At 44.5% G+C, this 144,179-nt stretch overlaps 4 protein-coding genes across 7 annotated transcripts; 1 reads left to right on the forward strand and 3 right to left on the reverse strand.

Moving 5' to 3' along the window:
* The first annotated feature begins 1,250 nt into the window (after window positions 1-1,250).
* LOC115199008 (platelet glycoprotein 4-like) lies at window positions 1,251-10,042 on the forward strand. Its single transcript, XM_029761491.1, has 12 exons — window positions 1,251-1,454; window positions 1,806-1,966; window positions 2,313-2,460; window positions 4,457-4,603; window positions 4,810-4,901; window positions 5,702-5,751; window positions 7,546-7,615; window positions 8,231-8,415; window positions 8,757-8,875; window positions 9,149-9,222; window positions 9,320-9,374; window positions 9,516-10,042. Exons 1-12 carry the CDS (start codon window positions 1,332-1,334, stop codon window positions 9,684-9,686), a joined length of 1,395 nt encoding a protein of 464 aa, XP_029617351.1. The 5' UTR covers window positions 1,251-1,331; the 3' UTR covers window positions 9,687-10,042.
* Window positions 10,043-11,424: 1,382 nt separating this feature from the next.
* On the reverse strand, window positions 11,425-63,295 carry LOC115199007 (semaphorin-3C). Of its 3 annotated transcripts, none has more exons than XM_029761489.1 (18): window positions 63,181-63,295; window positions 48,392-48,566; window positions 30,239-30,399; window positions 28,643-28,705; window positions 26,419-26,538; window positions 25,075-25,165; window positions 23,807-23,926; window positions 23,429-23,571; window positions 23,219-23,333; window positions 22,578-22,647; window positions 20,795-20,939; window positions 20,300-20,522; window positions 18,802-18,890; window positions 18,121-18,162; window positions 17,733-17,890; window positions 16,112-16,179; window positions 15,107-15,237; window positions 11,425-13,982 (listed from the first exon to the last, which is right to left on the reverse strand). In XM_029761489.1, exons 2-18 carry the CDS (start codon window positions 48,525-48,527, stop codon window positions 13,551-13,553), a joined length of 2,307 nt encoding a protein of 768 aa, XP_029617349.1. In that variant the 5' UTR covers window positions 48,528-48,566; window positions 63,181-63,295; the 3' UTR covers window positions 11,425-13,550. The 3 variants fall into 3 exon arrangements, with proteins under 3 accessions (XP_029617349.1, XP_029617348.1, XP_029617350.1); XM_029761488.1 differs by lacking the exon at window positions 63,181-63,295 and adding an exon at window positions 55,455-55,668; XM_029761490.1 differs by lacking the exon at window positions 63,181-63,295 and adding an exon at window positions 55,319-55,443.
* Window positions 63,296-75,518: 12,223 nt separating this feature from the next.
* LOC115199009 (protein FAM180A) lies at window positions 75,519-89,003 on the reverse strand. Of its 2 annotated transcripts, none has more exons than XM_029761492.1 (3): window positions 88,346-89,003; window positions 83,686-83,783; window positions 75,519-76,420 (listed from the first exon to the last, which is right to left on the reverse strand). In XM_029761492.1, the coding sequence occupies exons 1-3, from the start codon at window positions 88,464-88,466 to the stop codon at window positions 76,073-76,075; spliced, it is 567 nt and encodes a 188-aa protein (XP_029617352.1). In that variant the 5' UTR covers window positions 88,467-89,003; the 3' UTR covers window positions 75,519-76,072. The 2 variants fall into 2 exon arrangements, with proteins under 2 accessions (XP_029617352.1, XP_029617353.1); XM_029761493.1 differs by having other exon boundaries at window positions 88,388-88,984.
* Window positions 89,004-124,126: 35,123 nt separating this feature from the next.
* LOC115199011 (myotrophin-like) lies at window positions 124,127-141,789 on the reverse strand. The gene is made up of 4 exons (XM_029761494.1): window positions 141,441-141,789; window positions 136,742-136,855; window positions 134,008-134,091; window positions 124,127-125,441 (listed from the first exon to the last, which is right to left on the reverse strand). The coding sequence occupies exons 1-4, from the start codon at window positions 141,507-141,509 to the stop codon at window positions 125,355-125,357; spliced, it is 354 nt and encodes a 117-aa protein (XP_029617354.1). The 5' UTR covers window positions 141,510-141,789; the 3' UTR covers window positions 124,127-125,354.
* Between the last annotated feature and the right edge of the window lie 2,390 nt (window positions 141,790-144,179).

Genomic DNA, 144,179 nt, shown 5'->3' on the forward strand with positions numbered 1-144,179 from the left:
TGTCAGTGTTCTGCCATGGCCAGCGAAGAGTCCGGATCTCAATCCCATTGAGCACGTCTGGGACCTGTTGGATCGGAGGGTGAGGGCGAGGGCCATTCTCCCCAGAAATGTCTGGGAACTTGTAGGTGCCTTGGTGGAAGAGTGGGGTAACATCTCACAGCAAGAACTGGCAAATCTGGTGCAGTCCATGAGGAGGAGATGCACTGCAGTACTTAATGCAGCTGGTGGCCACACCAGATACTGACTGTTACTTTTGATTTTGACCCCTCCCTGTTTGTTCAGGGACACATTATTCAATTTCTGTTAGTCACATGTCTGTGGAACTTGTTCAGTTTATGTCTCAGTTATTGAATCTTGTTATGTTCATACAAATTTTTACACATGTTAAGTTTGCTGAAAATAATTGCAGTTGACAGTGAGAGGACGTTTCCTTTTTTGCTGAGTTTATATGTCCTCTCACCAGCTTCCTCTGGGTCAGGGTGTTTAGTAAAGTAGAGATATGGATGTGGGACTGAGGGTCACCTGGAGGGAAGAGGAGGAACCTATTAACTCTAAGATAACAACACCTGAATAAAGCATGTCAGTACGGTACTGCAATAATAAATACACCCGTTCAACAAAAGATGTAGGTCTGTATTTGTAACACCAGGGGGCATATTTGTGACACAATCTCCCACCTACTGAATGACCTGACATTTGACCAGACAGAGGGAGAAGATAACTCCAATATCACTCAAATTTATGGCTGTCATAACCGTGGTTTGCCATAATCATATAATCAAGATTACACATCTACTTCTTCGATATCAGCATGGGATTAATAAAGCTCTGCAAATTCCATTGAAAACCTACAGTTGTGGATATATTATCTGAAAAGTACCCAATTTGTCTCCTCCGACACACCTCCAACAGTGACCATCTCATCTCTTCCTCTAAGCAGGGAGAGAGCATAAAGCAACCCCCATCCCATCAGGAAATAATATTAGAATAGAATATCCAGTTAACACAGCATGATATACAGAGACCTGCTCTGTATTTAAAGGTACAGAAATCACAGTGCCTCTCAGAGCATCTCCTTCCTTCTTGACTCCTCCTCAGTTAAGCAGAGCTCTAATCAGCTGTCATATAGTGTAGTGATATCTTTTAGCCAGGAGTCACCATCACTCAACCTTCAACCCCCAGCTGTCACATTATTATATACCTCTTATCAGTAGGTGGCCTGGTTTAGGACCAGCTACGTCTGTCTGTACTTGTCCTTCAGTCTCAGTCGCTCCACTGGCACAGCTGCTGCTGGGACCTACATACACCCACAGACAGAAACACACAGCACCATGGGTTGCTGTAACAAGCTGTGTGGGCTAAAGGCTGGAATTGGGGCTGGAATTGCAGTGGCCATATTAGGTATAATCCTTATCCCTGTGGGGAACAATATCATCCGTGAGACTGTTACAAAGGTGAGTGTCAGCTTGCTAGAGGTGTAAACATTGTGGAGGTGGTCAATCAAGTGCATGAGAGGTGGGCAAGAGAAACATAGAAATAAGAGCGGTAAGAGGTCCATTTAGGAAAAAGGGGTTTTCTGCTAGCAAGAAAGGGACATGAGAGTAGATTCTAAACAGTAAGTGAAAGAAATATCTTAATTTGTTCAATCTCTTGCATTACTAGGTCCCCGGTCATATTTTCCAAATGCATCTAAAAAGTTGACAGCCACTTTGGACACAACTTAAATAAATGAGTCAAAAGATTGCTGCTTTACCTAAAACCAGGGCACTGTATAGAAAGAGTTGATGTCTGTCTGGTGAATGCAGGAATCGGTCATCGAGCCTGGGACCACAGCCTGGGAGAACTGGGTGTCTGCAGACGCACCTGTGTACAGACAGTTCTGGCTCTTTGACGTGCAGAACCCTCTGGACGTGGTGGAGAATGGGTCAAAGCCAAAATTGGTGGAGAAAGGGCCCTATACATACAAGTAGGTCCCTACTCACTCAAATGTCTCTAAAAGATGAACAAAATGATGTATATACGATGTGCATCATTCTGTTGGGTGATTTCAACGCTGTATAGAGGAAAAAAACCTACGGTGTTGTTCATCTCCACTTTGTATTCTAAATATAATTGGATGACTTGAATTATAAATTGCTCTTTAATATCTACAATTCATATAGATGAAAAGAAAAGACCTATATTTTACTAAATCTAATCTAGAATCTTATCTAATATGGTATAATGTACGAGAGATTAAAAGTCACTGGGTGAGAAAGCAGGAGATGAAAGGGTGGGTGCCACTCGTCCGTGTGTCTCTCTCTACCCATCAGGACGCGGTACCTGCCCAAAGAGAACATCACGGCCAACCCAGAAAACCACACCATCTCCTTCCTGCTCCCTGCGGGGGCCATATTTGAGCCCTCCATGTCTGTGGGATCTGAGGAGGACAGTGTCACCTCCCTCAACCTGGCTGTGGCTGTAAGTGGGTGACACCTCATTACCTTGTGATGGCTCTCTACCTGGATACTGTGTATTCCACCTCTGTCGGGGTTACTTCGTCTGGAGTAGAGAAAAGGGACAATAAGGAGAGCTGGGGTTGAAGGGAACTAAGTGTCTGGATTGTACGAGCACAACATAAATTATGGGGCCCTAGCTTTTACTGTTTTTACAAACCACAACTTATTTAGTTGTGAGTCTGGCTGTGGTGGTCTCAGTGTTATAGTGAATGTTTGGTTGAAGTGCACATGTACAGTGCCTTCGGAAAGTGTTCAGATCCCTTGACTTTTTCCACATTTTGTTACATTACAGCCTTATTCTAATATGGATTAAATAGTTTTTCCCCTCATCAATCTACACACAATACCCCATATTGACAAAGCAAAAACAGCCTTTAAGAAATTTAAATATCACATAAGTATTCAGACCCTTTACTCAGTACTTTGTTGACGCTACAAGCTTGGCACACCTGTATTTGGGGAGTTTCTCCCATTCTTCTCTGCAGATCCTCTCAAGCTCTGTCAGGTTGGATGGGGAGCATCGCTGTACAGCTATTTTCAGGTCTCTCCAGAGATGTTCGATCAAGTTCAAGTCCGAGCTCTGGCTGGGCCACTCAAGGACATTCAGAGACTTGTCCCTAAGTCACTCCTGTGTTGTCTTGTCAAGTTTCCTCCAGACGTGACGCTTGGCATTCAGGCCAAACAGTTCAATCTTGGTTCCATCAGACCAGAGAATCTTGTTTCTCATGGTCTGAGACACTTTAGCTGCCTTTTGGCAAACTCCAAGTGGGCTGTCATGCATTTTACTGGAGGAGTGGCTTCCGTCTGGCCACTCTACCATAAAGGCTTGAGTGTTGCGGAGATGCTTGTTTTTCTAGAAAGTTCTCCCATCTCCACAGAGGCGCTCTAGAGCTCTGTCAGAGTGACCATCAAAAATCCTTCGACCTCATGGCTTGGTTTTTGCTCTGACATGCACTGTCAACTGTGGGACCTTATATAGACAGGTGTGTGCCTTTCTCAATCATGAATGTACCACAGGTGGACTCCAATCAAGTTGTAGAAACATCTTGGCCTCCCAAGTGGCGCAGTGGTCTAAGGCTGTGCCACTAGAGATCCTGGTTCGAGTCCAGGCTCTGTCACAGCCGACAGGGAGACCCATGGGGCAACGCACAATTGGCCCAGCGTCGTCCGGGTTAGGGGAGGGTTTGGCCGGCAGGGATGTTCTTGTCCGATCGCGCACTAGCAACTCCTGTGGCGGGCTGGGCGCAATGCAGGCTGACACGGTCGCCAGGTGTACAGCGTTTCCTCCGACACATTGGCGGCTGGCTTCCGGGTTAAGCGGACATTGTGTCAAGAAGCAGTGCGGCTTGGCTGGGTTGTGTTTCGGAGGACGCACGGCCTTCCTGACCTCTCCCGAGTCCGTATGGGAGTTGCAGCGATGGGAGTTGCAGCGATGGGACAAGACTAACTACCAATTGGATACCACGAAATTGGGGAGAAAAAGGGGGCATTTAGAAAAAGGATGATCAATGGAAACAGGATGAACCTGAGCTTCATGTCGAGTCTCATAGCAAAGGGTCTGAATACTTATGTAAATAAGGTATTTCTGTTTTTTCTATGTTATATATTTGCAAATTAAAACCTGTTTTTGCATTGTCATTATGGGGTATTGTGTGTAGATTGCTGAGGATTCTTTTTATTTAATCCATTTTAGAACAAGGCTGTAACCTAACAAAATGTCAAGTGGTCTGACTACTTCCCGAAGGCACTATATGTTCAAGGATCTATAAGGTTAGAGGCAATAATACAACCATTTGTAGGACACAGCCCTCTCTCGCATGTCACCACATCAGTCATAAAACGTTTCTGTTGTAATCCTCTATCTGTATGATCTGTAATATGCAGGTGAGCTGAATTATGTAATGTACTCGTTTTGAATAATGGAAATGCAACTTCCTTTTTCTTCTCCTTCCTTTCAGGGTGGGTACAAGTTGTTTCCCCCATGGGTACTGGAAGCTGCAATAAAGTTAAACAATGTCTCACTCTTCCAGCGACGGACAGTGAGGGAAATACTCTGGGGTTACAAAGACCCCATTCTGAAAGGGACACTGGGTCTCTTTTTTCCTGTAAGCTCACATGCATATCATTTTCATACACCTTCCCTATACAGAATAATACAAATTCTTTATTTAGTTTTATATGTACATTATTCCAAAAAATACCAATCTACATTATTTATGTGACATTCACTCAAAATGTAAGAGTAACTTAATGAAATGTAATGTTGTGTAGCTACCTAACTGTACTATGGTGTGATGTGCTCTTTCCTTAGTACAACGGCACCTATGATGGGCCATACAGTGTCTTCACAGGCAAGGATGACATCTCTAAAGTGTCTATCATTGACAGCTGGCAGGGGGAAAAGTGAGTCTATCTTGAGCCTCAACACACTAAAGTTGATGGAGAGTTGTTGTGAGGGTTGAATCCAAATAGTGCAATGAGTACACACTAACCTTCCCCTCATATCATAACAGGGACCCATGATGTAATTCTCTTACCGTTATTCCGTTACCGGATGTAAATCCACTTCACCTACTGTAATATCAATAAACAAAATAAAAAATAAACTGTAATTCTGTTAGAAAAATGTGCATCTGCACAGTTCTAGTAAATGTGTTTGACATTTTCTGTGTAAATTGTTCAAAGTAGTCCTTGTGCATAGAGTTGCATGGTTTGTTATTAAACTTTTAAATCAATGCTATTTGTTTGGCATACATTTTAAAGTGAAACATCTGAGTCTGTTACCGTTATCGTAGGGTCCATATTGTCAATTCAGTCTAATGGCGTCATGGATTTACAGCATCATCTGTAGAATTCTCCTGGCAAACCATGTAAAACCACAGGTCTTTGGTGAGTGTAGGCAGGCGCGGACTGGCCATCTGGTATTTTGGGCAAAAGCCTGATGGGCTGGTCCATTTGTAGCCCAGTAGGCCTGTCTAACTAGTTTTTTTTGTGCCCCAAATAATTATCTGGCTAATAATGGGGGCCTCTAAGAAAATAAATAGGCCGGTGTGGGGGCCTCAAGGAAAAGAATATGCTGGTATGTTTGAAATGCCAGGGCCAATTTATTGTCCCAGTCCGCCCCTGATCGTAGGTAGTTTTTGTCTGGGTCGTATTACCCAATAACTGATGGCTTTACTGATGAGCCCATTTCGCTCTAATAGGAAGGTGTCTTTCTGGAACAACACATACTGCGACATGATCAACGGCACAGGTACAGTCACCCAAATACCCAGGCAGCAGACAACTTGCATTGCATCACTGTCTTGTTGAATTACATTTTACGCTATCATCACACAACCAAAACATTTCAAATGCGTAAGAAATCAATTAAGAACACTGGAGAATCGTTACTAAGTCATCTTATACTCCCATGGTTAATATACTGCTCAAAAAAATAAAGGGAACACTTAAACAACACATCCTAGATCTGAATGAAAGAAATAATCTTATTAAATACATTTTTCTTTACATAGTTGAATGTGCTGACAACAAAATCACACAAAAATAATCAATGGAAATCCAATTTATCAACCCATGGAGGTCTGGATTTGGAGTCACACTCAAAATTAAAGTGGAAAACCACACTACAGGCTGATCCAACTTTGATGTAATGTCCTTAAAACAAGTCAAAATGAGGCTCAGCAGTGTGTGTGGCCTCCACGTGCCTGTATGACCTCCCTACAACGCCTGGGCATGCTCCTGATGAGGTGGCGGATGGTCTCCTGAGGGATCTCCTCCCAGACCTGGTCTAAAGCATCCGCCAACTCCTGGACAGTCTGTGGTGCAACGTGGCGTTGGTGGATGGAGCGAGACATGATGTCCCAGATGTGCTCAATTGGATTCAGGTCTGGGGAACGGGCGGGCCAGTCCATAGCATCAATGCCTTCCTCTTGCAGGAACTGCTGACACACTCCAGTCACATGAGGTCTAGCATTGTCTTGCATTAGGAGGAACCCAGGGCCAACCGCACCAGCATATGGTCTCACAAGGGGTCTGAGGATCTCATCTTGGTACCTAATGGCAGTCAGGCTACCTCTGGCGAGCACATGGAGGGCTGTACGGCCCCCCAAAGAAATGCCACCCCACACCATGACTGACCCACCGCCAAACCGCTCATGCTGGAGGATGTTGCAGGCAGCAGAACGTTCTCCACGGCGTCTCCAGACTCTGTCACGTCTGTCACGTGCTCAGTGTTAACCTGCTTTCATCTGTGAAGAGCACAGGGCGCCAGTGGCGAATTTTCCAATCTTGGTGTTTTCTGGCAAATGCCAAATGTCCTGCACGGTGTTGGGCTGTAAGCACAACCCCCACCTGTGGACGTCGCGCCCTCATACCATCCTCATGGAGTCTGTTTCTGACCGTTTGAGCAGACACATGCACATTTGTGGCCTGCTGGAGGTCATTTTGCAGGGCTCTGGCAGTGCTTCTCCTGCGCCTCCTTGCACAAAGGCGGAGGTAGCGGTCCTGCTGCTGGGTTGTTGCCCTCCTACGGCCTCCTCCACGTCTTCTGATGTACTGGCCTGTCTCCTGGTAGCGCCTCCATGCTCTGGACACTACGCTGACAGACACAGCAAACCTTCTTGCCACAGCTCGCATTGATGTGCCATCCTGGATGAGCTGCACTACCTGAGTCACTTGTGTGGGTTGTAGACTCCGTCTCATGCTACCACTAGAGTGAAAGCACCGCCAGCATTCAAAAGTGACCAAAACATCAGCCAGGAAGCAATGGAACTGAGAAGTGGTCTGTGGTCCCCACCTGCAGAACCACTCCTTTATTGGGGGTGTCTTGCTAATTGCCTATAATTTCGCCCTGTTGTCTATTCCATTTTGTTAATCAGTGTTGCTTCCTAAGTGGACAGTTTGATTTCACAGAAGTGTGATTGACTTGGAGTTACATTGTTTTGTTTAAGTGTTCCCTTTATTTTTTTGAGCAGTGTATATTAAATTCTATGTTCTTTACCATTGTTCTGACTAACTTTACCATTGTTCTGACTATTTTCATCAGATGGCTCGTCATTCTCTCCCTTCCTGGACAAGAAGAAGCCTCTGTACTTCTTCTCCCCTGACATCAGCAGGTGGAGTGATCATTTACCTATTGGGGTGGATAGTAATGTTCAGATCTCATGTAGACTGGTGTTACGGTATACGAAGACAAGTGGAGATAACTCATCAATGTTCAGATCTCATGTAGACTGGTGTTACGGTATACGAAGACAAGTGGAGATAACTCATCAATGTTCAGATCTCATGTAGACTGGTGTTACGGTATACGAAGACAAGTGGAGATAACTGATTATGTTTTGCAGTGGCCCTAGTCTGTAAAGCAACTTCTATCAGCTTTAATCCTGTTCACTGCTGTCATACAGCTAATGGAAATGTACTACTTGTTTATCACCCCCCTTGAAGTCTGGAATGGACTCTTCACTATGTCCTTTGGCCTAATATTCACAGACACTGTAGTCAGATCTGCAGCCATATGCAATAAGCATCTGAGAGTATTGCTGATCTAGGAACCACCCTCCATGCAATCTTATTCATTCATCTAAAAGACTAAACTGATCCCAAATCAGCACTCTTTATTCCCATCATCACTTTTGAAGATGCCTTTCTAATCCTGACCACAAGAGGTCAGGCCCCGTCAAAAACAAAGAGCCTTGTCTCCTAAAAGCACTGTTCTTCAATGTCTTCAGGTCTGTGTCGGCTGAGTATGAGAGGAGTCTGAACTTGAAGGGGATCGAGGTGTACCGGTTCAAACTGCCCCCGCTCACCCTAGCCTCACCTGCAGTCAACCCAGACAACCAGTGCTTCTGCACGGACTCTGTGGTCTCTAAGAACTGCACATTGGCCGGAGTCCTGGACATCACCTCCTCTCGTGGTGAGGGACACGGGCCACAGTCACCAACTGGTTCCTGCACTGCTGGACATCAGCGGATGCAAATCATAATATGATCTAATGATCTATTAGCACTGTATGAATGGCACAGAAGTCTAATAATGCATATTTTAGTCATGTTAGCAGACGCTCTTATCCAGAGAGACTTACAGGGGCAATAAAGGGTTAATGTCAACTAGCATTTACTGCAGTTCCGTTCCACTATAAGCAGGTCCCAGAGTTTTTCCTGGTCAGGGAAAACTGTGGGTTCTACACGTACTGTATGCATGTCCTGTGTACAGTACCAGGTGATCAACGTGTCCATCTTTGATATTCTCAACCAGGACAACCAGTCTACATCTCCCTGCCTCACTTCCTGCATGGTAGTCCATACCTGGTTGAAGATGTGGAGGGCCTTGGTCCTAGTGAGGAGCATCACGTCACGTTCCTGGATGTGGAACCGGTGAGAGCCCTGCCTCCATTCACCTTTCCCCTCTGATCTCTAGGATATGTCAAATGACCTTCCCAACTATGCAGTCTTCTGTGCATATGCTAACGCTCCCAAAAAAGTCTCAGCACGCATGGTATTCTTGTGCTGTTCTCTCAATAAGCGACATCCCTTTGCTCTCGCATCTATTTAGATTTTGACAGATCCTGATTGTCTGTTGCTGGCGTGTACAGTACAGTAGGCCTAACTGCTGTGGGAATAAATGTGTTTGGTGTTTGTTTCTGTCAGACCACAGGGTTCAGTCTGAGGTTCGCTAAGAGACTGCAGGTGAACATGATGTACGGCCCCTCCAAGATCATCACGTAGGTTTAAAGTCTTGGTTTATTATTTCCCGTACTTTACTATTGCATATACAGACACTCATCCAAGGATATCTCTCTCTCATTACATATTCTCCAGGGTGTTAAAGAAAGTGAAGGATTACACCATACTCCCTATAGTTTGGCTAAACGAGGTACGTCATTTGAGCTGTACTTACTGCTGCCAGGTCTTACTTAGAAAACGTTTAAACTTGCGTTTGTTATTGCATATTTCCAATGTATATAACCTCTCGTTTCTGTACATGCTATACCTCAACGACTGTCTGTTTCTACAGACGGCATCCCTGGATGACAAGACAGCGGACAGGTTTAAGAAAGAGCTGTTATCTCGTGTTGACATGCTGGAGACGGTGCAATTCACGCTGATAGGCTTAGGGTCAGCAGCCTTTGTACTCTGCACAGTGGCACATTGTTTGGTAAGCAGAAACAACAACAAGCTTGTGTGAGAGGGACAATGCTGCTGTACAACAGAGGAACAGCGGGGGAACAAGGATGTCAGTGAGCTGTAACTTGTCAGTTTTAATATCATGCACGTTCTTCATTTGTGTTATTTACAATGTCAAAATTCTTGCTCTGGTACATAGCGAGGATCTATTGTAGACATTGTGTGAGTTAATTTGTACAAAAAAAAGTACATTCTATTATAAACTGTTCTTTTATGTTATTGTCATTTGATTTGCACACACCTCCCTGCTAGATTTTGGTCAGGGATCTTGAAAGCTAGAATATACGGCAGTTGAAATTGCTATAACATTCATGTAGCGAACATTCATGACTCCAAATAAAAATAAATCAATGCCGATTCAAAATGTATTCAACTTAATCTCGGCTCACACTGAAGTTAAGCAATGAATATCAATGGAGGCAGGAAGTGAAGTCATTTTTTTGATACCCTTCTTCTCAAGGGGTCTTAAATAGGATTATGACACTGCATGAGTCTAGCAAAACTGGACCACATCCCCATGAGAAGTAACCAGCTTAGGTTCTCTCATTATTGGAACAAACCGCTCTATTGTATATTTGAAGCAAAAATGATTCAGTTTCCCTTTCACCTCATGTGGCCCGTAAATCAAAATGAGAGTGAAAACACCCCCCATACAGATGATTATTCTGTGGTTTCTGCATGGCACTTGGGTTTGTTTGGTGAGAAAGCACTGTTTTTGGTTTAAGGGGGTTTAAAATGACCATTTCCCGGTTCCTGGGGCTCTTTGATACCTCTGTCTACTCTAGATTGTACAGTAACAGTGGAAAGTGTTTCATTGAGATTGAAGGCGACATCTTTACTTGCCTTAGTGCTCCTCAGCCTTCTCTGCACCAGCGCACTCTAAAGCAGCCATTTTCTTTCTACGCCATATTTTCTAAGATGTGTGGCTGTTTGAAAATGAATATTAAATACTGAATATGAATCTACAAATGGAAACTAACCAGTATGCAATGCTAGTTCTAACAGCAGCTACTGATATCTTCATTTAAATATTCTGAAGTAGGCCAGGCCTAAGTATAAATTCAAGTATTTAAACTTGTGGGTACCTAATTAATCACATTGTAAATCTATTCAGCTTCACTTTGAGTCATTACACGGTTTCCCAGAATTCTTTCCCGTTTCCCATATCCACCCCATTTGCATGGGCAGCTTCTTCCTACCCATAATATATCAGAAGTGACCCCTGACCTTTTTCTCGATATTAATGCCGCATTCACGTGCTAGTCGGAACTAGGAAACTTACATTTTCGACGTGCTAACTGGTTGTAGTTAGACACGTGCCGCGTTCAACCAGTTAGCAAGATGGACATTTCAGATTTCCGACTAGCACATGAACATGGCAAATATCTAGCCAATAGAACAGTAATGTGATTGTTTTCATTCGTCATACAATTTCATCAGTGGAGGCTGCTGAGGGGAAGATTGCTCATAATAATGGCTGGAATGGAGTAAATGGAATGGCATTCCACTCCAGCCATTACCACAAGCCTGTCCTCCCCAATTACGGTGCCACCAACCTCAAATGAATTTCATACGTTCAATAAATCTATGTAAATCCTAAGCGTGACTGTAAATGGTGAAAGTGTATCACATCTGAAAAGATAAGTGAAATATGGGGACTTACTGCTCCTTGGAATGATCCTACTGTTCCTCTGTCAGATTCATCTAGGACTACTTACCTAAATGTGTGGAATTCACAGTAGTTTCTAAATGCATTTATTCAGGCTGTCATTACATTAATAAATAGAAATACACCAGTTTTATGATAACACGGAAATGACATTAAACGTCACTATGACGACACTTTGTTAAAAGTTTGAATCGATCAAAACTTAAGAGTCATCAGTCTAGAGATTTATGTTAAGGAAAAGCCAGACCTTCAAAAAATGTCAAAATGAAAATATATCTCTACGATTTGCAGATACGGTCGAGAATATTTGATGAAATGTGTTAAATTATATACACTAGGGTCACATTCAAAAGCGCAGATCCACAAAAACTGGACACAATGACATAAGTTATGATGAAAATATAGAATGAAAAACACTCTGTACACATACCAACCATGAATATATCTACACAGACTATACTTCTGAGACAAACAGGAAAGAGCTATTCACACTATATAAAACAGAGAGAGCCAATCTGACCAGCTCACAAACTGTGAATTAAATGCATTATTCAAAATGATTAGAATGATATTCAAGTTAAATGGCCATCATGATTATTTTTGATCGTGCACGTCTGCCTTGCCGTACGTGAAATTAAAACTCGGGTAAGGAGATGAAATATATCTCCTCAAATCATGGATCAAGAAAATGCAAACCCCAAAATCAGGAGTGTATGTACCTGAATACAAAAGCTAGGATGTGCGTGACTGCTATACTCCATCGGTATTAAACCAACCCAGCGATGTATTGCAAATAGCCACAGTTTAGATGGCTTTTATATACATTAAAATGCTTATGTGCTGATAACACAGTATCATACACTATCGAAGAGATACTTGTACAGTATGGCACAATGTCCCGTACCATTTAAGAACATAAATGTTCCAAGTAACGTGAATAAATACAGGAAAAACAGAATGTAAGGATGCTGTGACCTAACGTTTTACATGACCTTCGTCCTATTAAACGTGATGTTTAGAAAATGACTGAGTAAGGATTGTGAACATGTAGGGTGGTCTTGCCCGTGTTCCTGTAATAAATTGAGCAGAATCCCCCCCAACAAAGGTTCTTTGCTCACACAGCACTACATGTTTAAGTGTAACGGTACTGTCCATATGGGTGGCAGCTGAGCTGGAGGTGTACTTTGGCCTAGACACTATGTTTTAATTTCCAAGGATGGAATATTTTTATTGGGACCACTTAGTATGGACAATATGCCCTTTGTATAGGCAGTGCTGCTATTTTATCTGGTGTTAGGAGGGATAGAGTTCCTCCATAGAGACAGAGCTACAACGTGAACATAGAAACGGGTCATACAATGAGATATTTTCTGATTTTGACGATAGCTCTATCGTTTTGTCAAATGTAAAACTGTAATAGGTGGTAGTTGTAAACAGTGTTCATATGGATGAATATGATATATGAGTCAATGTACAGTTGCAGAGCAGAGTGTAAACAGCTAGCGTGCTCCCTATAAAACAACCCTCTTGGATATACACATTAATACGCCAATGTTTTCCCTACTCAATCACAAATCTTTACCATCTGTAACTCCAGGTTTGCTATCCTTGGACCAGACATCCATCCATCCATACTCAACCATTACATGCTGCCTGATGCATTTCCCCATGCTGTAAATGTCTACACTGCATTATACTACAATACTGCTATCAGACCATTGCCTACTGTATAGCGTGACTACAGTATATATGTGTGGCAAGTATTATCATAGAACTATGGGAGCAGCATTGAATGCAGTAAGTCATCCTGTGTATGTAGCCTACGACACCTGAACCCGATGGCTAAATCCACACATCTCCATGTGTCCTGATCCAGGGTCAGGGCTTACACCTCTGTCTAATTGGCGAGTGTGATAGGATGTGAGGTGTGCATGTATATCACAGTCATCTGGTCAGTGTACCTCATGCATATAAGACTACAGACAGCCCCAGGTAGGGTGAGTCCCACTCGCTCCTTGTAAACCTACAGTAGCTGGAGCTGGGGAAGTGTTCAGTTCAGGTCCATTGCCTCTGGGCAGGGTGGGAGCTCGGGGGTTGTGTGTGTGTGGCCAGGTGTGTGTGTGTGTGTGTGTGTGTGTGTGTGTGTTCATGTATACCCCCCTCTACACAGCCCTGTTAACCCCTTGTCTCCCCCAGTCAGACATCAGGTAGTTCCAGGTGGTTCCTGCGGTTACGGCTCTTCCGGAGGTCTAGCAGGGGCTTGAGCTTGGCCATGTCTCCCCGTAGAGGAGGCCCTCCTTTCATCCCCTTCTGCTGCCTGGCCCCCTGCAGGCTCTGGAGCTGCTTTCTCTCCTTACAGTACTGCTGTATGGCCAGGCTCTCTGCAGGGCTGAAGGCTGAGAGCAGGGCCTTGGGGTGCAGGGTGCTGGCCCAGGCCCAGGGAGACTGCTGCTTGTCCATCAGCACTGACACCATGGCCTCACTCAGGACACGCAGGCGGAGCTTGGCCACAGTGCGCTTGAAGGTGTTCTCTGTGGCCAGGCAATAGTACAGGCCCTGGTCGGACAGCTGGACGGAGCGGATGAGCAGGCCGTGGTCAGTGGCGACCACACGGTCACCCAGCTTCACCTGGATGGGGGAAAGAGAGGTGTCAGCAGTATGGTCTTAATTGTCCTATAGCATAACACATTATCCCACAGCATGATCTATAGTCAAGTAAATCGAGCAAAGACAAATCAACTTTAAGTGGCACTTCAGTCTCCTTTTCACCTCATTTAACACTGGATTTACTTAACGTAAGGCACATCTCAATAGGTGGTCCAGATATGTCATGACATAGCACAGGGGGGGGGGGGGGGGGCTTTCCTCCTTTGTTCTCTATTGTTCCTCAAGCAAATGCCCTACTCCTTGAAGTTTGCAGTTGTGTCTAAAAAAAACACAATTTTGTTGAAAACATAAATGTTTTACCCTCTAGTGTGTCCTTTACTGTATGTATACTGGGGATATCGCTTTTCAACAGTAAAAAGGTCAAAAATGGCTGGATGACGTCTTTAAACGGTTCACCTGGAGTACTCATTTTCATAGAATCTCTGATATAAATTTTATGCATGAGCTACAAACAGCGAAATCTGTAAAAGATGTGGATCTTTATCAAAGAGCAGGTTCTCTCTTTGCACAGCCCCGTATCATTTCTCATGGCCTGATGGGCAGCAGGAAGTTTTAGAGGGTGTCAGTAATGTGAAATGTTTCCCCCGTTGAGAATAGACTCATTAGTTAGGTCCCGTATCACATCTGATCTACAGTGTATCACTACTCATTATCTTGTTACACAGACAATAAATACATTGCAACGTCATCCCCGAGGCGTGACGCGTTAGTGATCTGATATTATTTCAAACACGGCATCACAATCAAAGGATTGTGTCGAATTCCTTGATCTAGTTCCAACTAGATCAAGGCATTCGACACGATCATTCGATTGTAATGACGTGCTTGATATTGTAATCGACCACCAACAGCTTTTGTACTCAGTCTGTCCCGTGTGTTACTGACTGAGGAAAAACGATACCTACTCAATCCTCCTTCACGTCATGAGATTACATTTTTGCCTAAAACGTCATTGATTTGCAAGAAACTGGAGTCGGAATTGAGCTAATTGAGCCTCCTCTGACGTTGAACACAGAATGAATCATTCCATTTCTATGGTTCAACCCATCTTCTCAATTGACTGACTCAGGAAGTTGTTTTCTGACCTCTTTCCTCCTGTCATTGTCTCTGTGGATGAGCCAGCGGACGGAGGCCTGAGGGGACTTAGGAAGACACTCTAGGAAGGTGGTGTTGTTCTTCACCCCATACTGGGTCATCTCCACCGCGTTCCTGTACGCTGAAACAAGGGTGTTTCACACACACACGTCAACTCATTGACAGACATTAACCACACAACGGGGTGATGTAGGTCTGAAGAGTCAGGGTCAAAAGTAGACCGGAGGGTTAGTGACACCTGCAGTACAACCAAACCCTCCCAGTCACTCGTGGGCAAATCCTAACTTACACTTAAGTCTAATTTTCAATTAGTCTCCCATTGACTTCAATGTACTAACGAAATTTGACTCAAGTTAAGATTATCCCCATGTACGCTTGTTTGTCAGATTGCATTCCCACTGAGATGCACTTCATATCTGTATAGTAGAACAAACTAGGTTGACCTGGTCTTTAACTGACAGCATTGCCATCTGATGTTTATGTCCCAGACAACTAGCTCCATGCTGGATGGATGACAGGGTATAGACTAATTAGCACCAATGACCATATGGTTTAGTCCCATGACATATGTTCAATTACACAGACTTATACTGGAATGTAGCACTATGGGGACCGTAGCGCCTCCCCTTGTTAGACCGCTTGCTGACAGCTGATTGAGTGAATCATCTCTGTATAGTCTGTTTGCTTACTCACTCACACACACACACACACACACACACACACACACACACTCTCAAGGGGACAATACAGTAAAACACTATGCACCTGCTGCTGAACCACGAGAGGGCCTGAACTCAAATGACCCATAAACCAACATAATCTATGTTAGACTCTTTTAGAGTAAAATGAGTACAGCTGGGATAGACCAGGCACATAACAAATGAGTCGAGGAAATCAGATAAATGGATAAGCACACCAATGCCCGCTGTTGGCAAATTCAACAGAGCTGTGGGTTTCTCAGGCATTTGGTGCACGTTGGTTGGATGTTGTCATACCTTTCAGGTTGAATCCTCTGCACTGAGTCAGTGGGTTGCCATGGATGATGTCCTGTCTTCTGCTCCTTCTGCATAGAAACCATAACCATCCATAAATATTTCCAATGCCACAATACAGTACCATGTACTGTGAAGTGGCCTAACTGTTGAATCCTGTCAAATATATTGTATATCTAGTTTCATTGCCTACATAAACTAGTTGGAGAATAAATGCCTTTCACAAAGCCCAGTAGCTTAGAAACATGGTTATACCAACCCATTATGAAAATCTCTAAAATCCCATAATATCAACAGTGAGGAAGGACCACTGAGCCAGACACAGCGGTGTGATGAACATTTGGCAGTGTTATTCCACTATATGGTTCAGTCGCATCCCATCCAACAGCTACAGGGAGAGAGCTTAAACAGCAGGCACATTTCCAGCAGGATTTCTGTGGTGTAAAGGGGCAGAGCCTCTGTTCCCTAACCAAGCTACACTTGAACTGCGGTTGACTGTAATGGCAGCTGAGCAGCCGGTGAGGAGGGAAACCAGAGGGGGTACTGTTCAAAGTAGAACGGTATCACTCACAGTGCTACGGCTGTGTTATGGCTATGGTTGGATCAATTCAAGAACACATGGTGTATACACTGAGTATACCAAACACAGACAAGGAACAGTGTCAGAACAGAGGGAACAGAACGACATGACAATAATAATGCTGAAGCGGGGAACAACCTTTGGAACAGACAGATATAGGGGAGGCAATGAAAGCAGGTGATTGAGTCCAGGTGAGCCCAATGAACCGCTGATGCACGTGACAAGGGAAACAGGTGTGCGTAATGGTGGCAGGAGTGCGTAGTGTTGGGCAGCCTGGCACCCTCGAGCTCCAGGGAGGGAGAGCGGGAGTAGGTGTGACAATTATTTATACACACAGGAAACTGCTGAGCGTGGAAACCCAAGCAGCGTTGCAGTTCTTGACACAAACCGGTGCACCTGGCACCATACCCCGTTCAAAGGCACTTAAATCTGTTGCCTTGCCCATTCACCCTCTGAATGGCACACATACACGTCTCAAGGCTTAAAAATCCTTCTTGAACCTGTCTCCTCCCCTTCATCTACACTGATTGAAGTGGATTTAACAAGTGACATCAATAAGGGATCCTAGCCTTTACCCGGATTCACCAGGTTTGTGGGTCATGGAAAGAGCAGGCGTTCTTAACGTTTTCTATAGTGTATAATATCATTACGACCTGCAGATACATTGTATAACCAGCCTAATACATTTCCTTATACCAGTGGAATAACCAGGCTAAGTAATTACAGTAACAGGCTAGGACGTGCATGCAGTATGTATATTTCTGGTAAAACCAAACAAACATCTAAGAGCTGTGTAATGGCTTGTCTTTATTCCCAACTAATTCCCCATGAATAACACCTAAGCTATGTGAAGTGTTGCCCTATACTGTAACCCTTAACAACCTGGGTCCTCAGCACCAATGTTTTACGGGTAAAAGCAGATTGCACCATAGAGTGGAATAACACTGTAAAATGTTAATTGTGCCGCTCGGTTTGCTTTAGAGTGGTCTTTTCTCACAGTTGGTATTGTACTGTTGACCCAAACCAGGGTCTGTAGTACCATACCTCTTGCCAGTGGGGTAGAAGCGGGAGCAGCTCAGGCCGTCCCAGGCACAGTAGGGGTCTCTGGCCAGGCAGCAGTCGGCGCAGGCTGAGCCGTAGGCATGGCAACGGTGCAGAGACACTTGGGACACGCCGTGCTCTGAACTTACGTACAGCTGTTGCTGCAAGGCAAAACAGTTCAAATGTCAACCACACTGTTTGTTTTAATAAGTGGAAGAGTGACTTAACTAAGTTAAGCTCACGGACAATTATGGCTTATTATCTGGCTTTCCGGCTGAGTCACAATTTTAATGCAGAAAATAAACTATTGCACTAGACGATAGCAATGAGTTAATCAGAAGCATTTTGAAACAATATAGAGATACATTAAGCACTGCTTGCATATACTAACTTTTTTGGAAGATATTCTCAAGTTTGTCACTGGAGCTTGGTTCTAGGAAGAGAGAAACATGCCACAATGTCAATAATATTATGTAACAAATGTTGTGATCCTATGTCATAAAAGTAATGGACCATAATAACTTTATCTTATCATGTCATATTACATAAGACTGTAGGTGTGTTTGAGCTAGTCCTTGTTGCACACCGTAAATCTTAGGAAATACATTTGGTCCTTTACATTCTGTGTAGGGATCTTTTTACCAACACTCAGGTTATCTAACATCCTATTGAATACCACATCCCCTTCCACCGCGCGGCACTAGTAGGAACACTGTGAGAGATCTCTATGACGCGCCAAACTATACTAGTGGGAGACCGGTGTCGTCCAGGTGCAGAGAGAGATTAAAGCTTGGTTGGGCCTTGATCACACGGATGACTAGCTTTGTTTATCAGGCTGAGATAAAACAGAGCGTATGAGGGTTGATATGGGTGACCGGCACCACCCTCTAATGTCAGTTTGCTTCCCATCAGTCTTGTGTGGTGGTCTAGTGCCCAGGTCATCACTCTCCTGAATGCCCCTCCCTTAGGAGTACAGTCTGCGACCCTTTGTGAAAAAGCCAAGAGCTCCTATTCTGTCTGCATTTGACGTCCGTCTGTCTGTCTGTCTGCGTTTGAGAGAGAGAATTCAAACCTTAAAAACTTCCAGCTCTTCTAGTATCAGATCCTGGTCCAGGGAGCGGTTTGTGGGGAGAGCGATGACCTTTTGCACTGTCCCTTTGTCTGAGAGGACACACACAGAGAAATTTATTAGGATCCCCATTAGCCAACACATAATGAAAAAGACATTACAGACAAAAGACTTCACAATTGATATACTACATGTTATTGTTTTAAAGTGAGTGTGTGTGCGCATCTATGAGTTTCATATACACGTCAGAGAATGGAGACAGTCATTAGACAACCACTTCACAGGCACAAACCCCTACACACACACACACACACACACACACACACACCAACCTCACCACAGACCCAACATTGACACATGTGGCTAGCAAAATTAGAACGGCTAGCAAAATTAGAATGAAAAAGTAAATAAATACAGTGCTGGCTCTTCTCCTCACACATATTTGGGTTTGAATTTAACATGACTGCTGTGACTGGTATCCACAGTCAAGTCCGTTGTGGGTTTGTGAGCTTTAGAACCCACAGAGAGGAGAACGGACAAAGGCCACGGAAAGGGGCAGAATATGTTTGTCCAGGAGTTAGCTAGCGAGCAGAGGAAGGAGAGAGGAGAGTTACAGCAAGATCTCCTGGAAATCCTTGAAAAAAAAAAAAAAAAAAAAAAAAACTCTCCACATCCCTGAAACAAATCCCCCACCTCTCCACCCTGCAGTCTGACATTACTGGCATGTCTTCAGGAATCTTGGAGGACTGGAAGGCTGATAAACATAAACAGCTGTGAGTGAGAGAAAGGAGAGAGGCTCCCTGGGCTGCATGACGTACAGCCAGCTCCACACTCCCCTATGTGTTGCTCAGACCTGTCCTCTTCCTCCTCTTCCTCCACCCAGTGGGCTGCATTGCCCTCCTCAACGTCTATTTGTCTCTCTTGCAGCTCGTTATAGTATAGTCTATTGTTCTATTCACCGAAGAGCGAGACAGACTACTTATCTTGAGTTCATATCCCCTCTGTAATCATTTGCTTATGAAACGCCAACGTTATGGCATGAGAGAGCAGAGATGGATTACTACAGGTTATCTATAATGAGGGCATTGTGGTGGTGCCACCCCCTGGTGACAGAGAGAACAGGTCATTTATGCTGTCATGCTGGGGCCTGGAGATCTATTAGCATCCGTAGCCAACATGGATGCTCCATCATGGACGATGTCACACTCTTTATGAAGCATCCCAATCATATAACCCACCGCATTAGTCAGAGCTCTTAAATTAAAGTGTAACTCTGATGGTTATGGAACACAAGTGGCGAGTCGAGGAATATGAGAATGTTAGTCTGAGGGCATCCTGAACAGGCATCTTGAACAGGCATCCTGATGGATTACAGGCTTGTAGGTGATGTACAGGCTTGACCCTGTGCTGCTCCCAGCCTGTGGTGTGTGTATGTTGTGTGGTGGGAATGGGTGCTAGTTGTCTCTAATAGATAAATAAGGACGTATCGTTCAGTACAAACCTGTGCCCAGGAAGAGGACCTGGTAGTGCCCGTCTGCAGCGGTCACCTGGTCCACAGCGATGGAGGTGTACTTGTAGTCAGCTTGCGTTCTGACCACCAGGGGCCTCCTGCCCACGGGGTGGATAGGATTGAACATGACCGGGTGGTTCCTGACAAACGTCACCACGTCGTCAGGGAACTCCTTGGTGCTCTGAATGTGAGGGGTGAAGGCTCCGCCTGGACACTGGGGGGAGGGAGAAAGAGGAGAGATGCTAGAGGTGAATAAATCCCTATCACTCAGCTCTGTGACAAAGGTACAGAAAGGAAAAGCCTAACCCCTGACCCTGAACTCTGCTGTCCTCATCCTCATTAATTCATGTTTCTCTGACCTGGTTTCCTCAACCACATTGATAGACACAGTAGATACTGTGTAGGAGAACAACAAGGAACTGTACATTTGCATTGGAGCTCTTGTCTTATTTTGAGTTCAATACAGATATTAGATCCTAAACTCACTGTTCCAGGCCGGGGGTAAGGGATCCGTCCCTGGTACGCCACCCACTGAAAGTTCGGCCCATCCCTGTGAGCGAACGGCCCGTTGAAGACTGTCAAGATGTCTGCCATGTTGTAGACACACACGGCCGAGCCCTTAAACACTGAGCTGTGGGAAACGACACACACACACACACACACACACATTCCGGCAGTCAGTGTGATGTGGATAACTGACATCCCAGAAGCCCCCAGATCCACCCAGTTAAAACATCAGTCCTTTAAATCCTGCTGTTCATAGGATATCCAAGCCATCAAATCTGGGTGAAGTTTACTGCCACCCCACTTCGCCCTACCCAACTTGCCCCTCTTCCCCCATTCTTGCTTCATTCCCAGAAGGATATGATGTGGTTTGGACCAGACCCTAAAAACCACATGACCATCAGTAATACAGAGAGAGCCTGTGTTCAGTGAGCAAAACAAAGGAGAAAGCCTGAAGGAGCAAAAGGAAGAAATACATTGTGCTGATTGGAATGTATGTATGTATGTATGTATGTATGTATGTATGTATGTATGTATGTATGTATGCATGCATGCATGCATGCATGTATGTATGTATGTATGTATGTATGTATGTATATATATATATACACACAAGAAAGAAAGAGAGAGAGACGGACAGAGCGACAGAGCGAGCTTGGAGATATGGAGACTACAGACTGTTTGTGTTGGCTATAGAGAAAGGATGAGCCTCAAATGGCTGGGTTAAAAGATACAAGTGTTTCCTTAGGATTTATGGAAGGGTCACGGTACAAGGTTGAGTAACCCTGATCTAGCCTTGATGACTGAAGAAACCAGGGTTGTATTCATTAGTGCACACCATAGCAAAATGTTTTGCAATGTAAAAAAGTGTTTCTTATTGATAGTTCCCTTCCTGTTTCTGCACGTTTGCTTCCGTTTAGTTCCTAGTGAATACAAACCAGTGAGTACACATAACAGGCCATCCATACACATCTATAGCCATCCTGCAAAAGCCCTTGAGGATAAATAAAGTTATTGAACACCTATATAGTGTCTGAGTTACCATATACAGTAACAGTAGACCTCAGGAAACACCAGGGGTACTACATGGTGATACTCATACATAATGAACTTGCTGTCAACATTGTGAAAGGAAGCAGAGCTCACTAACTGCATTGCTAGTACATAAGGAAAAGTGATCAATGAAATGCGAATGGTATTGTAAAGTTAAGTCAATGAGCCAAATACTGTAGTGCCAGAGGAGGCTGGTGGGAGGAGCTATAGGAGGACGGGCTCATTGATACTGTTCCATTCCAGCCATGACAAACACATCAAACATATGGTAACCACATGTATGACTCCGTTCCATTTATCCCATTACAATGAGCCCATCCTCCTATAGCTCCTCCAACCAGCCTCCTCTGGTACTACATGCAGGTCACTAGAGTGTTCTCCCAAGTGGCGCAGTGGTCTAAGACACTGCATCTCAGTGCAAGAGGCGTCACTTGCAGTACCTGGTTTGAATCCAGGCTGAATCACATCCGGCCGTGATTGGGAGTCCCATTGGGCGGCCGGGGTAGGCCGTTGTTGCAAATAAGAATTTGTTCTAAACTGACTTGCCTAGTTAAATAAAACATGTTTTTAAATGAAATGCTACATTAAGGTGATACTGGGGGTCTCTATCTAGGAGCTCCTGTCATGTCTGCTTCATTCCTAATGACATCCGGTGCTGCCATGCCAGTCAGCATAGCCACTAATGCTCGAGCAATATTACCATTGGCCTCACCTTGTGGACGTGAAGACGCCAAACACCAGGAGGCTCTTGGGGTGATCGGTTTCCAGCAAAAACACACTCTCTGGAAGGGAAAACACAACGTTGTGTTTAAGGAGTTAACGTTCATCATGCACCTTATCGTTTAATATTCCTGGAATGGAAGAGTCTGAAGTGGAGGTGAATTGAATGAATGTCCGTGTTGACAAACCTCCATAGACTCACAGAAGACTCAAATAATACTAAGGGATGAGTTGGGTCACTCTGCTTGGATAGTCCGGATTGTCATATTATCAACAAGCGATCTGTTGATAAGCAACTGCTTGTTAGGGTTAGGTTTAGACTAAACATTAGGGTAAGGGTTAAGGTTGGGGTTAGAGCTAGAAAATGTTACTAATAGTCTGTAGTGCATCTACAGGTGGACTAGACAACTAAAGCGCAACCATTAATTCTTTCAATACTGAGGAGCAGGTCAAGACACAGGTGTAAAGACCCTGTTTATAATCCAAAACACCTGAGAATCTGAGATACATTGGTATTTGTAGAGACTGGCCAGGGAGATGTTTAGTTCTAGGTAAACAGGAGAAGTGGTTTGGGTTGGAACAGAATGTTCCAGGCCTTGGTAAACAGTAGGTAGGTGATGGCGTATTCCTCACCGAGCTCGTCAAAGTGTGTCTCGGTGCCGTCCTCCTCCAGAACTGAACACACCATCCGGGCCTTCAGGAACGTGGTCCACTTGTTCACCAGGCTACGCTGGCCACCTATGTCATTCTGTACACATCGAAAGAGATGCATGTCTCATGTATGCACACATATGTAATGCACACACGCACGTACACACACACACTTCCTGAACACACACTTACAGGACACACTCTAGCGACCATGGTGTGGATGTTCTTGGTATTCCCACTGTTGTCCGTCAGTCTCTCCCGGAAGAAGAAATACAGTTTAGCATCGTTGGGATCCGATCCATCTGGGATTAACTGGGCGTCTATGAAGATGGGTTCTATGGAAAAATAAATAAGCAGGGTAAAATGTTATACTATAACATGCTGTCCATTGTCTCCAGTATCAAAGTAGTTGAAGTACATTTGACGTAGTAAATGTGGATCTCCAACTCCAGATGTTTTAGTGCAGGGCTGGAACAAACCCCTGCCCAACCTCTAGCTCTTCAGGGTCACAGTTGAAGACTTCTGGTGTACATTACATGTGCTTCATATGTTTCTGCTGTACGTGCTCACCGCTCAGCCACTTGGAGTTGTGCTGGTCTGTCCTCACTGCGTTCCTCCTGGTGAGGCTCCTGAAGATGGCAGCGTCCGTCCCCATGAAGTCTATGTACATGCCTGAGAACAGCTCCTGGTCTGGAACACAGAGACACATACAGGGCTGTGTTCAACATGGAAGAAAACAAAGTAAAACAGGGAGGTACTACCTGAACTTGTCCACTAAGAAAAGCTTGTTTTCATTTTCCATTGCAAAAAGTTTTGCTACGGTGTGCCCTAATGAACACAACCCTGGATCATAGCTGAACCATCTTACTCCCATCTGATCAAACAGAACACTCTCCACCCCCCACGAGCCCTAAAGACTTACTGACTATTAATGGCCAAGGGAACAAAAATGTGCCCGTCTCAATTTCCATTGACAGCAACGGAAATTCTGGGTTCATATTCAATGGTGATGGACTTTTTTCATTTAACTAGGCAACTTGTTATTTACAATGACAGTCTTTGTTTACAGAGACAATACATCACTGTGGACAGGGAATGGTGACAGTAAACAGTAATGGAGCCAACAGAGGATTTACAGCCATAGTGTTTGATCTCCCTGTACTCGGCTAATGACCCTGACTGTTAGCCCGCACGCTCTCTTTCCTCTCTCCACACCCTCTGTGCATTTCATCATTCCATTACTGTGTCACTTCATCATTCCATCAGCCCCAGCCCAGCAGCATGTACTCTGGCGGTGTGGCTCAGGTCCAAGTGTGAGTGTTTGTATGTGGTTGGCTGCTCTGAGGGGAGCAGTGGTGTCAACATCCCCCAGACAGCACAGGCTCATATGAGGGGTTCAGTATGGAGATGGAGCCTTGTATCTAGCCCAGACACAGGCCTGATTGTCCCCTAGTCTGACTCAAAGGTCCCCTCCCTGCCACCACTACCCCTCCTCTCTGCCATCCCTCTCCTTGTGACCGGACGTCCCGGACTTGAGGGGCTGATGATGGGTAAGGTTGCTGATGCCACAGGGCTTGGGTGTCAGAAAGTCGAGCTGTGCGTGCGACTCGGTGCCTCTGGCTATTTCGTCAGCAACTTGACACCCGGCAACCAATCAGAGACCAAAGGACGACACAGACTGACAAGGGTGTGCGGCCCGATCTACGGCAGGGTCACCGATAAGGGGGATGGGGAGTCGGGTTAACCATAGAGTGGGGAAGTATAGCGATTTGGGTTTTTGTATGATGCGTCCTGCAGAGACATACATAGTGCCAATAGAGGGACAGAGGAAAACTTACTAAGCATGACGGAGACAGTATTGACTCTAGGATTGAAGGAGCACCTTCCCTTCCCAGATTCCGCTCTGGAGTCAATGTGGAACACTTGCTCCTGCAGGAAAAGAAAATGTAAATAACAGATTTTATATGGGAATTTGGTGGAATTCTACCCTCTGCTCTTTTAAGCAATAAATATGAGATTATGAGCATTCCAAATGTTCAAGGTAATCCAGAGTAAGGTTTTTCCCTCTGATTTAAGTTACAAAGCCAGCACTGGGCTTTACCTTTACTGGTCTGCACGGGACATTAAAAGAACATTCCTCCAATGTCCTCCAAAGGGCTGAGATGATGTGGTTCCATCTCAGACCTGGCCCTCTGCCACCCCTCACAGTGAAATGGATCATCCGCATTTACAATCTCGGCGGTCAGCGGAAAATCCCCCCGTCCCATCCCCCCGGTTTGGTCCTACCCACACTTCGACAGTTCTGACGGGGGTAATGAAGGGGAAGGGGGTGCCGTCAGCCCAGGGACATTCTCCAGAAAAGTGCGGCTGCTCTCCAGGTGGTGCGTGAAGATTTCCCGTGGCTCTGGCGGCGATCCATAGCCATTCATCACAGGGTCTGTACGGCGACATACTCACACAAAGGTGACCTGTCTGTGACACTGAAATCCTCCTCACTAGGCTCCCATACAACAATGTGACACACGCTTAGGGGCCAAAGAGCCCAGGGAGTTATGCGTCAAAGTCCGACAATAGCAGCTTGATACTGTTAGCAAACCCAGTCTGAGAAACGATACTGACACATCCAAGCATTGGCGGATGGGAAAAACAGAGCAATGCTGCTTTTTAAACAAACCCTAAATGACAGAAGATACCATACTGAAGAAAGAGCCTGGTTTCGAACTCTGTGCCGATTAGCATTTGGCAGGCGCTGCAGACTGCTGTAAGTGCGAGTGAGTTCAGTGAGCGCTTTTCTCCTGGAGGGGTTTCCCAGTCTCGTTTTCAGGGCCAGGTGGCCAAAGACCGGGGCAGATGGCTCCTCCTCTTCTACTCCATCCCTCTTCTCTGTCTCAGAGAGACTGACACACAAGGCTAAACTCAACTGTCATGGCTGCTTTTCTGAGGATGTCTTGGATTAAGACAGACTTCCTCTTGCCCCAGATGAAACATAAAAAATCCCATCGTTTGGTTTCAGAAGCAGAGGCGCCCAGCTGTAAACCTACCAAACTCTAGTTTCAGCAATAACCACATCACATATCCACAGGAATTTCCATTTGTATGAGAATGTGGTGGTAGAGATTGTACTGTAGGTGAACTATAGCATAGCTCTCATGGTCTGATTATAAGTCAAGGAGCATACTAACCTCTGGTCTCCTGCCCCTGTTGATGAAGGCACAGACAGGACTGTAGGCACCACTCCCACAGATGAACAGATGGGTTCTGTTGAACGGCTGGACCACCCGGATGAAGTTCCCACATCCATGCTGCAGAGAGATGGGGAGGAAATTGGTTAGTACATGTATGAAATCACCAAAGTATCCATACATCAGTCAATCAATCTATCATGCAATATTGCATGTTCAACAGCAACATCCTTCCAGACAGCAATTGTTGAGAAGGTCATAAAGCTAACAGTGGCCAAGTTGTGATTGGTCAGGGCCTATGCTTCATAAAGAGCAATTACACAGTTCCAAATGGTTAGCTACCAATGTTATTCCAACTTTCCTCACTTGCTACTTATATACTGTCATTAAGTACAATCATAATAGCTATTTCCAGTTTTCTCCCTGGCACTGGTGGAGTGGAAAAAAGGGTGTCAACGGTGAAGTGCTATTTCATCAAAGCCCTGTCTACAGGGCTGAGTATATACAGCCCTGTGATCTGATTACAGACCCAATCGAGATCTTTCCCTCTTCAGCACGAGGTGAGATTGGCCGGAGCACTGGGCTTTGTGCGTAATAAAAACTCAGACCGCGGAGCGAGCCAGTGGAGGAGAGGAGCACCCAGGGAGCCATTAGGAACTTGGCCATCCCCACGGAAACGGAGCAGCTGCGCCCACTCACACTCCGCACACCAACTCCGCCGAGAAAAACAATGATACATCCAACATTACACACCCTTCATTCCCTCTCGCTTTTTCACTTTCTCTTTCATTCCCCCTCTCCTCCTAGCAGATAAACACCCCTCAGATGACACCCTCCATCAACTCTACACCCCCCACTGTCTGCTCATATCCAATAGCAGATTCACATATAAACTAATATCATGTCCCAGAGCTTGCTGGGGTTAACTATCCAGCCACAGCCCCCCTTCAGAGACAAGCCAGAGCAACTGTAGCCGGGGATTTAAAACCAGGCTGATGGCCTTTCAGGGAGGATCACACAGCGAGGGAACTTTTAAACATGGATTTAATCAATCTCAACCTTTTATACATACAATAAAGGAATATTTCTCCCCAAATGCCATCCTCCAGTGCTTAACAATGTGTGGGCGTAGTCTGGAGGCCCAGTGACCCCAGATTCTATCGTAAAGGAAGAGTTGAATATATACACACACATCAGGAGGGTAACCATAACAACCTGACAAGGGCTGCGATTCAGGAAGACAAATAAAATGTCCGGGAGAAACTGCATTATAAAAACAGAGTTTAAACAGAGAGAGAGAGAGAAAGAAAGAGCGAGTGAGGGGTAGAGAGAGACAGTAAGAGTAAAGCGAGAGAGAGGGGAGAGGCCGAGACTGCAAGATAGAGAAACCAGGCAGGGCTGCGAAAGAGAGGGATGGCAGAGTAGAGGCGGAGGAGGGACTTAAGCCGACCACTGGGCTTCTCCACACAGAGACGCTCAGCCAAATATTTGTGCGAGGCTGTCCACAGAGCTGGAGCCGTGACTCTAGGCAGCACTAATCACCATCCACTGACTGGAAACAGCTTCTTCTCTACGCTACAGTACAAGACTATGGTCCTACACTATAGTGCTGTACAAGATCACAGCTCTCTGCTATGGTGGCCATTGTTACTAACTACGACTACTAGCTTCATAACAGTACACCACATGAATGCCTTTGAAGTCACAGTCCAAATAAAAAAAATAGGCCAACACAGTCCAATAAAAACAATGGAAAAAAACCAGAATGTTTGTCCTAACATGCAAAACAGCCTAATTAGTTACAGAAAACTGAATCACCAGCTGCTGTTTTGAGGTTGTCAATGTTGTATATGCTAATACAGAGACGCAGTGCAGTAAGGGTTCAGGACAGGTTATGAGATCTGTTGTCAGTCACAGTAGTTAGCGTACTGCTTTGATGCTTGTTTATTTTCTCTGGGTGGATTTGAGCACTCCTCTGCCTCATTCATCTATCGAATAACATAAGGAATACCAGGAGGAGTCAATGACTCTCCTCAATTCCACATCTGCAGCCCCACGCGTTTGGAACCCAGGATGCTAACACATGCTAACACATGCTAATGGAGAAGGACCAGAGACATCAGTATAGTGTGTTCGTTCATTTAGTTAGCGGTTAGCATCACACATGACTTTCAGTGGATTTAGTTAGCGGTTAGTGCTACATATTGAGTGTAAGTGTTCTTACCGTGGGGTCCTTGCCAGCCATTTGGCATTCCTCAATCTTGCTAACAGATGCAGGCCAAAACACCTGGTGAGAAACACAGAAAACAGCTTCATTAGGGACCATTGCACATCCTGGTCTTCTTGGAAGTTGGGAATTTTTTTAAACCCAGAAACCAGGGACAGCTTGTGGAGCGGAAAGAAGGAAGAGATGAGAACATAAATAAACAAACTCTGAAGCAAACTGACAAACTTCAATCACTGTAGTCACTTGCTAATAGGGATGCCCTACACTGTAGTAACTTCCTAGTAGGGATGCCCTACACTGTAGTCACTTCCTAGTAGGGATGCCCTACACTGTAGTCACTTGCTAATAGGGATGCCCTACACTGTAGTCACTTGCTAATAGGGATGCCCTACACTGTAGTGACTTGCTAATAGGGATGCCCTACACTGTAGTGACTTCCTAGTAGGGATGCCCTACACTGTAGTGACTTCCTAGTAGGGATGCCCTACACTGTAGTGACTTCCTAGTAGGGATGCCCTACACTGTAGTGACTTCCTAGTAGGGATGCCCTACACTGTAGTGACTTCCTAGTAGGGATGCCCTACACTGTAGTGACTTCCTAGTAGGGATGCCCTACACTGTAGTGACTTCCTAGTAGGGATGCCCTACACTGTAGTGACTTCCTAGTAGGGATGCCCTACACTGTAGTGACTTCCTAGTAGGGATGCTCTACACTGTAGTGACTTCCTAGTAGGGATGCCCTACACTGTAATGACTTCCTAGTAGGGATGCTCTATACTGTAGTGACTTCCTAGTAGGGATGCTCTACACTGTAGTGACTTCCTAGTAGGGATGCTCTACACTGTAGTGACTTCCTAGTAGGGATGCTCTACACTGTAGTGACTTCCTAGTAGGGATGCTCTATACTGTAGTGAACTTCCCAATAATGATGATAACTTGTCTCCAGTAAATGCTATATTTCCAATCCCGTGAGGAGCTTGAAGGGTCTAATGCTGGGAACGTATCAGGCAATTACTTTGCAAATGGATGTGCTACAGCTCTCTCTGGGGTAAACTGAATGCATTACCATCTGTTCTGCTCTTCATGCCTGTCAGTTATAGACAGGATAGCTCCCTCACTGCACAGATACAATTAGCTGAGAACTTCTGTTACAGAATCACAGAACTGCATCAAGCACCACTAATATATATGTCATATTTTGCTCCATGAAATGGGTGTGATCTAGCATATAAAATGTACTATATTTTAACTTAATTACCACCATTACGGCTTTTGTATAATTAGCATAATGTATTCAGCCATGATCTGCCACATGCAAGGAAAGCTAAATGAGATCAAGGTCATTTTGTCTCCTTTAGTGAGAGCTTGATAAATAGGATGGAAAGTAATAGAACTCATGTTGGTATCGGACAGAGAGTTATGAGTCATCACACCATGATACTATAATACTGTAAGGCAGAGGAAGTCAGTATCCTGCTATATCCATTCTCTACTTGCAATACTATCACAACAAGCAATGATCAACTAAACATTTCCCTGATGCTGTAAGGAAAATCCTCTAAACAGTTTAACGGACTGCTAAGAGGACCTCACCTTGAGTGTCCCATGGGTGATGTTGTTGATGTCCATTGACAGGACATGGTCCTTACAGCCTACATACATCCTGTCCTGGTCCTCATCCATCAACAGGACCCTGTAGTCCATGGCCTTGTCTGACAGACTGTAGTACTCCACCGTCTGGGACGCCTGCAGGTCTGTGGGATGCAAACAGACAATGTTATGGTGGGAAATAATGAGGAATCTTTTGCGTTTACAGCAGGACTATACCAAGTCAGCTAACACTGACTAAAACAACAAGTGCATAAAAGGTGATTGCGTCCGTTTTGCAACGCATGCAGTAGATTCCAAACAGCACAACTTTCCAGACACTTTATGAACACTGGACAGTCATGGTGAGCAAAATAAATCAGTGGAAAAACCATTTACTTGGTTGTCTCTCTGACCGACCAGCTACTGTAAAAGCCCGTATTGTCCTAAAGCTAGAAGGAAGAAGTACATGTCCTCTGTCTCTAAGTGTCCAGAGCTCTCCATCCAAACAATCAAAGGCCTTCACTGTCTATGCCAAACTCATGCATATTCATCACTATTGACAGGGGGCAGGAGTGGAGGAGTTGAGAGCAAGTTGATCCTTCTCTCTCTAATCAACAAACAGGCTGGCTATGCTCTCCTTGAGGCCTCCAGGCTAAAATCACTTTTCATTACTCTATTCAATAGTATTGCACATTGCTTTTGGAGGTCGAGGCCCTTTTATCCTGAATGAAAGCTGTTTTCCAGTGCCTCACCTCCCCCTCTCTTTCTGATCATGGATGTGTGTTTAGTGCTGTTGCCGTATGGAATAAAGCTAGAGTTGTTTACATGAATAAGCACCATTTCCCACGCCTCTTCACTCTATTGATCTATAAGCATCCTCATATCCTTTATTTGTTTATCCATTTGGTAGTTACAGTCGTCTCATCGCTACAACTCCCGTAACGACTCGGGAGAGGCGAAGGTCGAGAGCTATGCATCCTCCGAAACACGACCCAACCAAGACGCACTGCTTCTTGACACAAAGCCCGCTTAACCCAGAAGCCAGTCACACCAATGTGTCAGAGCAAACACCATACACCTGGCGACCATGTCAGCGTGCATGCGCCCGGCCCACCACAGGAGTCGCAAGAGCGCGATGGGACAAGGGCATCCCTGCCGGCCAAACCCTCCCCTAACTCGGACGACGCTCGGCCAATTGTGCTCCGCCCCATGGGTCTCCCAGGCGCGGCCGGCTGCGACAGAGCCTGGACGCGAACTAGGATCTCTAGCGGTACAACTAGCAACTGCGATGCAGTGCCTTAGATCACTGCGCCACTCTGGAGGCCCAAGCATCCTCATATCCTACGCCCCAATCATATGTTAGAGAAATCAACTTAGGCGATATTGTTAAAAAAAAAAGCACAAAGCAGTCGGTTGGTGTATCATGTATATGTTTAGGCATGAGCATTATCTCACAGCGCCTAATGAACAACACACAATGCTTTGTTTCCACCAGACTCAAATGTAATACCTTAGGCCCTTGTCAAACTCCAACAAGTACAATGTGCATTTAACAAAGAGAACCTCTGGAAAAAGGAGAAGATCACATGTCCAAAGCTTTAGAGCTGAGGAGATAGTGTCGCATTGGGCTCAGGGAGATATTAGGTTAGCTCAAGCATTCGGCTCATCAGGCTACAGATGTTCAACGGCCTGCTCTGCCAGAGATCAGGGAAGCCAGGCGTGCCACCAGGGGTGAAGGAGTAACTATAAGAACTAATTAAAACCATGCTTCACTCTAAACCACTCTTACCTACATCCCTCCAGAATAAGCAGGCAGGGGAGAGATTTAAAGACCTTCTTGGAAAGGGTTTTATTTTATCTTTTTGTTATGCTTGAGTGAAAGGAGTGTTCAGTTTACAAGCCTGCGGGCTCCTGCTTCTGTTTTTCCTGGAGCAAAAGGTGCTGACTCTCACTTAATGATTCCTGTTTACAGAAAGGTTTATTGTAGCTCTGCTCAATGTGGCTCTGGAAACCCCCCTAAAGTCAATGCTCTTGGTACAGTCTGATTCTATCCATATTGTCCCTCTGGAACATTCCACAAGGGGAACAAAGTGTTCAGAGGGGTGTGGCGGCCCGGGTGAAATAATGATAATAAGTTAACTCTATTGTTTTCTCAGTGGAGGAATTGGAGACTTTCATGTGTCCTACCGTGGGTGGAAGCCCTAACTAAGTCCAGTGTTTTAGGGGGAAACAGCGCGGCAGGCATGCGTCACATGACCCAGCCACCCAGCTGATCCTCTGTGAGGCGAGCATAGCCTCTGGTGCATACCATGGGATCCAGTGTCTGCTCATCATGACCCCAGCGGGAAACACAGGAGTCATGCCTAGGTAAGCATTACAGCCTTCTATCAAAATGTCACCATAGCCATTGGTGTACCGCACCTGCACTGTCTGAAGAAAACATGAAGACTCAAGTCCTTCTCCACCATTTTCTGCCTGAGATACATGGGATTTGCACAATTTAACATGTGTCTAATTTATAATGAGATCGGCTTACAAAGAGAGATGGAGGCAGGCAAGTCTGTGGATGTTTATTCTACAACCCATTAACCTTTGACCTGATGGGATCGGAGGTCATCCTTGTGGGACGAGTTAAGCTTTTGACGCCATAACATTAATACGTGGCTGTGGAAATGTAATCAAAGCAAACCTTAAACAATATAATGACTGTCATAGATCAGTAATAATGAGTCCCAGAAGTATCACTTAAACCAGGCATCATGGACAGGATACAAAAACATTTCTGCCCTCGTTACAGAACACGCCCGCAGTAGGAGAATGCAGAGCAGTGGTGAGGACTCAGTAGAGTATTGTGGGTAGTCTATTATTTATGTGGGCAGGTGGGCCGCACCTTCCCCTGTGCATCTCCTGGTAGGACTCCCGAGTTCACTTTGACTGTGAGCGTTCACCCATGGGGGCTCCGCTGTGCAGGAATAGTGTTCTGACCAGGAGCGGTCATCCACGTTGTGGACTGCGGGTTGCAGAGCAGCCGACCGCTGCAGGTGATCACACAGTAATACCTCTCGTCCCTTTTGAAGAGTGGTTCATTTGTGAGAGCTGGGTCAAGCGGAAGCGGCACAAAAACCTTTCGTAGGGGCCAAGAGACCACAACGGTCATTCAATATTTAAGAGTGGTGGTGGGTTGCGGGCTTCGCATGGTCGTACACTGCCGCAGAGCAACTGCAGATGATGTTATCTAGTCTGAGTGAAGTAGTCTACATATTTTGCATGCAAAACTAAAACCCAGATATAAATCCATACTAGCGGTCACCCAAGACAGCAGGTCAGACATCCTCGATGGTGATAATGTAACTAACGAGCATATGAATACACATTCATCTTGACATCACAGCAGGATCTCAGATGATCTATATTTCAGCTTATTAACACACTTTCGATTCACATTTGCATTGATCCCCAGTCCAGTGAACCTTGCACGGAGGGCGAATCTGTTTAAGACAGCAGACTTAATCCAGTCTAAAAATGTATCCACCAGGAACATCTGATGACATGACCAGACTACAAGCTTTGATCTTCATTCCCTATAAACGAGTCCTCTAAACTAAGGGAGGATAGCAGAGAAAGGCAACAACCATCCTGCATGCCACATAGTACTGTCCAAAAGGAACAAAACAGTTGTGATGTCAGTCTGTAGAATCTAAGTGAAGGATTTGGGCAGCAGCAGGGACTTGTCCTTCCGCCCATGATGGTTTTACTGTAATTAAAATTGTGGAAGAGATTGCAGTGTTCATTTCATAATTGTATAAATGTAAATGGGATAGGCCTTGTCTTGTTTCATGGTGCTGTGATTACATTGAGGGGGGAGTGAAAGGGAGGGAGACGGGAATGGTGCCACCACAGAGAATAAGAAGTTTCCCTCCGGCGAAGTGAAAACCCATAACACGGAATGACAGACTAACTCTCCCGTTTACGTCATTTAGCAGACGCTCTTATCCAGAGCGACTTACAAATTGTTAGGCTGATCAAAGTAGTGGGCCTCCACCATGATCTCCACCAGTAAACAAGCCAGTGGTGTTTTAGGTTTGGCTCGCCATACAAGGAACAGTTTATCACATTGCAGAATTGTAAAAAGAGAGATTCAGCGCCTCTGGAAAGTACGCCGTCTGGCTTTTACAAGAGTGATGACTATGTGGGTCCCCCCCAAGATCGGGTTCAAGGACACGGAGTCAGCAGTCTGTGCTGGTCGGCCCACTGAGCCACCCTGACAGGCTCATTCTACTCTCCCTATGTGGGGGGGCACCAGCTGGGGACTGACACACTCGGGCTGTACAGAGCCATTACACCTGTAATCCAGCTGTGTCCAGGCAGGGTCAGGTGCACAGAGGCAGGAGAGGTATCAAAGGATCAGGATTACGACAACTTCCTAATATGGATGCCATACACAGTACAGGATGGTTCAAGTCAATGCTCATCTGGAGCTGAAGTTTAAGAGAACCAAGTCTACTCAACCAAGATTTAATCAGCTCTACTCATAGGAGTACTGAAAAGCTATACTAGGTTAAATGGTTAACTAGGCCTGTGGAGTGTGAATTCTTTCTGGATGTTGGCTACCTCAGTGTGAGAGCCAAAGGCCCAGAGGTCTTCAGACCCCATTAACACCACAGAGCTGGGCAGGCGGCCAATCAAAAACCTCCCTTTATGTCTTAGATTCAATGCAGTCCTTTTCAAAATGGGCCGCACCCTCAAAGGCCATCATGAATTCATTAATCACATGCAAATGAGGCATCGTCTATTTTCAGCGAATAGGACCGGTGTTCCACTGTTTTCAGGGGCAGGAGTAGGCGCATCCCAATCACTCGCCTTGATAAATATTGAAGCATGGGCTTAGTACACTCCCGCCCCCTGATTCATGTACCCACTGAAGATGGAGTGGGTTTCTTTATAAACGTCTGACTTTAGACCTCTTGCCAAGTGTCGGTGCTCTTTGTGAGGACAATGCCACATCTCCTTGGGTTCAGTTCTGCATGACTACACTCCTTTAATACAATGTTGGTACATTCACACATACTGCGCCACTCACAACCTTTATCCTGGCAACTCAAAGCGTCGGTCTGGCTCTGGAGACGCTGACCCGCACGGGGACATTTCTTCCATCTCCATGGGGATATAGGCCTAGCCTACAGTACACAGTGTTTTGGGTGGTATATAGGCAGGTAAAGCAGAGGGGGCGGGTTGGGTATCGTGCCAGAGCACGGTCTCATGGTCATATGTAGGATGACTATTCTCCTATCAGCCTTTGGTATGACCTCCCCATCATTGATTTCTCACTCCAGCTTCACTACGTAGGACACAAGTGTAGAACACGAGGACAGAGTAATCTTTCTCCTTGGCAGTGAGAGTGTGGTTCTCTAAGACTCTGCAGGGTGAGGTTACCCAGCACCAGCGTCAGAGCAGTCTTGGGTAATATCCCCTCCAGGAGTCTGAAACCGGAGACGCAAACCAACCTGTCCATCACGCTAGCTAGCGTTAGCCTTAATTAGCACCTGGCCTCTTCTTCACCTGCCACAGCATCCCACCAACCCCCCTTAGGGCCTCATGACCTTTCACTTAACCAGTCCTCCAGTTACTCCTTCACCCCACCCGCAGGTACTAAATCAATGTATTTTTACTGTCAGTTCAGCCACAGACTACAGGCCCCATGAGACCAGAGGGAGTATCAATATTGGACTATAAAATGTGCCTTCTTGTATTATACTTATGCTAAAATGTTTATTCTATTCTACTGAGTCATTTACTTTACGTTCGTATTCTTATCTTGTATTATTTATTATTGTTGTTGCATTGTTAAGGAAACTGTAAGTAAGCATTTGGTTGGACGGTGTATACTGTGTGTATCCCATACATAGGACTAATAAAACTTGAAACTGTCAGGTGTAGGGGAGGTTTAATAGACAGTACTGGGCAGTGGTGTAAAGTACTTAAATAAAAATACTTTCAAGTCATTTTGGTATTTGTACTTGACGACTTTTACTTCACTACATTCCTAAAGAAAATAATGTACTTTTTTACTCCATACATTTTCCCTGACACTCGAAAGTACTCGTTACATTTTGAATGCTTATCAAGAGAACATCCCTAGTCATCCCTACTACCTCTGATCAGGCGGATTCACTAAACAAATGTTTTGTTTTTAAATTATGTCTGAGTGGTGGAGTGTGCTCCTGGCTATCCGTAAATAAAGGGTGCCGTGTGGATTACTTAATATAAGGAATTTGAAATGATTTATACTTTTGATACTTAAGTACATTTGATCAATTACATTTACTTTTGATACTTAAGTATATTTAAAACTAAATACTTTGACTTTACTCAAGTAGTATTTAACTGGGTGACTTTCAAGTGAGTCATTTTCTAATAACATATCTTTACTTTTACTCAAGTATGACAGTAGGGTAATTTTTCCACCACTGGTGAGGGTACAGAGAGTAGTAACTGGTAACAGACCTGCAGTTTCTTTTAACCTTCACTCAAAACCTATATGTTATGACCAAGACGTCAGAAAAGGGTCTTGACCTCCAAAAGGCTAAAATAACTCACATTTAGTCATTGATCCCAACATTAAATGTCACGGCTGTCAAAAGGTTGAGGACCAAGGTGCAGCGTGTGGGTAGTTCCACATTTTATTTACTCTCTTAAACTATGCAATACATCCAATAACTGAATAGACAAAACAAACCGCGACACAGAGGAGAAACAAACACTACTCAAAAAGAATTACCCACAAAACCCAGGAGGAAAAAAAAAAAACCTACTTAAGCATGAACTCCAATTAGAGACAACAAGGACCAGCTGCCTCTAATTGGAGATCATCCCAAACAAACCAACATAAAAATACCAAAACTAGAACCTAACATAGCCTTCGAAAACATAGAATAAACCCCCGTCACGCCCTGACCTACTCTACCATAGAAAATAACAACTTACCATGGTCAGGACGTGACAATAAAATACAAACATTTTCACTGGTATAATAAAAAATTATTCCAAAAGAGTCACTTTTTCCATTGTTAGTGAATATAGTGCATTTGGAATGTATTCAGACCACTTGATTTTTTTTCACATCTTGTTACATTACAGCCTTATTCTAAAATGGATGAAATTGTTTCCCCCTCCCCAATCTACACACAATACCCCATAATGTCAAAGCAAAAACTTTTTTTAGAAATGTTTGAAAAAGTACAAAAATAAATTGCCACATTTACAGAAGTATTCAGACCCTTTACTCAGTACTTTGTTGAAGCACCTTTGATAGGGATTACAGCCTGGAGTCTTCTTGGTATGACGCTACAAGCTTGGCACACTGGTTTTTGGGGAGTTTCTCCCATTCTTCTCTGCAGATCCTCTCAAGCTCTGTCAGGTTGGATGGGGAGCGTCACTGCACAGCTATTGTCAAGTCTCTCCAGAGATGTTCGATCGGGTTCAAGTCCGGGCTTTGGCTGAACCACTCAAGGACATTCAGAGACTTGTCCCAAAGCCACTCCTGCGTTGTCTTGGCTGTGTGCTTAGGGTTGTTATCCTGTTGGAAGGTGAACCGTCGCCCCAGTCTGAGGTCGTGAGCGATCTGGAGCAGGTTTTCAATCAAGGATCTCTGTACTTTGCTCCGTTCATCTTTCCCCTCGATCCTGACTAGTCTCCCAGTCCCTGCAGCTGAAAAACATCCCCAAAAACATGCCTTTTTGGCAAACTCCAAGCGGACTGTCATGTGCCTTTTACTGAGGAGGGGCTTCCGTCTGGTCACACTAACATAAAGACCTGATTGGTGGAGTGCTGCAGAGATGTTGTCCTTCTGGAAGGTTCTGTTCTCCCATTTCCACAGACAAACTCTGGAGCTCTGTCAAAGTGACCATCGGGTTCTTGGTCACCTCCCTGACCAAGGCCCTTCTCCCCCGATTGCTCAGTTTAGCTGGGCGGTCAGCTCTAGGAAGAGTCTTGGTGTTTCCAAACTTCTTCCATTTAAGAATGATGGAGGCCACTGTGTTCTTGGGGACCTTCAATGCTGCAGACATTTTTTGGTACCCTTCCCCAGATCTGAGTTTTACGGACAATTCCTTCGACCTCATGGCTTGGTGTTTGCTCTGACATGCACTGTCAACTGTGGGACCTTATATAGACAGCTGTGTGTCTTTCCAAACCATGTCCAATCAATTGAATTTATCACAGGTGGACACCAATCAAGTTGTAGATACATCAAGGATGATCAATGGAAACAGGATGCACCCGAGCTCAATTTCAAGTCTCATAGCAAAGGGTCTGAATACTTATGTAAATAAGGTATCCGTTTTTTAGTTAAGGCATTTGCAAAAATTTCTAGAAACCAGTTTTCGCTTTGTCATTATGGGGTATTGTGTATAGATCCATGAGATGTTTCTATAGTTTTTTTATCCATGTTACAAAGAGGCTGTAACTTAACAAAATGTAGAAGGGAAGGGGTCGGAATACTTTCCAAAAGAACTATGTAATAGTCTAGCTGTGTTAATTTAGCCTTTTCCATTTTATTATGTAAAGAACCATTGCCTTTTCTATGGAAACTCACTTAAGCTCAAAGCCAGTATGAGAATAGTTCTGTGTGCAAGATAAAATATTTAATGATACATCTGTAAATTCCCAAAGACCAACCGTCACCATTTCCATTTGACCTTGTGCATCTTCCAGAAAGATACCGTCTCTTCCATATTGATGGCCATTGATTACCTTTCAACATGGTGCACGGGATGAACACTAAAACATTCATCTGGGGCGGCAAGGTCAAAGACAGAAATGTCAAAACACAGAGACAGGAAGAGAAAGGAGGAGAAGAGAGAGAAAAGGTATGACTGACAGAAGGCTTGTCAAACCCTATCCGCAAACACAGCAGCCGTAGGCTTTGCTGCAGCCTGTACCCGCTAACCTTCATTGGAGAATGTCCAGGTTCTAACTCAATCAATTAGCTCGGCTAGCAACAGGACACATGCCTGGAGACACAAACAACAACCACACACAAAACGACCCCAGTCAGCCTGGTTATTTGTATGTCTAAACATCTCTCTGTCGACAGTAATGACAGGTCACTGGTTTGTATAGCCTTGAACTCCCTGGAGCATACCATCATGGCACTAGCGGTTCTGTGGGGGGGGTGGCAACGATGATGATTATGAACATGGTCCTTTGTCTGCTAATGCCTGCAATGCAGTGAAGAAAACGATATGACAACAATAACGTCTAATGTAACTGGCCCCTCTAACAGTACAACTGGCCCCAGCTTGGCCCCCCCAGTTGAAATGGTCTAGAACCGCCACTGCATCACAGATTTGTGATTTCACTTCAAAGGTAAATTACAAGTTCAGATGCACTCTGGGAAAAATAATGTAAAGCAGATATGGGATGCTCTGTGAAATCATAAGCATTTTACTTTAATTCCATGCCCCTGAGCGCTAATGCAGACACACTGGTCCACTTTTGCCCTGCGTCAGCCCTGCCTATAACCTTTGACTTCCTATTGACCCTGCTGACGACCATGCAGGCTGCGGTCTGTTTAACCTATCCAGGCCCCGTAATTGCAGAGGGGTCAGAGATAGAAGACAAAAGGTCAAACCCATAGAGAACACCATCATCAGATCTGGGGCAAGTTAGGCGATTTATGATCAGGTTGAGGTTTAGATAAAACCTTGAATATCAAACCCCTGGCTCAGACCTTCCCATTAAATTTAAAATTTGAGACATTATCTTACAGGAGGTGAATGCTACATTGGCAAGGCTCTGCTGTTTATCTTCCAAATGAGTCCCTCACGTAGGAATTCGGAAAATGTTTACCTTGGCTACGTTTCAATTCCACTGAATTCACCTCTTGATTTTCCTCAGTAAAACGCTGAGGAGTCTTAGAGTTAAATCTGAAAGGGGTCAAACATTTTTCAGGATACCTGAAGTATTCCAAATATTCACTTAACAGCTCACAGCCTCAATTTGTTTTATTAAGAGGGACGAAAAAAACTGTCAGTTTCCATGGTGATTCAGGGAAAAGTAGAAAGTAATCAAATGTGAAGAATTTGCATGCGCACACACCCACACACCATCCCACAATTAAATAAACATACTTCACAGTTGGACGACCTCCTGATAGTCATCCTTTATGAATAATGAGGGCTTGGTGGAGATTCTAATGACGCATGATAAAAGAAGGAACTCATCTCTGGAAGCTGGGGAACCAGAACATCCGTTCTATGGTGAAAGGCTGTGAGACAGGCGGCTGTGTGTGTGACGTCTGGTTCCGCTCAGGGTTTGGGAACAGGAGTAGCTCCCAGAGAGAGGGAACACTCCCTACAAGAACACCATCTTAATCCATCTCCCACATGTCTCAAACTACAGCTACACGACCAAGGCTCTCTACCAAGGTCTAGACAGGAGGATTCAAATAGACACCTGCTAAAAACACAGATATTTTTTTTACATCCAAATACTTATATATTTTCTTAAGCCTCATTTACACAGTGACACCCTGACCGCCAGCAGTGTTTTACCAGGACAGATGACATTAATGACACCTTAAACAAAGACCAGCACCCACCCTGAGCCACACGTACCCTGTCAGCGGTGACAGTGACCATGACTCTCAACACCCACTGTGTTAGTGTAGAATCCTCTGCAATCACCCAGAGAGAAACAAAACCCAAATCATCCTACCAGACCGTACACAGACAGCCTTAGATGTGTGATAAGTACCATATAGCCATAGCCCTGGACAGGTAACTCATTAACACGGCTTCATAACAATTAGATCAGGGCTAAAACATTGTCGTATTGGCTTGTAAACTCACTGGTAGGTACAGAACGCAGCCTAACAAAAGGTTGTCAAATGTTTCACATGGGTCAAACGACAAAGTATCAATATGGCATGAGCCAGGGCCTTTCTGATGATCTAACGCTTTCTTCTATGCTCAGCAATTTGTCCAAATAAACTGAGATGAAATCCAGATACTGTATGTTTGAAAGTATATTTTGCAGGGTAAAAAGCAAAGAGAGAAAAGTGAATTCTGTTTCTGAGTAATAGCATATCACCTATGTCACTGAATCGGGTTGAGAAAGGACAATGCTATATGACAACTGGACCAGACCCAGATTCATTTTCCACCTTAGTTGAAATTGAAACATTTCTCCATATAATCTATGGCAGGGATTTAAATAAACACAGATTATCGACATCGCAGTGCACTTGACTTGTACAGTCGTGGCCAAAAGTTGAGAATGACACAAATATTAATTTTCACAAAGTCTGCATGATGGCAATTTGCATATACTCCAGAATGTTATGAAGAGTGATCAGATGAATTGCAATTAATTGCAAAGTCCCTCTTTGCCATGCAAAGGAACTGAATCCCCCAAAAACATTTCCACTGCATTTCAGCCCTGCAACAAAAGGACCATCTGACATGTCAGTGATTCTCTTATTAACACAGGTGTGAGTGTTGACGAGGACAAGGCTGGAGATCACTCTGTCATGCTGATTGAGTTTGAATAACAGACTGGAAGCTTCAAAAGGAGGGTGGTGCTTGGAATCATTGTTCTTCCTCTGTCAACCATGGTTACCTCCAAGGAAACACGTGTCGTCATCATTGCTTTGCACAAAAAGGGCTTCACAGGCAAGGATATTGCTGCCAGTAAGATTACACCTAAAATCAACCATTTATTGGATCATCAAGAACTTCAAGGAGAGCGGTTCAATCGTTGTGAAGAAGGCTTCAGGGCGCCCAAGAAAGTCCAGCAAGCGCCAGGACCGTCTCCTAAAGTTGATTCAGCTGCGGGATCAGAGCACCACCAGTACAGAGATAGCTCAGGAATGGCAGCAGGCAGGTGTGAGTACATCTGCACGCACAGTGAGGCGAAGACTTTGAGGATGGCCTGGTGTCAAGAAGGGCAGCAAAGAAGCCAGTTCTCTCCAGGAAAAACATCAGGGACAGACTGATATTCTGCAAAAGGTACAGGAATTGGACTGCTGAGGACTGGGGTAAAGTCATTTTCTCTGATGAATCCCCTTTCCAATTGTTTGGGGCATCCGGAAAAAAAGCTTGTCGAGGGAAGGTGAGCGCTACCATCAGTCCTGTGTCATGCCAACAGTAAAGCATCCTGAGACCATTCATGTGTGGGGTTGCTTCTCAGCCAAGGGAGTGGGCTCACTCACAATTCTGCCAAAGAACACAGCCATGAATAAAGAATGGTAGAAACACATCCTCCGAGAGAAACTTCTCCCAACCTTCCAGGAACAGTTTGGTGACGGACAATGCCTTTTCCAGCATGATGGAGCAACTTGCCATAAGTGATAACTAAGTGGCTCGGGGAACAAAACATCGATATTTTGGGTCCATGGCCAGGAAACTCCCCAGACCTTAATCCCATTGAGAACTTATGGTCAATCCTCAAGAGGCGGGTGGACAAACAAAAACCCACAAATTCTGACAAACTTCAAGCATTGATTATGCAAGAATGGGCTGCCATCAGTCAGGATGTGGCCCAGAAGTTAATTGACAGCCTAGGATTAGACCTAGTCCAGTCTAATCTACACCTCACCTGCTCAGAGAAAGATATAGGACGCCTCACTGTTAGTGGTTTATTATTCAGTCCTTAGTCCTGGGCTTTGTACCATTCTCACATTTGAATGATTCATGGGAAAATATGGCCCTCATCTTATCCGTGGTTGACAAAACACAGACTTCGGAGTGGTCCGCTATTCATTATTTTAACTTTCACTGAGACAGATGGAGTTTGTGTTTTGGAATATGTCAAATGAAAGGTGACGCTAGACTAAATATTGGGGAAAATAAAAGTGATTGAAAACAAAATCTCTTATCATGCTAATAAATTCATAATGATTTTTGCTACAAATTGAAGCCCCTCATTTTCCAGCTCACTGAAATATATGGCTGTATTTGACTGTTTATTATATAGGGCTGCGTTCTGGGGCCTGCGTTTCTCAGTGTTTATTATTGTGTTTTGGTTGCCGTCCCGTTTGCTTCTCCAAGACAAGATTAAGCAGTGTGAGGGAGCAGGAATGTCAGTGATGCAACTTCTCCTGGAGACGCGAGCTGACTCACTCAGCCACGTGAACCTGCCTTACCCTCGGCTAGAGTTTCAGGAGAGAGGCAAGAAAAGATGGGTAGCGAGAGGGGTAGCGAGAGAGAGAGGGGTAGCGAGAGAGAGACTGTGTACTGACAAGTCTCCTCCCAGAGTTTATTTTCTCTTTTTTGATTTAGTCAGTTTAGGCTGTAATAATAAAGAGTCTTTACTCTAGGGAACTACAGTATCTCGCCTCCAGTGCAGAACCTTTGACACACACCCTTACACTTGCTGCTGACTGGACCCCCCACCTGTTACCCTCTCTGGGCCCTGCACCTCTCCCCAACCTGGTACTGGAGAGAGCTCATGCACCCCAAATACTTCCCTCAGTGAGGACATCCACACTGGAGTTTATTGGAGAGAAGAGCCCTCTCCCTGGGTCAGAAGTGTCTCAAACTCCCTACATCTGGATCTCTCCCAGGCAGAAGCTCCACTGAAGGCAGGGTGAAATATGGAGCCTGTCCGCCCCAACAAAAAAGGATTTCCAGCTCCACCAACATAGATCAGTTCAGCTCAACTCCCGTGCTTGACATCCCTGACAGAATAGCTTTACAAATCACAGCATGGAAGCTAACCAACACCTGAAATCTTGGCTTACAATCAAATCTCCATTCCTTTATTTACCTTGAAATGTCCATCCAGTCACTGCCAAATCCCCTTCGCTTCTGTTTTCACACTAATTCAATCCAATGAGTCCCATGGGAATGAAGCACAGCGAAGCACCTACATAGATCATCCTAAGTGACACACACACACACCTGACTTTTCAAATAAATAAATCGAGCTACTACCAGTCCACCACAAAACCAGAGCTACCCAACCAAGAACCACTTTAGGAACTATTTGACTGATAATCGTTCCCTTTGACGTTTCACTCAGATGCAGTAGAACCAAACTAAAGCAGGAAATGGGGACAAATCATATCCACACATGGAAAAGGGATTAACCAATCACATGATCAGCAGCAGGGATAGATTCATTCCCTGCATGTTGACTGTGAATCCTGGAGGTCAGCCATTTTAACAGGGCAGGAGTGAATAGGTCTACCGTGGTTGTATGTAAAAGCCACAGAGGTATTTGAGTGGTTTGGTCTGTTTGCAGTGAGCGAGCAGGCTTTTTCCAAGCCACCCGCAACGCTCCACACATCCCCTAGACAAGTATATACAGCCTGGGTCCTGTCTGTGAGCAGCTCTGCTGAGTGGGGCGTTTCACTGCCTGTCTGTCTGACAGCTGGGCTACAGCACTCGAGACAATCACAGAGAGAAGAAGACAGGGAAGGAAAGGAGGAGACAGTAGGAGAAAAGGGGCGGAAAGAGGATGAGAGCCAGTGAGAGGAAGAGAAAGGTGCTGGGAGTCAAGGAAAAAGATGACCACAGTATATATATATATATATATATATATATATATATATATATATATATATATATATATATATATATATATATATATATATATATATATATATATATATATATATATATATATATATATATATATATATATATCACAGCCTTTCCAAAGACAATGAGTCACAGTCACAACACCTCTTCACACTCAGACGCCGCACAGACACATGTGCAACAAAGACATAGCACAGCCACAGTGTTTCCTGCATTGGACAAAATAAAATCAGCCTGGAGGTACTGAAAGATAATCAAACATACCCAGCAGTTGCTGTACAACATCAACACCAGTGTACAGTTACACCACTTATGAGGGGTAGATGGTTCCTGAAAGCATGAGAAACAACCCCTCCAGCCTCCTCCCCAGTTCAGAGGGTTAATAATTCATCCAATCATCTGTGTCAAGGATATTAAATAAAACAGAATCAAACCAAGAGGCTGTAACACTCACAGGGAAAGGAAACAGTGCCTCCACCCACTGGGCGTGTTTAAAGTTTAACCAGGACCAGGCTGAGCCAGGGCAGTCAGTCATGACACAGTACAATCTCACAGAGGTACGGCTCTGGCTCGCTGCAATGACATGGAATAGAACTGAAAAATGGAACCACAATCTCAGGGTCTCACAGGCCCAAACCAAGAACATGACAACTTTTTTATTTGATTTATTTCACCTTTATTTAACCAGGTAGGCTAGTTGAGAACAAGTTCTCATTTGCAACTGCGACCTGGCCAAGATAAAGCGTAGCAATTCGACACATACAGAGTTACACATGGAATGAACAAAACATACAGTCAATAATACAGTAGAACAAAAGAAAACAAAAAGTCTATATACAGTGAGTGCAAATGAGGTAAGTTAAGGCAATAAATAGGCCATGGTGGCGAAGTAATTACAATACAGCAATTAAAACACTGGAATGGTAGATGTGCAGAAGATGAATGTGCAAGTAGAGATACTGGGGTGCAAAGGAGCAAGATAAATAAATAAATAAATAAATAACAGTATGGGAATGAGGTAGGTAGATAGCCCATCTGTAAACAGCCCATCTATGTACAGGTGCAGTGATCTGTGAGCTGCTCTGACAGCTGGTGCTTAAAGCTAGTGAGGGAGATATGAGTCTCGAGTTTCAGAGATTTTTGCAGTTCGTTCCAGTCATTGGCAGCAGAGAACTGGAAGGAAAGATGACCAAAGGAGAAATTGGTTTTGTTTGGGGGTGACCAGTGAGATATACCTGCTGTAGCGCATGCTACGAGTGGGTGCTGCTATGATGACCAGTGAGCTGAGATAAGGCGGGGCTTTACCTAGCAGAGACTTGTAGATAACCTGTAGCCAGTGGGTTTGGCGACGAGTATGACGCGAGGGCCAACCAACGAGAGTGTACAGGTCGCAATGGTGGGTAGTGTATGGGGCTTTGGTGACAAAACGGATGGCACTGTGATAGACTGCATCCAGTTTGTTAAGTAGAGTGTTGGAGGCTATTTTGTAAATGACATCACCGAAGTCGAGGATGATGGTCAGTTTTACGAGGGCGTGTTTGGCAGCATGAGTGAAGGATGCTTTGTTGCGATATATGAAGCTGATTCTAGATTTCATTTTGGATTGAGATGCTTAAATGTGAGTCTGGAAGGAGAGTTTAGAGTCTAACCAGACACCCAGGTATTAATAGTTGTCCACGTATTCTAAGTCAGAGCCGTCCAGAGTAGTGATGCTGGATGGGCGAGCAGTGATCGATTGAATAGCATGCATTTAGTTTTACCTGCGTTTAAGAGCAGTTGGAGGCCACAGAAGGAGAGTTGTATGGCATTGAAGCTCGTCTGGAGGTTAGTTAACACAGTGTCCAAAGAGGGGCCAGAAGTATACAGAATGGTGACGTCTGCGTAGAGGTGGATCAGAAAATCACCAGCAGCAAGAGCAACATCATTGACATATACAGAGAAGAGAGTCAGCCTGAGAATTGAACCCTGTGGCACCCCCATAGAGACTGTGAGAGGTCTGGACAACAGGCCCTTCGATTTGACACACTGAACTTTATCAGAGAAGTATTTGGTAAACCAGGCGAGCCAATCATTTGAGAAACCAAGGCTGTTGAGTCTGCCAATAAGAATGTGGTGATTGACAGAGTCGAAAGCCTTGGCCAGGTTGATGAATACGGCTGCACAGTAATGTCTTTTATCGATGGAAGTTATGACGTTTAGGACCTTGAGCGTGGCTGAGGTGCACCCATGACCAGCTCTGAAACCAGATTGCATAGCGGAGAAGGTACGTGGGATTCGAAATGGTCAGTAATCTGTTTGTTAACTTGGCTTTCGAAGACCTTAGAAAGACAGGGTAGGATAGATATTGGTCTGTAGCAGTTTGGGTCTAGTGTCACCCCCTTTGAAGAGGGGGATGACCGCGGCAGCTTTCCAATCTTTGGGAATCTCAGACGATACGAAAGAGAGGTTGAAGAGGCTAGTAATAGGGGTTGCAACAATTTCGGCAGATCATTTTAGAAAGAGAGGGTCCAGATTGTCTAGCCCGGCTGATTTGTATGGGTCCAGATTTTGCAGCTCTTTCAGAACATCAGCTATCTGGATTTGGGTGAAGGAGATATGGTGGGGGCTTTGGCGGGTTGCTGTGGAGGGTGCCGGGCAGTTGACCGGGGTAGGGGTAGCCAGGTGGAAAGCATGGCCAGCCGTAGAGAAATGCTTATTGAAATTCTCAATTATAGTGGATTTATCGGTGGTAACAGTGTTTCCTAGCCTCAGAGCAGTGGGCAGCTGGGAGGAGGTGCTCTTATTCTCCATGGACTTTAGTGTCCCAGAACTTTTTTGAGTTAGTACTACAGGATGCAAATTTCTGTTTGAATAAGCTAGCCTTAGCTTTTCTAACTACCTGTGTATATTTGTTCCTAACTTCCCTGAAAAGTTGCATATCACTGGGGCTATTCGATGTTAATGCCGAACGCCACAGGATGTTTTTGTGCTGGTCAAGGGCAGACAGGTCTGGAGAGAACCAAGGACTATATCTATTCCTGGTTCTACATTTTTTTAATGGGTCATGCCTATTTAAGATGGTGAGGAAGGCACTTTTAAAGAATATCCAGGCATCATCTACTGACGGGATGAGGTCAATGTCATTCCAGGATACCCCGGCAATACCCGGACAATGTTAAGTCCCACAGGGACTAAGCAGCATCGGTACTATAAAGGTTAGAGCCGCCCTCCCACTATCTGGCAGAGAACACTGATTAAATGTCAAACACAAACATCTAAGGGAATGTCTGAGATGACCTCATCTCAGACATTCCCTTAGATGTTTGTGTTTGACATTCATTGCAGAGAAGGTAATTATGTAGTATTTTCTTGTTAGTTCAAAATGACAAAGATGATTGTACATCCTCTGGATGGGCATCAATCTGTTATTGACCATATGTTACCCATTAACACCATAAACTAATAGCTTCATTGTGTTCTGTAAACTCATCACAGCTGTGGTGAAACACAGCAGACCAGGATGAGACTAAGCCTGAGGTAATGCTTTACTGGTGTTCTGGAGAAGGTTAGATGGAGGACATGTCTGTCCGATGCTTAGGGATTCACTGTTGGAGTAAACAGGACATTTCTTTACCTTCGAAGGAGAGGAAGACTCTTGGCAGTGGCTGGAGGAAGCTGGAGACACAAGTGAGGAGGAGAGAGAGAGCCAGGAGGGTGGGTCCAACTCCTATCCAGGGCGGGGTCTTCACAACCCCCTCCAGCGACTTCATGGCAGCAGGGCCTGAGGAACCACACCCAGTCCAAACGACCTGAGGGAGGAGGAGAGAGGTACATCACTGGTCAGACTACAGTACCACAGATATGGCAAGGATGTTCAAATCCAGTCCACGAGGGCTACAGCACTGATGATTTTCTTCTCTTCCCGGTAGTTAATAGATCCCAGTAATTGATTGATTCACTCATCTGGTTTCCCAGGTCTGAAACAATTCCTGATTAGAAAGGTAGGATTAAAACTAGCAGTGCTGCAGCCCTCCATTAATTATTCCTGTCCTATGGCGTCTACTTCCTGTTAAATGAGAGATAGAGTGTCACATGACAGTTAAATCCATCAGTTACCACGTCCTTTATTTACATGGCTCACTTATGGATGAGATTCATCTACACAAAAGAGCTGAGGGAGAATCTCCTCTCTGCCTTCACTCTGCTTCCATTATTGGACAAGAGGATCTCCATTATTGATAAAGACAGCCATTACCAGAGGACTTTCTCCTGTAGAGAGATTATCTTACTGCTAACCAAAGACTGAGCTTCTCACTGCCTCTGAAAAACTGAGCAGGCTCTTCTGCCCATGGCCACGCCACTCAATGTATTGTGCGCAAAGGATCCATTTTGGTTTAATAGAAAAAAAAATGTAAAAAAAAAATGGGGGAAACAAAATGCACCCACACAAAGGCAGATCTATATTCTCATGGCTTATAGATGAGGGTGGGATATCTATGAAACTTTCAGTTTGTTATGCAGCTGATGGAAAGTTTGAGGTACTGGGATCAGATGAACCATATATCACCCAGCTGAAATGTAACCTGCATGATGGGATTGGGTCGTCATGTGAAGAGTTAGAACGCATATGGAAAAGTGCAGAAGGGCTAAGATCTTTGGCAGCATGGCTTCCTAAACCGGCCCTGGCCCTAGCCCCAGCCCTCCCTATCCCAGCCCACCCTAGCTGGGGTGAGTTCCCGGAGAGAGAAGCCCTTGCGCCGGACTGGAGATGTCAGCCTCACAGCTGCTTAAACCATCACTGGAGACCAGAGCCTCTACTGCTGCTGAGTGCCAAGAGTCATTACTGTGAGATAAGACACAGGCCTGCCATGACACGCCACCTCAGCAGGATTAGACACATACAACTGGAACTTCTCTCCTGCTTTAAATCTACCACTGTATAACCTGTCCGGTGATATCATGGAGATCCCTACAAATATGACTGGCACCTAACTAGTACAACTGACCTGCCTAACCTCCTAAGGCATGTCTGGCAGGGCTCCATGTACACAATCAAGCTCCACATTGATAAACATAACAGCCTTATAAGGAGCAATGCTACACATTCTGGTGCACAAAGCCATGTGTATAGCCATAAACATTCATTTGTCTGGCGAGACTAGTCAGTTCAGAAATACTGCTGCTTGTCGAAGCCTTGCCAGGAATCCTGGAGATGACAATTAAATCGGTCTCCATAAAGGAGGTGGACTTGAATAAATACAGCAATACATTACCGAAGGGGTATAACGATAATTGGGTTTATTGTGTGTTGCTTGGCCTTTTGCCTAATGAATTTCCTATCTCTTTTCAAAAACTACTAATCGATGAATGTATGATGACATTTTAAGACCAATTTGTTTTTCTTAGATGCCGAACAGGAGATCTGATTGTCTGGCCCTGCCGACATGTCTTTACTGAATGAGAGCAATTCCCCTGTCTGTCTTCTGTAATGGACTATTAACATTTTACACAATTGAGCATGTTTACAGTGCATTGGGAAAGTATTCAGACCCCTTGACTTTTTCCACTTTTGTTAGGTTAGACTTATTCTAAAATTAATTCAATTAATATTTTTCCTCAATCTACACACAATATCAAAACGGCAAACCGAATACAGGTTTAGATTTTTTTATAAAAAATAAAATACAGAAATACCTTATTTACATAAGTATTCAGACCCTTTGCTATGAGACTTGAAATTGAACTCAGGTGCATCCCGTTTCCATTGATCATCCTTGAGATGTTTTTACAAAATGATTGGAGCCCACCTGTGGTAAATTCAATTGATTGGAGATGATTTGGAAAGGCACACACCTGTAAGGTCCCACCGTTGACAGTGAATATCAGAGCAAAAACCAAGCCATGAGGTCGAAGGAATTGTCCGTAGAGCTCCGAGACAGGATTGTGTCAAGGCACAGATCTGGGAAGGGTACCAAAAAATGTCTGCAGCATTGAAGGTCCCCAAAAACACTCCATCATTCTTAAATGGAAGAAGTTTGGAACCACTAAGACTCTTCCTAGAGCTGGCACCCTGGCCAAGCTGAGCAATTGGGGAAGAAGGGCCTTGGAAAGGGAGGTGACCAAGAACCTGATGGTCACTCTGACAGAGCTCCAGAGCTCCTCTGTGGAGATGAGAGAACCTTCCAGAAGGACAACCATCTCTGCAGCACTCCACCAATCAGGCCTTAATAGTAGTGGTCAGACGGAAGCCACTCCTCAGTAAAGAACACATGACAGCCCGCTTGGAATTTGCCAAAAGGTACTTAAAGACCCTCAGACCATGAGAAACAAGATTCTCTGGTCTGATGAACATGAGCGAGTCACACGCTCAAGCATTGCTACCACTTCTACTCTAACTTCCGCAATGCATACAAGGCCCTCCCCTGCCCTCCATTTGGCAAATCTGACCATGACGCCATCTTGTTGCTCCCTTCCTATAGGCAGAAAATAAAACAGGAAGTGCCCGTTCTTAGGTCTATCCAATCAGTTTCCACACTTCAAGATTGCTTTGATCACGTGGACTGGGATATGTTCCGGATAGCCTAAGAGAATAACATTGACGTGTACGCTGACTCGGTGAGCGAGTTTAAGGAAGTGTATGGGAGATGTTGTACCCACTGTGACTATTAAAACCTTCCCTAAACAGAATCCTTGGATTGATGGCAGCATTCACTCTAAACTGAAAGCACGTTCCACCGCATTTAATCATGGCACGGCGACTGGGAATATGGCCGAATACAAACAGTGTAGTTATTCCCTCCGTAAGGCAATCAAACAAGCAAAGTATCAGTATAGAGACAAAGTGGAGTCGCAATTCAACGGCTCAAACACGAGACCTATGTGGCAGGGTCTACAGGCAATCACGGATTACAAACAGAAACCAGCCCCTTGCTTCCAGACAAACTAAACATCTTCTTTGCCCGCTTTGAGGATAATACAGTGCCTGCCACCGACGCGGCCCGCTACCAAAGACTGTGGGCTCTCCTTCTCCGTGGCTGACGTGAGTAAAACATTTAAACGTGTTAACCCTCGCAAGGCTTCCAGCCCAGACGGCATCCCTAGCCACGTCCTCAGAACATACGCAGACCAGCTGGCTGGTATGTTTACGGACATATTCAATCAATCCCTAACCCAGTCTGCTTTCCCTACATGTTTTTAGATGGCCACCATTGTTCCTGTTTCTAAGAAAGCAAAGGTAGCTGAACTAAATGCCTACCGCCCCGTAGCATTCAATTCTGTCTTCATGAAGTGCTTTGAGAGACTAGTCAAGGATCATATCATCTCCACCCTACCTGACACCCTAGACCCACTGCAATTTGCTTACCGCTCCAATAGGTCCGCAGACGATGCAATCGCCGTCACACTGCCCTATCCCATCTGGACAAGAGGAATACCTATGTAAGAATGCTGTTCATTGACTAAAGCTCAGCATTCAACACCATAGTACCCTCCAAACTCATCATTAAACTTGAGACCTTGGGTCTCAACCCCACCCTGTGTAATTGGGTCCTGGACTTTGACGGGCCACCCCCAGGTGGTGAAGGTAGGAAACAACATCTCCACTCCGCTGATCCTCAACACTGGGGCCCCACAAGGGTGCGTTCTCAGCCCCCTCCTGTACTCCCTGTTCACCCATGACTGCATGGCCATGCACGCCTCCAACTCAATCATCAAGTTTGCAGACGACACAACAGTGGGCTTGATTACCAACAATGACGAGACAGCCTACAGAGAGGAGGTGAGGGCTCTCGGAGTGTGGTGTCAGGAAAATAACCTCTCACTCAATGTCAGCGAAACAAAAGAGATGATTGTGGACTTCAGCAAAGGGAGCACCCCCCATCCACGGGACAGCATTGGAGAAGGTGGAAAGTTAAGTTCCTCAGTGTACATATCACCGACAAACTGAAATGGTCCACCCACACAGACAGTGTGGTGAAGAAGGCGCAACAGCACCTCTTCTACCTCAGGAGGCTGAAGAAAATGTGGCATGTCATCAAAAACCCTCACTAACTTTTATAGGTGCACAATTGAGAGCATCCTGTCGGGCTGTACCACCGCCTGGTATGGCAACTGCACCGCCCACAACCGCAGGGCTCTCCAGAGGGTGGTACAGTCTGCACAATGCATCATCGGGGTGAAACTACCTGTACTCCCGAACACCTACAACACCCGATTTCACAGGAAGGCAAAAAGATCATCAAGGACAATAACCATCCGAGCCACTTCCTGTTCACCCCGCTTCCATCCAGAAGGCGAGGTCAGTACAGGTGCATCAAAGCTGGGACGGAGATATTGAAAAACAGCTTCTATCTAAAGGCCATCAGATTGTTAAACAGCCATCACTAGCACAGAGAGGCGGCTGCCTACTTACAGACTTGATATCATTGGCCACTTTAATAAATAGAACACTAGTCACTTTAATAATGCCACTAAGAATGTTTACATCTCGCATATGTATATACTGAATCCTACACTATCTTTTGCGTCTTAGCCTCTGTCACTACTCATCCATATATTTCTATATTCTTATCCAATTCCTTTACTAGATTGTGTGTATTAGGTTTTGTTGTGGAATTGATGATATTACCTGTTAGATACTGCTGCGCAGTCGGCTCTAGAAGCATAAGCATTTCGCTACACTCGCAATGACATCTGCTAACCATGTGTATGTGACCAATAACATTTTATTTGAAATCAAGATTGTACTCTTTGGCCTGAAGGCCAAGCATCCCATATGGAGGAAGCCTGACACCATCCTTACGGTGAAGCATGGTGGTGGCAGCATCATGCAGTGGGGATGTTTTTCAGTAGCAGGAACTGGGAGACTAGTCAGGATTGAGGGAAAGATGAATGGAACAGAGATCCCTGATGAAAACCTGCTCCAGAGCACTCAGGACCTCAGACAGGGGCAAAGGTTCACCTTCCAACAGGACAACGACCCTAAGCACACAGCCAAGACAACGCAGGCATGGCTTTGGGACAAGTCTTTGAATGTCCTTTAGCCAGAGCCCGGACTTGAACCCGATCAAACATCTCTGGAGAGTCCTGCAAATAGCTGTCCAGCAACGCTTCCCATCCAACCTAACAGAGCCTGAAAGGATCTACAGAGAAGAATGGGAGAAACTCCCCAAATACAGGTGTACCAAGCTTGTAGCGTCATACATAAGAAGACTCAAGGCTGTAATTGCTGCCAAAGGTGCTTCAAAAAAAGTACTGGGTAAAGGGTCTGAATACTTATGCAAATGTATAAAAAAAATGAAATATTACATTGGCAAGCAGCAGTATTTCTGGACAGAGTACAGTCTCGCCAGACAAATTAATGTATATGTTTATGGCTCTCCATATGGCTTTGTACACTAGATCGTCGTCATTATGCGGTATTGTGTGTAGATTGATGAGGGGAATTTTCTTTATCCATTTTATAATAAGGCTGTAACGTAACAAAATGTGGAAAAAGTCAAGGGGTCTGAATATTTTCCGAATGCACCGTACATGGAACGTAATGAGGAAAAAGCAGTCCCATCTGGATTACGACTTGATAAATGGATTGTTTGTCTAGATTCGCTCTTCTTCCTGGTTCTATTTGTACAAAGATTCCTACTTTAGAGATAACCACACTGTAATTACAACACATAAATTACATGAGAGAGAGTCTCTCTCTCTAGTCATGACAGAGATGCTATTTAGACCTAGAGCATATAAATAAAAGATGGTAAACAGATAATAATAATATTCTGAGAGTAAAGAGTTGAACTCTGTGTGAATTGTCTGTATCGGAGTCTTCCCTCCGCCTACAGGATCTAACACAAGGGCTCCGAGTGTTCACACCACACCCTGTCACTCACAAGTTAACGGCTCGGGTACATGGACATGTTGCCAAGCACACGTTTGACCAGGAAGAGCTAAGAAAAACAAATGTTTTTGTAATAAAAATGGAGGTTTCAGGGCTCAACAGTAACCTGTTGAATAGAATTGAATAATACTTTTTAACTATATCTTTGGTTTATAGTCAATCATCTCAGACTCACAACCTTCTATTTTTACTCATATAGTTAACGTCAGACAACGTGACAATCTCAGTCCCAGAGCAAAGGCACACTTGTGATCACCCCGATACATTTGTAATAGTACGTCCTATAACAATTATACTTATTTAAACTCAATGTTAATATAACATTTACCCCACCATAAATACAGTATGGTGTGCAAACATCAGTGATGAAGAACAATAAAAATAAATAAAAAAACATTCAATGGTCAGCATTACTTAGACACCTCACAGCATGTCATTTCAGACATATCTTCACAATACTCAACACAGAACCCCTAATCCATCATTATAGAAAAGAGAAAATAAGCCACCAAACTGTAAACAGGTATCTAAATTAACAAGACACAAATGCAGATATATTTGGATCAAGTCTTTAGGAGCTTTTGCGAATACTTGTGTTCCTTTCTAAATGTGTTCCTTTCAGCCGTTCTTATTCCCTTTCAGTCTCAGTCTACCAGTGGGACCCTGCACCTGTTAGCCCGAGTCCATGCAGCTCTCTTCCACTACCGCCTCTCTTTCACGGCCCCGGTGAGTGATCTCTCTGTCACAAAGATTGACTGTCCACACACCCCTGTCCCAGCCTAGGACAGCCCAGCCTAGGACCCACCTTATAAGGCTCCTCTCCTGCTCTGTCTCGATCCCGAAGCCCTGGTTCCCTGATTGTTCCTGTGTTGACCCAGTCCTTATCCTCGTCAAGCACTTAAGTACCACTGAGACGGTTCCCTGGTGACTAACCCAGAAAGAAGGCAGAGGAGAGAGCTCTGCTGCTATTACATCCAACCGCCTGCAGGACAGACTTGATGAGTGAAAGAGATGAGAGAAGGAAGGGTAGAGAGAGGAGGAGAGAGAGAAAGGGCTGGTTTCCTATTACATACTCTACTGAAGTCACCCCCTCCTCGCTTCTCTCTCTCTCCCCCTCCGTCAGCTAACGAGACAGCGAACTGATCATCCAATCCCTCCCAGTACTAACATTCATCTGGTGGAGGACTCCTACCTCACACAGGCAGACAGAGGACTCCTACCTCACACAGGCAGACAGAGGACTCCTACCTCACACAGGCAGACAGAGGACTCCTACCTCACACAGGCAGACACAGGCAACCAGGGAGAAAGCAGGAGAATGAGAGAGACTGAGCCAGTAACAATCATTTATGTCCAACAGAGCCCTGAACAGTTTACCTAAGGACACTCACTGCCCACTCCCAACACATTGCCCTTCAGCAGTAGATTAAAATCAACACAGACCCTTCCTCCTTCACTCCACACCAACCCAATATTAAATATTATTCCTGTTGAACGTTTCCAAATAATAAAATCACATCTAACATGGGCTGGAGACAGTTTCAAAAACAGCAAATTAAATATTTCATAGTAGGGTCGTAAAATGTTATAGCCCAGATATTGAGTTAGTCAGGGGACATGTTTTCTTAATGCTGAGATATTAAAATAGGTTGTTAGACATTATTTGAATTCTGATGATAATTTGAGATCCTATGGAAGTTACTATGGCATTCATACAAATATTCCTAACCAATTCATTTCCTCCACTTGTGTGATTTTTTTATAGCCTGGCTCTCCATTGTAATATTATATATATATATTACACTTTATTATTTCATTGCCTTTACTAAGGTATTGCCAGAAGCCTAAATTCTAACTTACAGGGCAGGTTAGTGCCTCCCTGAGAGATCTACTATAGTACTGTAGAGTTGCCTCTGGGAGCGTATGACTCATGGTCTGAGTGGTATGTCCTCTCTAAGACCAGAAGCATGCAACCATACCATACAGAGACCATATCACTTTCAGAGTCTCCCAAAAACACACTTCATGTTTGAAAGGGTCATTGGAGTTCTGGGTCATGTTGAAACGTTTTACAACATAATATGAAAATTAACATTTCTCATTAGACAAGTCCAGGTAGTCTCTCGTTGTTTCAGTGCATTTTATTCCATTTGGTGCCTAATGAACACAACCCTGGTTGTGCCGAGTCAGCTTTGGGGGTTACAATTAAGGGGGTTCTGAAAAGAGGGAGAATTTATTCGGATTTTCCACCAGTGAGTTGAGTAGGAACCTCAGGATGAGATATGTAATGGTATCTCCTCGTTTGTACCTCTAATGCCCAGTGAATAGTGCCAAAACAAAACCACATTGTTCAAAGGCCTGACACATACTGAAATTAATGAGATGTGTTACCACATGCCATTGTGCGTTATATTTCCAGAGGGTGCTCCAGAGAGCTGGGAGGTATTATACATTCTACCCAGGTTGTGTTTCCATGAACGGGCACATGTGTTGCTCTTGGAATGACTTGAATTCCTGTCAGTTTATGTGTAAAGGCAAGCAAGCAGAACTTACACTTCTACATTTTAACAGCTTTGCAAACCGCCCCATTGAAAATACACATTTGTCAATGTGTTATGGTTCAATACATTTTCAATATACAATAAACTCGAAAAATGCATTCCAAATGTGTTTTCTGAAACTAAATTGGTTAAAAATACATTGCAACACAATATTAAGACACATTTAATTTAGTGGGTGTGTGTGAGTGTATTTACTACTATGTGTGTGTGTGCTCCTACATGTCCATTTAAGGGAGGAAGAGAGGGCGGTAAAGCTGGTAGCGGAGACAGGGAGATAATTACCCCTCTCTCTGACAGATGGGCTGATTTATGCCTCTCCAATTAAACTGTCAGGATACGGAGCAGCAGAGCGGAGGAGACCATTTCATAGGGCCGTAAAGCCTCTTCTCTTCACCCAGAGAGAATAGAGGCAGAAAGGTCTCCTCTTTAACCAGCCCCTCTACAGAGGAGAGAAGGAAGGAGCAGTAAATTACTAATGGCTGTGATGAAGCTGAGACCACGTCAGCCCCAGACAGAAGGGATGGGCTACAACCATCTTCATGACGTTCCATACAGAAATGAGAGACATTATTATAGAGGACGAGAGGAGGGAAATGAACCTGAACCATTCTGAATAACAGCCCTCTGTGACACTGTAAACGATGTAGGTAGCTGCAACTCTCTCACACTGAGAATAGAATGCATTCTCTGTGGTGTCATGTAAAACATGTCTGCTCTGTGAAGAAATTCTAAAGGCCAGAGATGATAAAACATTGTTATGCTTCATTTGGAGTTTTCCAAAAACGTCTTGTTGGGAGGATAAATAAATGTTTCAGTTTAGAGAATTCATCATGCAATCTGGACTGTCCACCTGTACTTATGACTGTGTCTTTGTTTCACAAGCGGCCACGCACACACACGCATGTGCTTTTTGTTTGCCTCACCGAAGTTAAATACATTGAGCGATGGCTAGGGTTACGGGTGGTTCCACTCTAAGCAAAAATATTCCGTCACACACACATCTGCTTTCATGGTATGTGACTCTATACCGGAGAGTTCATAGTGTAATACAACAAAAACTCAGAGACTATATGGACAATCTATCAGGCTGAGCATGGAATATTCCTCCCTTCAAGTTTAGTCTTATTCTTAACACAAATCAATATTTCTCCACACTCATTTTTCTTTGGACATTTGCCTTCAGTTTCGCATCATTTAACAGATGCGAAAGTGACTAAGAGCTGTATTCAGTGGCCTGTGTGGGAATTGAACCCACAACCCTGGTGTTGCCAGCATCATGCTCTAACCCACTGAGCCAATGAAACCTCCAATTGGTTCCTACTGTGTGAGTACTGCCTGGTGAAACAGTACAGTTGCAAAGTCATTATCATAGCTACAGGCTCTAACGAATTAGCTACAATTAACAACTAATTGGAGATAAAAGATGTGAGGCAGAGAGCCAACCTTGTCCTGCTCCCCCACTGTGTATCCAACACATGGGTATTGAACCCCCACCAGCTGGAGGACAAGCACTCCATAGTGCTCTGGTCAAAAGTAGTGCACTATACACTGAGTGTTCAAAACATTAGGAACACCCGGTGTACGCTATGATCCCTTATTGATGTCGCTTGTTAAATGCACTTCAATCAGTGTAGATGAAGGGGAGGAGACAGGTTAAAGAAGGGTTTTTAAGTCTGGAGATGTTGAAACATGGATGGTGTATGTCTGCCATTCAGAGAGTGAATGGGCAAGACAAAAGACATCCAAGCCAACTTGACACAACTTTGGGCGGCATTGAAGTCAACATGGGCCAGCATCCCTGTGGAACGCTTGGCACCATGTAGAGTCCATTCCCCGACAACTTGAGGCTATTCTGAGGGCAAAAAGCTGTTCTTAATATTTTGTACACTCAGTGTATAGGGAACAGCATGCCATTTCGGACAGCCTATGCATCTATGACAAATACAACCCAAACTGCATTCGACATCCAAATCAGCGGACTGAAGCTTATTGCAAACCCTCTCCTCATTTACCATGGGAATGACGGGCATGATAACGAGACAGCAGCGTGAGTGGTGGACGCCTGAACGAGCTAATGATGGATTGATTTGCGTGTTAAGAGAGGTAAAGTAAGGACATATTGTTTTCTCTGTTGGTGCAGCTGCTCTGGTTTTGCATATCTCTCCCTCCATCTGTCCACACAGCACATAGTTGAGGCCGTCGCTGCCACTTAGCCATGAAAGACTGCACGTGTTCTGCTGTTGTTATTGCATAGTGGGATCAGTAATAACCTACCAGGCAGCGAGAGGGGGGAATCTGATCTGAAAAGCACTGTGTGTTAGATTAATAGACTGGCCGTAGCCACCCTGGACGTAGAGAGAGAGAGGAGGAATTCAGCCGGAGTCACGGTCGGTGTTGAAACAGCTCGAGGTAGATCTCCTCAGACACTCGTCTTTTAAAGCGCTCCCCTCGGACCGTGTTTAAGAATTCCATTACTGTAGTACAGTTGCAGTTCTGGTAGAATCAGTGCAGCCGAGACTACTTCTTCAGTCTAATGTGGAATGACTTGGCATTTGAGAGGGAAACAGAGGGAGACTTTCTATAAACGAGGGCATTTCCATATCTAAAGGACATCCTGTGATCTCACAGTGGAGGCTGGACGGAAAGTCCAGAAATAACAGCCTATAGAGAAAGGAGAAGAGGAACTCAATTAACTAAGTGACTCATAATACCCAGACAGACTCATAAGAGCGAGTCTGTGTCAAAATGAACGATTACTTCTCAACTAGCTTCTGGCTGACGTCTGTTTGACCCCAGACTACATGAATGTCAAACTAAATTCAACCCAGAACACTGTTCATAATATCTCCACACCTGATCCTATTATGAATCGCATACCTTCGAGGTCGCCCAATGAAGACTAAGGCAGCCAGGGCGCGAGGAAAGACAGACATCAGGTATCTAATAATAGCGCTGCGTCTCACCATTAGTTCTGCCAACACAGTCTCATGCATACCAGCTCCCAGAAAGTCCCACAGGAAGGGCCAGAGTTAATTATGGGATCAATCAACGGTTAAACTCTCTCCTCCTTCCTTCCCTAAAGTGCACTGTACAAGTCAACTTTAATCAACTGCTCCATCTGTTGTCTGTGACCTAGACTGGCTCTGTATGAGGCCTTCCTGTTGTTTATGACATGTATACACCACACCTGGGTTCAAACACTACTTGAAATAATTTGTAAATACTTCCGCTAGGCTTGAATTTGCTTTAGGAACAATAGAGTAGTCGCAACAGTGCAAACCCTGACCATCTGTCACTCCAAGGCAGGCTAGAGCAAGCACTAAAAGAATTTGAAAGATTTCAAATAGTATCTGAACCCAGGTCTGGTATAAAGCACAGTGAACTGTATGGAGAACCCCACCCCTCACCACTGAACAATATTGTCTGTCACAGTGCTAGACACCTCAGCAAGCGGTACAGTATAATAATGTCATATGTGCCACCGCAGGTTCTCTAGCTCAGGCATTAACTTCAATAGGAAAAGCATATTGGAGTCGAGTTATAAGATTTATACCACTTCCTGTAGTTTTGTCTAGCCGTTGTCTGTGATAAAGTGTACAGTTACAGTTACAGTTGCTAGCAGAGATAATTCAGATCTTCCTATCCAGGGATCTATGGCATATAATTTCGATTTATGGATTTTGGAGGGTGACAATGGGTCTAGTACAGATACATGTTACCTTATGATGTGAACAGTTATCAGGAAAAGGTCAAATTTAAAGGACCAATGGCCCATGCAGACTATAATAATTGCCTCCTCCGATGATTCATAATAGCGAATGGACTAGTCTATATCGTTCTGTCCATGTTTCAGCTGCTCAAAGTGCTCCATTCACATTGACATCTGTGTAGCATTACTCAGCGGATGTTACCAGCTACTAAATAAGTTATTCAAATGATGAGAGCGGAAAGACTGACCGATAGGCAGATACCACAGTAAGTTTCACCTCATGACCAGAGCTATAGTATAGTGCTTCTCATTCTCTTCCATTATCATAGCTTCCTCTATGCTTGTCAAGTACATGGGTCATTACCCTCCCATAAAGCACCATTCAATTTCATTACAATGACTTCTGGATTTGATTACATTTCATCCCTCATTTTACATCACTGATATTGTGTTCATTTATTTCTCCTCATCTCCCATAAGCCAACAAGCACTACTGATGAAGAGTTCTAGTACTGATGGAGAGTTCTACTGCCTTTGTGGCAGAAAATTGAAACAATATCAAAGCAAGTGGCCAAAGGAGGGAAAATACCACAGTATGAACAGATCAGAACAGCACAGCCAGCTGGGCTCCTACTCCTGAAATAGGAGCATCTGAAAACGTTCTCCTTCAATCCTGAGTGTATCAGTTCCCAGGATCTAACATGGAGCACAAAACGCGACTCCTGTCTGGAAGTCATGTGACCCTGCTGACAGTTGAACACACAGGATGTAGTTTGACCTTCCTTTAGACAGGTGGAGGACTTATTAACTCTTCCTCCTCAGAGAGGTTATAGATGGATACTAGTTTAAAAACACACAACCGAAGCCTCGGAAAGAATGCACCCGTATTCGTGCCGACCGGTAAGTTGGAAGCTGAAAATCTGGTATTAAAAGCAGCATTCCATCTTGTAAAGGGGATTGTTGCTTTAACCACAGACTAAATTCTCCTATCAGCAATATGCTAATGATTTGGTTGGTGGGTCAAAAGCTTTTGATAATACCTCTGATTACTTTGACACTGAACACCCCTAAAGACGGACGCTGATGAGTTACTAGAGAACCAATCAGAGCCTAGAGAACCTTTAGAAAACAACATTCCACACAGACCGATCCATCATAATGTACTTGGCTGTAGCTGACAGTTTAACATGAGTGTGAAGGTAGAAGGTTCCTTTAGGGCGTTTTTAGTTCTGCATCTAGACTCCTGTAATTTGACTGTCGTCTTGGATCATGTGGATCATCACCGGGATCTTCAGCTGTTCATTGGGATCTTCTGCCGGAATTTTAATCAGTTTGGGTCAATGTAGAGCAATTCTCAACGGGACATTCCTTCTTCAATCGGCTCACGGCGGTGGCGAATTGGTCAGTAGTCGTTCTGTTCAAAGCAGGGGATGCTAATCAGTATTCTAGGGCCATTCTTCCCTGGGCAGATCATGTCAACTGGGAATGGTCATGGTTCTCCATCACAATCCAAGTGTCAATCAGAGGAATGACCTTTTTTGACAGCTGAGGAAATAGAGAGAATGACATCTGCCTCCACTTTTCATCCCTACTCATTCAACACAGAATAGCTGTCAGTGGTCTGTCTGGCAGCCCAAAGTCTAAGCCCAGTTTGTGTATGTAGAAGTCCAAGCCTTTCGATACATAAATGGTAACAATAAGATATAATGTACACAAAGTCTCAGAGCAAGGGAAAGTCAGTGCCATCCATCTTGGAACATGTAAACGCCTCACATTCCCCAAAAACAATAGCTTTCAACACAGATGGAGACCTGAATGGCCCACAGATGAACAACCTCAATGTTATTTGAAATGTCTATGTAGATAGCAAATGAATCAAAATATAAATAAATGTTGAGTTTAGCCTGACTTTCAACTCAACCAAAGCTGTTTGAGTTTCATAGAAAGTTCAAAGTTCAAGAAAAACTGCTGCGTTAGATAAGGATAGGCAACATAAATCAGCAAGGGTCAGGCTATCCCAGAGCTTACAACTCCAACTGCCATCCATTTCCAACCACCAACAGACTGCTATGGATGCACAGAAGCCAGTCACCAGGAATAATGCTTTTAACCTCTAACATCCAGCCAAACATGATAAAATGTAACCCACTCCCTAATCAAAACAAATGAAATTGCATTGTGACCATGCTTTCCCTTCACCAAGGACAGAGTATCTTATCTAGAAATCACATGATCAATGAAGATATACATTTTAATTTTACCTGGTGACTTCATTCTCCATGAGTAACTGCAAGCAGGGGGCCCTGTGTATTGTGGTCCCTCCCTCCACATGCTGTAGAAATTAGGTAGAAACAAAGACAAATTTGTCTGATTAGAGTGGACTGGCAGGCTAGCACAGAGAAGGGAGGGGATATTGGCCACTGTGTCTCGCAGCACTTATGAATTGGCCTTGTGCAAACATCCTGCTGTTTTATATGCTTCCTGGGGTCAGGGGTCAACAGGCGTGCATGACCAATCACAGCCCTAAATCAGGAACTGAATGCATTCTGTCATCAACACAGTGGAATTCAATTAGGTTTAATTCATTTTAAAGGCCTGCTATCAGCCTCATTGTTACTTTTGTTGATGAATGTTTTTTTTAACAAGTGAAGGCTATGCTAGGATTGCACGCCTCCCCATGTCAAAAGGAACCGCAGCGAGTGCATTAATGGAAAGAGGAGAAAAGTGACACTTGATATCCGCTTACCAGTTGCATTCCAGAAGCTCTTTTGGTCTATGCCGGCAGACCATTATTTATATTGGGTCCACAATTCAATCAGGAGGTCCCCTCAGACCAGACCAATCAGCAGCAAAGGGAGCCTCAGACATGTTAATCAATAACTGCATTATTGGTGGGTGGATAGGTTTCTCTGCAGAAGTACTACTTCTGATTAGTCTGCATTTTGAACAGGAAGTGAGTTCTCTTGTCTATCCATTGTTTAGTCTTTTCAGATTAGGTTTAACATATTCCAGTCTTAACTTTTAGAATTAGAAAGGCATTGCCTTTGCCTTGTCTCATATTTCAGATAAGTGAAAGAAAAACGACCCTATAGCTATTTTATTCTGGGCATTTTAAAAATAGCTTAGTAACAAAAAACCCTCCACTGAAAGCCACTGATCAAGCAGATACAGCTAAATGAAGAGATAAGTGACCATTTAAACCTACCCATTCCTTTCATTCCAGGCTTTTAAAAATGTAATCTGTTAAGTATGTCAATAACAAGTAGTAGGTGTACATAGGTATTTACTGCATATAACAATGTCTGTTAATAAATAAGAAAATACCATCAATCAAGTACACATTCATTTAATGATACAGTATGTGGATATACTGTAAATCGCTAGACAACTTGCAACTTTTCACAATTTCCAAAAGCGTTCTTACCAGTACATCTTGACGATCTTAGACTTTCCGTATAGCCCGTTGATTGCAATATCTTCCCGACCATATCCTGGAATCACTTACAGATTGATTGTTTGGTTCTTTATGTTGGAAGCTCAGATATGAGCTCATTCTCTGAGGGAGGGTTGCTGCAGTGTTAACGCCAGCTCTGCATCATAAGAAACATGCTCATTACACCAAACCATCAGGCAGTCACCAGGCTGGATTGCAAACACATGTGGACAACATGAGGCAAGGCTGGGAGCAAGGTGACGATAAGACGTACGTATTGGGTAAATAGAAAGCAAACAAGAACACCCTCACACTCACAGACTGTTCTCCCACCAAAAGCTACGGGTGTGAGGTCGAAACGTTGGCACAAAATAAACAAGTGATTCTATGAAAGTGCAGTGTGCTGGGAGCTTTTTTGCTTTGAATCAATCCATCCTTACCCCCTAGTCTTCCCATTCACTTTCACTCAATTGAAGAGGCATATTTTGAGTAAGCTGCTTGAAGCTGCTCGTTCTTTTACTACCACGTCCAACAACTGAATTTCACCCAGGTCTCTGACCTAACAGTACCAATCAGTTATATTCCTCTAACAGTGTGACCGCCCTATTGAGTCCCTCATGTTTTAAATGGGATGACTTCAGGCCAGATCAATATGGCCCAATCCACAGGGGATTGCCCGGTGGGATGCCTACCCCTGTGTTCTGATCCCAGAGGTGTGTGTGTGTGTACATGACTGTATTAATAGCAGCTATTTAATTGGCCCAGCCTCAGAGCGCTGAGGGAGCTGTAGCCAAGCCACTCTCCCCCTGTAGATGAATAGTACTTTGCTAATTACGTGAATGGTTGACCTGGGGACCCGGGCAGGACAGGCTTAGGTAATTCTACTTAGGCTCTGATTGATTCTGTCAACATTAACCTGTGGTTCATATTCCTCCAGCACGCTACGGTCCCTCTTCCTCGTTACAGCCCCAGAGAGGACCAAGGTTCATCTGCCATGTGTCCGGCGCTGGGCCAACGGTCACTTCTTCCATTTCTGCATCTGCAAATGTATGAGAGGTTCCCTGCATGGCGTGTGTTGAGTCATGGACACTAGAACCTGTTATTACGGTTTTAATGAGTCAACGTTTAGTAAGGAGTAACAGTGAGTTTTGACTCTCAGTATTTCTAGATAAATGGCTCCATATCAGGCAGTATCAACAGTGTTAATGGACTCATGGACTTATTTATGTAGCCGTCACTGGGTCAGGACTCCACGCTTCAAGCCATATACTGGTCCAGATTAATTAACACATTTACTGTTCTGCATAATCAGCATATGGAAGTGTCCTTGAGAGTCACCGCAAAGCTGTAAAGCAATTACTTGAACGTGATAAATAGAAAGCCTCTTATCTAATCATGATGTGTTTAGGGTTCCATGCTGATTCCATGTCTGAACTCCATGTCTGGACTATGAGACTGAACCCGCTGCAGGAGAACCACAGCCAACGTTCAGGACAAAGAGCAGATGTTTGCTAGATAACCTCTCTCTGGGCAATCTTGGCACCCTAACCAGACAAGGATTTCCTGGGTAAACTACAAGTCGGCTGTATTGGGAGGGAATCACGAAGGCCGGGCTGAAGTTGAACTTTGGGCATATGGACATGCACCATGTCTCCCACATATATATCAGTGGGATCAGGAACAGTAAAAGCAAAGGCCTAGAGCTATATGCCTACCTTAGTTGATTACGCATCAATCATAGGCCTATTTAACAGATAGGAGCAAACATGATCATAACTGCAAAGTCAGTGATGCCAAGATATACAGTGTCTTCGGAAAGTATTCAGACCCCTTGACTTTTTCCACATTTTGTTAAGTTACAACCTTATTCTAAAAATGATTAAATTGTTGTTGTTTTTCTCATCAATCTACACACAACACCCCATAATGACAAAGCAAAAACAGGTTTTTAGAACATTTTGTGAGGTTATAATAAAGAATAAAAAATAAAAAAATCACAGCTATTTTCAGGTCTCTCCAGAGATGTTGGATCGGGTTCAAAGTCCAGACTCTGGCTGGGCCACTCAATGACATTCAGAGCCTTGTCCCGAAGCCACTCCTGTGTTGTCTTGGCTGTGTGCTTAGGGTTGTTGTTCTGTTGAAAGGTGAACCGGAGAGCTCTGGAGCAGGTTTTCATCAAGGATCTCTCTGTACTTTGCTCCGTTCATCTTTCCCTCGATCCTGACTAGTCTTCCAGTCCCTGCCGCTGAAAAACATCCCCACAGCAGGATGCTGACATCACCATGTTTCACCGTAGGGATGGTGCCAGGTTTCTTCCAGATGTGACGCTTGGCATTCAGGCCAAAGAGTTCAATATTAGTTTCATCAGACCAGAGAATCTTATTTCTCATGGTCTGAGAGTCTTTAGGGGACTTTTGGCAAACTCCAAGTGGGCTGTCATGAGCGTTTTACTGAGGAGTGGCTTCCGTCTGGCCACTCTATCGTAAAGGCCTGATTGGTGGAGTTCTGCAAAGATGGTTGTCCTTCTGGAAGGTTCTCCCATCTCCACAGAGTAACTCTAAAGCTCTGCCAGTGACCATCAGGTTCTTGGTCACCTCCCTGACCAAGGCCCTTTTCCCCCGATTGCTCAGTTTGGCCGGGTGGCCAGCTCTAGGAAGAGTCTTGGTGTTTCCAAACTACTTCAATTTAAGAATGATAGAGGGCACTGTGTTCTTGACGGCCTTCAATGCTGCTGAAATCTGTGCCTCGACACAATCCTGTCTCGGAGCTTTAGTGACAATTCCTTCGACCTCATGGCTTGGTTTTTGCTGTGACATGCACTGTCACCTGTGGGACCTTTTATTGACAGTTGTGTGCCTTTCCAAATCATGTCCAATCAATTTAATTTACCCCAGGTGGACTCCAATCAAGTTGTAGAAACATCTCAATGATGATCAATGGAAGCAGTATGCACCTGAGCTTCATTTCGAGTCTCATAGCAACGGGTCTGAATACTTGTGTAAATAAGGTATTTCTGTTTTTTATTATGGGGTGTTGTGTGTAGATTGCTGAAGATTTTTATTTATTTAATCCATTTTAGAATAAAGCTGTAACGTAACAAAATTTGGAAAAAGTCAAGGGGTCTGAATACTTTCCTAAGTCACTATCTCTCTCTCTCTCTCTCTCTCTGATTCAGAGGGGTTGGGTTAAGTGCAGAAAACACATTTCAGTTGTCGGCATTCAGTTGTACAACTGACTAGGTATCCCCCTTTCTTTTTACCTGTATCTTCTCTCTCTCTCTCTCCACATGAATCCTTATGTGGACACATTGATCACCACATCATATCCCTCCTACTGTGTGTTACTCTCCTATTCTCCAGGACACGAATGCTTCAACTTCTCAACCCAGAGCATCTGCAGAGTCCTTATGTGACTCAGTCAACACATCTGTTCCCCTGAAAAACACCATTAACAAGAAAGGAGGGGAAAGAAGGATTCACCAAGCCAACAGCTTTTTACTTTCTACTATGTGATCCAAGTAAACATACTTTCCCTATTGTGGAATAAAGCCTGGGTGTGTGTTAGGTCAAACAATGTTTGTCAGATGGATACTGCTTAAAACTCCCATAAGGCACCACTCCCATTAGGCACCACCACCCAGCGGTGACGACTAATGGATGATCTAGGGAGGCTATGTTACATGGGTCTCTTACTGATGAGTTCATCAATTGGAGACTGTCATACCCCTAAGGTCCATCATACTGTAGGTGGACATTCCCCTGAAATACAAATCAGATGGCGTGTTGAAATGGAAGGATAAGCAGTTTGACTAAACGGCTCACAGGGTCAGGTTGGCTCCCCGAGGGCCACACGCGTCTTCACAGCTAGTTTCACACTGAACACACACACACACACATAATGGTCCTGCTGCCTCTGGTGACTGGCAGCTCAGGGGTGGGTTGGAGCACGTCTGAGGGGAACACACACACAGACGAATGCGCGAATGTGCGAGCGAACGCACGCACGCACGCACACAGGTACTTCCCGGTTTACTCTGTGAGAAATAAACGCTTGAATTCCCCGTACGTCAAGGCCTAACACTGGGTTCCCTGAATGTGTTGATACAACAGTACGATGCACATTAAAACCATACGAAGATGGCTACAGAGAAAACAGAGCCTGCTGACCACAGATACTATAGTCACTTAAAGGGGCAATCTACAGTTGCTACATCCATTTTTGGATTTATACATTAATGATTAATTAATGTATTGATTACTCCAATGTTCGTAAACAAAGTAATGTAAACAAACACGATATAGCCTCAAAACAAAGTTAAAACTGTCATTTTGATATTATGGATGGTCAGCCTTGCATCCATAGCTCTGTCTATGAATTTGAGAGTGGTTACATTTCTCCAGCCCAATCCCACAGCTAAATGTATTACTGAAACAGGGGCGGGGATTATGCTTTGTTATTGTTTCAACTGTTGATTACCCCTTTAATGATTAATTCTTAAATAAACAGAGAAAATGCTAGGATGGAAATCTGCCAAGGACCTAAACAGCGCAGTGTTTATTGTCAAGGTGTTTTCCACCAGTCAGCACACCTCATGGAGCCAGTTGTTTACTCATTACTCACAGTTATCTCCTTACGTTTTCCAAGAAAATCACACAAGAGCTTCTCCTTGGACGACAACCAATAGAAAAATCAGTTGTGTGAGCGCCTCCATAAAGATGCCAAGCAACAAGGGGAGAGAAACCTTAGCCTGTGATGTACTGGAGGAATGGCAGATACATTTGCACAATGTCCAAAGTGAGAGTCTTTTTAAAACAGATTGCTGTAACCACATAGCTAATACACTGAGTCTATTGTGGGGACTGGGCAGTAAGGGGCAGTGTGGGCGCGTGATAAGGCTGTTGCTCCTTGGGCATTAACTGTTGGGTGTGTTCAGTAGAGAGAAACATTTTTGGTGTAGAGAGAAACGTGGAGGTAATCTACCAAACTTGTCTAGAAGGCCAGCATCCCGGAGTCGCCTCTTCACTGTTGACATTGAGACTGGTGTTTTGCGGGTACTATTTCATTAAGAGGCCAGTTGAGGACTTCTGAGGTGTCTGTTTCTCAAACTAGACACTCTAATGTACTTCTCCTCTTGCTCAGTTGTGCACCGGGGCCTCCCACTCCTCTTTCTATTCTGGTTAGAGACAGTTTGCGCTGTTCTGTGAAGGGAGTAGTACACAGCGTTGTACGAGATCTTCAGTTTCTTGGGAATTTCTCGCATGGAATAGCCTTCATTTCTCAGAGCAAGAATAGACTGACGAGTTTCAGAAGAAAGTGCTTTGTTTCTGGCCATTTTGAGCCTGTAATCGAGCCCACAAATGCCGATGCTCCAGATACTCAACTAGTCTAAAGAAGGCCAGCTTTTTTGCTTCTTTAATCAGAACAATAGTTTTCAGCTATGCAAACATAATTGCAAAAGGGCTTTCTAATGATCATTTAGACTTTTAAAATTATGAACTTGGCTTAGCTAACACAACGTGCCATTGGAACACAGGGGTGATGGTTGCTGATAATGGGCCTCTGTACGCCTATGTAGATATTCCATTCAAAATCAGCCATAAATAGTCATTTATATCATTAACAATGTCTACACTGTATTTCTGATCAATTTGATGTTATTTTAATGGACAAAAAAATGTGCTTTTCTTTCATAAACAAGGACATTTCTAAGTGACCTCAAACTTTTGAATGGTAGTGTAAATGGGGAACAAAAAGTATTAAATCAGACAGACAGACAGACAGACAGACAGACAGACAGACAGACAGACAGACAGACAGACAGACAGACAGACAGACAGACAGACAGACAGACAGAGACAGACAGACAGACAGACAGACAGACAGACAGACAGACAGACAGACAGACAGACAGACAGACAGACACACACACAGGATGAGCATTTCCCCTTGGGAAGCCAGCACCTGTGGTAGGATTACACCGGGCCAAATTGAGTTAAAGACCCTTGCAGTGGGTTGTGTTGAAACAGAGCTTACCAGAAGTCCCATGAGAACCCAGCACCCCTACTCAACAATACCAGAACTCTCATGAGAACTAAGCACCTCTACATAACAATACTAGATAAGAGCTGTAGGGGGGAGTAAGAGAGAACCACCTCATGCCTAAGCCTCATCACTCCCTCCCTGACAACAATCTCCCATTGCTTATCGACTGTGTCAGGGGTGCTATGCACAACAAATTCATTTTGTGGGAACATGGAGCAGAATGCCAGAATTCCAAGAGCTGTGATAACTGTGGCCGCTTCGGTTACTGAGCATTATGGGGTTTTGGAGGAGAAGCACGTCACCAAGAAACCACATCAAAGTGGGCAAGTGCTTGGCAAGAAGTAGATTGACAGTCTGCTGTGAGACTCACTTTTAAGGGCAAAAACAGCGACAGAAGCATATATTAACCCAATCAAATGAACGCATGGCATACATAAATGTGCTAAACAGCTTTTATTTATTTGATCTGTTTTGAGACGTAGTTTTATCTATTCTTGGTGACATGATTCCAAGTAGTGGTAGTGTGTTAATTTAATTTCAGGCTGATCTCATGAGTTTATGCAGGCTGTTAAAGTATTGTTTGTTATGGGCTAGGCACTACCCTCCTCATACTGTGTAATTGGCTGTTGGATACACTGAGGTATCCCATTCCCTGACTAACACATAGGAAACTAACACACACACAAGCACGCAAGCGCACACAATGTTGGCATCATCACCCCTCTCCCTGTCAAAGCCAGGCTCCCTAGCCATTATACGTGCTATATCAGTCTGTCAAAACTCTATGGATGGACAGTGAAATATTTCAACCCTCCCTTCCACCTCCCTACTAAAAGTGGGTGGGTCACATTTCTAAAATCCTACCTCACTATCAGCCCCTGGGGAGTAGGGATTCCAGATCTAGTGTTCTGTGGGCTGCCCACTTAACATGGCATGGACCCTAACCAGTGAGCTACAGGATTTGTAGATTGCCATGGTCACTAGGTGGCATCACTATCTGGGTAATAGCCTCACACTGTGCATGGCTCCATAGCTCATAAATCAGAACATCTGAACCTAACATCTGGAGTCTCTGACTGTGTCTCTAAACCCCTCCCCTCCATCCTCTTCTCTACCGCCGCCATATGTGACAATGAGTAATACAAATGTTTTATTTTAAAATCGCTTTAATGTATTATTCCCCTTTTTTTCGGGCTCACAACATGAACATATTCTTTCAATGGAGTTTCAAAAGGAGGAATTTGGTCCATATGTGCCGTGCTGAGGGGCTGCCAGTGGAATGTTTTCCATGGCGGGGCCGGAGCGTGGGTCTGATGCATGGGATACAGGCGCTGGATTACTTCCTCCTCATAATAATAGGGGGAAGGGATGGGGACGCCAAGTCACACCACAAGGCTGCTGGAGGAATGAAGGTTGAGGATATACTCCACTGAGTCTGTAAAGGTTTAACGGCACGGCGGGTTGCCAGATTGGGCATTTATCCTTCATCACTAAAGAAGGCATTGGTTTAATAGCACGGCAGGTTGCCAAATTGGGCATTTATCCTTCATCACTAGAGAAGGCATTGGTTTAGTAACCTACAGATCTGCCCAGATCTGTTTGTGCATGACGATGTTTGGGATGACAATGACCATAAGAGCAACACAGCGCAAACAGATCTGGGACCAGGCTATTGGTTTAATATATGAGCAACACACAGAGATGTTTACGCCATCGGTCCCCTTTACCAGAATGGAGTGATCTGAAGTGAGAATATATGGGTGACATCTAAAAAGGTATGCAGTTGATAAGAGTTAAAGGCAGCGGTGTTCATTCTCTCCAACTCAGCTGATATCAATAACACTTCATATCACCTCACAGGAGTTTGGAATCCAAAACAGACTGGCTAGAAGACCACAACTCAACCGTGACCGAGCAGCCAAGGTCTGACCCAAGGTCTTTAAACAGAAAGGGTTTCCCATAAGGACTTTGATGAAAGGTGGATGTCGACCATCTCCTCTTCTTCCTCCTTGTAATTGTCAGGACATTGACTACTACGACACCTAGTCATTTAAGACCAGTCATTTAAGAGGCTGTGCAATGCTGCCACCTGGTGAGTAAAAACAAATCCAACCAATATTGTCTCTCTTTAATTTCAAGAATAGGGCCATGACAGATAATGAAGCTAGAGAAGCTACAACTATAATGGAGATAGTCCAGGAGGATCTCACAGCTCTGAGGGGACAGAGGGGTCCAGTCTTTGGTACAGGTTCTTCTGAAGGAACTCCAGTATCCTCCTCCATTTGGACTGCCCTCCCCACAACATGACCACTGCAACAACACATCACAGTTTTACAGTAGGGAAAAATACTAATGAAAAACAATCCCTTTCAAAGACTTATAATGTAATGTGTAATGTCTAGTGATACTATCGACTGGGTCCTTGATCTAGCCTTACAGTAAGTAAGAGCAGATGAGAGATGCTCTGTAAAATCCCTCACCTTTGCCCCTGTGTAAAGCCTAAGGAAGGGGCTGGAGTGGAAGTGAGGAGAGTAGAAAGGTTTGATCAGGTGACCAGCCCCAAGGTAGGAAACAGTTGTCAGCAGGTGACCGTTCCCTGCTCCTCTCCAACATACTGTACTGCGCATCTGTGCATAGAGGTCAGAGGTCAGGTGATATCTGGGATAGGCCTTTTAGTGTGCCAACTTATACTGTAATCAATGTAGGTCTATGTATGCATTATCAGGTAGTGGCAGGTAGCCTAGTGGTTAAGAGTGTTGGACCATTAACAGAAAGGTTGCTGGTTTGAATCCCTGAGGTGACTAGGTAAAAAATATGTCTTGAGCAAGGAGCTTAACACTAATTGCTCCTGTATGTTGCTCTGGACAAGAGTGTCTACTAAATAACTAAAATGTACAGCACTTACATCCTGGACAGATTCTGCAGTGGCACAGTTCTGGTCAGCTTCTCCAATGACCATCAGTAATGGACACTTTAACCTCCTGACCTATGGGGTCAAAAAAGAGGTCCAAACACATGTCAGTTCCTCACTGTACATACAGTATAGTGTGCATACAATGCAGTCTGAAAGATACCATCACCTCTACTTTAGGGTCACTCTCAGTGATGGGCTGGATCATGTCTCTCCAGATCAAATGGTTGTTCTCATCAAAGTGCATCTTGTGCATATTTCTAGAGATTTGAGCAAAATACAACTATAATTTCAGTGCATTCCAAATTTGGTCATTTACCATTTCTTTAGAATAGGTTAAAACACACTCACGTGTTATACTTGTCAGCTATTGACACAAGGGACAATCTAAAAGGGAAAACATGACTCCAGAGCAAACACACTTCAGGCCTGTGGCATCTTTTTCCACAATGAAATGAACAAATACCTCAAAGTATTTGCATCCTATGGCAACTGTTGTGGAGAAGTCCGTGAGGTACTGCAGCACTAAGGAGACGTAGCTTTGGGAGGCTAACAGGGAGGAGCGATGCTCAAACAGCCCCCCTCCTCCCCCAGATAGCTCCAGCACAGCAGGGAATGGTCAAGGACCTTATAGAGGAAAACATATACAGTAATATAGTATAGTATAGTATACATATCTGTAACACTTGCATCCATTATCTAACAGTTTGTCACACTTCAAGGTCAACATTCTGGTCTAATGATATACCGTAATGCATTTTAGGATATTTAATCGCATACAAAATATCTTATTTAATCACCTGCTGGTATAAAAAGGGTTCCCTGGATTCCGTCCTTGTTGATGTCTATCTTTTGGACTACGGGGCCATACACCAGCACTCTACGACTGTACAGGCTACAGCAGCCTGCTCACTGAAGTCCTGGCTGATGTGGCCACTGTACACAGAGATCTGAACAAGCAGTGGAGAACGGACATCCTTCTTCTTCAACCTGACAGAGAGAAAAGAAACAGTCAACTATGTAGGGAGAGCTAACTGAAAATAATTCTGAATTCATACAGGAGCAGAGGCATATCTTATGTCATTTGGTGTGTGTGTGTGTACCGGAGTCATGATCCACAGTAAGCCCATGGACTCTAAGCCCACATAAGAACCGCCGAAATGGATGTCCTCAGCAACTTCACACACGATACAGTACAATAACACAACTCAGTTGCTTTACTATAGCAATTTGTACAGTTGATAAACAAGTCAAAATACTGTACTTTTTAAAAATATTTTTGCATGAAGTATGACAAACATAAATAGTAACATCTGGCAAAACAACAAGTAGGAACCCAAGCCGAATAACATAGTTGTTCTTGCCTTTGACCATCCCCGTTTCAGAGCGGTGAAAGGAACAAAGGGTAATCTTATTTTTTGGGAAAACATTCTTCACCACAATCTGTAGTTTCTCATCAATGAGGGCTCTAGTGGGCTCTACCAGGAGCATGGGGCTTGGACTCACCCCTGCCTTGATGTGTGACCACCAGGAGAGCTAGACCAGTTCTATCACCATCCCGGAAACAATAGCAACTGGACACAGAGAAGGAGAGGAGTTTTCCATGCAAAATGGCCGCCGCCCTCAACCTGTCATCTGTTGGCTGTGGAAGAGTGAGAAACCTTGAGAGACATTGTAGGCAACAGTATGTCAATGGAAAGTCTGTTCTAGCAGCGGAGGACTATGTCGCAAACAGGACACAGATTAGGCACTTGCTTTTTTTGTAGCCATTGAAGAGCTGGAGTGTGTAGATATGGGGGATGTGTAGAAAGCCTGAGGTCCTGAAGTATCACATCTGGTCTGACATCCTCCCTGCAGGCTAGAGCAGATAAAATCCTCTACTTCCAAAATAAAAACAGGTTGGGACTGAGGCAAATCCCTCCCCACGTCTTTTGCAAATGTGAGTGAACATTCTCTAGCCATATCCCTCATTTGCACATATTCATAACAAGGCCATGTCCCTCATTTGCACACATTCATAACAAGGCCATATCAAAAGAGGACCATAGTGCTCTCCAAAAAGTCTTGTTGGTGCGTAAAACCTGTGAATCCAGATAAGCAAAAAATATATAATGGGTCTGCAGTCAAAAAGATTTTGCATAAATATATGTTTTTACTGCATCGGGATAGGTTGGTTCATAACATGGCCATAACTATGGTACAGTTATAAAATATATATATTGAGAATTATTTTATTATAATATCAATTACAGAGAAATAAGCTGAGCAAATTGATACCCCTGTCTTCATCCAAAGCAATGTTACAGGTCAATACAATATTTCTGCACCTCATAGGACAACTTTTTCATGAAGCTCCTTTTTGCCATAGGACTGTGCTGGGGAAAGATTATGTGATTGTGATAAACAGCTGAGAAGATTATGACAGAAGATTTGATAAAGACCTGTTATGAATCATGACAGAGTGACTGATAAAATATTTAAAATGTTTGATTACATCTGAAGTCCTGGAACAAGGCGGAATCCAATAGATAGAACATGAACAGCACATAGATCACATCCCTCCTATTCCCACATCCTCCTTTCAATATGATTAGATCATATCATCATAACCAAACATATTACATTATCAGAACAGTCATTTTGATAATACAAAACAACTCAATAGAAAACATCCTTCAAATTCTCTGCCAAAAAGTGACTTGTGTTACAGTATAAAATAATCAGTATATTACAGTATCTAAAAGAATGTGTCCACATGTCCATAACACTAGTGCTGAGGTGTCCTGGGTGGGGGCGTCAGATCTTCTTGTATGGCCCTGAACAGCTGCAGCAGGGCGTCTCCCCACAGCGCCTTCTGGTGTTGGGAGGTGGTATGAGCCAGAGTCTGGGCAGTGTACACCATAGTGAGCACTGTGCGCTCAAAGTCCTCCCTGCTCAGGGCACCTCTGCGCTGGGACAGGTGAGAGGTCAGACGTCTGATCTCGGATAGTCTCTTGGGCAGGATGTCCTCACAGATAACCTCCAGCTTTTGGACCGTCCTCAGAGACGCCAGCTCCATGTCTGGGATCACGAAGGGCTTGTCCTCACCCTCGATCTGCAGGCCTGCCAGCAGGATCTAGAAGACAGACACAGTTGTATTAGATTCTTTACAGGTTCTATCAGATCCACTTTTCATATGTCCATCTGTCATCTCAGTGCCTTCATGTTCTGAGATTGTTTGATTGATTTAATCAATTGACTGAATGAGTCGATCAGAGTGATTTCCCAACAGAGTCATGGTGAAACTCACCTCATGCACCACCAATGGTATAAGTGGAATACAAGTCAAGCTCTTACCACCAGGGGGTATACAATACATTACAAAATATGTTTGCTGTCTTTTCCTCAGTTGAATCGGACTAAACACTCAATAATTAAGACCTTAAAAATACGTTTCTGTTCCTTCCATGGATAGAGGGACAGTTTACCTTGAGTAACCTGACTACCGTTGGCATGTATTCATGGATGCCAAGGGAAGCCAGGCTTCCCCAAAAAATTGTCAAAGAAAAAAGAGTAATTTAAAAAAATCTTTCGTCTAGGTCTTTCAGAATTTTACTTCAGTTCGCAAGAGGCGGAATGTATCTCATGGAAGTTCAATATGTAGCTAGATGTAGAAGGCTAATGTTAACTAGCTAACGTTGACCATGAAAGGAAGTTAGGCTAGCGAGTAAGCCTTTTAGCCAGGTAGCCTAGGACAACAAAAAATAAAAGCATGTACTGTATAGACCGTTTCGTCAACATGAAAGAGATGAGGATGGCATTGGCATTTCTCTACAAGTAGGGTGAGTCAATGTGTTTTTTCTACTTTCATGCATGCACAAGCGCACACAGACACACACACACACACACACACACACAGAGAGAGAGAGAGAAATCAGAACCATGGGAAGCCACATCATATTTAGCTTACTATGGAAGTCCAGGGGGTTTGGTCAAGACGTTTACACAGATCAGACACGGACAGAGTAGGATAAACTCGGTTTCAAGGGTGTTTATTTAAATAATAAATCAAAAAGAAAAGGATAGGTCTCCCCTATGACACGCCCCTCCCCCCCACCCCCTTAGCTCTGTCGGGGAGGGGACTGGAAACGACATCCGAGTTTCCATGCTTCGCCCCTGACCTGTGCACAACAGAAAAAGAGAAGCGTTGAAGGGACAAGAACCACCTGGTGACCCGATCGTTTGTGTCCTTTCCCCTGGCCATCCAGGCCAAGGGAGCATGGTCCGTGACCAGGGTGAAGTGGGTACCTAACAGGTAATACTTGAGAGTGTCTAGCGCCCACTTCACCGCTAGACACTCTTTCTCAACAATAGAGTACTTTTTTCTCTCGGTATCAGCTTTCGGCTGATGTACATGATGGGGTGCTCCTCCCCATCGTGTATCTGGGACAGAACAGCCCCTAGTCCCGTATCACATGCATCCGTCTGGACCACCATCGGCACCTGGAAATTGGGCGTTACGAGAATCGGATGGGAGCACAGCGCTTCCTTCAGACGGCTGAACGCCGCTTCTGTCTCGTCCGTCCATCTCACTGTTTTCGGGAGGCGGGGGTTCGCGGCCCTGGTTAGATCGAGGGGGGAAGCTATAGCTGCAAAGTTGGGGATAACCCGGCTATAGTATCCGGCCAGTCCCAGGAAGGACTTGACCTGTGTCTTGGTACGTGGAACGGGCCAGTCACGTACCGCATGAACCTTCCTCTCCTGGGGCTTGACGTTCCCCCATCCGATCAAATACCCCAGGTACTCCACCTCCTCGAATATCATCCAGATATGCCGCTGCGTACTGCTGGTGGGGTCGAAGCACTCTGTTCATCAGTCGCTGGAAGATGGGCAGGGCTCCATAGAGACCGAACGGGAGCACCCGGTACTGATACAAACCGCCAGGAGTCGAGAACGCCATCTTCTCCCGGGAGGAGGCTGCAAATGTTACCTGCCAATATCTTTGGTCAGGTCAAGGGTGCTGATGTACCGGGCCTTTCCCAATCGGTCGATGAGCTCATCCACCCTCGGCATGGGGTAGGCGTCGAATAAGCTTATTTCGTTCACACCCCGGAAGTCATTACAGAAGCGGAGGCTACCATCCGGTTTGGGCACCAACACAATGGGGCTGCACCATGCACTGTGAGACTCTTCAATGACCCTTCATCCTCAGCATAGCCTCCACTTCTTGTTTCACGGCCTTCCTTCGGGCATCCGGAATCCGATATGGCCTCTTTCGTACCGTTTCCCCGGGCCGGGTACGGATGTGGTGTTCAATGAGGGTCGTGCGGCCTGGCGTCTCGGAGAACACCACCGTGTTCCGATCGACAAGCTCCCTGAGCTCTTGCTTCTGGGCAGGGTCGAGGTCCTCGTTGCTCGGGACCACCACTGGTACCGTTGGCGTCCTGGGTCCCGACCATAACATGGCCAAGGCTGCCCTCTCGTGCCACTTCTTCAATAGGTTCACGTGGTAAATCTGTTGGGGTTTCCCTCTTCCCGGTTGCCGTACGCGGTAGTTGACCGGTCCCAGCTTCTCGATCACCTCGTATGGCACATGCCATGTTGCCAGGAACTTACTCTCGGCCGTGGGGATTAATTAAGACCAACACCATGTCTCCCACATGGAATTCTCGGGGCTGGGCTCCCCGATTGTAGACCTGGGCTTGGGTGCATTGGGCCTTCTCCATATGTTCCCTCACAACTGGCCATATGGCTGTCATCCACTCCCTCATCGTCTCCACGTGCTCTACCACGCTGCGTAATGGGGTCGGTTGGGCTTCCCACACCTACTTGGCGAGGTCTAATAGGCCACGTAGCCTCCTCCCGTAGAGGAGTTTGAAAGGGGAAAACCCCGTGGAGGACTGAGGTACTTCTCGGATTGAGAACATTAGGTGGGGTAGTAGCTGGTCCCAGTTCTTCCCGTCCTGCTCGATGACCTTCCGCAGCATTTGCTTGAGCATTTTATTGGAGCGCTCAACGAGCCCATCCATCTGCAGGTGAAAAACGGAGGTCCAGATCTGCTTGATCTGCAGGAGGGCACACAACTCTTTCATTAGGCGGGGCATAAACTTCATACCTTGATCTGTCAGGATCTCTTTCAGGATGCCCACCCGGCTGAAGAGGTGGAACAGCTCCCAGGCGATTCCCTTGGATACCTCCGCCCGTAGGGGAATGGTCTCGAGATACCGGGTGGCCTACTCTACTATTACCAGGATGTACCTGTGTCCTCGTGCTGTTTTTACCAGGGGTCCCACTACATTCATGGCAATGATCGGTAGGGAGACCAGTGGGTTTCGGAAGTGGGCCTTTGGGGCAGTCATTTGACACTCCGGGCAGCTGCGACAGTAGTCTTCCACCGCCCTCCTCATCCCGGGCCAGTGGAACCGGATGGCGATCCATTCCCGGGGCTTCTCCATTCCCAGGTGGGTGTGGGCCACCTGAAGAATGGTTCCCACGTACCGTCGGAGCAGCAACAATACTTCTCGAAGTTCCCCCTGTTGGAGCGACACCTGATACAAAAGGTTATTCTTGATTTGGAAATGGGGGTATCGCCAGTCACTCACCCACGGAAGTAGCTGTCCATCCACCGCTATCACTTGGGCTGCGGCGGCTCTCAAGTTCAGACCCTCCCACTGGGCCATCCCGAATTGTCCCCACAGTTGGCCCCCAGCAAGTGTCTCGACTGGCCCCTCGAAATCGAGGAGGGGGAGGCTGGGCTCCTCCTCCAGTGGTTAACCAGGGGGGTCGGGTTCTTGCGCCCCCTCCGACTCTGGACCCGTAGATACAGGTTGGTTAACCGGTTGCTTCCGGGCCGCACAGGCGATGGGTCATCCCCGCTCTCTTCTTTGGCCGGCTCATATATTTTTCCTCAACTCATGCCCCATATGGCCGTGAATAGCGGACAATCCCGTCCCACTAGGAGAGGTACCGGCAACTCTGGTACTGCACCCACCATCATCTGGCAGCTCCCTTGTGGCATCACGATGTTGGTCCATACGATGGGATACCGCTTTGTGTCACTGTGAACACAGGAAATGGACATCTCCCTACCCCGTTCAGTCTCCTGGTTCAGCAGGCTCGTGGTTACGAGCGTAACCGTATTTCCGGAGTCTAATAGCGCTTCCGTGTCATGTCCGTCAACCTTCACCGGGACCATGGGTGCAATTGATTCGTGGTGCGCCCAACAGGAGGTGACATAGTTCACGGCGTGACCCACCTCGCTTCCGGGGCTAGCTGATGGCATCAACTCCTTTCAAGCCGAGCAATTCCAGGCAATGTGCCCCTGGGCACATTTGGTCTCCATCTACCTGGGGTCGTCGGTGGCAGGTCGGCCCTACCTCAGCCGTCTCTCCGCGGGTTTGCGGTCCTTTGGCCCTGCCGACTGTCGGTTCGGGGGATACAGCGGTGGGGCTGTCCTTCCGTCCCCTCGTCCCCGTTCCCACTCAGCAGGGCCTGAGTGTTCTAATGCTTCTCCACTGCTTCCAGGAGGCCCTCCAAGGTCTGGGGCTCGCATAAACTCGCTGCCCTCTTCAACGTCGTGGGGTAGCACCCGTAAGAAGCGATCCAGTGCCACTTTGTCGAGGATGGAGAGGGTGGATATGTCGGTTAGGAGCCATGCCCTGGTGACGCGCAGTAGGTCGCTCATCTGGGCTCGGGAGGATGCATCGGGTACGAACCTGCAGTTGTGGAACTGTTGAGCCCGATGGGCCAGGCTGTACCCGTAGCGGCTGAGTATCTCCCGTTTGAGTACGTTATAGTTAGCCGCCTGTTCGTCGTTCAGGTCCCAATACGCCTTTTGGGCATTCCAAGCGAGGAACGGGGCCAGCAGACTTGCCCACTTCGGCCTTGGCCATCCTTCCCGTAGCGCGGTCCGTTCAAACGTACAGAGGTATGTTTCGATGTCATCGTCTTCCGTTAGCTTGATTAAAAATTGGTTGGGATGTGATTCAGGAGACGCTCCTCCTTGCAGCTTCCTGATTTTCCCAACGAGGTGGACGTTTTGTAGTCACTGTTTCTCCAGCGTTTGTTCCTGAACCGTCTGTTGTGCTTGTTGGGCCCAGATGAACTGAGCTATCAACTTGTCCATGCTGATGCTGTGTAAACGTCAACCCTGATCTGACCACGTTATCAGATTGCCCGCATTCTCCACCACTTGTGGCAGACCAGGGGGTTTAGTCAAGACGTTTACACAGATCAGACATGGACAGAGTAGGATAAACTCGGTTTCAATGGTATTTATTTAAATAATATATCAAAAAGAAAAGGATAGGTCTCCCCTAGGTCTTGCTGTATCCTATCGGGATCCCAACTGCACTCACTCCAGCTCCCTCTGTAACCGTCCCCAACTATACGGGAGTCCTTTTTTCCCCTACTCTCCCTGTGTGCTGCCCTTCTGGCAGCTTTATGGGCCTTGCACAGGTGGTGAGCAATCAGCCCTTGATTACTCACCAGCTCCCAATCAGCCCCAATTAGTCCTGGCCGGAGAACCCGTCGAGACCTGGCACGTCCAGCAGATGGAGCCATCGCCTCGTGATGTATACACCGTCTGTCACCAGGCCTCGACGAGTCTCCCCCTGGTGGCTGACCTGCTGTACGCCACATTACGTTGATTGGACTAGATTGTTTTTGGTGTATTTTAGTTGTCACTGTATTAGACTAAGCATAGGTGATTTGATAATGTTGAAATACTGAAGTTGAAATGGTGGTGGAATAGTGGAGGCAGCTCCTGTTTTCTTTGTGACTTGCGGTAACTCCCCGTGGCTCTAAATCAATAGTTGTTAAGTAGTCTGAAAATTCCAGAAACATTCATTTGCTTGACCATGCTGTAGTTCATGTAACTGTTGGTTACATTCAATATGCTTTGTGGACTTCAACGGACAGAGGTTGCTCTCCGGTTTTGTGATGAAACAAATGTGTGGTTGAATTTATTCTGCCACTGTGTCTTCTTATTGACTCGGCTTTAGGCCTATATATCAATATATCACGGTGGCAAGACATATGAACTAACAGGTTATAGAGCAAACAAATAAATTCTCACAACACATAGGTTGTAATATGGCTTTTTTTCCTGGCTTGGTTTCCCCAGTGATTTTACCCATACACTGCTACTGATGATGACTGCTGACTGAGGCTTCAGCTTCCCTTTCCCAGTAGGTCAAAACTACGTTCCTGCTCCAACCATGACTCTCGTAGCCCAAGTTCAACTGTATGAAATTCAAAAAGTTTGAACCCATGAGGACTGTTCTCTTTGCCTACAGCTTCTCTGCCTCTGCCCTTCCCACCTCCAACCTCCATTTCCCTGCAGCACGACGAGCGGTAGTACCCACAAGATTCACATCAAACAGGAAATGTCAAACAGTCAAACATTCAATACATCTAACTTTCACTTCTCTCTCTGAATGGAACTGAGGAGATACACACCTACACACATAGGCCCACTGCTGAAGACAAGAGCTCTCCATCTTTGCTTACTGCACACGCACTTCTTGGTTTCTGTTGTTTGCTCAGCGATGTTCTGAGTTCTGTCTTAACAGTTGAAATGTAGCCTCTTCCCCTACTGTATTGCCCAATTCCAAATCAACCCTTAGACCCTATGCACTCTCAGATCTCCATAAGTGCAGGGTCTAGGGGTTGATTTGAGATTTGGCACTAACAAGGACTGATAGAAGAGTTTGCTACAGTATGGAGAAAGGGGCCCCTACGCAACCTACAACTCACTTAAGTAACTAACAGAGTTTCTGAAAGTTAAGAATTCTTCCCAAAAGCACAAGAGATGAGCTTTCAGGTATTTTTGACTTGTTATGCCTAAGATATTTTATTTAGAAGCAATGGCGAATATAAAAGCTTGAGTGGCATTGATTCTGATGCAACATGTTTTTCTGCTACCCCACAAGATTCACAAAGATTCAATAACCTATAACCTCTGTGTCCATGTTTTCCACTTAAACATCAGAGCGGTGGATGGTTGAGCGGTATATGCCCAGACATAATGTTTGCTCCTTGGGCTCCAACATACCAGCTGTAATATGTGGGGATGAATCTGGGTTGTGCCCACAGTGGATATAGTCTGGCTCAACAACGAGAAGAAGCAGGGGCCTCTGGGATATGGAGTTCAATGTCAGAACATTATTAAGTATTAAAGACAAAACGATCTGAGAGGAGGGTCTCTGGATGATTCATTGTGGGTCGGAGAGAAGAGCCAGACTGATACAGACTGAGAGCCTGCAATAAAACGTTACGTTTGTGGAAGATTTAACTTTATCTGACAACAATCTTATTGTTTCCATGTAACATTCACAATGAATTAAATCCCCTTTAAGCTCATTAATGTAATTTAAGCAGAGATGGCTATTTTCGACTCACCTCAAAAAGCAGATTAACATCTTCCACAGAGTTCTGGAAGGTGGGGTTGACCAATGAGTGTGTGCCACGCTTCACTCTAAAAGCTGATGGGTAAAGAGCTGAAGAGAAAGGAGAGAGAAAGTGAGAAGGGGAGAGATAGCATTTTGAGTAGTTGAATGACTCATTAAACCAATGGCAACCAAAAGAAGGCCTGAAATACAACAGATCCATAATTTCCCGTTGAGCGGGTGAATATGGTTGCCGTTGTTGTGACCAGGAGGTCAGTCAAACTCAACACACATTGCAGTATTTACGCAGTGGCATACAGTATACAATATAGTCAAATACATTCACACAGTGGCAATAGGTCATGTAAAATCCTACACTTACTGCATACTGTAAACATGTCTATGTAGGTTAAACTATCTAGCCCCAGGTTTGTGGGAGACAACTAGGTGGTAAACTGCAGCAGACGTCCCCATGTGAAACCGGGTGAAAACGTTTAAACCTCTGACACCGGTAATCGCAGGTGTGTCCCACGTTATAGATGCCCCCTCTTTTCAAACAGCCAGGTGTGTCTATAGGGCATAGGCTATAGGGTAGTGTGGTCAGATTTCAAAGTGTCAGGTGTGTCTATATGGCATAGGCTATAGGGTAGTGTGGTCAGATTTCAAAGAGCCAGGTGTGTCTATAAGGCATAGGCTATAGGGTAGTGTGGTCAGATTTCAAACAGCCAGGTGTGTCTATAGGGCATAGGCTATAGGGTAGTGTGGCCAGATTTCAAAGAGCCAGGTGTGTCTATAAGGCATAGGCTATAGGGTAGTGTGGTCAGATTTCAAACAGCCAGGTGTGTCTATAGGGCATAGGCTATAGGGTAGTGTGGTCAGATTTCAAAGTGTCAGGGCATATGTGCCGCAGCAGGCCTGAGAGTTCAGGAGCTGTGGTCTGCTTCTTATAAAAGCCCTCTCTCTCAGCCTTCAGAACCGCAGACTAAGGCAGCTCTGTCATTTATAAGGGGAGCTAACCAGGAGCAGAAGCAGAGAAACACCTGGACACAAGCTTACCAACTGGGTTCCAACCTTGGTCTCTTGCATACCACAAGACTGCTGAGCTAAAGGCAGCTCCTGAGCTAAATGCAGCTAAGGCAGGTATTCTGATCTCAGATGAGACCATTCGCTGAACCACCTCCTTCACACCTATTCTTTTACCTGTAAGGGTGATGTGGTAGTTTTTATATCTACAAAGGACTCGTCTAATTTCTCAAAAATGACCTAGGTCTGATTAACATTAAGTGAGATAATGGGACTAATGGGCTTCTTTTCACAGGGTTTTCTCTGTATTACTCTGAGCGGCTTCTTAACAGTAAGGGGACGATTTGAGGCAGGAGTCACAGTAGTGACATGATAATACCCTTCACCAGTTTGAGAGACAGCTACAGTACATAGAGACATTCTTGTGGTCAAGTATTTGACCTCAACAGAAAAATATGACACTTTGAGAAATGTTGTTAACATGACCTAGAGATGACACAGCCCAGCCCAACCCAAAGAAAGTTTGGTGCAACAGCATCTCTCCCTCAATACCTTATTTGCTTTCTTTTCCATTACAGCCTGAATACCTGGCAGGAACTCCGACTGTGTGTTGAAAGTACAGGGCCATGTGATTTTTGGTTGAAGGGTCAGGTACAGACAGACAAGGTCCAAATAAGAAGCTTGATTGGAAGTCGGAGCATGTATGAAATGGACACAAACAGACCATCGATCATGCAGTGCTTCAGTCTGTCTGAGGAATGCCTGGGCCCTGGACTGAACAGAAAGGTCATGGTAGGAACACAGCGTGACTAGGGGTAAAATAAGTTGTCCTCTCAACAGTTCAGTGTTCAATGCGGTTGCAACTTAGCTTTACGTAACACAACACACAGGGCTACTGTTTATCCATACCTTACACCATAGCTTACTCATTATTTAATAGATACAACACCTGTCAGAGAGTGACATTCTATCTGAGCTTGGTTAGTTCCCTAATACTGTAGAATGTGCTCCTGTTACTAATCTAAGCCAGATATCCAATCACTGTACAGTAATCTGCTGTTTGAGCCAAGAGAAATATAGGCTCACTGAGCTTAATGAGGATCATAGTTTAAACATTGGCCCTCTTTATGGAAACTGATCAGGAATCAGCTCCTGGTCAACTGACACCCAGCACAATTCCACTGTTCTCCGACTGTACTCCATATGATTCTGATCCAAGATCAGCTCTTGCTATTCCCAGTCCCCCTCCACTGTACTCCTAACCGTCCGGCCACCAAGGCCTCACACTCTCGATGGGACAACACTTGCCATATTCTCCCCATTCAGAAACAGGGTTAAAGAAGCAGCGTTGGAATGTATAAGCATACAGAACACACCCATAGGGACAACAACTTTTATTGGCACATAGCCAGTGTGAACAGTGAGGTTATGAGGTCTATGAGGTTAATTTCCATGCTTCATTTTCCATGAATCGTTTGATGTTAAGGCGATGCTGTACCACTGTGGAGATATTAGCTCCAAAATGGCTGCTCCAACCAGCCAGCAATTTGTATGGGTTTCACCAGTAGTTGCACAGGTGCCATACATACAGCAGCTGCGAGGAATGCCAGACATTGCCGTCATAATTTTCACCCAGATTTGGGTTGATATGTGCTACTGTGCATCCAAGTGAGATACTCATCCAGTATGTACTGGAAAGCCTAAGCCCCAATGTTGACTTTTATCCAGCAGCACATCCTTTCCTGATACCTTCCAGTGTGTAAGTGGAGGTAGGTGGAGCTGGAATTCCACACACAGATGATAAGTTGAGTCCACTGTGTTAAGCTCGAGTCAGAAGTGAAGAACAGGAGGGAACCTTGTTTTCACCTCAGCAGAACAACAGCAACACAAAGAAACAAATACGTGCAATGCCCATGTGATGTGTAACTTTGCCTGAGACCTGAAGACTTGTGTAATGCCTAGGCTTTAGCTCAGCGGGCCAACACAGTCATCTGATACACAGTAGACTCGGTTTCCAAATCTAGCCGATCACATATGGAATAAGTGGTTGCTGGTTTACAGTGGATGAGCCACCTCTGAAAGCAGATCTCAGTTTTCAAAGCTCTGAGCTAGAAGAAACCAATTATCGCTCATGCTTCTCGGCCCACTGTAGCGCTAGACTAAATCATCAGTGTTTGCTAGGACACTGTCCCCTGTGTCCTCACAAACAAGCAGGGAACTTGTAATCTCCCTCTAAGCACATGGAATGAGCCAGGGGAAAACACAAAGCCATTCATTACAAGCAGTGCTTAATGGTCTTGGCTGGAATTGTGTCGTGACTAGAGAAAAGCAGGCAGAGGTCCCCGTCCTCCAGGTTTACAGTAATGGTTATTTGGATTAAAGTCGGAGCCAAAACCAAAGTCAGGAACATTTCCCATACTACAACTGATGAATGATGTTTGCTTAACCAGTTTCCACATTTGCATTGTGATGTCTAAACTGATATTATCCACAGAATGCACACACTCTGGAGCAAGCTAAGTATATGTCCTAATTAGAACTTTCTCAGTGGACCGAAGACCTGAGAGCTCCAAATATGGGACAAGATATGTCTCAATATTGAAGGGATAACAATACATCAAGTCAGATATGCAGATGTTCTTCCAAGCTGCTGCAGTCAAAACAGCTGGGGAAGAATTTGGCAGCAGTCAGAGTGCGCCAGAGACAGTCACATGGGCTACGCTTACAGTTTGTCCCCAATTCTAAATCACAGTCTGTCCCCTTTATCAAATCATAAATATTCAGATGTGATCTTTAGAAGTGACCTGACGTTCAATAGCCATACAGTAGATAAGCTTAGTACTAGTATGACATGCATGTAATAATATTTTCCTAATGGATACTGAGACATGACTGATTGACAGACCAGTTTTCCCTCTGGGATTAATAAAGTTTGAATTATTTTATCTGATCATGTCAGACTGGTATCCACACAGACACATCATGTATATGACTGGATCTCATCTGCCAGCAAAGACCTGAGCTAAGTCACGTTTCCTGAAGCAAGTTCAACATCATGTGACTGATTCAGTGATTTACCAGTAAATCCACCCTCCTACATTCCTTAATTCGGAGGGATCTATTTTCGGCAGTCAACATTTCCAAGGAACCAAACATTGACGTGTGTAGGAGGGAGGGAAAATGTATGAATGTGGATCCAAATGTTTGGCCCCAACTACAAAGAGGCACTTGAAATTGTTTTTCCCTGGGAACTTAGTTGAAAGATATTCAGAAAATAGCATTTCTCTCCTTCTCATCAACACAATCACATACATACAGGAGCCTAACACCCACAGCCTTGCCAAAGCAAACAAAACCTTTGTCTTTTCTTTAAAAAAAACATCAAATCTCTTAAAAGTCTACAAACACATCAGAAAAAAGTCTGCAGAATTGTTTTTGGCCTACTTAACTCCACCTAAATAATCTATTTGGCAGCAAAATGTTCAGTTATGATAACACACAACGATACTTAATACATAACCATTTTGTTTATTTTTTCCTTTGATTCCAAAATGCAGTTCATTACATCTTATTGCTACTAGCTCTGAGAACGTCTACACAACAACCATTAACTTTCTATAAACGTGTCTATGTTGACCCCTCAAACTGACCTGAAGTCAGTCTAAGCTCTGAGAGGTGCTCAGGCGTCCTACCTGTCCTCCAGTGTTGAGCAGCAGCCAGGTACAGCTGGCAGTACAACACAGTGATGAGTAGACCCCACTGACGCATCATGCTGATTCTCGGCCCAGCACACACACACTGACACTGCCCTGTCGTCTGTCTGTCTCCCTGGGATCTGAATGTGGATCAGTCACCAGTCAATCACAGCAGCCAGCTAGGTCCCAGCTGGAGAGAGCTGTGTACAAACAACCCTCAGGAGAATGAGGTAAGAACGCTGACTGGAACACTGCTAAACCACTTCACATGCAACTGCTTCATCCTTTCCTCTCCACCACTCTGTCTGTTTCTCTCCCTCTCCTCCCCTTCCCTATCTCTGCCTCCCCCCTCTCTCTCTGTCTGTGACTGAGTGCTGAGTTCTCTCTGGCCAGGCTGTCTGGGCTGTCATCTGGAAGTCATCAAGACCCAGGGAATGGCTGCTCTGTTAGTGGCTGGCCTGCCGCTCACTGTGCTACTGGCTGAGGCAGAGCTGACACCAGACTGACTGCAGCTGGTCTACAACCTGTAAAACCTGTCCAGTATCATCATCATCATCATCGTGGTCACCGTCGTTTCCAATATGGTTTCCATCAGCATTAGCATAATGGTCATCATGGTCATATCGTAACCTCGTCCCCAGGCTTATTGCTACCTCACAGAGACAACGATGGTGGCTGAGACTATCACTACTGTGAGGAATACCACGTCTCCATCATCATCTTCATCATCATCTTCATCATCATCATACTCCGTCTTAGAATCCACCTGTATGCCACATATTGTATAAACTGTAAGTGTCTGACAGCTTCATCATAGACAAGAGTAAAACACCAATAACTGCCCACTTCAAATACATCCACTCCACATACAATAGACTACAGTGCAGTATAGCATTTCAGGGTTCTCTTCGTCTCTCCATTGTCCTCTCAACAGTTTCTGTTCTCTTTGTAGTCACATGATGTCAGTTACAATAACATTCTAAACTCTCGCTAGCAGGGCCAAGGAGCATAGTGGTTCGCTCAGGAATCCAGGGGCTTAGCTTTGGTTGGCCTGTCCTCTGAGACGAAGGCAGGGAATAAAGGAAAATAACTGGAAAAAACAAGCAATTTCAGAAATGAGTCTGCCATTATTAAATAGAATTACACCATTCTACCTTAGCTTACTGACTGTGGATGACAAATGTTTTTGCAGTATGTATTTCAGAGCTCAATCGATATCTGCTATACCAGTACTCTACTGCTGAGAACTAATGGTGTACACATAAATGATCATTTGGGTTAAATGTCTTGTTTTACAATTACTGCTTCTATATTACCAGCGCATGATCATAAAAAATATGACTGATGACTGATATGAAATCTAAATGAAAATCTAAAATTGCCAGCGGTTTTAATTACCCACTTCACATCATTATTGCCACCACCTTGATTAGGTAACTTCAAACATTTCACTGATATATCAGGCAATGCTGGAGGGCATGATTAATTGAGCGCCCGCTGACTTTCAAGTTATTTGCTTTACGAGCACAATATGTTGAATTGAAGCGATGTCCTCTAAAACCAGATGGGCACCTGAGGTATTCTGCCCTTCCGTGTCCCACTGAAGGAAAAGTAGATTCAAATAAAGGATGACGAGAGAAGGTGATGATATTCCCAGTGAACAAGTTAACACCTGTCTCTCAGTACATTACACAATCAACTCATAAGGTAATAACAGATGTTGTTCTGAGTCTGAGAAAACAATGTCCAGCAGGTAAAGAAAACTTCACCAGAGCCTGTCTCTTCGTCTCCTGACTGGAAGGGTCATGGTAGAGAGGAACTCCAGTCTTTTTGTTGACCTACCCAGCACCTTCACTCTTAGAAGAAAGACAGTGGTAAATCAGTCTGTTGAAATGGATAAGGAGGTGACACTGTGACACAGGATCATGTCCACAGCCAGGATTTAATCCTAGCAAGGTCAAATGGTCAAATAAAGCATATCCCTCACTGTAGGCTAACAAATAAAATGAGGTCCACAGGAGCTCCTGGATACCTGAGCAGGAAAAACACCAAGCCCTAGTCATTTCTACTGACGTGTAGTTCTCCATTTACCAGCAGGGGGCAGGCTAAGAACACACATTATTTTTCCATCACTCCAGCACCCCATCAGACTGATGCCGTTTTCAAACTATTTTGGTGATGCTGTGTGAATTTCAGAATGAATTCTATTAAGATAAATGCTCACGATATGAATGCACTTGAGAGAGATGTAAGGGTTGTTTGGGTTCAGGTCCAGGTGGGGACCCTTGAGAAATCGCTCAAGTGCTTAATTGCCCAAGTCGTGCTGTAAAGCTTGGTAATACATAAAATATGCAAATGAATAGGAGGCCATTAGAAGTCTGTAAAAGCCTCAATAGTCAAATTACCTTTAGACAAGAGAAGCGCAGCTGCAGTCCCTATAGGAGAACTACAAAAGAAAAGCATATTAATTTATACACTTCAGACTCTAAATGTCACATGACTGTAATTACCAGCAATCAGGATGGGGCAGAATATACAGAATCGTTATTTGTGCTCTAGCAAAAGGTTTAATGGAAAATATAAATTCTTGGCAGGGTCAGCACCAATGCCTATCTGATACGTCTTCCACCACACAATTCCGAGTCATCCGACATCAAGAATGAATTGAATTTCCCTGAAAACATCCAACATAAGAGACCCATTATGGATAGACAAAACATTACTGTAGAAACATATCCTAAACCCTGTCAGAAGGATATTAGTTCAGAGCTAATTTGGCTGGACACAAACAGCGGCTCAGCTGCGTGATCCATCTCCACTGTGTCTGAACTGCAAATGGAGCTGATGTCTCCTGGCCCTCTCCCATGACAGCTCCTCTTATTATGGTTGGCCAGAGGGCACACACACCATCCAGGCTCTCTTAGAGAGATTCCACTGCTGCTGCTGTTGATTATGCCTCTCCCCAAGACCAGCGGAGCTTGCAGAACTAACCAGACAAATCACAACACCCAACACCAGCCTCATTACTCAGACATAGAGACAATTACAATGCAATAATGACTCATTATGGACACCATGCTTCGTAATTGCTCTGCAATTAATGACCACCGGTGGCGAAGTTCCCTGAAACGCTCTTTGGGTTTTTCTGTTGCACCACCACTTTTTGACCAGTCCAGCATTTCAATAGCGAGAAGGAAACACTTAATTGGTGTCTGAAACTTCACCAGAAGGTGGTATTTGCTCCTTCACTTTGCGACGGCATTGTTTCAGTCATTAGTGTTAGTCATTGCAGTTCCAGTTGCAGGTATACTGAAGCTTGTCTCTGTATTGATGTCAGCGTCTCTGTGCTGAGGCATCATTGCATGTCTTGGCTGAATTCCTCAGAGCTGCAGGTTGTTGTTGGTGTGTCGTGGGCAGTGACACATTCGCCCTGGACAACAGATTTTCCTGTGACTTTCCTGTGGAAAGTGAGAAATGTTGATGATGGTGACACACTGAGAGCTTGCTGCCTTGTTACATGTGGGCAGAGTGATTATTTCTGACACAGTGATTAGGGAGGTACACAGGCATCTCAGGTCATGCTATAGCAATGACCAATTATAGCACAGTATTAGTAATGAATACAATGAAGGCATGTTTGCTGACCAGAGAGCCATCACCACCTCTATCTTCTGTCCTCCTCTCCCTCCCCCCGTCCCCCTCATCTCCGCCTCCAGGGACAACGCTGTCACCTGCAGAATGGTAGAGGGGAGTGTCACCGGACCAGTCTGTGAGTGATGGGTGCATGGTGATGGCGACATTGCCTGGTGATGCGACTCTGATTGACGGAAGGTTTGGGAAGGGGAATTCTGGTCACTACGCCCACGGGCTGCACACACAGGCAGGCTAATGTTGAGAGAAATGCATCTGCTGTTGAAATAGTTGGGGATGACTCAACATGCGGACAATAGCTGGTAGAAATTGTACCAACTTGAAAGGACAAAACATTATATTTATCTACACAACCTGCTGTTGTTTCTTGATGGTGCTTGGTGTCAAGTAAAGACAAGATAACATAATTGAGGCCCTATTGTCCAGTCCATGCCACAACCCATCAAGCCATAACTACCAACCGCTTCCACCTGATCTATGTCAGTCTCTCCAACCCCTCTAATAATTATAATAATAGATGTATTTTATCAGTGGAGGCTGCTGAGGGGAGGACGGCTCATAATAATGGCTGGATTGACGCAAACGACGCACTGATTCTGCTCCAGCCATTACCACAAGCCTGTCCTCCCCAATTAAGGAGCCGCCAACCTCCTGTGTATTTAATATAAAGCTTTTTATACAGAATCTCAAACAAATTCAGGGAGCTGGCAGTTGATGGGAGATGTCTTCCACAGCTAGATCGTGATGCAGTTCAGTAAAGGAGTAGCTTGAGTAGAGGTGGTGTCGATGGTACAGCCAGGGAGGGAGAAACAACAGTCGGGAGCTCTTTATCAGGCACCTCTGTCTCTGAAGTTCACAGCTACTCCTCCTCTGTAGGTCCGCTGGAACATCCACCACCGAATGTGTAGCACCCACCTGGGTGATGCTTTGGCAGCAGAAGTGCCTGAGAGACACCACACCTCGGCAGTAATCACCAAGTGTCTCCTACGAGGTGAGCCTCTGTAATCCCCTCACACCACAGTCCACATCCTTCCAGAAACCGAGGCAGGTGGAATAAAAATCTGGTGCTGTGTTGATCAGGTGTTGATGCATCATTCAAATTAGATTCGCCAGCTAGCTAGCTAATCCTAGCCAAGCCAAGTAAGCAGACTTCCCAACTAGCTAGTTAATGCTAGCAAAGCCAAGTAAGCAGACTTCCCAACTAGCTAGTTAATGCTAGCAAAGCCAAGTAAACAGACTTCCCAGCTAGCTAGCTAATGCTAGCCAAGCAAAGTAAACAGACTTGCCATTTTCAGTCCTGCAACTCCATGGGCAACCACCACCAGATATTTTTGCTGAACAGGTTATCATAAAAACAAAAAATTGTTTCAAAATGCAACAAAAAAACACTTAATAATACAAATATATATACAATATTGACAGAGCTCTCTGCCTAGGTTTCCTCCCGGTGCCATGGCAACAAAAACATCCCAACTTTGTATGCTGTTTGTACTCCACAGAAGAGTCTGCCTTGAGCTTATGAGCGGATGAAAGGATGAAAGCGGGGGAGCGAGAGAGAGAGAGAGAAAGAACAAAAGATAGAAAAGAGAGAGAAAGAGAGAGAAGGAGAGAGACAGAGAGAGAGAGGTCTGGAGGGAACCCGCCTGAAAAGGTGAGTTGGGACACGACAAGGGGGCAGTCTAGGACAGGTGAAGGGGGCATGTTCAATGAGGTCCAATAGTCAGGGTGGGGGAAAACGGAAGGACCTCAGAGTAGCGTACGTGTTGTTTTCCAGAAGTGGACACCAAACACATCAAAGCCTGGACCAGAGGTGGCTAATGGTAGGATGAGTCCAGACCTCCTGCTGGATGCACAACACAGGAAACATGCACTGCCAGCAGAAACAGAGAACTGAGAGAGAGAACAGAGAGAGAGGAAACGTAACTGCACAAAGAAGGGGAAAGGATGGGAAGTCTGAACAAAGTAGGGTTAGGATCGACCAATAGGGAATATGTCAAAATGCATTCAAGTCAACAGTATTGGTTGAACAGGATATACAGTGCATTGGGAAAGTATTCAGTCCCCTTCCCCTTTTCCACATTTTGATACATTACAGCCTTATTTTAAAATGGATTAAATCATTTTTTCCCCTCATCAATCTACACACAATACCCTATAATGACAAAGCAAAAACAGATATTTCAATTTTTTTTCAAATGTATTACGAATAAAATACCTGATTTACATTAGTATTCAGACCCTTTGCTATGAGACTCGAAATTGAGCTCAGGTGCATCCTGTTTCAATTGATCAATCTTGAGATGTTTCTACATCTTGATTGGAGTCCACCTGTGGTAAATTCAATTGATTGGACATGATTTGGAAAGGTACACACCTGTCTATATAAGGTCTCACAGTTGACAGTGCATGTCAGAGCAAAAACCAAGCCATGAGGTCGAAGGAATTGCCCACAGAGCTCCTAGACAGGATTGTATCGAGGCACAGATATGGTGAAGGGTATCAAAAATTGAAGGTCCCCAAGAACACAGTCGCCTCCATCATTCTTAAATGGAAGTAGTTTGGAACCACCAAGACTCTTCCTAGAGCTGGCCGCCCAGACAAACTGAGCAATTAGGGGACAAGGTCCTTGGTCAGGGAGATGACCAAGAACCCGAGGGTCACTCTGACAGAGCTCCAGAGTTTCTCTGTGGAGATGGGAGAACCTTCCAGAAGAACAACCATCTCTGCAGCACTTTACTAATCAGGCCTTTATGGTATCGTGACCAGACGGAAGCCACTCCTCAGTAAAAGGCACATGACAGCCCACATGGAGTTTGCCAAAAGGCACCTAAAGGACTCTGACCATGAGAAACAAGATTCTCTGGTCTGATGAAACCAAGATTGAACTCTTTGGCCTGAATGCCAAGCGTCTCGTCTGGAGGAAACCTGGCACCATCCCCACAGGGATGCATGGTGGTGGCAGCATCATGCTGTGGGGATGTTTTTCAGCGGCAGGGACTGGAAGACTAGTCAGGATCGAGGGAAAGATGAACGGAGCAAAGTACAGAAAGATCCTTAATGAAAACCTGCTCCAGAGCGCTCCGGACTTCAGACTGGAGCGAAGGTTCACCTTCCAACAGAACAACAACCCTAAGCACACAGCCAGGACAACGCAGGAGTGGCTTCGGGACAAGTCTCTGAATGTCCTTGAATGGCCCAGCCAGAGCCCGGACTTGAACCCGATCCAATATCTCTGGAGAGACCTGAAAATAGCTGTGCAGTGACGCTGCCCATCCAACCTGACAGAGTTTGAGAGGATCTGCAGAGAAGAATGAAAGAATCTCGCCAAATACAGGTGTGCCAAGCTTGTAGCGTCATACCCAAGAAGACACTGAGGCTGTAATCGCTGACAAAGGTGCTTCAACAAAGTAAAGGGTCTGAATTAGAGGTCGACTGATTAATCGGAATGGCCGATTAATTAGAGCCGATTTCAAGTTTTCATAACAATCGGTAATCTGTATTTTTGGCCACCGATTTGCCGTTTAAATTTGTATTTTTTATTTCTTCTTCTTCTTCTTCTTTTTTTTTACACCTTTATTTAACTAGGCAAGTCAGATTAAGAACACATTCTTATTTTCAATGACGGCCTAGGAACGGGGGTTATTAACTGCCTTGTTCAGGGGGGATTCGTTTTTGCAACCTTCGGTTACTAGTCCAACGCTCTAACCAACTGCCTTACATTGCACTCCACGAGGAGCCTGCATGGCAGGCTGACTACCTGTTACGTGGGTGCAGCAAGAAGCCAAGGTAAGTTGCTAGCTAGCATTAAACTTATCTTATAAAAAACAATCAATCTTAACATAATCACTAGTTAACTACACATGGTTGATGATATTACTAGTTTATCTAACGTGTCCTGCGTTGCATATAATCGATGCGGTGCCTGTTAATTTCTCATTGAATCACAGCCTACTTCGACAAATGGGGGTGTTGATTTAACAAGCGCATTTGCAAAAAAAGCACTGTCGTTGCACCAATGTACCTAACCATAAACATCAATGTCTTTCTTTAAAATCAATTCACAAGTATATATTTTTAAACCTGCATATTTAATTAATATTGCCTGCTAACATGAAATTGTGTCACATCTCTTGCGTTCATTGCACGCAGAGTCAGGGTATATGCAACAGTTCGGGCCGCCTGGCTCGTTGCGGAATAATTTGCCAGAATTGTACGTAATTATGACATAACATTGAAGGTTGTGCAATGTAACAGGAATATTTAGACTTATGGATGCCACTCGTTAGAAAAAATACGAAACGGTTCTGTATTTCACTGAAAGAAAAAAGTTTTGTTTTCGAGATTATAGTTTCCGGATTCGACCATATTAATGACCTAAGGCTGGTATTTCTGTGTGTTTATTATATTATAATTAAGACTGATTTGATAGAGCAGTCTGACTGAGCGGTGGTAGGCAGCAGCAGGCTCATAAGCATTCATTCAAACAGCACTTTAGTGTGTTTTGCCAGCAGCCCTTCGCTGTGCTTCAAGCCGGGTGGGTATAATTCGTGGAACGTTCCATCAGGAATCTATTCCAAAAACTTCGTAAATAACAAGGTTGCCAAAAAACAACGCATACAAAGTTGTACAGCGGCAGAATAAGATACCGGGTAGGGAGTGGTCTATTTCATTGCGTTTTTCACCCATCACGTTTATTCCGAAAAATGTCTGTCCTCACTCTGGTTGCCTATGGACAAACATTAAGAATAAGCTACGTGATGAGTTGATGCCTATTCGGCAGCTAGTTAGCTAGGTTTGTATGCATTGTTGGTTGGCAACCTTTTGTTTTTTGGAACAGATTCCTGTTGGAACGTTCCACAAATTATACCCACCCCTTCAAGCCTATCAACTCCCAAGATGAGGCTGGTGTAACCGATGTGAAATGGCTAGCTAGTTAGCGGGGTGCGCGCTAATAGCGTTTCAAACGTCACTCGCTCTGAGACTTGGAGTAGTTGTTCCCCTTGCTCTGCATGGGTAACGCTGCTTCGAGGGTGACTGTTGTCGATGTGTTCCTGGTTCGAACCCAGGTTGGAGCGAGGAGAGGGACGGAAGCTATACTGTTACACTGGCAATACTAAAGTGCCTATAAGAACATCCAATAGTCAAAGGTATATGAAATACAAATTGTATAGAGAGAAATAGTCCTATAATTCCTATAATAACTACAACCTAAAACTTCTTAACTGGGAATATTGAAGACTCATGTTAAAAGGAACCACCAGCTTTCATATGTTCCCATGTTCTGAGCAAGGCACTTAAACGTTAGCTTTCTTACATGGCACATATTGCACTTTTACTTTCTTCTCCAACACTTTGTTTTGCATTATTTAAACCAAATGGAACATGTTTCATTATTTATTTGAGGCTAAATTGATTGTATTGATGTATTATATTAAGTTAAAATAAGTGTTCATTCAGTATTGTTGTAATTGTCATTATTACAAATAAATAAATATATTTTTTTAAATATTTTTATTTTTTGTAAAGCGGCCGATTAATCGGTATCGGGGTTTTTGGTCCTCCAATAATCGGTACCGGCGTCGAAAAATCATAATCGGTGGACCTCTAGTCTGAATACTTATGTAAATATGATATTTCTGTTTAAAACCTGTTTTTTCCTTTGTCATTATGGGGTATTGTGTGTAGATTGATGGAAAAAAAACTATAAAATTAGGTTGTAAAGTAACAAAATGTAGAAAAAGTCTAGGGGTCTGAATACTTTCCTAATGGACTGTAGGTGTTGTATCAGAGTAGCCAGCACGCTTATGTTGGTTTACATAAACCCACAGGAGAAGAGGATATTGTAACTGTTGGCTGCAGTATATACAGTATGTTGTGTTCACACCTAATGCATTATACCGTATATATTGTAAATGTACTAGAAACGCAACATGTAACAATTTCAAAGATTTTACTGAGTTACAGTTCATGCAAGGAAATCAGTCAATTTAAATAAATTCATTAGGCCCTAATCTATGGATTTCACATGACTACAGATCTGTTGGTCACAGATACCTTATAAAATGGGCCTCAGGATCCCATCAACGTATTTTTGTGCATTCAAATTGCCATTGATAAAATGCAATTGTGTTCGTTGTCCATAACTTATGCCTGCCCATACCATAAACCCACTGCCACCATGGGGCATTCTGTTCACAACGTTGACATCAGCAAACCGCTCGCCCACACAACGCCATACACATTGTCTGCGGTTGTAAGGTCGGTTGGACGTTGGAGGCGGCTTATGGTAGAGAAATGAACATTAAATTATCTGGCAACAGCTCTGGTAGATATGCCTGCAGTCAGCATTCCAATTGTATGCTCCCTCAAAACTTGAGATATCTGTGGCATTGTGTTGTGTGACAAAACTGCACATTTTAGAGTGGCCTTTTATTGTCCCCAGCAAAAGGTGCACCTGTGTAATAATGATCCTGCTGTTTAATCATCTTCTTTATATGCCACACCTGTCAGGTGGATGGATTATCTTGGCAAAGGAGCAATGCTCACTAACAGGGATGTAAACAAATGTGTGTACAACATTTGAGAGAAATACGTTTTTTGTGCGTATGGAACATTTCTGGGATATTTTACTTTACCTCATGAAACATGGGACCAACACTTCACATGATGTGTTTATATTTTTGTTCAGTGTATTATATGATGACTGCGGTTATTATGTCACTCACCTCTGGTACTCTCTAATAAGGGCATTAGGGTAATAAGCTCCCACAAAGCAGAACCATTATGTGATAATTCCACTAACCTCCCTTGAGACAGTGATGCAGCTGATAATATAAAATATTATGTTTGGCACAGAGAATTTACATCTCCCATTCTCTACTCTCAGTGATTGCCTTGTTGCTATGCAGTGTGCTCATTTCCCTAACCACAGATTTATGTAAAATAAAAATGATGAAAGATCAACAAAGGGTGATCTTAGCTACATTCATAACCTTACCCTCTGGGCAAAAACTGGTGGAATCAACGTTGTTTCCAAGTCATTTCAACCCTCCAAAAATCAATGTGATGACATTGAATCAACGTGATGACATTGAATCAACGTGGAAAACTAATTGGATTCGCTAAAAGTCATTTTGTATTTTTTCACCCACATATCAACCTAAATCCAATGACAATGCGGTTTTTTTTTGCTGTTGATTTCACGTTGAACTCACGTTAGTTGACAACTCAAACAAATGGAAATCAAAACTAGACGTTGAACTGACATCTGTGCCCAGTGGGTACCTGTACTGCATGTAAATGAGACTGTGACATCAAGCTGATGTAAAGAACTAACATTCATAGTCAATGACCATGTCAATCTTGTCAATGAAAGTGATGAAAGCAAACTGATTGGCTGGATGTGCTGTAAGGTTAGTGTAACGGACATACAGTATGATAGAATAAACGAAAACAAAGTCATTAGATAACCCAAGGCACATTTCTTTCCGTCTTTAGCAGACAGAGAAGCATCTTTGTATGAAAAGCTAATTCCAATTTGAGGCATTTTTTATGTTACACAATGGTAGTTCAGGGCTTTGGTTCCTATATCCAATTCTAAATAGACGCACAGCATTTGAGTGGGTGGGACTCAGCTTGAAGCCCATCTTTTTTTTCACTCCTTTGCAACCTTTTCTCCGCTCAACGTTTGCCAAATCAAATCTTCTCCTTGTTAAAATCTCACACTTCCTCTTCTGAAATCCCCTCAAAGCTGTCTACCGTAGAGCATAATGCCTCGAAAGATCAGAGGCAGAGCTGCCATCTATATTCCAGACCGAGACATTTCCTAATGCAACAACGGCTCTTACATGTAACAATCAGCCCATACAGAAATATATTGTTACACTTCAAAGCCCCTCACAAAAAGACACCTGCACATTCCCCTGCACACATATAGACATCCAACAATACACCTGCACATTCCCCTGCACACATATAGACATCCAACAATACACCTGCACATTCCCCTGCACACATATAGACATCCAACAATACACCTGCACATTCCCCTGCACACATATAGACATCCAACAATACACCTGCACATTCCCCTACACACATATAGACATCCAACAATACACCTGCACATTCCTCTATATACATATAGACATCCAACAATACACCTGCACATTCCCCTGCACACATATAGACATCCAACAATACACCTGCACATTCCCCTACACACATATAGACATCCAACAATACACCTGCACATTCCCCTGCACACATATAGACATCCAACAATACACCTGCACATTCCCCTACACACATATAGACATACAACAATACACCTGCACATTCCCCTACACACATATAGACATCCAACAATACACCTGCACATTCCCCTACACACATATAGACATCCAACAATACACCTGCACATTCCCCTGCACACATATAGACATCCAACAATACACCTGCACATTCCCCTACACACATATAGACATCCAACAATACACCTGCACATTCCCCTACACACATATAGACATCCAACAATACACCTGCACATTCCCCTACACACATATAGACATACAAAAAGAATCGTATAGCCTGTAGTCCGTACACACTCACTCATATGAACTCATTCAGAAACACACACACACTGATGAGGACAGAAAGAACATTAGTGAGGTGGCAGACAGTTGATGTGTATGTATCCACAGGCCCTCCCTCTGTGTTGTTTACTGTGAGTGGACGTGATCCCCCCCTCCTCCGGTCCCCCTGCTGTGTCTCATTCATTCCCCTCATTAGATATCTCATTATATACCCCCTCTAAAAGCCTCTCTCATTACACTCTATCCTCTGCAGCAGCAGATTCACTCTGGTGACTCTCTTCTCTAACACAGCTTTCAGGACAAAGGGGACCGGGCAGCAAACAGCTAACAATGTGCTTTGCCTCACATATACTGTAAATCCCTGCTAAACTTCTTAACCCAACTATACGTTTTCATTGAGCCTTGTTAGAGACAGAGACATTGTATGAATTCCTAAACGCTGTACCCACCATAGAGAACGTGTTTGTCATCACTATCATGTACATAAATATCTATCCAAACTATCTATCTAAAAATGCCATATCAAGCACCGCTTTGCCTGCTAGGCCCATCTGCAGAGGGAGGGAGGGAGGGAGGGAGGGAGGGAAGGAAGGAAGGAAGGAAGGAGGGACAGAGAAAAGTGTGTGCCCTCTCTACGGTGTTCCCTCTCCTGTACTGGTGGTTGCCTCTCTGCAGAGGTCAGAATGTTTAACAACAAGGCTGCTCAAAGGTACAATCTCCTGTCTGAGCCTGTGGATTGAGCTCTCTCCCCTCTGTTTCCATTTCTCCATCTCTCTCCACCTCCACCTCTCTCTCCCCTGTTTCTCTCTCTCCATCCATCCCTCCCTCCTCTCTCTCACCCTCAATTTCCCTCTCTCCATCTCTCCCTCCTCCTCTCTCTCTCTCAGTTTCCCTCTGTTTCTCACTGATTCTGTCTCTGCCTCTCTCCGAGTTGCCTGTTGTGAGAGAGTGTGAGTTTCACTCCTCAACATCAAGGTCAGTTTTAGGTATAATCAGAGGTAGACAATGCCTGACAAAAACTGTTATGGCTGACTGACTGTCTGAAAGGTCTGACAGGTCTGGCTTTGAACACAGCAATGTAGTACACCTAAAAGGATTCTTCAGCTGTCCCCATAGGAGTTCCCTTTGAAGAACCCTTGTTGGTTCCATGTAGAACCCTTTTGGTTCCAAATAGAACCGTTTTGAGTTCCATGTAGAATCCTCTGTGGAAAGGGTTCTACATGGAAACCAAAAAGGTTCTTCTTGGAACCAAAAGGGTTCTACCTGGAACCAAAAAGGGTTCTCCTATGGGGACAGCCGAAGAACCCTTTCAGAACCCTTGTACTTACAGTGTTCCTGCTTTGTCCACATTCCCCGACAGTAACTCTTTATCCCCCCTCCTCTCTCTCTCTCTGTCTTTCTCTGTGTCAGACAGTGTGTTTGGCTTTCATCCTTTTCATTGGAGAGGTATGACTGGATAATGTCTGTCCTGAAGAATACGTTTTTGTGTATTCTGTCTCGCGCCCAAGTAGGGCTGTTCTGAGAGAGAGATTACACAAGCCCCTCCCAGGCCTAACTGTGCACACACACACCCCTTAGCATGCTAACAGATGGAATCTGGCCACTGGTGGGGCTAATAGATTTGCCCTGTTATTGGCCAGGGCTCAGTGACCAGCCCCTGGGGACATATGTGATCCAGGGGAGAATTAATTACCCAAAGCTTTTTTTTTTATCCTGATCTTCCTTCCACTCCTGGAATCTCAAAACCATCCCTGTTGCCGAGTGTCGTTAGTAAGGGGGGGGGCCTCCCATGTGGCGTTGCCTTCACTTGTGCAAAATGTCTTTTTTTCATGACAAATTAGCCACAGAGAGAAATGGGATGGGCCCCTGTGAGCTCTGCCTTTTGCGCTCTTCTCCCTCTGTTTGACAACTGAATTGCTAATGCAGAGATCCTGAGCAAGTAAAGAACGCCACTGTTGACAGAAAGGGCCTGGAGAGAAAAGAGGGACTAGACATGGGACGAGATGGAGAGTCTTAGCAACAGACAGACGCTGTTCTAAGAGGGATTCGCTTAGAGCGCACAACAATGCTGACAAGAAAATAATAAACAGAGTACTGAAAAGATAACGAAGAGGGTAAGAGACACGGATAAAAAAAATACTGGATATAAAACCTCCCGCTAAATGTTGCATTATCAGCAGGATCTGGGGACCTCAGACGATTAGCAAATCACAGGGGCTTAAGCTGTGTGACATTTCCTGCCCTTTATAATGAATCTCCTTTTGTTAGCCGTGCTGAGAGCTGGGTTGAACTTTGTTGTGCAGGGTCGAGATGAAGGTTGGATCGGGGTGTTTTCCCTGGTTGTTACCCAGGGAGCAGTCTGGCTCAGGCTTGGTCCCCTGAGGGCCCCTGGGCTGGGCTGGATAATGAGCTGTTCAGACATCCAGGTCAGTGGACTCACCTCCAAGGTCAGCCCTGGCCCAGACCACTCAGCCGGTTAGGAGAACCCTGGGGTGGGTGGGAGTAGAGGTCATACACACAGACGGAAATAGTCCATGCTTTTACTCTCACATTAGCATGTATAGACACACACACACACACACACACACACACACACACACACACACACACACACACACACACACACACACACAGGTCAGCTAACAATGTTCCTCAATAGAATGCTGTGGCCACGAGTTTGAAAAATATACATTAGCTCATTGTAACTACCTCACAATATCATTCATTTCATGATTAGCTGTGGCTCCATACTGTCCAATTAACAGAAATCTAAAGTAGATTTACATTTATAAACAACATTACAGAATCTCGGCAGACCGGTTAGTTAGACAAGCAAAGTGATCTTAGACAGTTACTGTCCGAAGACGTAGTTCCCACCTATACAAATGTCCTGTCCATTAAGCATCATCATTCACTGCCACTCCTAATGCTGTTTTAAGCACACAGTTAGCCTACGCTATGACACACTGTCCTGTTTTGAGCCAAGACTCCCCACTGCTGCAGATTAATCAGACACTTCGTTCCGACAGGAGAAGAGACTCTAATTACTCCTGGCTAATCATTCGTACCTCTATGTCAATTCTTCACCCCTCTGGCCAGCAGAGAGCTCTCCTAACCCCTCTCCAAGACAGAGAGACTCATACATAACTTGATGTCATCACAATGACAAAGAGCGTCCAACAGATCCACATCCCCAAGGTAACACAAAAGCACCCTTCTCCAGGTGAAGTCTGGTTTGTTTCAATAGTTGGCGAGCGGTGGAAAAGTTGAAGCCGTTTTGACAGCATGCACAAGCACCCAAAAGACAGCGAACTTAAACTGTCCTAACCCCACCCACCAAGAAACACCCACTCAAAATCCCCTACTGTCTAGACTGTCTTTGGGCGTGCGATAAACAAACAAGAAAGAGAGACCGAGCTGAATTCAAACTGTTTTGTTATCTTTAGTCTGGTAATTCCAGCAGCCTTACTCAGTGAGAAGAATATTGAACTCCCTGAAATACCATACCAACCCTCTACGCACTCTGAATGCAACAGACCAAATAATCAGCTCTGAAACAGTATTAATGTCAATTCTCAGTCTGTGACTGTTAGCAAAAAAATCTCAAAGAGTGCACACTTTTTGATTAGTCTGATCATTTGTTTATTGGCAGGTTTTGGATAGGTACAGAGTTAATTTATTTATGAATATGTGGAAATTTAATGGGAGTTGAGTTGTAAAAATCATAAATAACAAGGCATTGGGGCGTTGAAAGATACAATTGTCTGCATAACTAATATACTGAGCCCCTAAATCAGCCTTTGAAAATGTAATATGCCATTATGGAAGTGTTAACTTGCTTTTGGCAATAGTTTATGATGCAGAGTCCTAGATTAATTTAGGATGTTAACAACTACAGCAACTAACTTCTGCACAAGTCATGCATTTATATCAATAGGGCATTTACAAGGTTTGAGTACCTTGTGTGTATCTCAAATTTGCATTCAACCTATTGTGACCAAGGAGGAAGAGTTCACAGAACTAGAAAGTACAGTGCAGTAAGTGACTGGTAAGTAAGAGATTGTGAAAAGTCATGATCATGACACTCCAATGTTCATATCAACTATTTAAGAAATTGAGCTCCCTAAATCAATACCACTGATTGCATGTTTTCCTCTTCAGCGAGGAAAGATATTCCAGAAACTAACGTCTGAAGGGTCCCTGTTTAGAAACCACTCAGGGACTCTGTGGCTCAATAGCCAATCAGCTGAGAGCGCTCCATAACAGTATTAACCACAATACACCATTAAGGAACTCTGAAGTCAAGTTGAACAATCAGACCTGTCCCTGACTAAAGCCTGCTGCTGGAGCCAAATCAAAAGGCTGGCAGAAAGGGCTCCTGAGGCAACAATGAGTGAAACAAAACAAGTTGCTTACACAGTTTCTCTGCACAGTAAACAAGAAATGTTCTGGTAAATTGGAACTATTAAGAGGTGCAGGGTAATTATTCTGATCAATAGCAAAGAGACACATCAACGTTTAACAGACAAAACTTCTATCTTGCTGTCCAGTTCATCTCAATTCACAACATTTCATCTGATCTCCTGATGCCTTCTCCTGTTCTCCCCATCTAAAGGGCTTTCATATCCAGCCCTCTGACCGTTCTCTTTCTCCCTCCTTCTCCACGTCATCCTCCTTCAACACCTACTCCTTCCCATCGTCCTCTTCCTCCTACGCTCCCCCTTCTCCTCTACCTCCTCCAGTGGCCTGCCCCCTCCTCCACCACCTCCACTCTTTCCCCGACTCCTCCTCAGCCCCCTCCTGTAATCACTGTTCACCCATGACTGCGTGGCCACGCACATCTCCAACTCAGTCATCAAGTTTGCTGACGACACAGCAGTGGTAGGCCTGATTGCCAACAATGACGATACAGCCTACAGGGAGGAGGTGTGAGCCCTGGCGGAGTGGTGAAAAGGGCGCAACAGCGCGTCTTCAACCTCAGGAGGCTGAAGAAATTTGGCTTGGTCCCTAAGACCCTCATGAACTTCTACAGATGTACCATTTATATCCCAGACTCAGACAAAGCTCGTTCTGGTATTTCTTAATTTCTATCGTTTTACTTTCTGGATAATGTGCGTATTGTTTTGTATTGGTAGGTATTATTACTGCACTGTTAGAGCTAGAAACACAATCATTTCGCTGCACCTGCGATAACATCTGAAAATCTGTGTATGCGACCAATAAACGTTGATTTTCCTCCCCACTCCGTACACCACCAATATGGCCTTCCCTCTCCACACTGCCTGCTAGACATTACCTGTGTGGCTCAGGTCTCAGGACACATTAATGCACTGGCCTTTCCCTTAATAACTGATGATCAGCTTTCCAATGACTTTATAATCTCCCTCTTAGGCCAGCTCCTCTAGCACCAGGGTTATCGCTGCCTCTGTCTCCCCCTCTGTCTCTACTTCTCCCTCTGTCTCTACTTCTCTCTCTGTCTCTACTTCTCCCTCTGTCCCCAAAGCCATTAAAGATGATATCAGCTGGGGCAACAACCTATGCATCCTGCCTCCTCCTCAGTCAGTATGGCTACCTTTAATATGATGATATGGTATGTTGGGAGAAACTAAAGGGTAGCAAAACTGTTACAGTAAAACTATACAGTAAAAATAACACCAGGGATGCAGTTGAGGGTAAAGGCTAGACTCCAACCGTCATCTCGACAGGCGTTGAGAGTTTAGTTTTTCTACTACTACATCCCTGAACACAACACTGTAATGTAGTGCAGAGGTAAAATAATTGGTTTCATCGTAACATTTAGATTTTCTACTGTACTTTGCAGTCACTTCATTACATTTTCATGTTTTTATTTTTCAGGAAAAGGATAGACCCAAGATGGAAAACCACACAGGTATGCAAACTGAGGGAAATGAATAACACTCCAAAACCAACATTACACATTTGTAGATCAAAACCTGGAAGACCTGTATGAGATGTCAACTAGACTGCCAACACTCCTACCTGACCGTAAATCTTTTATGGACCGAACCTTGATTTTTTTATAGGACACATCTTATTACCTCGAGAGCTCAAGGAGATATTTTCTTTCTTAAATTGAAAGCAGGACCATCTGCCCCCCCCCCAAAAAAAACACACAAGTATAATAAATATAAAGACAAATGGCCAAAGAGGAGCCCAAATAATGACTTATTGAGAAATGTAAATGAATACCTTTCCTCTCGCCCCAAGAAAGAGACACGGATAGAAGGGGCAGGGAGAAAAAAATTATAATCGAGGCGATTCTCCAAAGTAATCATTTCTAAACCCGTGAGCGTCGCCCACCCTGCTTTGAGGGACTCTTGGGATGCACAATCTCCAAATCTCCATCTAATTGTCATTCTATTTCTGTCCATCCTCCCTCCCTATTTTTGATGCCATGCCTTCTCTATCGAACAGATTGAGCAGTGATAGAGAGGTGATCAACCTCCAATGAAGGATTATTTGGCCAATGAAACGAGAAGGAGGAATTTCTCTCTCCCTCCCACTCCTTGAAATGAAAAGTTAAACATTGCAATCATCTGCCTCTCAACGGACATCCCACTATCCCATCCGTCTGAAGCCATGCGGAAAAGTCAATTCAGTTGGTTTGTGTTCCCATTAGAGGAGAGATAAGGAAACTAAATGTCCCCATTCTGTTGATGGCTGAAGAGGAAACACAGGCCTCTAACTCTATCAGAGGAGGCTGGTGGGAGGAGCTATAGGAGGACGGGCTCATTGTGATAGCTGGAATGGAATAAATGGAACAGAGTCAAATATGGTTACCATATGTTTGATGTGTTTAATACCGTTCAATTAATTCATTCCAGCCATTACAATGAGCCCATCCTTCTATAGCTCCTCCCACCAGCTCCTCTATTTTCTATAATACAGTGAGGGAAAAAAGTATTTGATCCCCTGCTGATTTTGTACGTTTGCCCACTGACAAATAAATGATCAGTCTATAATTTTAATGGTAGGTTTATTTGAACAGTGAGAGACAGAATAACAACAACAAAAATCCAGAAAAACGCATGTCAAAAATGTTATAAAATGATTTGCATTTTAATGAGGGAAATAAGTATTTGACCCCTCTGCAAAACATGACTTAGTACTTGGTGGCAAAACCCTTGTTGGCAATCACAGAGGTCAGACGTTTCTTGTAGTTGGCCACCAGGTTTGCACACATCTCAGGAGGCATTTTGTTCCACTCCTCTTTGCAGATCTTCTCCAAGTCATTAAGGTTTCGAGGCTGACGTTTGGCAACTCGAACCTTCAGCTCCCTCCACAAATTTTCTATGGGATTAAGGTCTGGAGACTGGCTAGGCCACTCCAGGACCTTAATGTGCTTCTTCTTGAGCCACTCCTTTGTTGCCTTAGCCGTGTGTTTTGGGTGATTGTCATGCTGGAATACCCATCCACGACCCATTTTCAATGCCCTGGCTGAGGGAAGGAGGTTCTCACCCAAGATTTGATGGTACATGGCCCCGTCCATCGTCCCTTTGATGCGGTGAAGTTGTCCTGTCCCCTTAGCAGAAAAACACCCCCAAAGCATAATGTTTCCACCTCCATGTTTGACGGTGGGGATGGTGTTCTTGGGGTCATAGGCAGCATTCCTCCTCCTCCAAACACAGCGAGTTGAGTTGATGCCAAAGAGCTCCATTTTGGTCTCATCTGACCACAACACTTTCACCCAGTTGTCCTCTGAATCATTCAGATGTTCATTGGCAAACTTCAGACGGGCATGTATATGTGCTTTCTTGAGCAGGGGGACCTTGCATGCGCTACGGGACTTCAGTCCTTCACGGCGTAGTGTGTTACCAATTGTTTACTTGGTGACTATGGTCCCAGCTGCCTTGAGATCATTGACAAGATCCTCCCGTGTAGTTCTGGACTGATTCCTCACCGTTCTCATGATCATTGCAACTCCATGAGGTGAGATCTTGCATGGAGCCCCAGGCCGAGGGAGATTGACAGTTCTTTTGTGTTTCTTCCATTTGCGAATAATGGCACCAAATGTTGTCACCTTCTCACCAAGCTGCTTGGCAATGGTCTTGTAGCCCATTCCAGCCTTGTGTAGGTCTACGATCTTGTCCCTGACATCCTTGAAGAGCTCTTTGGTCTTGGCCATGGTGGAGAGTTTGGAATCTGATTGATTGATTGCTTCTGTGGACAAGTATAAGATTAGGAGCACTCCCTTTTAAGAGTGTGCTCTAATCTCAGCTCGTTACCTGTATAAAAGACACCTTGGAGCCAGAAATCTTTCTGATTGAGAGGGGGTCAAATACTTATTTCCCTCATTAAAATGCAAATCATTTTATAACATTTTTGACATGCGTTTTTCTGGATTTTTGTTGTTGTTATTCTGTCTCTCACTGTTCAAATAAACCTACCATTAAAATTATAGACTGATCATTTCTTTGTCAGTGGGCAAACGTACAAAATCAGCAGGGGATCAAATACTTTTTTCCCCTCACTGTACTATGTTATCTGAAGGCCTCGTAACCCCAATATCAGTCTTCGGGGTAAGAAGGCTCACTAAGCTTTGGTCTGTACTGCTACCCCAATTGAACCATATACAGTACCTCATATTTCTTCAGGAAATTGAGTCACTAGGAGAAACCTGGAATAGCTACTTGATGTATTTACAGTTCTTGTTCATCACTAAAGTCTTCCTCAATACACAGAGTACAGTATATGATTCTTCAGACTGTGGGTTGGTGCAGGATACGTGGATTTACCATAGAAGATAAGTAAAAAAGCTGAGCTTGTCTGCTGTCCATTCTGTCTTTACTGAGGTACTGTGAGAGACAGATGGCTGAGGACTATTGGGAATTCCTGTGAAGTTGGGCTTGAAAAACAACAAGCAGAAAGAGTATGTGCCAGTGAGTATAGAGAGAGGGAAATATCGCCTCAGACCTTCTATTGAAGAGGGTTTCAGTGGAGAATTAGAACCAACACTTAGGCAAGAGATTGAAGCCTCAATCAAGGGTTTAACCAGAATATACAGCATAATTAATTAACAACACGGAGACTTGTGGGGAGAGAAAAGACTCAAGACTCCTTTAAATGAATGGAGATAATCAGCTACTGTCCTGCCTGACTCGCAGGTCAGGAAAATGACTTAAAAATAATCCACTAAAACTTCCGATCCTAAAGAGCCAAGCACAAAAACAACTTCCTGCCAATCACCCAACTTGTTCAAACGAGCTCGAGAACGACGTGTCCTTTTGGTCTTTTTAAGTCTGGAACCTCTCGTCACCCCACACCAACCATCCAATCAAAGATCTCAGAGGACTTTCATCAACAGTGATGTTACATAGGTGTTAAGACGTCTCATCGCCTCGTCCTGTCCGTCTCTGGCTAATGGCCCTGGCCGACAAGGCTCTACAGCGGGAGATGGAAATAATTGGCTTTTTTTGGAAGAAGACACAGTCATTGTGCACACTCATGCTTGCTTGCATGCACGCACACACATACATGACTTATAGGGCTGGTTGCTGCTTGTGCAGTGCATTTAACTGGTGCTGAACATTTCAAAGGAAATCCTAAGAAAAATGTATAAAGTGTCCAAATGACTACAATTCACTCATCTTCTAATCTAGATGATTCACTATTAGAAGACATTTTTTTTTTATTCCCCATGGAATGTAGCTCATTTTTTAATAAAAAACATACGCTGGATGTCTCCAGCCGATTGTGCGTTCATTAGCAACACTCTTACGTTATTAGCATTACGCACGGTGAAACAATCTGCCCGCAATGGAACGGAAATTGAACAATGAAAGAAACATAAACCAAGAAGAGATACGACCAAATGAACAGCTTACCCAAACAGCCAGCAATGCACTGAAACACAGTCAATTTAGTTTCACTATTTCCCTTTGAAAGGCCAAAAATCACATATCCACCATCAGCTTCCCTCTCTTCTGATCCAGGCCACAATATCTCGCAGATGTGAATGGAAAAAACTTGTTGTTTTGACTTCAGCTCTTGGCAAATATAAAATGTTCTATTTTCTTGATATTTCTCGCTGTTTCTCTCTCCCAGAAGGAGAACCGCAGGACATTACTATTATGAACATTGTGTTTCTTTGGAAACTCCACTCGACTGGTGTCGGATGCTTCGACCAATGACTGTTTGAGACATGAGCAACATTTAGATGCATACTGAGTGTACAAAAGATTAGGAGCAACTTCCTAATATTGAGTTGCACCCCCCTTTGCCCTCAGAACAGCCTCAATTCATCGGAGCATGGACTCTACAAGGTGTCGAAAGCGTTCCACAGGGATGCTGGGACATGTTGACTCCAATGCTTCCCACAGTTGTGTCAAGTTGGATGGTGGACCATTCCTGATACACACAGGAAACTGTTGAGCGTGAAAAACCCAGTAGCGTTACAGTTCTTGACACACTCAATCCATGTCTCAGTTGTCTCAAAGCTGAAAAATCCTCTTTAACCTGTGTCCTCCCCTTCATCTACACTGATTGAAGTGGATTTAACAGGTGACATCAATAAGGGATCCTAGCTTTAACCTGGATTCACCTGGTCAGTCTATGTCATGGAAAAAGCAGGTGTTCCTAATGTATTGTGCACTCAGTGATACACGTTAGACAATCCTGCTCTGCCAGCCTGGTCTCATACACTAGATGTAACATAGTAAATGTAAATCCTAGACACTCAATTTAGTATGAAATGTTACGTTTGGTATGGATACATATAACAGAGGTTTACTTAAGGCAAAAACTAAAGTAGGGTGGTTGGTCGGGATGGAATGTTTACGTATAACGTGAACCTCTAGCAACCCAAAGGTTGTCTGTTTGATTCTCATCATGGACAACTTTAGCATTTTAGCAACTTTGCAACTACTTACCATGTTAGTTAACCCTTCCCCTAACACTGACCTTAACCCTTTAACCTAACCTTAACCCTAACCTTAATCCTAACCCCTAGCCTAGCTAACCCCTAGCTTAGCTAACATTAGGTACCTAGCTAACATTAGCATTAGCCACCTAGCCAACTAGCTAATGTTAGCCACAACAAATTGGAATTCGTAATATATCATACGTTTTGCAAATTAGTAACATATTGTACAAATTGCAGATTGTAACAAATACGAATTGTAATTCGTAACATATCATGTGAAATGGATGATGGACATCCACAAATGAATACATACCATACAAAACGTAACATATCATACTAATTGTCTATCCCTGAGTCCAGGTTGACTTTGCTCAAATTCTCCTCATGGAGAAAAGGGCTGAGGCAGAAGGGAGAGGACCAAACACTGAAAACACTATTGATATTCACACAGCAGCCTAGCTGGGAAGCAGTGAAAAGGTTAATAGAGTGCACATTATCTATTCTCTTCAAAGATTACAATTAAATTACCCCTGATGCTCTGATAAACGATTCAAGTTAATAGGCAAATTAACAGAGATTGAATGGGAACAGGTATTTGCTCTTCTGTTACTGCTGCATAAAGACCAGTGGAGCGAATAGGAACCCCACAGTATCAACTCCCAATTCCAACACTCAGTTGGACGACACAGTACATTTTTGACCTGTGGCTAGTCTACGGCACACCCTGACCCCAGATACATCCACAATGTGATTCCAACTAATTCCATCTCAATGTAACTGAAAACTAAGACATGCAAATAAGCTTAACCATTCGCCCAGCAAAGCTCCTGCTGATGGTTTGAACGAGCAGCTCTGTGGCGGTCAGAGCCATTAGCCACCAGCTAGCGCAGGGACGCCCAAGAAGACTGAGACACCATTTGGGCCGGTTTCATAATTGAACCTAAGCTAACGTCCTCCGAGTCTAAAGATATCTATGAATCTTTACAACTGAGCAGGGAATCACACAGCGCCCCAGTCTCCAGTTCACAGAATCTCAACTAAGGAGCATCGGAATTGTGTCTGAGACAAACAGGATATGGAGGAAACAATATGGTAAAGCTACCTATGGTGAATTGGTTTTAGCCTCCTTAATATCAGTGCAGATGAAAGGGAGGAGACAAGCCACTTAACACTATTGACATGCCCCCAGAGTATCTGATGGATGTCGTCTGCTCTTTAGATGTTGATGCAGTAGCAGCAAGCGCTGATCTGGAGACAGTCGCTAAAGAGCTTGATTTATTCCCTTTGCAGAAACACAACAACAAGTCGCAAATATAAACCAGGGAAATTATATCTCATATCACACTCTCCATTAGAATAAAGTCCATGGGGAAACACTAAACAGTTGACAAAGTATTTGCTCTCTTTGTTGTTGGCCAATCTAATAGGAAGTAATGTGTTTTACACCTCGTACAGCGTGGTACCGTAGACACTTTATTAACAGGATACATGGTCGCACTGTCCAACACTGACCGGTTAATGGAGAGATCGATGCACTGACATACAGGCCCTCTCAGCACTACTACTGTGCATCTCCTGCTCTGCATAATGTGCATTAAAAACCACATAATCAATGAGCACACATCAAGTGACCCCATAAGGAGTAGCATGGGCTAGGGCCTGGGAGGGGAGGTGGAGACAGGAGAGAGGGCCAATTGGCTAACTCTATTATTATATTGGCATCTTGAGTGATTCATCACAATATCTATGGGTCTCTGTTTATATGTTTTTCAATGAACCACCGTTGTCAGGGCCTGTATTGACCCTGTTATGAGGGTGTGAGTGAAGTAGACGTCTCAAGGACATCAAATGTGCTTACTTTACAGGCTTTTAATAGGCCACTTCTGGCCAGCCCTGCACACACTATGCACCTTGGCAGGACCACAACATCCCCGAGCGACGACTGAGGCAGCATATCCCCAAAGAGCTCTCCCTTCACAATGTCTGCTCTGTGCTATTATCGTCCTTATCATTCAAAATGTGCAGAGCAAAGACATAAAAAAATAAAGAGCTGTGTTTGTATCTATTGATTAAAGTCAGCTTCTGAAGGAGTTTGTGAATAATAACAAGCAGCGACTGGCACAAAGGAGTCATTATACTTGTACTCAGATTCCTAACTCTAAAAGTATGGAAGACCTCAATACTGAGTTGAATGACAGATAGAGTTTTGATGCATTCTACAGGAGATGCCATTAGTCAAAGGGTGACAGCAGGAGTGAACACATCATTGCTGTCATAATGCCAGCGATTCTATTACTCAGTCCTATCTATCTATCGCTCTGGCAGGAAGGAACACAAACTGCCTAAAGAATGTAAATAAATCAATAGATAAGACAATAGAAGATGTTTCAAGATTTCACAGCACCATAGGCTGCACACTGTCATGGTGTGAATGAGTTTTGACGGCAAAGGTCCTCCTCATGCATTTAATAGACAGAGAAGAGATAGCTTGATCTTAATGGAATTGACACTTCTCAAAAGGATTTGCTCTAGTCTATCTGCACTGAAAGTACTCAGAAATTGAAATATGGTTAATTTGGAGTACACAGGTAAAAACATTTGCAAAAGGGGTTCAGTGCTACTCACCATATTCTTGATCTTGATGTGTTGATGGATCACAAACATAATCACCAGGGGCGTTCATTACGCAGATTTGGTTGCAAAACGTTTCTTTGTAAATTGAAGCAAACGGAACGAAACGGGGAGGGACCTACCTGAATTTGTCCAATAGAAACTCTTGTTTTGATTCCGTTTGGTTCTTAAACCTTAAACAGTTTCCGTAATGAATACACCCCGTTTTGCACAAGAAACCGTTTACTCCAAACAGAAAAACATTTTACAACAAAAACAATAGTTTATATTTGACAAAGTCAGGTACAGTAGGTCCCTCCTGTATCTTTCAGTTTGCTTCCGTTTAGTTCCTAGTGAATAACCCCTGTTTCAAAATCAAGACCACCACACTTTAATGCACTCCCCCTTGTGAAGAAATATGTCCACTCCCAAAAATTAAATCTACACTTAGGGGTCGTTAACCCTACAATAATGAAACAGTTCTTGAGTCAAACCCTCTATTCGATCAGGGATAAAAGTTCGAACTCCCATCTAAAACCAAACTTAGAAGGAATTCTATGTAATAAAAACAGAGGGAACCAGAGATTTTCACATCATCAAACCACTAGTGGAATGGAATCTGCTGAAGAACATGATGAATCGATACTATAGACCAGGGAGGAGGGGCAGCTGCCCGACAACTCGCTGCTCTATTGATCGCTGTCATCCTGGAGAAGAAACGTCAGTTTGGTTGCAGAGATGTGGATGGGTAGCCAGGCAACAGGGGTAGTTCAGTAAGGGTCCAGGGGTCCATTGGTTTGGTGTTTACCTGTAGATAGGTCATGCTAAGAGAGCATTAGGGGGGTATATGTTGAATAGGAGACAGCTAATTGTGGACTCAAATCAGGTGAACACAAAGGCTGGATGGGAACACAGGCCACCCTGCACAGCAACAGGAGGGCTCGTGCATGTGCTCTGCGGTGGGAGATGTAACACAGACACAAAGAGCATCTCGCTGACCAAGTCTGGCTAATAGGGGTCACAAAGCCAAGGCAGTGGGAGGGAAGATTGCGGTAAGGGTAGATGTCAGGTTTAACAACAAAGGTAGAGAGGCCAAAGGTGAACAAACACTTCCCACTACTAATACCTGGCAGCCTATAGGGAGAAGGTCAAACACCTGGCAATGTGGTGCCAGGACAACAACATCTGCCTCAATGTGGGCAAGACAAAGGAGATTATCATGGACTACAGGAAATGGAGAGCCAAATGCCCCCATTCACATCGACGGGGCTGCGGTTTGAGAGCTTCAAGTTCCTCGGTGTTCACATCGCTAACGACATAACATGGTCCAAACACACCAAGACAGTAGTGAAGAGGGCATGACAAGAGCCTCTTCCCCCTTAAGAGGCTGAAAAGATTTGGCATGGGCCCTCAAATCCTCAAAACATTCTACAGCTGCACCATTGAGAGCATCTTGACTGCCTGCAGCCCTGCTTGGTATGGAAACTGCTTGGCAAGGCGCTACAGAGGGTAGTACGTACAGCCGAGTACATCACTGGGGTCGAACTCCCTGCCATTCAGGACCTCTATACCAGGAGGTGTCAGAGGATAGTCCTAAAAATTGTCAAAGACTTCAGCCACCCAAATCATAGATTTCTCTCTCTGCTACTGCACGGCAAGCGGTACTGGTGCACCAAGTCTGGAAACAACAAGACCCTGAACAGCTTCTACCCCAAAGCCATAAGAATTGCTAAATAGCTACCCGAACTATCTGCGTTGACCCTTTTTGCACTAACTCTTTTTGACTCTGTGCATATACACTGGACTCCACACACTCACACAGAGTGCATTTGGAAAGTATTCCCCAAGAACACAGTGTCCCCAAGAACATAGTGGCCTCCATCATTCTTAACCTGTCTGGGCTAGGGGGCAGTATTATCACGGCCGGATGAAAAACATACCCAATTTAAACAGGTTACTACTCTGGCCCAGAAACTACAATATGCATATTATTAGTATATTTGGATAGAAAACACTCTGATGTTTCTAAAACTGTTTGAATGGTGTCTGTGAGTATAACAGAACTCATATGGCAGGCAAAAACCTGAGAAATTCCAAGCAGGAAGTGGAAAGTCTCAGAATTGTAGTTCTTCTTTTGATTCTCCATCTAGTGTCTGTGGGGTGACGTTGCACTTCCTAAGGCTTCCATTGGCTGTCTAAAGCCTTCAGAAAGTGGTTTGAGCATTTTCCTGTCACTGGGCAGATAATATGAGCTCAGTTTCTGAGTGGTCTGCCTGGCAACAAAGGAATTGGATATGCTCGGTCCAGCGAGCACGCCCCTCCTTCTTTTTCTTCTTGAATGAATATGCTATTGTCCGGTTGGAATATTAATCGCAATTTTACATTAAAAATACCATAAAGATTGATTTTAAACAGCGTTTGACATGCTTCTAAGTACGGTAATGGAACATTTTGCCTTTTCGTCTCTCATTCCATGCTCGCGCGTTATGCCTTTGGATACATGATCTGTACGCATGAACAAAACGGAGGTATTTGTACATAAATATGGATTATTTCGAACAAAAACAACATTTCTTGTGGAAGTAGCAGTCCTGGGAGTGCATTCTGACGAAGATCAGCAAAGGTAAGAGAATATTTCTAATACTAATTCTGAGTTTTGGTTGACCCGAACTTGGCGGGTGTCTGAATAGCTCGCCGTGATGGCTGAGCTATGTACTCAGAATATTGAAAAATGTGCTTTCTCCGTAAAGCTATTTTAAAATCTGACACAGCAGTTGCATCCAGGGGTAGTCTATCTATAATTCTTAAAATAATTGTTATATATTTTGTCAACGTTTATGATGAGTATTTTTGTAAATTGATGTGCACATTCACCGGACGTTTTGGTGGGAATACATTTTCTGAACATCACGCGCCAATGAAAATGCTGTTTTTGGATATAAATATGAACTTTATCGAATAAAACATACATGTATTGTGTAACATAATGTCCTAGGAGTGTCATCTGATGAAGATCGTCAAAGGTTAGAGCTTCATTTAGCTGTGTTTTGGGTTTTAGTGACACGTCCTTGCTTGGAAAATGGCTGTGTGATTATTTTTGTCTATGTACTCTCCTAACATAATCTAATGTCTTGCTTTCGCTGTAAAGCCTTTTTGAAATCGAACAATGTGGTTAGATTAACGAGAAGTTTATCTTTAAAATGGTGTAAAATAGTTGTATGTTTGAGAAAGTTGAATTATGACATTTTGTTGTTTTTGAATTTTCCGCCCTGATATTTCACTGGCTGTGTCCCGCAGGTGGGACGCTAGCGTCCCACCTAGCCCATAGAAGTTAAATGGAAGAAGTTTGGAACCACTAAGACTCTTCCTAGAGCTGGCCTCCCAACCAAACTGAGCAATCGGGGGAGAAGGTCCTTGGTCAGGGAAGTGACCAAGAACCCGAGGGTCACGTGGACAGAGCTCCAGAGTTCAAATGTGGAGATGGGAGAACCTTTCAGAAGAACAACCATCTCTGCAGCGCTCTACTAATCAGGCCTTTATGGTAGTGGCCAGATGGAAGCCACTCCTCAGTAAAAGGCACATGACAGCCCACTTGGAGTTTGCCAAAAGGCACCTAAAGGACTCTCAGACCATGAGAAACAAGATTCTCTGGTCTGATGAAACCAAGATTGAACTCTTTGGCCTGAATGCCAAGCGTCTCGTCAGGAGGAAACCTGGCACCATCCCTACGGTGAAGCATGGTGGTTGCAGCATCATGCTGTGGGGATGTTCTTCAGCGGCAGGGACTGGGAAACTAGTATGGATCAAGGGAAAGATGAACGGAGCAAAGTACTGAGAGATCCTTGATGAAAACCTGCTCCAGAGTGCTCAGGACCTCAGACTGGGGCAAAGGTTTACCTTCCAACAGGACATTGACTTTAAGCACACAGCCAGGACAACTCAGGAGTGTCTTCGGGGCAAGTCTCTGAATGTCCTTGAGTGGCCCTGCCAGAGCCCGGACTTGAACCCGATCCATCATCTCTGGAGAGACCTGAAAATACCTGTGCAGCGACACTCCCCATCCAACCTGACAGAGCTTGAGAGGATCTGCAGAGAAGATTGGGAGAAACCCCCCAAATACAGGTGTGCCAAGTTTCATACCAACAAAGTACTGACTGAAAGGGTCTGAATACCTATGTAAATGTAATATTTCAGTTGTATTTTAATTTTTTTGCAAAAAATAAAATAGAAAAACAGATTTTTCTTTGTCATTATGGGGTATTGTGTGTAGATTGATGAGGAGAAACAAAACAATTTAATCAATTTTAGAATAAGGCTGTAATGTACATTTTTGGGGAAAAAGTCAAGGGATCTGAATACCTTCCAAGTGCACTGTACTTACACTGACACTCCAGCACACACACACACACACTCACTCACTCACTCACTCACTCACACATACCACGTACACACAGACACACATTTGCCACACACACACTTCCACACATACGCTGATAATGTTTATCATCTATCCTGTTGCCGAGTCATTTTACCCCTTCCTATATGTACATATCTACCTCAATTTCCTCGTACCCCTGCACATTGACTCAGTACTGGTACCCCATGTATATAGCTAAGCTATCATTGCTCATTAAGTATTTATATTATTAATATTAATATTTTGTTTTGTATTCTGCATTGTTGGGAAGGGCCTGTAAGTAAGCGTTTCACTGGTAGCTTCGTTACCTGTTGTTTACGAAGCATGTGACAATACAAGTTTGATTTGGCCTGGAACATTCTGTCTCATGATTTTCCCTCCAGGCCTATCTATTGTTTAAATGCCACCAGCTGTTGTACTCACAGTAGTTGTTATCAGCTAAGTGCACTTACAGTACACACCCACTTTTAAATAGTCTGTTGAAGAAGACTGAAATAGACGGAAGAAGCTGCCAGTGTTCTGTAAATCACTTTCTAACTCTAGCTGTGCAGGAGGAAAGTTTGGGGAGAGAGTGGAGGCGGAGTTTCACCAAAGTCACTGAGGCAGCCGTAGCCCCTCCAACATATTACCCAGCCTGCCCCGATGTTGTTCAGCAGCCCACGCCTCCATAGCCGGCAGCCACGCTGCACCTGGGGTGCTCCGTCATAACAGCAATCATAAATCTCCTTTTATTCCAAATTAAAATGTTCCTAATAGCTTTCCAGCCACCATTGATTTCTATACAAATGATTATCCAGCTGAGAAAGCTTGGAGTCTGGGCCCTGGTCGGTTTGGGACTGAGGCTGGGGCTCTGTGCGCATTAGCTGCGAGTACAAATAAAGCGGTATTGATAAGTAAATAGCCCATAAGAGATTTATAGGAAGCAACTACCACTACCTCCCTCCACGATAAAAATGCCATACCTGAGCTGACCTGCTTTCACCCGTAGACAACTCTCCAGTCCAGTCCCCTCTACCCCCACCTCCCTACCACCCTGCTCAAACATCTCCCTCCTGCTCCCCTGGGCCGGATGGAGAGACAGAGAGCAGGATGAAGGAGCAGAAAGAGAGGAGACGTAGGCTGGGGCCCAGGCCAACCCCTGTGCCTCCCTAACAGCCTTTAACTCCAGCCCATGGAGACAGTGGCTTTGTGACCACTGGACTGAATCTTAATTAAAGTCTTGCATTGAAAATTCCTTAAACGCTTATGTGATTAGCCTTGATATGGAGGCAAGTCAGTCAGTCCCCCACCAGCACTTTATTTATTTCATTCTCCTGCTGACTTCTTCATGGATCAAACTTACAAGATGCTTTCCAATATTTCAAATCCACATGCGTACAAGCCCACACTGACAGAGCAAGTACTGTTCTACACACAAGCACACAGTGACAGAGCAAGTGCTGTTCTACACACAAGCACACAGTGACAGAGCAAGTGCTGTTCTACACACAAGCACACACTGACAGAGCAAGTGCTGTTCTACACAAAAGCACACAGTGACAGAGCAAGTGCTGTTCTACACACAAGCACACAGTGACAGAGCAAGTGCTGTTCTACACACAAGCGCACACTGACAGAGCAAGTGCTGTTCTACACACAAGCACACAGTGACAGAGCAAGTGCTGTTCTACACACAAGCACACAGTGACAGAGCAAGTGCTGTTCTACACACAAGCACACAGTGACAGAGCAAGTGCTGTTCTACACACAAGCACACAGTGCTGTTCTCATGTATTCAGAACAGTTTAAAAGCCAAACAGTTTCACCAATCTAAACTGCCTGAGGGATTTGAGCGCAATTTAAATATGAATGGTGTTATTTTTTCCAGAGGCATGGTTTTCCTTTTTTTTCTCTCTGAAGATACATTATTTATTGTAATTAAAAGTACAAACATAGGGGATCGTCCAGAGGCAATAACTGATAGGACAAATTATTATCACTATCATACTCTGCATGGATTCTCAGTAGCAACAGGAAGGAGAGAGGACGGTGTGTGTGTGAATGTGTGTCCATGCGCTCACACACGAATTACTGCATCTGGCAATTATGTCTGTAATACAGGACACTTAGCAATCAATCTGCTTCTACTATTCCCTGTACTATGTAGTGTAGACCATGCCTTTTGGTGAAAAACGGGAGACAGGCAGAGGATCGTCCAGAGACAATCATAGATAGACAAATCATTATTATTATAATGACCGGGATTTGTTACTTCATTTGGCAGCACTTCGAGCTGGTTAATCACGAGCTCCAGTCTACATGGAATCTCCGTAGAAATAGAAAAAAAAACTAGAGGAGAGAGGATGGTGTGTGTGTCCATGCGAGCACACACTAATTACTGCGTCTGGCAATTATGTCTGTGAGACAGGACACTTCGCAATCAATCTGCTACTACTATTCCCTACATTATCAGGTTTAGACCATTCACTTTGGTTAAACATAATCATAAACAGAACAGTGTTCTTTGTGAATTGGTATTTCACAAGTATGATATCTATTTGTGTCTAAATGCACGTATGTGGTTGCATGATCATTTATGGAAGAAAAAACCTACAGTTGGTGCAGTTCTCTTTTCCATACAGAAGGTGGGAGTAGAGTTCAAGGGAACAGAAAAAAACCCATGGATCTTTATCATGTCTGACATGTATGTAAAATAGCTTTTTCTTTTCACTTCATTAATATATGAAACATTAGACCAACTCCCTGATAGGAAGCGCTAGTTCAAACATCAGTTTTGATGTCTATTTGACCTGGTTCAAACACCGGTTTTGATGTCTATTTGACCTGGTTCAAACATCGGTTTTGATGTCTATTTGACCTGGTTCAAACATCGGTTTTGATGTCTATTTGACCTGGTTCAAACATCGGTTTTGATGTCTATTTGACCTGGTTCAAACACCGGTTTTGATGTCTATTTGACCTGGTTCAAACATCGGTTTTGATGTCTATTTGACCTGGTTCAAACATCGGTTTTGATGTCTATTTGACCCAGTCTTACTATCACATACAGAATAGCTTTCTGAGAAGCAGCACATCAAATAGATGGCCTCCAAGGGAGAATCTCATTCCATACTCGCGTCTTCTCTCCTCCTTTTCAAAACCCATTGGATGACAAAGCCAGAGGTCTCGCCCCTCTGACCTTCTCCTCCAGTGGGTTTTTAGGAGGCGAGGAGGGAGGACATGAGGAGTATGGAATTGAGATTCTCCCCTAGACTACCCACAGTATCTTAACTACTGGGAACGGCTTCCATTTTCAAGCAAATTATTATGGTTTGATTATAAAACAGAATCCCCCTCCCTGGTCTAGGCAGATAAAGCTCAGTTGAAAACGCCGGAACTGCCTGTGAGCACGTCTGCAGGCCTGTGGAGAGAGGCAATTTATAGGCTAAATAACAAGACGGAGGCAATGAATCAATTCTTATTTATCATCAGCCTAAATCATAGGTTCTCGCCACATATGAATACTATTTGTGCCTCTGCATTGCAAAGACAGAAGGAAATTAAGTGCTTTATATTCCCAAGAAGAATTTCCTTGCCAATCAAGAATGGACGGACAGACCTTTCTAACCATTTTAATCGTGTAGACGCACAATCAGAGAAGAGAGCAAAATTTGCACTCGCAGTCTGAGTTTATCTCGATGTTTCACAGCTCTGGAATAATTGATTTCTCCTTTATTCTCGGGGAGACGGACAGGGGAAGGCTTTAGACATGGGCAGGGGAAAGAGAGGCACGAGTCTGTCTGATTAACAGAACACCTAACGCCAACACTTCACAGGCCTGCCACTACACTCATCCAGTTTCACTCTGTTCCCTCTCCCCTGCTCTCTTCTCTCCAGCTGTATTTACAGACTAAAGAAGACATTATGGTGACTGCTGTCTATCAGCCGCAGGTTAAGCTGGGTGAAATGGGCGATGTCTTTCTTTCACCTCCTACTGAATGCTTTTGTTTATGTTTTGTGTTGCAGGGTTCCATCATAGACTCTAGTCAAGCTTGAGTGGCAGAGCAGGAAACACGTTGCAGCCAACTGTTGCCTCACCATTTGAAATGGTTGTGTACTTTTAGTGTGGCCCCAGGGTTCACTGCTCTTAGTGTTGTGCAGAACAGTGCAGTTGATCATCTCCAGTAATGCCTTTTAGAGAGGAAGGAAAAGCCTCTATAACAGAAGCACCATTGGATACTAGGCAGCCCGCCCACTTCTATAACAGAAGCACCATTGGATACTAGGCAGCCCGCCCACTTCTATAACAGAAGCACCATTGGATACTAGGCAGCCCGCCCACTTCAGCCATACTCAATATACTTCAAACACGTATGTTAGCACCGTTCCAGTGTGCTTCTCTTTTCAATGATACACACCCCATCTAAAACAATGGTGTCAAGTAATGGCCAATGGGCCAGGACGGAATGGGTTTCCTGACCTAGTCCACGGTATTCTACTGACGGTCAGGGAGCATAACATGCAATGTGTAGGGATGAAGATAGCGGATTAAGATCTCAGACGGTACAGAGCTGGCTCTTCATTAAGCCATGCGTCATTTAGTGAAATATGAAAAAGACCTGGGACCTGCCAAGTCACAGCACATTGTTGTATGTTTCAGACTGATGTCATGCTCTCCTCTGCACAGAGCAATGTGCCTGGTAGGTGACCCATGTCTACAAGCGTCAGGGAAGCAACTCAATGGTCATACTCCCCCATACCATCAAGATTCCTCATTCAACTCCTGAAAGACACACAGGCCTATCGAAGTTGAAAAGGGAGACTTTGTTCAGGTCAAGCTCATGAACATGGGCTGATTTCTATTGAAAAGCCAAAGGATATGAACAAAAAGGACAACAGCGAAGGGAAAATAAGACGCCAAGATGTCAAAGAAGTGATAAACATCCCTTCCTCAAACCTCAGCCTATATTTCCTGTCATCCTATAGGCTGGAGAGAGCAGCAGACCTTGATAGTGTTCCATTGGCCCTTTACCCAATGGGAGGCAACTGGCTAGGTGTTAGTCATCAACTCAGCAGAGGAGGGTATTTAACCGGGGGGAGAGCGAGCTAGCTAGTTCACATGGGACTGGGGGCACTCTAGAGGCAGCAGTCAGTGAACAATATGAGCAAGTCATTTTTTCCCCTGCCAGAGACACTCACCACTCAGAGAGCCCAGAAAGTATGAGGAATCAATTGAATCAATAGCTGCTGCTTGTTATTCATTCAGGACAACCCACTGGGCTCCAGGCTCAGACACAGCTGGAGGGGGGGCTTTGCTGCTGCTGACAGTTTGACAAAGACACAAGCAATACTCAAGTCATTAAGATGGAGGGCATGGCTGTATACAAAGCAACTAGTATGGATCGCAGCCTCGCAGGTAAGTGGGTGCACAGACGTGTAAAGCTGTACACAAAGGAACTAATATAGATTACAGTTAAGTGTGTGCACCGCTCAGAAGTGTCCGTTCTAAGAGCAGAGTCAATGAGTGTTTTTCTATTTGAAAGACTGACTGAAAAGTTGACAATACCTGCAGGAAACAAAATCAATGTATTACCACACAAAGAGAAGAATAATTAAGATTTTTTATTTCAGTTTTCCCCTCACAACAATGCCAGAGAGGAAGCGTTTTGTATTTTGTTTCAATTGCATTGTAATTATTTGAAAGCAACCAAAAGAGGAAGGCAGCCATTTTGGAGAATGTAGCAGTAGAAGCAGTTCTGACATGCAGCAGAGCCGGCAGCTTGATCAAACCCAGAGAGCGAGAGGACGATCATTTCCCCGATCCACAGTTTGAACCCTAAACCCCTGTATATCCCTCTGTTCAGAGCCCACCCACCAAATTCATCTAATACAAAACACACTGCGGCAACAAAGGATTGCAGATCTGAACACGTTCAAAACTCACTCAAAAGGGAAAAACATTATGCAATTCTAAATTGCATAATGGTCAATGTTGACATAATGCCATCACTACACAGCAATCTTTTAACAGATTAATCAATTATTTATTTTTTTACATACATTTTTTGTAATAGCCAACATGGTGATTGGTCAAGGGGGTATTTACGCTATTATATGTTAGAGTAACCTTGGTCATTAATGTTTAGTGTGATATGTTATCAGTAGAGGGTTACATAGAGAGTGGGTAACCAATATTATTAGCGACCTAAACAGGACCTACCCTCTCATACAGTACAAACCCACCTAGTTGAAGCACTGAACAGTTAGCCAGTCAGGTCTACAGAGAAGAGCTACAGTACACAGCCAGGGGAAAGAGGAGGCCATCTAACTGGGCTAATAGAATATCTTTACAACCGTTCTCCATCTAGCACAACTGATGTCAGGAAGATGAATAGAACCAAGTGGTCTTACAATACTGAAAACGGCCAACAAAAACTAACACTATTGAATGTCTCCGGTTTTTTCCTGCCAACATCTTTGTGAAAGGAGTGCACACAGGACTTGAGAGCGATCATATTTAAGTGTTAAGCTCGATTCATTTTTACATTGCATCCTTGTGTGTTCAGGGAGGGTCCAAGTTGGTGTTTTTCCCCTCAGTGTTTGGTCCCTAAGGGAGACATGATTGACAAGTCCATCCATTCAATGGTTACTTAAGAGGCAAGAAGAGAGAATCCCTACAACTTAAAAAATAAAACAAAAAAGGGAAAAAACAAAAACCGCAAACAGACAAAGCAGTGCTAAAGAGAGAGGTCCGGGGAAGGGGTGTGTCCATCTTGTCTGTCTGGGGGACCACTGCTGCAGCCGCCTGTCCGTCCCTTCTAGGCTCCCGTCTCACTTGAGGAGAGCCTTGATGGCGTCAGTCTCGGCTGCTTCGAAGGCGCTCTGTCCGTCTGGTCCTTTCTGCTCCTTGTCGGCTCCCTGGGGGGGGGGGGGGGGAGGGGGGGGACATGACAGGGAGACATTATGATCAGTGTGAACCCTCTCTCTCAAAGTGAACTACAAGCCGAGGTTAGAATCAGTGTTCAGCCTACACCCCCCCCCCCCCTCCATCAGGCCCTCTACCCAAGGCCAGGTTCAGCCCATCAGTAATGCTCTGTGAGAGTGGGCCAAACTGCCTGTCCCCCTCAACCCACTCTGTGATGTAGTCTCTCTCACCCTAAGTGCATTCCAAAAGGACCGGCAAGGCACTGCGCAGAATCACTGATTAACTAATCAACAAGCATCCCAAACTACTACTCATTATAGGTTCAAGATGAGCAAAGCTGTGCAGTGCCCTGGCCGACTCCCTCTAACCCAATGTTTCTCTTCATCCCTCACACACAGTTTTTGAACAAGACAGTGAAGGTGAATGGGGGTGAAGGGAATGCAGCAAGGGTTGCAAATAACGGACAAAGTGGGATAAAACTTACTAGAAGACAAGTTGACGAGTGATCGAGCATTACCAGACCAACGACTTTAATGGAAAACTTTAGCCTCTTAGCGGGGGCTTATGGAGCCCGGGCAGAGAACACGCCATTGTCGAGTGGAGAAGCCTGACCCACTTTGAGTGCCAGGCAGAAAGTATGTATGTTTGTGCTGCCAAAAGGGGCATGGGAGCGGGGCTCGGCCTATAGGGATTAAACAGGACTGGTGGATACACTCTTAAATCGAGGTCTAACATTGGGGGAAACGTTACATTTAAGAGTTTACCTGCATCTAGCAACACAGTTTACAGTGTTCTGATGCAACTTTGTGAAAAGTTATATTATTTTATTTACAATGACGTCCTGGCTTAATGAGATTGTATGGGTTTCAATATTCATAACAGGACCAAACTATCACTAAATAAATGTGGTAACATGGTTAAACAAACCAGCAATCTGCAGGAGCGAGCGAGAGAGAGAGCAGGAGCGAACGAGCAGGAGCGAGCGAGAGAGAGAGCAGGAGCGAGCGAGCAGGAGCGAGCGAGAGAGAGAGCAGGAGCGAGCGAGCAGGAGCGAGCGAGCAGGAGCGAGCGAGCAGGAGCGAGCGAGCAGGAGCGAGAGAGAGAGCGAGCAGGAGCGAGAGAGAGAGCGAGCAGGAGCGAGAGAGAGAGAGAGCAGGAGCGAGAGAGAGAGAGAGCAGGAGCGAGAGAGAGCGCGAGCAGGAGCGAGAGAGAGAGCGAGCAGGAGCGAGAGAGAGCGCGAGCAGGAGCGAGAGAGAGAGCGAGCAGGAGCGAGACCTCAACAGCTGTAGTTGGATGGTGTGTTAGTGAGGCATCTTGTGACCAAGCCTGGTGTTCTCCATGATCATCGTGTTCTCAGCTCTAGCGGGCTGACGGCAAAGAGAACAAGGAGGAAGAGGAGGCAGCCCTCTAGCTCAGGGGAAGTCACTAGCTAGCAGCTGGTACCGGTGGAGGAGGACCGAGACGTAGCAGTACTCCACAGGCCTCATTTACACAACAGCACCACTTCACCCCGACGCTCACCTCAACAAGACTCCTAGTCAACACAGCCTGGGAGAAGGCTGCTACCTAGCCGACTACCTACAGGAGCCTTCCAGCACCATATAATGAGCATTCCCTGACTCATTATATAACTGGAGCGAGCTAGCTGTATTATCCAGTGAAGACCAACTCGTGTTGTCGTATAACGACACGGCTTCTCACTCTCCCTGGGCTCTACTGAGAGGGGGGGAGAAAACAACTGCAGACTTGAGGGACGTGGACGAGGCGATCTACCATGGACATCCACCGGTCTCCACTTAGAATAATGAGCTAGTCTAAAATGGGAGTAATGATGGTAGCCAGTAAACACTGATGGTCCAAAACATCCAGCCAGGAGGAGATTGAGGCTGCAACTATTTTTAGTGTATTTAACTAGGCAAGTCAGTTAAGAACACATTCTTATTTACAATGACTGCCTACCCCGGACGATGCTGGGCCAATTGTGTGCCGCCCAATCACGGCCGGATGTGATACAGCCTTAGCTAAGTGAGATGTAGGCTGAGATGTAGGCCAGTCACAGCATCCTGGAGTGACAGAGCCAAAGACCACAGTGTGTGTGTGTGTGTGTGTGTGTGTGTGTGTGTGTGTGTGTGTGTGTGTGTGTGTGCATGTGCAGTAAGTAGTAATAAGGGTTATGCAAGTCTGCCTCTTGGCCGAGGTGTCCATTAAGTCTTCATTATGCCATTATTGAGTGGAAAGGAGAGACTGCCCATGCATAATCTATCAGGCCCTGAGATCTCCTCCCCTCAGGAATGGTTATAAGATGTGATGCTTACAGGAGTCCATCGACCCGCCCGCTCCAGTCAAGCGGCCGCGGGGCCGTTCGCGGGGCATATTTTACATGGCCTTGAACGAGGGAGGAGAGGAAAGAAAGGAGAGATCGATATCTGTATGGGGATGGAGAAACAGACTTCTGTTGGCTGAACTGTGCTCAAAGAAGTGGAAAAAGATAGGACGGTTGTTTGACCAAAACACGATCAGGGGGCTGATGGCTGAAACAGGACGAGGAGGGTAAGATGGGACGCTGTACTACAAGACAACAGTGAGGGTAAGGGGGGGGACGCTGTACTGCAAGACAACAGTGAGGGTAAGGGGGGGACGCTGTACTACAAGACAACAGTGAGGGTAAGGGGGGGACGCTGTACTACAAGACAACAGTGAGGGTAAGGGGGGGTGCTGCTGTACTACAAGACAACAGTGAGGGTAAGGGGGGTGCGCTGCACTGCAAGACAACAGTGAGGGTAAGGGGGGGGATGCTGTACTGCAAGACAACAGTGAGGGTAAGGGGGGGGATGCTGTACTGCAAGACAACAGTGAGGGTAAGGGGGGGACGCTGTACTGCAAGACAACAGTGAGGGTAAGGGGGGGACGCTGTACTGCAAGACAACAGTGAGGGTAAGGGGGGGACGCTGTACTGCAAGACAACAGTGAGGGTAAGGGGGGGACGCTGTACTGCAAGACAACAGTGAGGGTAAGGGGGGGACGCTGTACTGCAAGACAACAGTGAGGGAAAGGGGGGGACGCTGTACTGCAAGACAACAGTGAGGGTAAGGGGGGGACGCTGTACTGCAAGACAACAGTGAGGGTAAGGGGGGGACGCTGTACTGCAAGACAACAGTGAGGGTAAGGGGGGACGCTGTACTGCAAGACAACAGTGAGGGTAAGGGGGGGACGCTGTACTGCAAGACAACAGTGAGGGTAAGGGGGGGACGCTGTACTGCAAGACAACAGTGAGGGTAAGGGAGGGACGCTGTACTGCAAGACAACAGTGAGGGTAAGGGAGGGACGCTGTACTGCAAGACAACAGTGAGGGTAAGGGGGGACGCTGTACTGCAAGACAACAGTGAGGGTAAGGGGGGACGCTGTACTGCAAGACAACAGTGAGGGTAAGGGGGGGACGCTGTACTGCAAGACAACAGTGAGGGTAAGGGGGGACGCTGTACTGCAAGACAACAGTGAGGGTAAGGGGGGACGCTGTACTGCAAGACAACAGTGAGGGTAAGGGGGGACGCTGTACTGCAAGACAACAGTGAGGGTAAGGGGGGACGCTGTACTGCAAGACAACAGTGAGGGTAAGGGGGGACGCTGTACTGCAAGACAACAGTGAGGGTAAGGGAGGGACGCTGTACTGCAAGACAACAGTGAGGGTAAGAGGGGGACGCTGTACTGCAAGACAACAGTGAGGGTAAGGGAGGGACGCTGTACTGCAAGACAACAGTGAGGGTAAGGGGGGTGCTGCTGTACTACAAGACAACAGTGAGGGTAAGGGAGGACGCTGTACTACAAGACAACAGTGAGGGTAAGGGGGGTGCTGCTGTACTACAAGACAACAGTGAGGGTAAGGGAGGACGCTGTACTGCAAGACAACAGTAAGGGTAAGGGGGGTGCGCTGCACTGCAAGACAACAGTGAGGGTAAGGGGGGTGCGCTGCACTGCAAGACAACAGTGAGGGTAAGGGGGGTGCGCTGCACTGCAAGACAACAGTGAGGGTAAGGGGGGGGGATGCTGTACTGCAAGACAACAGTGAGGGTAAGGGGGGGATGCTGTACTGCAAGACAACAGTGAGGGTAAGGGGGATGCTGTACTACAAGACAACAGTGAGGGTAAGGGGGGGTGCTGTACTGCAAGACAACAGTGAGGGTAAGGGGGGGATGCTGTACTGCAAGACAAACAGTGAGGGTAAGGGGGGATGCTGTACTGCAAGACAACAGTGAGGGTAAGGGGGGATGCTGTACTGCAAGACAACAGTGAGGGTAAGGGGGGTGCTGTACTGCAAGACAACAGTGAGGGTAAGGGGGGGGGTGCTGTAGTGTAACATTTAGCAGACGCTCTTATCCAGAGCCTCTCACAGCAGTGAGTACATTCATTTTCATACTTGTTCCCCGTGGGTATTGATCCCACAACCCTGGTGTTGCAAGCACAATGCTCTGCCAACTGAGCCACACGGGACCACTATAAGACTGGAAAATGCTGTACTAATATAAACCATTTCTGGCATCAATTGCCGAGCACATGAAAAAGTATCTTGGCTAGTTAGTCCCAAAAGCTAAACATCGTCCTGAAAGAAGAGAGAAGCTTAATAGCATCCCGACACAGTACGAGCATGTCTCACTCCCCCTAGTCGTCCTCCCTCCTAGCTAGCAACATGCCCGTAGTGGTGTGCTGAGGTCTACATTTAGACAGGGAGGAAATGGTAGTCTGTACAATCCTACTAACTCATTTCCTGTTACCCAGCCCACCCAGCCCACCCTTCATTCCAGTCTTAAATCCATCACGACACATTCTTCACTCTGCGGTACCCATACACAATCTCTCCCTGGCTTGCCTAGCACAGTGTAGACTGGGGCCTGATCAGGAGGATGTAACGTTACAGAATGTTTTTCTGTAGCTAGAAGCGTATGACGTAGAACAGATTGAACAGAGAACAGTGTGAGCTCTACTCATTCTATTTCTATCTGCAACGTTTCACATCACTGAATACAGCCCAGGTCTAATGCAGCTAGAAGACTAGGCTGAATAATATCATACTCCTGACCCAACGGCCATGGTCAACAGTATAAAAGTACCATGTATGTAGCAGAAAAGCTGTATAAAAAAAAAAAAATAATAATAATAATAATAATAATATATATATATTTTTTTTTTGTCCTCTGAGGGGGGCTGGCCGATGGGTTAATAAAAATAAAAGGGTGGGAGTTGTTAAGGGAGGTAGGGAGGGCTTCAGTGTTGATTCATAATTAACAAGCCTCGTGTTCTTCTGAAGCCATCTCTCTGGCCTGTAGTCAAGTCAGCAACTCTCCCTCCCTCAGCCTGCTGGCTGGTTAGGGTTAAATACAGGGTTATAACAGGACTTCGATAATGCAGGAACCTCCTGGGGGCAGTCAGAGTTCAGCTCCCATGATGCTCAGGGGCACACTTCCGAGACTATCAAGCATTTTGTCCAGAATGAATACTTGAGTTATCATGAATGATACATTCTTTTAGTGGTGGACTACTGATGCATTATTCGATTCCTCTGAATGTTTCTTAAAGCTGAATAAACGAGCGGACATGAATCAATGAGTAGATATTGAAGCACTGGCCTGCTGTTGTGCTTGATGTGTAATAACAGTGTGGGTAAAGGTAGCCAGAGAGAAAGTGCTTCAGAGCTCCAGTCCTGCTGGTGGTGCTGGTGCTTCTGGCTGAAATGAGACATCAGGCTGCTGTGGCGTGGAGCGTCAACTCACATCTCCTCACACTCCACTTTTGTTTTCATAACAATCGGTATTTTTGGACGCCGATTACATTGCACTCTACGAGGAGACTGTGTGGCAGGCTGACCACCTGTTACGCAAGTGCAAGGAGCCAAGGTAAGTTTATAGCTAGCATTAAACTTACCTTATAAAAAAACTATCTTAACATAATCACTAGTTAAACTAGTAATATCATCAACCATGTGTAGTTACCTAGCTTGTCCTGCATTGCATATAATCACTGCGGTGCCTGTTAATTTATCATCGAATCACAGCCTACTTTGCCAAACAGGTGATGATTTAACAAGCGCATTTGCACTGTGTTGCACCAATGTACCTAACCATAAACATCAATGCCTTTCTTAAAATCAATACACAAGTATATCTTTTTTTAAACATGCATATTTAGTTAGAGGAAATTCATGTTAGCAGGCAATATTAACCAGGGAAATTGTGTCACTTCTCTTGCGTTCTGTGTATGCAGCAGTTTGGGCCGTCTGGCTCGTTGCGAACTGTGTGAAGAACATTTCTTCCTAACAAAAACCGTAATTCATTTGCCAGAATTGTACATAATTATGACATAACATTGAAGGTTGTGCAATGTAACAGCAATATTTAGACTTTGGGATGCCACCCGTTCGATAAAATACAGAACAGTTCCGTATTTCACTGAAAGAATAAACGTTTTCAAAATGATAGTTTCCGGATTTGACCATATTAATGACCTAAGGCTCGTATTTCTGTGTGTTTATTATAATTAAGTCTATGATTTGATGTTTGATAGAGCAGTCTGACTGAGCGGTGGTGGGCAGCAGCAGGCTCGTAAGCATTCATTCAAACAGCACTTTCCTCCGTATGCCAGCAGCTCCTAGCAATGCTTGGTGCACAGCTCTGTTTATGACTTCAAGCCTATCAACTCCCGAGATTAGGCTGGCAATACTAAAGTGCCTATAAGAACATCCAATAGTCAAAGGTATATGAAATACAAATGGTAGAGAGAGAAATAGCCCTATAAATTGTTATAGTAACTACAACCTGAAACTTCTTAACTGGGAATATTGAAGACTCATGTTAAAAAGGAACCACCAGCTTTCATATGTTCTCATGTTCTGAGCAAGGAACTTAAACGTTAGCTTTTTTACATGGCACATATTGCACTTTTACTTTCTTCTCCAACACTTTGTTTTTGCATTATTTAAACCAAATGGAACAGGTTTCATTACTTATGAGACTAAATAGATTTTTATTTATGTATTAAGTTAGTGTTCATTCAGTATTGTTGTAATTGTCATTATTACATACAAAAAAAAGAATAATTCGGCCAATTAATTGGTATCAGCTTTTTTTTGGTCATCCAATAAATCAGTACCGGCGTAGAAGAAAAAAATAATCAGAATCGGTCGACCTCTAATCCATATGATATCTCGGTCTCTACATGCATGATGACTGTGTCCCCTCCCAGTAGTGTTGGTGCCGGGTGATTTACGTGTCGGGTCGTGTCCGTAGGATGCAAAGAGGGGCACCGCTTGGAGTTTGGACACAGGCGAGTGGTGGCGTGTTTTTTTGGCGGTCCCGTCGCGAGTAAGTCCCTTAACTGCTATGGCGCTGGCTCTCTCGGCGAGTGAGGCCGCCTACGCCACTCTCGGAGAAGCGCGGCACGGTGCTTTTGTATACCCCGCCTCATTTAGCCTGGCTGGGGCTGGGAGATGACCGATGCTTACCCACTGGAAATAGACTGTTGGTTTGACTGTTGGTTTATGAAAGTCATTTGTAATTGTACTGACATGTCGGCGCTCCCCAGATAGAGACCAGAGACATAAAAAAAAAAAACAATCACGAGGTAATGAAAGAAATAGCCATATTGTGCTTCTACCCTTTGTGTTGTGCAGCTACGAGTGAGGGAGAGAGGGGGACATCCATTTCACAGCAGTTTGGCATGTTTTCAGAGGGAGGCAGGGAGAGAGAAAGAGAGGAGAGTGAGGGAGAGAAAGAGGGAAGTGATATAAGCCTCCACAGGGCTTACCATTAGAGAACGGCGACATCTGTAATTTCTATGTGGCTGCACCACAGGTACCTCACTGAGCCGGCACACCAGGATAACAGATAGCAGCAGGGAAACGTGAGCTGAATGAAAACTAACACCACACAGTGAGTGACTGACTACTCCACAAGGCAGTGCCCAAATCATGTCCTGTATGTACACAGTTCTGCATCAAACAAATATGGTCTAAATCACTGCTCTACGACTGCACTGTGTAGTTACTGTGTACTAGGAATAAGATTATTTAATAATTTGACAAAGATCAACCTCTCAAAGAATACATCAATCTACTTGTATGAATCCAAAATGGCCCCATTACAGGACTGTAAAAGCAGCTCCTTGGTGTTCAGGAAAAGTGTTGGCTCCTCACTACAGCAGTGGGTAACTGCCAGGACTGAGGTGTCACATTCAGCCATCGTATCATCTGTGTTCCAGAGCTGAGTGAGAGGTGTGTGTGTGTGTGTGTGTGTGTGTGTGTGTGTGTGGAGCTAGCTAGTGGGAGAGTAACAAACAGCAGCAGTGCTGTGTGATGAAGTGTGGGAACATTCTAGCTGCCTCCACACAGAACAGAAGGTTTGGGCAGGCAGGACCAGACTGTCACTGAACATTCAGCCTTTATTGTAGTCCTTTGTCATACAGGAGTTACCTCATCAGCAGTTACACATCCCACAGAACTTCGAACACAGAAATGACTGACGAGTGTAGACAGCTCTGTGCATGCGTGTGCGCACGCGAGTGTGGCGTTACCTTTTCTAGCAGGATTTTGACACAGGTGAGGTGGCCCTCGTACGTGGCAGAGAGAAGCGGAGTGATACCATGTTTGTCTGGGGCCTGTGAGAGATCAAAGAAAGTGAAAAAGGGAGTGAGCGGGTTTGTGCGTGGACAGGCGCCATCAGCAGACCAGTCGTCCCTAGCAGACCAGTCGTCCCTAGCAGACCAGTCGTCCCTAGCAGACCAGTCGTCCCTAGCAGACCAGTCGTCCCTGCCTCCAACACAAGGGCACTCTCGTTATCAGAGGCAATAACTCCGAGAGGGAGCCCTTTTATTTCTCTCCTTATCACGTCAATGAAATAGAGAGGAAACCCACTCTACCACTATTTATCTCCCCTGTTTCAGGAGCCCTGGCTAGGGCCCCTCACCTGAAGGGACTGGGGAAGAGAGACAGAGTTACACATTCTGTGGGTGTGTGTGTGTGTGTGTGTGTGTGTGGGGTGTTAGTGATACAAGACTAGAGGAAGCAAAATGGTGTAACAGCCAGACTGATGGATGTTGTAGTGAATGACAAGTGTGGTGGTGATCAGACCATGAGGCAGATAAGGGAGGTTGGGAGAGGCCATGGCTCTACAGACTGTGTGCAGTGAGAGTTAGGCCTAGTTAACAAGCATTCCAAATTCACACTGGTACAATGAAGGTCAGAACTTCCAGTTCTAGCAAGTATCGCCTGAACGGTCAACGTGTGTGTGTGTGTGTGTGTGTGTGTGTGTGTCTAAATATAATGTCTTGGGTCAGTGACACCCATAAGCACGTTCAGGCTTGTGGGGCAATATTGAGGGGCTAAGGGGACAGACCAAAGAGCTTCGAATAAGGTTAAGAATTTCTAATATTAATAGTTGCACACCGAGACTACCTAGAAAGATACTAGCGCAAAAATGTACAATACGGTCACCTTCCCTAACTTGTAAATGCCACAAGCATCACTCTACTCCATCCCATTGTAAAAGCAGATCGATTCCCTCCACTGCAGTGTGGTAATGGGTTGAGGCTCAGGGGAGCGTTCTGACAGACTATGTGGTCTGGCCAGTTAGACTGTGCTGCTCTCTGCCCACTGAGGGAAATGGGGGGGGGGGCTTCAGGAGAAAGACAAGTCCCTTATAAACGGAGGAATCCCCTTGGTCCAAACATAGAACTTAACCACTCTCTACATGTCTGAACAGAACGAGCAGTCTGAACAAAACGAGCAGTCTACAGTAGTCATGTCAGTCCGAGTCGTTACTACAGTATTTTATTACATTTTAGTCATTTTGTGGTTGACTATAGTAGAAGCTTTGTAGGAGTGGATTCAGAATAAGGGACTTGTTCTCTCTGGTACCATTAGGTCTATTCAATAAGCAAATTAATGCAAACACAGAATGGAAAATGCATCATTCCTTCCTCTTTGGGCATCAGTAATAACGGATCTCTCTAACGTGAGCAGATAGGTGACAGAGGGCTACTACCAAAGCCTTCTTCCATATCAGTACTAATAAAACGGAGAGGGACTGATATTAGAATACAGTTGTTAAATACTAACAATATAACAGCAGTAGGCCTATATTAAGAGCAGTATTCTAATAACTGTATAACAGCAGAAGGCCTATATTGACAGAAGTATTCTAATAAGTTAATAACAGCAGTAGGCCTATATTAACAGCAGTATTCTAATAACAGCAGTAGACCTATATTGACAGCAGTATTCTAATAACAGCAGTAGGCCTATATTGACAGCAGTGTTCTAATAACAGCAGTAGGCCTATATTGACAGCAGTATTCTAATAAGTGAATAACAGCAGTAGACCTATATTGACAGCAGTATTCTAATAACAGCAGTAGGCCTATATTGACAGCAGTGTTCTAATAACAGCAGTAGGCCTATATTGACAGCAGTATTCTAATAAGTGAATAACAGCAGTAGGCCTATATTGACAGCAGTATTCTAATAACTGTATAACAGCAGAAGGCCTATATTGACAGCAGTATTCTAATAACAGCAGTAGGCCTATATTGACAGCAGTATTCTAATAACAGCAGTAGGCCTATATTGACAGCAGTATTCTAATAACAGCAGTAGGCCTATATTGACATCAGTAGGCCTATATTGACAGCAGTATTCTAATAACAGCAGTAGCCCTATATTGACAGCAGTGTTCTAATAACAGCAGTAGCCCTATATTGACAGCAGTGTTCTAATAACAGCAGTAGCCCTATATTGACAGCAGTATTCTAATAACAGCAGTAGGCCTATATTGACATCAGTAGGCCTATATTGACAGCAGTATTCTAATAACAGCAGTAGGCCTATATTGACAGCAGTAGACCTATATTGACAGCAGTATTCTAATAACAGCAGTAGCCCTATATTGACAGCAGTATTCTAATAACAGCAGTAGGCCTATATTGACAGCAGTATTCTAATAACAGCAGTAGGCCTATATTGACAGCAGTGTTCTAATAACAGCAGTAGCCCTATATTGACAGCAGTATTCTAATAACAGCAGTAGGCCTATATTGACAGCAGTATTCTAATAACAGCAGTAGGCCTATATTGACAGCAGTGTTCTAATAACAGCAGTAGGCCTATATTGACAGCAGTATTCTAATAACAGCAGTAGGCCTATATTGACAGCAGTGTTCTAATAACAGCAGTAGGCCTATATTGACAGCAGTATTCTAATAACAGCAGTAGACCTATATTGACAGCAGTATTCCCACTAGCAGCTCTTACGTTGACATCTGCTCCCTTGGAGAGGAGGAACTCCAGCATCTCAGCCTGGCCACAGTCAGCAGCATAGTGCAGGGGCTTCCTGCCACCCTCCAGGGTCCTGTTCACATCCTCATCCTAATTAAACACAAAAAAAAAAAAAACTGTTGAGATATCACCTACACAACTTCCCCTCCTGTATCAAGACTTGTTCACCCGCTTGCTAAAAAGGAACAAACATTTACTGCATGGACATGCACACAGTTAATATAATCACATAATAGAAATCCTTTCTTGTGCCAGAAACACCCCTCAGTTCAAAACAGAGGCCGTCACACAAGACGCCTCTTCCCAGAGTCTCCCTGCTGCGGTATTGCGAGGCCTCAAAATGTCAAGCCTGTAGGCGAGAGGAAAGACAGGCTCTATAGCCCCTCCACAGTCCATTGTGTGGAGCGGTGGGGTAGTCCTGAAGAGACAATACTCATTACAGAGACCGGTCACTCAGACTGGGCAGCGTTGTCAGCGCCATGTCATACCATAGCACCTTTCTCATTAGCTGGCTATGTGGCCTGAGGAAAGAGAGGACTGGAATGTATTCACCTGCTAAGCAGCCTGCATAAAACCAACCCATTTGAATGACTTTCTATAGTACCTGGCTAGCTACAGGACAGAAATGGATTCCCAGACAGCAGCTCTATAGGTTATACATTAGCTAGGACCTACGGTGTACCCATGAACATGAAGCAGAACCTACTCTGAGCTTGTGTGACAGAGAGACATATCTTATTACAGGAAGCAAGAGTGTGATGGAGAGACTAGAGCTGGGGTTGAGAGGGCATGGCCATCCTTCGTCTGTGTTGGTCACCAGCAGATTTGATAAGACTCCGTTTATTTCACTTTAAAAATGTATGCCAAACAAAAACCATTGATTTCAAAGTTTAACAAAATCATACAGCTATATGCACAATGACAACTTTGAACAATTCCCACAGTAAATACATTTTTTTTAAAGTACAGTAAAATCTCTGTTTAATGCAGTTAATTGTTAAGAGTAGATAAGTCCTTGCGCATAGAGTTGTATGGTTTGCTAAACTTTGAAGTCAATGGTTTTTGTTTGAGTCTCCGCATAATTCCATTACCGCGTAACTGCCCTAAGGCAACAAGCCTATCGGGAGATGAGTCAGGGTCTGGGCTCGTCTTTAGCTGTTCCGGCCGGGTGTGATAATCAATCTGGCTCAGTAAAGGTTACAGCCAGGCTTTGGGTAATGCTAGCACCACTCACCTGCTCTCAATAGCTTAGGCTAGACAGCACAGTGATCCAATGGATGCCCTTGCTGCAATTCATTGGATTTCTGAAGCTTGATAGGCTACATTTACCCGAGTTATGGAGACCTATGGTCCATCCATGTGTTGTAATCAGAGTTTACACGTTCCTCTCTACTCTCCCGTGAGTTAGGCTAATGTAGCCTGGTGAGAAAGGTTCCTATTGGATAAACTGAGACAGCAGCTGCAGACACTAGTTGCCCTTCCTGCAGTTCAAATATGAATACATATGAATGACAAACATAACGGCATAACCAGACAGTGATGTGTAGTCAAACTGCTATCCTGTCACTAGCTGTATGATAGATATTTCTATCAATCTCCCACAGAGGCCCATCTCTGGCATGCTCACCTGTGTCACCATTCCCCTGAAGGTCAAGGAAAACAGTGGGAAACAGATTCCACGCCTTCATTTTACACCCAAGCCAACTGAATCCATTAGGCATGATGGTATTTCCTCCAGGAGCTGGGTAATATGGGGTCAATTTAAATGGTTTCATTCGGGTTGAGGAATAAGGGAAACCAGTGGATCACAGTCTAATATCCACATGTACAGTATGAAGTGTCTAGGAGCTGCCTGCTTTTGAAAAATCTTTGGCAACGGGCGTAAAAACCCATCTCCGCAACTGATTGGCCCAGATCTGAAACATTTCCATCCTATTGCAATTTAATTGTAATCCGGGATTACTGGCTAGGTTTACACAGGCAGCCAAATTCTGATATTTCGGTCAATTAGTGGCAAAACATCTGATTGGCCAAAAGACTAATTAGCATAAAAAGATCAGAATTGGGTTGCCCGTGTAAACGCAGCCTTTAAGATCAATATGAGTAATGCAGCAACTCAGTGCATTGGTAATGTTCTTGCTTGCCAAAAATCAGTAAAGACTTTTGAAATAGCTGTACCTCTGACTTTGATTAGACTCCATCACCAAAAGCTGAAAGGAAAGCAGAGCCTAAATACAGTCCACCCTAATTGTTATGGCGAGGCTATGTCACAGAAGTTAACTAATCAAATGGTAGGTCTATAAAGAACAGAGGTCTGATTGTCAAGCCTACTGTCTAAACAAAATGCATAAAAAGACATGTTGCTTTTACACAGGAGCTCTACAGGACTAACGATTCATCAGTGTGGTTCAGCTTTCAACAAGAGTTAGCCCACAGCTATTTTAAAGGTGTTCAACCTACACCAGACTGGCTAAACCTCAAACCACAAGCCATGTTTCAGTATTATTTTCAGGTACTTCACAGAAAGATTCAAGGGGGGAGTATTCAGACCCCTTCGCCTTTGTTACGTTACAGCCTCATTCTACCGCATAATGACAAAGTGAAAATAGGGTTAGAAATGTTTGCAAATGTATTAGAATAAAAAAAACATCAATACCTTATTTACATATGTATTCAGACCCTTTACTATGAGACTCAAAATTGAGCTGAAGTGCATCCTGTTTCTATTGATTGGACATGATTTGGAAAGGCACACACCCATCTAAGGTCCCACAGTTGACAGTGCATGTCAGAGAAAAAAAAACAAGCCATGAGGTCAAAGGAAATAGTCAACAAAGCTCCTAGACAGGATTGTGTCAAGGCACAGATATGGTGAAGGGTACCAAAAGATTTCTACAGCATTGAAGCTCCACAAGAACAGCGGCCTCCATCATTCTTGAAATTGAATTAGTTTGGAACCACCCAAGACTATTGCTAGAGCTGGCCCGCCCGGCCAAACTGAGCAATCGGAGAAGGGCCTTGGTCAGGGAGGTGGCCAAGAACCTGATGGTCACTGACAGAGCTCCAGAGTTCCTCTGCAGAAATGGGAGGACCTTCCAGAAGGACAACCATCTCTGCAGCACTCCAATCAGGCCTTTATGGTAGTGGCCAAACGGAAGCCGCTTTTCAGTAAAAGGCACATGATAGCCCTAAAGAACTCTCAGACCATGAAAAACAAGATTCTCTGGTCTGATGAAACCAAGATTGTACTCTTCGGGACAAGTCTCAACTTCCTTGAGTGGCCCAGCCAGAGCTTGGACTTCAACCCGATCGAACATCTCTGGAGAGGCCTGAAAATAGCTGTGCAGCAACGTTCCCCATCCAACCTGACAGAGCTTGGAGATGATCTGCAGAGAAGAATGTGAGAAACTCCCAAAATACAGGCGTGCCAAGCTTGTAGAGTCATACCCTAGACTCAAGACTGTAATCGCTGCCAAAGGTGCTTCAACAAAGTACTGAGTAAAGGGTCTGAATACTTATGCAAATGTCAACATTCTTGGTTTTTAATACATTTGCAAAAATGCCTAAAAACCTGTTTTTGCCTTGTCGTTATGGGGTGTTGTGTGTAGATTGTTGAGGGACTTTAAAAAAAAAAAACAATTTTAGATTTAGGCTGAAATGTAACAAAATGTGGAAAAAGTCGAGGGGTCTGAGTACTTTCCAAATGCACTGCGTGTGCCTGGAATGTAGGCCTACAGAGAATGCAACATTGGTGATAAAATCTATTTCAAGGAGATGCCTACAAAACGACTGCCACCATTAAAGTGTTCTTAAAATATGACTGATTCAAGTTTGAGTCTCTTTTATGTCTAGAATTTGACTAAAATAAGTGTCTAAAGATGACCAGTTTACAGACCAATAGCTAATGTTTCACTGCTCTAAAAATGGCACAGGTGTGGCCTGAAAATTAATGACACTCAGTCAGTATGGAAGCTGAATGTTAAGATTTCCCGGAACATCCTCATTCAAAGCAGAGCGCAAACAAGTAGTATGATTAGGCCTACTTCATGTTTTCAACAGCATGAAGTTAACAAGCTAGCCACAAAGCCCGGAGACACCCGCACACTTCACACTAGCTAACTGTCACAACATGGGCCTGTGGATTTGGCTATAGCTAGTTAGGCTGCTTGTGAAAACCAACCAAGACTGATTCTCAAGCAGGAGCCAACTATCTAGCTAAGTAAGTAGTTAACGTTAGCTAGGTACTTGACCATATGTATGCGTGTCTGCAGAAAGATAGTCATTCATTAGGCAATAGCAAACAGACACACACCGACACACTGTGATTGAATCAGATTACAACAAGTTGTTGCAGTAGCTAGCTAGCCATTTCTGTTTAGCATGGTAGTTTGTTAACGCTAGCTATCTAACAATCTCCCCAATCTAGCTACCGATTGTTTTACAAACGTTTGTAAAAGCAAACCTTCTAGCTAGCTAACTACAGTGAGCTGGTGATAGGTGAACGGATAGTTAGCTAATGTATGTACGCTAAGCTAGCTATGAAAGTTAGCTACCTAGCTAGCTAACCTTGCAAAGCCATGGCTACTTAACGTTTGCTAGCTATACAGACAAAACATAGCTAGCTAGCGCACTTAGCTGGCTGATTTGCGAGTAAGATAGCTACAGTATATCGTACCTTCATTAAGGTCTTAACCTCGTCAAGGTCTCCATTTTTCAAGGCCCACATCAATTCTTTATCCCCCATTTTCTTGTGTTCAAAGAGTTCACTGCGGCTTTCCTGGTGAAAAAGGCAGCTGTCAAACTTCTCTCAAGGCAAGCAATTCTTGACAGATCACTCCGTAGTCAAGGGAAAGCGGCTATAAAATTTGCAGCGTTACAGGAATTAAACAATTTGCTAAATTGAACACCTGGTACTTCTAGAGTGCAGGCAATTGTTAAAAAATAAAGTTTCAAAGAAAGGACAGCAGAGGAGGGGTCCGCCTTTCTCTCATGAAGCGTTTCCGATGCCGCACACCCGGAAGTTAACCTTTCCTTCATGCCCGAAATAGAAAACACAAAGTCAAAATTGGCTAGGTCTGAACAATTCACTTTTTTAAAAATGTAAGTTTAGGCTTAGTCATAATGTTAGCAGTGTGGTTAAGGTTAGGTTCAAGGTTAGGTTTAAAATCACATTTTAAGAATATAAATTGTAGAAATGGGCGGGGTTTATGCATTTGTGGCTGTGGTAACTAGTGACGACAGAGCTCTTCTTCGTGTGAATTTCCGCCTGATGAGACTATTTTTGAGTATTCCAGCCTTTCTCAGTTCTGAATTTGACAAATATATATATATATATATAGAAATATTAATGGTAAAATAACATTTCCACCACCCTCTAACCCTGCACCTATAAAATCAATACACACCCCTTATCCCACAACTTTTCTACAACTGTTCTTACTCCTGGCTTCTAGCTTGGGTGGATGGGACTCCTTTCAAGATCTCCTGTAACTATTCTGCAGTAAAATCATTCACTCCTAATAACTTTTCTGCTGCTGCTACTACTTGCTGCTACTACTACTTTTATCTTCTGCGACTTCGGTTCCTTTTCATCTGTGCTGTACAGTTAATTACCATAGCGATGAATGCCAAGAAACCAACCTTGCTAAAACACAAACTATTTCAGGACACTCATTCCTGCCCTACAACTTACTGGTATTCTCTCATGATTCCTTACCCTTTGCCCATCATCCTCTACTTTCCTCACTGCCTCAGCATTTGTCACTTTTTGCACTGCTCAAACCCTTGGAACCTCAACCTGTTTCACTCGCACATGATCCCCAGCAATATGGACTCCCCCAACATTGCAACACACTACTTTTTCCTCCGAAACTACACACTCCTTTGTCCCATGCCCTCCTGCACACTTCCCACACCTCGGAATGTCCCTCCCACACACTGCTGCAACATGACCATAACCTTGGCACCCACAAACGCTCTCACGGGATAACTAACATATCCCAGCATGACTTTATCAGGCAAACACTCAATATCAAGGATAGACAGGGTCTCCTCAGATACCAGGGATCTTCAACTTCAGTTGATCCATCTCCACACTCAAAGCCACCTTGGTAGTCACTAACTTCAGTGGTGCTCTGCTCTGGAGAGCATAGCTAGACACAGCTCCTGTCTTTTTATTTATTTTAATTTAACCTTGTTTTAACGAGGCAGGTCAGTTAAGAACAAGTTCTTATTTACAATGACGGCCTACCCCAACCCGGATGATGCTGGGTCAATTGTGCCCTATGGGACTCCCAATCATGGCCAGTTGTGATACAACCTGGATTCGAACCAGGGTCTGTAGTGACGCCTCTAGCACTGCGATACAGTGCCTTAGACCGCTGCGCCACTCGGGAGCAACAAGGCGCTTGACACATAGTGTCCACTCCCTCTGGGTGGAAGACACACAGAAAATCAATATAAGTCCACTTCTGGATACTTTGACTGAGTTAACAACACCCAACTCCCCCTTCCAACGAGCCTGATACCACAAATGGGTCAGCCAAAAGACATGACTCTACTTTCTCCGCGAAACGAACTCCCACTGGGCCAGAGTCATCTCAGGCATGTCCCTGCTCATTGAGGTGAGGTGAGGAAGCCTTCACCACAAGTTCTTCCTCTTCACTTCTGTAGGATTCGATTTCTTTACTTCCACATTCCTACTCCATATCAAGGTTTTCAGGAGAGGAACATGTAACTCTCTCTCCTGTTGTTGACTCATAGGAGAAAGTACTCAGTTTATATTTCGCAAATGTTGGTTTGTACGGTTTGTTCTTAGCGCCATTTTTTTCTCCCTCATGTCATCCTTCCGTCTCCCAGATCTCAGATCAGTGGCAGTTAACCTTTTCACACTACTCAAACGTCCATGGTTTAAGCAAAACTGATCTTATATCAGCGCTTAGACAAAACTCCATGGTATACTATTTTATTCTATACTGGTGAAGTATTAGAGATGGTTTTTAATATTTTGATTTATTGTTAAGATGCAGTAGTATGCATGCAATTTTACAAAATAACAAAAGGTTACAAAAAATGGCTACCACTGAGTGGGTAACAAATTTTAGTAATTAAGCCATTGCTGAATTTTATTGTATTTATTTATTTAACCTTGATTTAACCAGGTAGGCCAGTTAATAACAAGTTCTCATTTACAACTGCAATCTGGCCAAGATAAAGCAAAGCAGTGCGACAAAAATAACACAGTTACACATAAACAAACGTAAAGCAAATAACACAATAGAAAAGTCTATATACAGTGTGTGCAAATGAAGTAACATTTGGGAGGTAAGGCAATAAATAGGCCGTAGTGACGAAATAATAAAAAATTTGCAAATAAACACTGGAGTGATAGATGTGCAGAAGATGAATGTGCAAG

This window comes from Salmo trutta, chromosome 8, assembly GCF_901001165.1.
Source record: "Salmo trutta chromosome 8, fSalTru1.1, whole genome shotgun sequence".
Taxonomy (NCBI): domain Eukaryota; kingdom Metazoa; phylum Chordata; class Actinopteri; order Salmoniformes; family Salmonidae; genus Salmo; species Salmo trutta.

Bases quoted from the DNA above. Each gene is read 5' to 3' on its own strand.
- LOC115199008 (XM_029761491.1), top strand. From the start codon at position 1,332: ATGGGTTGCTGTAACAAGCTGTGTGGGCTAAAGGCTGGAATTGGGGCT. The intron at 9,223-9,319 runs GTAGGTTTAAAG...CATATTCTCCAG, and splicing joins GGCCCCTCCAAGATCATCAC to GGTGTTAAAGAAAGTGAAGG. The intron at 9,375-9,515 runs GTACGTCATTTG...CTGTTTCTACAG, and splicing joins CTATAGTTTGGCTAAACGAG to ACGGCATCCCTGGATGACAA.
- LOC115199007 (XM_029761489.1), bottom strand. From the start codon at position 48,527: ATGAAGTCGCTGGAGGGGGTTGTGAAGACCCCGCCCTGGATAGGAGTT. The intron at 17,891-18,120 runs GTTAGTATATGC...TTTGCCTTGCAG, and splicing joins TGAGAATATCTTCCAAAAAA to CAACAGCTGTACGTAAGTTC. The intron at 13,983-15,106 runs GTCAGAAAACAA...TCCCCCATCCAG, and splicing joins ACAATGACAGGAGGAAAGAG to GTGAAGCTGGGTGACCGTGT.
- LOC115199009 (XM_029761492.1), bottom strand. From the start codon at position 88,466: ATGATGCGTCAGTGGGGTCTACTCATCACTGTGTTGTACTGCCAGCTG. The intron at 83,784-88,345 runs GTCAGTTTGAGG...CTTTCTCTTCAG, and splicing joins AGAGCTTAGACTGACTTCAG to CTCTTTACCCATCAGCTTTT. The intron at 76,421-83,685 runs GTGAGTCGAAAA...TCTGTCTTCTAG, and splicing joins ATGTTAATCTGCTTTTTGAG to ATCCTGCTGGCAGGCCTGCA.
- LOC115199011 (XM_029761494.1), bottom strand. From the start codon at position 141,509: ATGGGGGATAAAGAATTGATGTGGGCCTTGAAAAATGGAGACCTTGAC. The intron at 136,856-141,440 runs GTACGATATACT...GTGTTTAATTAG, and splicing joins AGGTTAAGACCTTAATGAAG to GATGAGGATGTGAACAGGAC. The intron at 125,442-134,007 runs GTAACGCCACAC...CCCCCCCCCCAG, and splicing joins TCAAAATCCTGCTAGAAAAG to GGAGCCGACAAGGAGCAGAA.